The sequence below is a fragment of the Barbus barbus genome (genome assembly GCF_936440315.1).
Source record: "Barbus barbus genome assembly, chromosome: 50".
Taxonomy (NCBI): domain Eukaryota; kingdom Metazoa; phylum Chordata; class Actinopteri; order Cypriniformes; family Cyprinidae; genus Barbus; species Barbus barbus.
The window spans coordinates 14,666,481-14,810,659 of NC_136728.1; the positions used below are offsets into that span (position 1 = coordinate 14,666,481).

Here is a 144,179-nt window from a genome sequence, read left to right on the forward strand (position 1 = left end):
GTATTTCATTGAATTTTTAATTTGATTTAATGTTTTATTTCATTTTTCTCTAGGAATGTTTGTATCGTCGTCTTTGTGAAGTTTTATCAGTGCAACCATATTCACCCGCACCAGCACGCGGCGCTATAGCGCAGAAGTGTTCGAGAAGCGTGCGGTTGGCGGAAGTATTTCATACGTCGGTCTTGTAGTTCATTTAAAGCTTCACGTGGCTGTAATTGTCTTGCTTAAGTCAATCTGTGCCTCTTGAAACAATCAAAATGGGTAAAAAGGGTAAAAAAGAAAAGAAAGTCAAAGGAGCGGAGAAAACAGCAGCTAAAATGGAGAAAAAGGTGTCAAAAAGATCAAAAAGAGAGGAGGTGAGTGAATTTATTGCCACCGAGATGCCACCATTAACACTCAAAACAGTAAACCAACACAAATGTCAGAGTTGTATTCTGTATTGTATTGAATTAGGAGGATTTAGAGGCTTTAATAGCAGAATTTCAGTCTCTGGACGCGAAAAAGACGCAGGTGGTGGAGACGGCGTGTCCTCCTCCGTCCCCCAGGTGTGTGTTCACGTGTACAGGACAGGTGTGAGTCACGTGTCTGTTCCTATGACATCTGATTGACAGCTCGCGCTCTCCGCAGGTTGAACGCTTCTCTGTGCGCGCATCCCGAAAAAGACGAGCTGATTTTATTCGGAGGGGAATTTTTCAATGGGAAGAAAGTAAGTACCCATGTTGGAAAATGTGTATGTTTTGAAGCTGGTCAACCAGCTGTCATGTCACCTTAAGCTTGTTATATTCTTATTGTATTCCTAATTTGTAAGTTGCTTTGGATAAAAGGTTTGTTGCTAGTATGAGATGGTCAACTATCTTGGACCAACTAAAAACCAGCTACCAGTTTAAGCTGGATTTTCCACCAGAGGACATGGTGTATTGATATGTCATGTATTGTTGATCTATATATTTATATATCAATGTACAGTTGAAATATTCCTATGATATATGTAAATACATTTTAATTAGTTTGTTACTGTACAGAAATGGCATATCTTGCCAACCAAAACAAACTGTGTGCTTCCCCAAAAGCATGAAGTCAGTTAAATGTTTCCTTTCTTTCAGACGTTTCTGTACAATGAAGTATTCTTCTACAACATTAAGAAAAACACATGGGTGAAGGCAGAGATCCCGAACCCTCCTCCAAGACGCTGCGCTCAACAGGTACTCCTTTAACTTATTTAATTTCTAAGTTAGACATAATATTTGAAATATATGTATATAATGCATTTCTTTGACAGAAAATATATACAGACAGCTTTTGTATTCACCACCAGGTGTCAGACTGTCTTAACATAAGTCATTTGTCTCAAACACGTTTCTGTTGCTCTCTCTCCATCTCCCTGCAGGCAGTGGTAGTTCCCCAGGGTGGAGGGCAGATGTGGATATTTGGAGGGGAGTTTGCATCCCCTGATGGCGAGCAGTTCTATCATTATAAAGATCTGTGGGTGCTTCACCTGGGGACACGCACATGGGAGCAAATCAAGTGAGTACTGTTTGTTTTTGACAACTCACTGAGGACTGTGCAATACTCAAGTGATATATTACAAGTCAAAGAAAATGCACTCTTATTTCAAATCTGGACACCATCACATTGTTTTAAGCCAAAAGCTTTTAAAATGTACTCGAAGACAACATGACAGGAAAATAGGCAGAACATCATCAAAATAGTATGAAACACTTATTGATTGATTACCATATTTATCTACTTTAACATCAAAGATGCCATGGCATATATCAAAATATGGATATTGGATAAACACACACACACACACACACACACTATAATAATAATAATAAAAAATGACAGAAATAAGCAACAAAATTACTAAAACTATAACACTGAAAAAGACACAAGCCATTCATTAAGACTGAATTCTCTAAGCTGAACCGGAAGTCTAATTGTATTTGGTATTTATGGAAGCTTAGCAGGGACTTTAAGACCCGTGTCCACTTGTGTTTTGTTGTCATGCTGTGACTAGAGGTTACAGAGGTCTAAACTAACCGGATTGACTTTTAACTTGGCATTCTAGCCATTTGTTGAAATATGTCCTATTGTCCTCTCAGAGCTCCTGGTGCTCCGTCTGGAAGGAGTGGACATCGAATGGTCCTGAGCAAACGACAGCTGCTTGTGTTTGGAGGCTTCCATGAGAGCACCAGGTACAGGCAGGGGTCCCCAACTTCAGCTTGTTAACATTAAATCTGCATTATAAGGAAAATTATACTTTTTGCTGTACTGCTTTTTGGAGTGAGATATATGCCCCTTAAAGTTCCAGACGATGTGTATAGATGACCATTAGAATTTTGTAAATCTATTCAGTAATTTTCGTTTTTAAAATAGTGTTCATTTGAATATTTTTTTTAATATAAGTAGTATAAATACTTTACTATTTTAAGATGTTTATATATAGATATAACATTTGTGTATATATAAAATTTAATACATTAATACTCTTTATATATTTAGTTTTTGTAATACATATGTTCTCTGCTCTACAGGGATTATATTTATTACAATGATATTCACGCTTTTAACCTGGACACGTTCACATGGAGCCGTCTCCAGCCCACGGGAACTGGCCCCTGTCCCCGATCAGCCTGTCAAATGACCCCCACTCCTGATGGCAACGGCGTCATCATCTACGGCGGATATTCCAAAAATGTATGCGTTTTGGTTATTACTGTCATTTTTATTCATGTACACTGAAATTGATTCATCAGGTTTTACACTTACATTCTTCTATGAATGAATGTGAATTTATTTTAATATTATATGGAGTAAAAATGTGTGTGTGTGTATGTATGTGTGTGTATATATATATATATATATATATTTTTTTTTTTTTTTTATTATTACTTTTTTTTTGTCGTGGGATAGCTTTTGAGATAAACAATCTTTTTTTCTTACTGTTCATTTAAACTTTCCATTTTCATCAAAGAATCCTAAAAATATGTATTTAAAAATGTATAATATGTGGAAATCTATCGTTTTAAATTAAGCAGCACAACTGTTTTCAACATTGATAATAATAAGAAATGTTGCTTAAGCAGCTCGTCTGCATATTAGAATGATTTCTGAAGGATCTTGTGACACTAAAGACTGGAGTGATGATGCTGAAAATTCAGCTTTGCCATCACAGGAATAAATTACATTTATAACTATGTAATACCATTTCACAATATTACTGTTTTTACTGTATTTTTTCCAGTTAATGTAGTTCATGAAGTCATTAGTGATGATATTGTAATATGGTAGTTTTGATCTATAGATATTAAGAATACAGTGGTACTACTAAATAATGTAAAATAAAAAAGCGTTTACATGCACGTTCTTAAGCCAGTTATGCTTACTAAACCGAAAACACAAGTGGTCATGTAAACGTGGTAACCCGTTTTCTTTTATCGATGTAAGGTCATAAACGGCGTAAGCATAGACCGGTCAACACAGGTAGTTTTTTTGTGTCTTACCCCAATTTCGTAGTACTATGTCCAATAAATCACGATAGTGTCGAGGTACTTTTATTTTTTTAGCGTACAGTTGCTAAGCAACTTGCCACATTTATATAGAATCCTATATAGATTATATAGAGTCCAGTCACATGAATAGCTTAAAGTAGCTTAATTCGTATGGCCATAACTATTTGTTGCATGCTTGGTAACAAAATACATAAAACCTCAACAATTGAATTGAAGATGGTTCATTTTATTGAACATCCTCCCTCCATATATAGGCATATGGCCTTTCAGGTTAAAGTGTAATGGATCTAAAACTGTTCACACCTTATATGTCCATCATTAGTTAAGCTGTGTTACACTTGGGTTCATTTTGCAAGAGCATGTTGATGGTAACTGTAACTGCTCTACACAGGGAGCGAGGTATTGTGTAATTTCCAGGAGCTTGTCCTTGAGTAAACCCACGAGAGTAAACAGACGTAGGTGGTAATGGCTGCCTTTCTCTTCCAGAGAGCGAAGAAGGATGTGGATAAAGGAACCATCCATTCTGACATGTTCCTGCTGAGGAGGGAAGGCAAAGAAGAGCAAGGTACCATCATTAGAGCCTCCACGGTCATCACTTGTTTAACGGGCTGCTTTTCTCTCCATTTCTCCTTTTTGTTTGTTCTTTCCCATGTCTGAATAAAATTTATTCATAAATTTTGGTCCTGTCCTGCAGAAAAGTGGACATGGACAAGAGTGAACCCTTCAGGAGTCAAGCCCCCTCCTCGGTCAGGCTTCTCTCTGGCAGTGGGCCCCGGGGGCCGGGCGCTGCTCTTCGGTGGTGTCTGTGATGAGGAAGATGAGGAATCTCTGGAAGGAGACTTTTTTAATGACCTTTACTTGTATGATATCAACAAAAACCGGTGGTTTCCTGCTCAGCTAAAGGTTGGTGTGACGTTTCAATTTAGTAAAGCCTCTAAGTAAACCTGAAGAAACATTAATGTATACGTTCTTTTTCTTGGCAGGGCAACAAGTCAGAAAAGAAGAAGAGGCGCCGTGGGAAGAAGGGAGAACAGACAAATGAAACTGAAGGGGAGCAAGAGGAGCCACAAGGTCCCACTGAGATTGTTAAAGAGATCGTGGCTGAGGATGGAACGGTTATGACCATCAAGGAAGTGATTCCAGCCGCACAGGCAGAGGAGGATAGTGAGGTGGAGGAGGATGATGGCGAAGAGGAGGAGGCGGCTGCAATGGCTCCCCTGGTGGAGCCCTGTCCTCGCTCCAGCGCCATGGCAACGGTGAAACACGGCAAGTTGTACTTGTACGGTGGAATGTTTGAGGTGGGAGATCGACAGTTCACCCTCAGCGATCTCTACAGCCTGGACCTGCATAAGATGGACCTGTGGGATGTTCTAGTGGAAATGGACCCCAGTAAGTGGAAAGACAGCCCAGAATTCCCTTAGCTTCTTTCAGAATAAAACTGTCTGTCTGTATCTATCTGTCTGTCTGTCTGTCTGTCTACTATTTGTATATCTCTTTCTTGTTATTTGTTCTATGTATCGTTTGTTTGTCTGTCTGTCTGTCTGTCTGTCTGTTGGCAGGGTTGCCAGGTCTGTGAAACAAAACCCAAAGCCCAATTGCTATTCAAAACTACAATCATATTTTTTATGTAGTTTTTCCCTCTTTTGTGGGTCCGTCAAAAAATGTTATGGGGGGTGGGGCCGATCACTTTAACCCACAGACTAAAAAACAACCCCAAGCAACAGTGTAAAAGTTGCCCAGTTCCGCTCTAAATCTTTGGAGTTGGCAACATTGTCTATTGTTTTCACTATCTGTCGTTTGTTCTATCCATTGTCTGTTTGTCTGTCTGTCTATCTATCCTTCTATTGTTCTATCTGTCTATCTATCGTTCTATTGTTCTATCCATATATTGTATTGTGAATAGTTCACTACAAACAAGTATAAGAAACAAGCCACACTCAAACACAGAATTCTAATTACAGAGACGCAGGAGTGGCTGGAAGAATCAGAATCAGAAGATGACGAAGCAAAGGGCGGTGATGATGAGGAAGGTGATGAGGAAGAGGAGGAATCTGAAGAGGAGAGTGAAGAAGGTATGTATTTGTGCAGGAGAAAAGTGTTTAAATAGTAAGTTTACTGTTTACTTTCAGACAGTTCAAAATGATGGCTATTTATGGGAGTGAAAGCCCATCCCCGAGCGTGGACACATACATTTTCCTTTAATGATTAAGGCCATGATTTGGGTCAGGTCCATGAGGTAGACATGAGCAGATGACAAAGAGTTTAGCTGCCAAGACCCAGGTCAACGTCCACTGATTCTCTTTGACAACCAGAGCTGTGTGTTTTGCTTTGGGGTCCTTCTCGCTTAAATTCATTATTGTTAGATGCTGGTTTCGCTTGTCAGTTGTAATAACATCACTGATTGTTAGCTTGTGGCTGCTTCATGGTTAGGTAGTATGCTATACAAAGAGACTTTGTTGCCTCATCCACATCGGGGGCGTTTCATGTTCAGAGTATCTCCATTTCAGTACTTCAGCTCCCGGGGTTTTACCTTGGACATAAAGCGCTGACTCCAAAGTTTTTTAGGAGAACTGAAGAGTTTATAGATTTTTAAAGAGAACCAAAGTGGTAACCTGGACAGGTGTTGACATTTTCTCTGAATCTCTCTATCAGATGCAGACCATCCTCCAGTAAATCCCGGAGAAGCGCTTGCGGATTATCAAACACGGACTGAGAAATACTGGCTGGGTCTGGCCCAAGCCAACATGGGTCCTGACGCCAAAGAGAAGAAAGCACAAAAGGTCGGCCATGCAATGGCCAAGGTGTTCTTTGAGGATCAGGAATAAGATCTGTGTGTGTGTGTGTGTGTGTGTGAGTGAGTGAGAGAGAGCGAAGATAATTAAAGGGTTTTTTTGTGAGCGAGAGAATGGATGTGTTATATATATTAGCTGTGTCTGTGTCTGAAAGTGCACAAAAAAGAACAGATGGATGTGTGTTAAAACATGTTATTCTGACTTTAATGTTTAAAAAAGCATGGCCTTACTCTTTTCTCACTATTTTGTCCATGTGTTTTTATTATTAATAATAGAAGCTGGATCTCAAAGTAGTTTAATTATTTGCATTAAGCATTGTTTTTCTCTTGCTTTGCGTAACCCTCTCTAATCAGATTCAGAAAGCATTTTTGGGTTGTGACCACAGCTCTAAATCATACTATGCTAGGCAATGATTATTTTTCATAATATTTGATTCAATTATTTCATTATTTAGCATAAGAAAATAGTTTACTTTTTTTACTTTTTTCATTTTGCTTAAAGTAATTATGTAATATCCTTAGTGATTTGATCCCAAGAAATCAAAGATTATTCAAAATCTTATTTTCCTGCCCTTATTTAAATGTCAAATAGAAAAGAGAAAATTTTTAACTTGATTCAGTGCCATTCTTCCTGACTAAAGTTGACAGTTCTGTTATCAGTTATCAAAAGTGTTATAAAAGTTAATATTTTCAAGATCAGTTGACAGACCCTATTTCCTTCTCTGGCATACATGAATTCAAAAAAAGTCAGAGATATTAACATAGTAAAGGAAAGGTTATTGAATGTTGCTCTTCTTTGAACAACTAACCTCTTCGCAACAAATATCAGAACAGATGTGTTTTGTGAAAGACATCTATAAGAAGTTTTGTCTTTGAGCTGAAGAAAGCTAAATTGGATGGCCAAGCGGCAATCACAGTTTCTAAATGAAAGGCACTTCCCACATTGACCTATTTTTTGTTGGCTGTGAAGAATGAGCGATGTAGAAAGAGAAGCTAATGAATAATAAATGGCGGATAGAGAAATGGATGAGGTTACGATTATGCTGCCAACTGTCTCTCATCTCCCCTCTTTCTCTCTCCATCTCTCCAATCTTTTTTAAAATTCTGAATTTCTTTTTAAAAAGACAGAGTTTATAAATAACTAAAAAGTCACCGTTTTTACAGCCCTGCTCTGACGTCGTGAAGCACATGAACCTACTGTCGTCAGAGACTCGTCAGAAGAGTGTGTGTGTGTGTGAGAGAGAGAAAGACAGCAAGAGGGAGAAACCGGGACAGATTTGCTAGTTCTCGAAGATTTACTAAGATGCTTGTAGGTCACGTTACTTGATTGATTCCATTTATTTACCTAGTGGCTATCTTTATAACCTCGTTAGTGTGCTGAACCAATAAGAAAGAGTTTGATAAAAGATAATGATTCATAATTGAAGCTTGACTAATTCTATAGCTTGGGGACATGTTTCCTCACATGATCTAATTTGTTTGGACACAGTTTGAAAAGGCTTGTAAATGGAGCCGTTTAATGATCTTTTACTGACCAAAGGTGTTACAATGAAGTTTCAGGAAGAACTGATGCAGTAGACCTTTGGAAAAATTATTTTGATTTTAAATTCTTTTGATTTTGGGTTGTGTGAAAAAAATTACATTTCAAAAATCGTAATAACCAATCATGTCACGTCTTTATTAATCTTGATTTGTTTTTTTACAACTTGTGTGCTTTTCCTGGGAGAGTCGGAGTGATCTGCAGTGATGATAGTCTCATGAACGTTCAGTCGTGCACAGAGTGGCCAAGGTCAGGATATTTGTCAAATAATATGTTATATTTCGGTTTATTTCACAGCAAACCCAATATACCTGTAGAACACTTTGAATATAAAGCACGTGTTGCGTCGGACCATTCTGTGATACTTTTGCATCTTTTTTAAAGCTTGATGTTGATCGCCATATACTGCCATTATATGGACAAGCATGTGGAACTTTTTTTTTTTTTATCTCATTTTGTGGTCCGAAAAGGAAAGAAGGGCATACGGCATTAGAACAACCCAATAATGACTTTATTTTAATTTTTATCATAATTTATCATAATTTTATTTTAATTACTTGAACTCTACCTTTAATAATGGGCCTAATTTTCTTTCTTTATGTGAAAAAAGTTTCCTGTTTTGATTTGAGGTGACCTGGAAATGTTTTTGTGAGCTTTGCCTAGGCCCTATGTTAGGGGTCGTTTTGAGAGCTCTCTTTCTCCGTCTCGACTTCCGTCTTGCCAATAGATTTAAATAAATCACCCATAATCCTCTTCTAGTACTGAGACGAGGCTGAACTCAACACAGTGATTCAGTTACAGTAATCTCAGACAAAATTGGCTTAACGTCCTAGCAGACGTCCACCAAACAGACAGGCAGCCGGTCAGATGCACAGTTTGGTGGAGGGGAGATAGAGGCAGTCATGTGGAAATGTCACCGATGCCCAGTAGGGTCAAAGGAAGTACACTGGTGTAATGTAATTAACACTCCCGCATAGGGTTGCCAACTTCAGAAAAGGAAAATAAAGGACAATCGTGGTTTTTCATAGAAAAAATAGGGACAGAATAAGGGACACATACACACACGTTTTTTAATGGAGTCTCATAAAGGCTGTATTTTTTTTGATAAAGAAAAAAAATTATATTGTGAAATATTATTGTAATTTCTAATATTGTTTTCCTATCTTTATCAATTTTAAAACATAATTTATGTGACGCAGCGCTGAATTTTCAGCATCATTACTCCAGTCTTCAGTGTCATATTCCTTTAGAAATCATTCTAATTATGCTGATTTATTATCAGTGTTGAATCTGTTGTGCTGCTTAATTATTATTTTTTTTTTTTTGGAACCTGTGATACTTTTTTCAAGATTCTTTGATGAATAAAAAAGGTTAAAAGAACAGCATGTTTTCAAAATTGAAATCTTTTCTAACAATTTAACCATTTTTCTAACAATTTTATCCATTTAACACATCCCTCCTGAATAAAAGTATTCTAAAAGTTTCTTTAAAATAACAAAAACAAAAGAAAAAAGGCATTTACCGACAGTAGTATATATTGTAACACAAAATTTCTATTTTGAATAAATACTGTTCTTTTCCACTTTATCAAAACATCCTGAAAAAAATTACAGGTCCCAAAAAATATAATACAGCACAACTGTTTCAAACATTGAATATAAATCAGCATATTAGAATGATTTTTGAAGGATCATGTGACACTGAAGACTGGAGTAATGATGCTAAATATTTAGCTTTGCTTCACAGGAATAAATTGTATTTTAAATTATTTAAAAATAGAAAGCTGTTATGTTAAATTGCAATAATTTTTTAAAAATTGTTTTTTTTTCTGTATTTTTGATCAAATAGACCTAAATGCAGTCTTGATGAGCATAAGAATCCTCTTTAAAACATAAAAAATCAATAATTAATATGGGTTGCTTTTAGTGGTTGGTCATTTTGGGGTTTAAGAATGAGATTCAAGGTTGAGAATATGCTGGAAGTTATATGTATTTTTAAAATCTATTTAACATTACCAACAATAGAGAAAGATGTCTTCCCTCAGGTTAAATGGATGATTTTTGTGTGGTCGGATGTTGGGCTCATGAAAAATAATCACGTTGTTTGCATTTGCCCAAACTGACTTGGCCCTTCCAGGCCACTTTCCTGCAGAGATTTGATCCAACCCTGATAAAACTCACCTGCCTGTAGCCTTCTAGCAGTCTTGAAGACAATGATTAGCTGGTTCAGGTGTGTTTGATAGGGCTGGAGCTAAACTCTGAAGGAAAGTGGCCTGGAAGGGCCGAGTTTGCCCACCCCTGATCTAGGTGGTCATACGGCATATGCCTTAAATACGGGACAAACCGTTCCGTATGGCTTTCATACGCAATACGCCTTTGCCAATACGGATCGGTTGGCAACCCTACTCCCGAAACCTTCTAGTGTGTACCTGCCTATGATTTATTGGTAGCTTGCAATTATTCTCATACACTTTTAGCTTTAAAGAAACATTTTAAATAAACATAAAAGGGAACACGGAACACATTTTTGCTATGAAAAATGCAAGACATGACCAGTGGAACGGGGAAAAACCCAGCCTCGAGACCGTTTTTTTTTATGTCCAACTTGCTTTAATTTAAGTAACGTAGCATGTTTTTGCCAAGACACATCAGAAGTCATAAGATGCAAGTGCAACGTAAATTTTAGTCTGGTTCTTGTACTATAGCAAATTAATCTATGGAGCACTTTTACGATACTGTTATGGAGTATTTTTTGCCGTTTGACAGAACTAGTTCCATTTTTTAAATGTATGTTCCACAGAGGAAGGAAAGTCATGTTTGGAGTGACATGAAAGTGAGCAAATAATGACAGAATCTCCATTTCTGGTGAACTATTCCTTTAAGATTGAGAGGTTTTGCACAGGTGTCTCTTTGAATGTGGTGCAAATCTTCTCGAGTCAGTTATGGGGTGGATTTTTACACTTATTTGTAAGCATTCCACCTCATGCTTCAGTGATGTGAGAATAGGAGAGATGACGTGGGGTTAGTTTCTACAGGAGAGGACAAGGATAAAAGTGAGAGAAAGAGACAAAACAAGGACATGAGAGAGACTTTGAAGATTAAATGAATTGGCCTTGTGCCCTTGCAGACTGTTTTTCATATTTTCAATGCATTTCAATTTTTTTTTACTTAATCCATCAAGAACATTCATTTAAATTTTTGACAGGTTTGTGGAGGACGTCCTGACAGTGCTGTTTTTTTTTCTTTTCTTTCTCTACAAAATAAAATCCTCATATGTGTGATGTGTGCAGTGAGAGAGGCCACACCCATATTTTTTGGCCACGCCTCTGGCACGATTGAGAACAATTCTATATGAAGGTTGCTATAGTGATGGCACACTCTCACTGGGGAAATCTCATGCATCACCTGTTTGTCTGTTTTTATTTGAAATCTTCTGCACTGAGAATCTTCTATAGCTTTCACTCAAACTTAATTAAATAAAAGGAGTAAAAAACAGTACAATTTAATTTTGTTTCACATCATAGTATTAAAAAGATAATAATGAGAATGTGCAAGTGTGAGGAGGGTGGATTAATTTAAATATTCTCATAAAATAGCTTTTCTTGTCTATTTACAAATATACAAAAATAATTTAGTTTATTTATTAATTCTTTATTTTGGGGTAAAACATGACTTCACCTTAATTATATTTTATTCATTATTTTTGTTGGTTGGGTTCGGGATCCATAATATGATTTTTTATCTTCTGTAAATCCATCGAAATGTGACAACTTGTTACTTTTAGAACATACGGAGAAAGACTTATAGGTTCAAAAAATAAATAAAAAATAACCACAACACAAGAGCTTACTTTCAAACACTTTCATTATTTTCTCCATATAACTCAAAAAGAAACACCCCTAGGAAAAGTAAAGAACTGAATGATAGAGGAAGAGAAAGAGAGAGATAAAAGAACTGGGCATGCTTGGGCATGCTATAGGCGCATAGGGTGACGGATACATCCAGGTCAAATGATACAAGAGCCGGCGGTGTGGGTCAACTGCAGCAGCTTCCTGCTTCAAAGACCCTTTGGAATCCCACCATCCCCGTCACATACAGCCGTTGTGGTATCAAAGTGAGGAAGTCAGCGAGTTTGCAACTTCTCGGACCAACCCAGGGACTCGAGTTGAGCATATGTATGACTCCATACATTTGGGCCCCCAGCTTGCATTCCTTTACATCAGCATAGTTGTCATTTGTACATTTCATTTTGTTTGGTCTTTTGTTTTCTTTTTTTCGGCTGGATAGAGAAACGGAGAAATATGGGGAAGGAAGGGAGGTGGCGAGGAAGAGGGATAGAGAGAGAGTACACAAACTGTGAATGAATCATTGCCAGGAGGACAGACTCAAGGGGGAAAGTACAAGCCCATACACACATGCTATAAAAACATCTCAATCTTTGCGTTCTGTTAGCTGGCTATAAAAAAATAAACAAAACACCTCTCTTTGATTGTATGTTTCACACATTTTTGTTTGTCTCAGATTTTGGGGTGGAAAGGCCGCTGGATGCAAAGACCAGCACTCGGACCACGGTTCATCATTGGCAAACCCGATCAGACCTGTTCCACTATGTAGTTTTCAACACACTCATATGACAGTTTGTAAGTATGTTGGCGAATTTGTACAATCTCATTCGTAGGATTGTTACGCTCCTCTGAGGCGTGTTCTCATGGTGAAATTTTGTGGTGCGTATTCATACAAGTAAGATCCATACAAAATCACCAATACATACAATATCTTATAAATTCGCATTAGAATGTGTTCAACTAGTCCAAATTAAATTTAGCAGTTTTTACGTCGTATCCAAAACTTACTAGCACACTTTTCCGTACGTTTTTTCCCCGATAAGGTTATCTATACAAAACTAAAACATACGTTAGCATGCAACTTTTTTTTTTTCTTTTACTTTTACAAAAACAAGGCAGTCGGCATTTTTCAGACGTCTTGCAAATAGCTAAAAAAGTTTTTTTTTTCTTTTATCAATAAATATTTGTTTTTTGAAAGCAGCAGTTGGGAAAAAAACGTTAACAGTCTCTTGAATGTCTGGTCGGGAACGCCAGCATCTCGCGCAGCATGTGGCTTTCAGGTGTGCATGGTGAGGTCGGCAGGTGCTTGCACATTCTTGCGATTTCATCAAAGAGAGTAAGGGGGCGCTGTAATGATGATGACCTCACAGAATGTCATGTGCTAGCCCTCATACAACATTCAAACAAAGTTTAAATAACAAATAATGCTGCAGAAAAGCTCAAACTTGGGAAAGTGCTTCCAAAGATCAAACCCATGCTACGTCGTGTTGAATGAACAGTGTATAATCTTACATGCAGCCAGGACCAGTTTATGAAAAGATAAATGAGTCGAACTGTGTTATGGGTTATTCTGCTGAAAAAAAAAAGTTTCATTTGGAGCAAGATTAATGATGAAGCCCTTTCAGATTGTAGAACTTTTGGATCTGGGAATTTTTCCAAATGCATATGGGTCAGATTCGCCCAAGTGCAAATGTTGCAGATGCTGAAACGCTGGTGGCGCTGTGTCTTTGTGATTACCAGACTTGAACTTTACTAACCCACTTTGGTTGTGCTTGTTTAGCCGACTTCTTTTCGACACATGCAACATTTTTAGGCAAATTCGAAGGTGTTTAGACATCAAAAAGCTTTGTAGACTCGTTTTAGGTCCATTGTAATTAAGAAGTGTCTTTAATTCACATTTCAGGCCCACCATGACATTCTGGAATCTGCTGGTAGTTGACGTACCGCACAGAAGGAAAATGAAGGTGTAGAGGAAATGAGAGGAGCACTTGGCATGTTATTCCAATGAGTGACAAAAACAAGGACATGGAGAGACATAAGCAATGCTTAGGAGAGGTGCGCGAGGGAGGCGGGTGGGGTTAGACAGGGGCCGTTTCCCATCACTTTGAACCTGTTGACATCATAGCTGTGTAACGCTGCCGTCACCCGAAAAGATGTTGATGGTGGTCGCCCTTCACCCTTACGCCACCTTGCACACCCTCCCTCACCAAAGCCACCTTTCAAATGAGTCCAACACCCAAATACAAACCAAATCCAAACGAAAACCGAAAAAAAGCCACCAGCATTGTCAAGAAAAAGGCAAGTAAGGAATATGAAATAAAAAAGAGAAACAAGTATATCAATTTATAACAGCATTAATGAGTGAATGAGTACATAGGATAAAACTAGAAGTTCAAAAGGATGCTTGTAACTATTTCAGATAATAAAAAAAAAGAAATTAAGAAATCAAAACGAGCTCTTTGGAGACAGAAAAGCAGACAGAACTGCTGAGCCCAGTTTTGTGTCGTTGCCTTCCTCAGTCCTCGTATTGACGTGCTGTAACTTCAATAAAAGTACACTGGTCGTTTGTTTAAAAAAACGGGCCGGGACCAGATCAGTTGTGATGACACTAGTATTGATTTGATAATAGTGTAGCTGGACAAGAGGAATTGATGCAGGCAATGCAGAGTTTAAATAAAAAAATGGACAAACAAAATGGCGACTCCAATGTTGAGCAAAATCACCATGACTACCAGAATAGAGTTGGAGCCCTGTTGAGCGAGAAAGAAAAAAGAGAAAGGTCAGTATTTGTTTATACAGTGTGCATTTCACCAAAAAAAAAAACGAACAGTGCATATTTGCATGCTATGTTGTTTTAGAACTTGATTCACTAAACGAAAGAAAGAGTGCAAACATGCCCAAAAATCACTTTTGAACACAATCTGCTTGGTGTCATTCCACAACAATGACCCCAGAGCGTTTTTATTGGCCAAGGGTACTCATTTTAGTGCCTGATTAGAAATCTTACAAAATTTCTGTATGATGTATGTCGACTAAACTACATTATTATGAACATTAATGCCCAAAGAAATAGATAATTTCTCACTTTTTATGTTTTTGTAGTTTTTTGCAAGCTAATCACTTGGTGTACTAGAAAAGCATTTGGCAAGCTAATCACTTAGTGTACTTGCTTAGCATTTGTTGTTAGCTAACATTTAGCAAGCTGATCACTTAAGGTGTGTCCCAAATCACGTATTTATGGATTATTTTATAAATAGAGTAGTGTGTTCACACTGAAAATTCCAAAATGACAAAGTGCACTTTAGGTACCCCCCAGAAAGCCAAGTGTGGAATGTTGAACACTTCATGCACTCAACTGTTGCAGTTTTAATTATGTAGCAAAGGGGGCGGGGCTATCAGACTCAGTTTATGAATGACAAATTAACCTTATATAATTCATACACTACATGGTTGAGCACATAGTGCGTAAGTACAGTGTATAGTGGGTCACAAATCAACAAGCCCCGTGAAGCCATTGTTTACAGTGAATTTAAAAGTTTTTTATAAGCAATTTATTGGTTTTAGGCAACCACAGCTTCTCGGGGCTTATTGCTTTATTGTACTCTTCTGAACTAGCAGCTGCAGTTGTCATTGCCAGTAGTTTGTTGTTGTTACATCTCATGCTTGTCTTTTTAGACTGTGAAACAATGATCTAGTGCAGTTTTGGTACCTTGTGGACAAACTATTTAGTGCAAAAAATATTCAAGGTGCAGGTGCACACTGAACTTACAGAGTATTACGGTTATAAAATCAATCTTTGCACTACAGTAAGCGCATACTATGTTGATTATAAAATTTATGGCACTCACACTGTATGCATAAAAATCAAAGTATACTTTGGCATTACCCAACACGTAATCCCAGCGAATGTTACAGACCTTATATGTATGAGCTATCACAAACATCCAGCCCTGGGTAGTCAGTATGAACCAAATTGTTTGTGACAATGATGCTAGGTTTTGAAGTTACACTGCTTTCCTGGGACAGTACTGCATTGCTTCAGCCTTGGCACATAAACCGGCTCTTTAAAATGCCTAAAGTGTACTCGACCACCCTGTGTGTCTGGATATTAGTTGGTTATAGCGCTCTTCTCAATCTTAGTTGGTTGTGGGTGCACTGCAAATAGTTAACATTAAGAGCAGCAAGCAAATAGTACTCACTTTGTGTGAATACACTGCTCTCTATTAACCTAATTTGCATAGAAAGGACTAAAATACCCATGCTGATATTCTAGCACGTTTTGCACCTGCTGAGTGACTTGGCGCTGAAGTATCATGCTAAAATTGCGCAACTGTTATGTGAATTTGCTCCACAGTGTATTAAGCAGTCAACATACTAAAGTCCTAGATTCACTGCAAAACACATTTGCACTCTACAGTGCGTGTTTAAAGAAAGCCGCATGATTATTCCATTCCCCTCGGCTCACCAGAGATACGGTATTATCTCAATGGAAATGAGAGTCTGTACTGCATTGTGCCAGCCCTCGTAAGGACCAACGTATTTGCAAAGAGCCGGGTTTGTCGAGCGCACTTTTTAATTGATGGGCTCATGTAAGCGTGTCGTGGACAATGTTTACAATCATTGAGCAGAGGGACACGCGCGCTGCACATGCAAGAAACATGTGAGGCATGAAATTAGGCTGTGACAAGCGAACCGGACACAGTAGTTTTAAGAAGACGCCGTGAGCGCTTATTTTGCACAATGAATTAGGACAAGCATATCTCTTAGAGTCACATTTAGCGCATCTTCCTGTTGAGCAAACACATTTTGCTCTCCACAGTTGTTTTATTGTAGAGTCAGACAGTGATGCGCTGTGTAGGGCCTGTTCTTCCTCCTCATGTGCTAAGCTAATCAGTTGTTTAGATATCTCCGGAATGCACAAATGCACAAATCGGGGCTAGCTATTGTGCGGATGTGTTTCTTTTTCATGTTAACCTGTCTTACACAAGTCTGCTGCATTGCTTGCCTCTCTGCGGCTACAAACATAAACCCCCTCCTTCCTAGAACTCACTCTTGTCGTTTGATTGGCCACAACCCGAGCAAGGCATAAGCTGTTCCCTAGCAACAGAGTGTGGGACAGCCAATGCAGGGCTGCGTTGTGGAAGGAGCCACTTTGCCAATTTGCTGTTACCAAGGTGTTCTTAGTGCAGCAAGAGATCGTAGGGCCGCTAGGCAGTGGAAGGGGCTAGTTTGAAGTTGGGATATGTGTCCAGGTTGTGTGTCTTGGGCTGTTGTCAGGCCAAGACACAGGCTGCTGTTGTATTCCCTTGGGACTCCAAACACCTACGCTGTGTTTGTGGAGGTTACTCTTCCTACTCATGCGCTCTCAGGCACCGATGCATACTAAAACACCTGGTGCGTTTGCAGTCAATTAGAAATGTATTTGATCTATTTCAAAATTCTTTAATTGGATTTTATGATTCAACATTGAAATGTTTTATTGGACAAAATCTTTACTGAAATATTAAGGTTGTGAAATATGTTTTAAATCAGGTGCACCACTACGGTTTCTGGGCACCTTGAACATAGCATGTTGCCCTTGGTAGAAACTACATTCGGGCCAACTCTCCCTCCTCAGGCCCTTAGAATAGCCCCCCCCCCCCCCCCCCCCCCCCCCAGGTTACAGTACCCCGGTTTGAAATTATTACTTAAGGTCGAGCAATAGTTCACCTGGAAATTTGGTCGAGATTTACTCGCATAATGTTTTTATAAAACCTGTAAGAATGTCCGATCTTACACTTGGAGGGCCACTATCCTGCAGAGTTTAGCTTCAGTCCTAATCAAACACACCTAAGGCCTTCAGGATTACTAGAAATGTCTAGGCAAGTGTGGCAGGTTTGAACTAAACACTTAAGGATATTGGCCTTTCAGGAGCAGAATTGAACAACCCTGCAATAAAAGTTGTCATCTGTTTCTTACCCAGAGCTCATATAGGCCACTTTTACCAAACTTTAAGGGTGTTTAGCATCCTTTTTAAAGCTTGAAAGCTGTAAATATATGGAGTCTTTCTTATTTCTCTTTTTGTGCTGCACAGAAGAAAGTAAGTCATACGAGTTTGGACTGACATGAGGTTAAGTAAATGATACCAAATCTTTCAATTTTAGGGAAACTATTCCTGTTTTCTGTGTAGTGCATCTTCACTTACCGAGTTCACTTTGAGCTGAGACTGATTCTCATCATCGTGCTCTAGTGCAATAGGTGGGGATTTCTGTGGGGGTGAGAGTGTGAGGTCCCTACGGAGGGGCCGAGCCTCTAGCTTTTCCCCAACTCGTAGACTGTCCAGCTTTTGCACTGAGTCCGGTGCCGGCCCCTCCTGGGCGTCCCTGGGCCCTGAGGCTTCCCGGACATCCCGTTCCCGGTCACGATTTTTACCCCGTCGCTGTAGTGTATGTACACGGGTCTCTGAGTGACTGTGCCACTCCTCCCCATGCCCATAGGGCTTTTGGGAGTTATGGGAGTCCATTGGCTGCAACGGCCTCATCTCCATTTCGTAACTGCTCAGTTTTTCCTCGTCCTGCTCTAAGAGACGGGAATGAGCCAAACTGTCTCCATGTACCCGTTGAGATGTCCAGGAAGATGAGGGTCCGTCTGGCCTCCTTTCCCGCTGGGTTTTGTGATTCGAGGAGCTGTGGTCTCGAGGCTTATGATTGGAGGAGTGCTTGTGGCCATTGGCCCGCGCCGCCCCAACCCGTACATCGTCTTGCACTGAAGGAGTTGTGGAGCGGCTGCTGCCCCGACTACCACCTCTACTACTGCCCCCACGGGAAGGACGCTTGTCCTCGCTCCAACTGTTAGCCCTCAGGTACTCTCCACCTCCACCCGAACCACCACCACCTCTCCCCTCCATCAGCACCTGGATCTCCTGCGTTCCTCCACGCTCCTCATCCACTGCAGTTTGTCGCAGAAAGCGGGCGTTTTTGGTGCGGTGGGAAGATTTGGTGGTCGGGCTTCGGGGAGGTGTGGAGGGCCGACTGGGAGTGGGGCTCACGTCTGGGGTAAGGTCTGGGGGCGTGGAACCCTTCATATAGAGCTCAGTGCTATCCGCGGTCCCACTAGAGATAACTTCCACGTCGTTCTCGCTCGAGTTCTGCTGTTTGGGTCGCTGGCACTCCACTCCTACTCGGAGACAGAGAGACAAGTTTTAATTTTAAAACATGTAGGCATGCCACACACTTTAAATGTTGTACTTGTTTCTGCAAACATGCCCTTGCATAAGCTTCCATCTGTCTTAAGGAAAAAATAAATAAATACAAAAATTTACATAATTAAGATTATACAGAAATTATTTTCAGCAGACCTAAATCAAATTCTTATTTTTATATGCATAGTTACAGAACTACTCTTTTCAGTGCAACTTCTTTTCCCATATGACTCATGTGCTATGTTCTAAGTCTTCTGAAGCAATGGGATAGTCATAATTGCCATTATGAAGTTTTTAGTCTATAATCATTTGGGTTTATGTTGGTGTGCCATGCTAGGTTTGATGTCATTGGCACTAAACCAAAACTGGTTCAAACATGCAAATTATGTTTGGTAGCTTATCATATTTAGCATAATGTTAATACTGGTGCATCCCTAATGTTTTGTTATGGTCTTTATTGGAGTTTTGGTCGCTATTTAAACCGTAGATATACAGGAAAGAGCTGCAAGAAGATTCTTCAGGAATTCTCTTCCTGTGTTCCACAGAAAAAAATATTTGCCTAGCAGGTTTGAAACAACATATGAGCGAGTTAATCATAACAGAATTAAAATTTTGGGGTAAATTTTCCCCGTACAACCCTTGATTGCTTGAAGCACATGGGCCGTTCCTGGTAAGTTTGATACAGTGTAACTTATCAAAGCTTTCCAGAGTCAGCACCATGGCTGCTCTAATCAGCTCAGCTAATGAGACCCAAAGATTTTCAAGTCTGTCCCTATGCACCCGTAAGTACATAACTTTCAACTTAACCTCATAAAGGCTTGTACTCAACTGTAAACATCATTTACAAATCTGTTGCAAGTCAGCACATCTCAACCAAGTTTGTTCTAACATTTCTAAGGTCATCACATGGCATAACTTTATCACTTAGAAATATCAACCATTCCAGGAGGTCGCATACACTGATTCAGCAAAGCATGAGTGCTGTAAAGGTTTTTTTTGATGGGATGCGATCTGAGAGTGTATAAATTCTTGCAGATGTGTGGGGGTGTGACAGCGACCGAAAGTGTGACTGCGTATACAGTATGTGTGTTTATGTATGTGGGTGGTGTGACAATGTGTGTGTGGGTATTGTGTGTGCATGCATAAATTTCATTGTGTCGTCTAGCTTCGCGTGGGCTTGTCGGAAAGGTCAGCGCTGACCTCCCCTCATCTTCTTATTGCCTCTTCTATCACTCATTCCCCCCGCATGGCACAGTAGGGGCATCGACCCCTACAGTCCTGAACCCATACAGCACCTACACTCACACACACAGACGCTTTCACCGACACTCTGCCATTCTTCTCCTGAGCTATTACACACACACTTATATAAATCTACCTCTGACTGCTGGCATAAAATGATCAGCGCTAAATCGTGCTCGTCTTTTTGAGAATCGATGAAAAATATTAGCACCTTTTCAAATAATGGCAGAACTGTGTTTTCAAAGTTAACTTATTGGAATATTTAGCATTCACAGCTAAATGGAAAGCTTAGTCACACTGTCAAACAGTTTGAAGCCCCTGTTATTTTTAGTCTCCAGACTCGGCTGTTGCACTCACTGTTTCCTCGGTGCTGGAAAGAGGGGGAGAACTCTTTGGCGGTGATCCGGGCCAGCCTGCACTCTTCCTGGGCTTTCTGCGCTGCCGTCGTTGCGGCATCGGCTTTCCCTCTGGCGTGAGCTGTCCTGTTGACGTATCGGTCCGGGACAAAGATGTTGAAATGTGGAGAGAAAGACAGAGTTAGAAAAGGAGAGGGCTTGAGGTCTTGCATTTAAGGTGAAGTTCGCAATTTATATATGCAGTATATATTTATATATATTTATATATGCAGTATACACAATTTTTAATATTTAGGTTAAATATTTTCTGAATAAATAAGCAAAAAAAAAAAAAAATCACAAGACAGGGATATTTTTAAGTTACTGGTCTTATTGTAAATTAATAATCAATGCACATTTTTAATCTTAAAGGGATAGTTCACCCAAAAAAAGAAAATTCTGTCATTAATTACCCTGATGTCGTTCCAAACCTGTAAGACCTTTGTTCATCTTCGGACCACAAATGAAGACATTTTCGATGAAATTCGAGAGCTTTCTGACCCTGCATAGACAGCAATGCAACTAACATGTTCAAGGCCCAGAAAGGTAGTAAGGACATTGTTAAAATAGACAATGTGACATCAGTGGTGCAACCTTAATTTTATAAAGCTACAAAAATACTTTTCGTGTGCAAAGAAAACAAAAATAACTTTATTAAACAATTTCTTCTCTTCTGAGTCAGTCTTTGACGTGGATTCAAAAAGTATTCTCGTAGCTTCATGAAATTAAGGTAGAACAACTGATGTCACATGGACTATTTTATCAATGTCCTTTATGCTTTTCTGGGCCTTAAATGTGTCAGTTGCGTTGCTGTCTATGCAGGGTAAAAAAAAAAAAAACTCTCGGATTTCATCAAAAATATCCTAATTTGTGTTCCGAAGATGAACAAAGGTCTTACAGGTTTGGAAAGACATCAGGGTGAGTAATAAATGACAGAATTTATATTTTTGGGTGAACTATCCTTTTAAATCAAAGTGTAATAACTTTTTCTTCCTCTGAAAGGTTTTTAGTTTTATTTTTCCAGATATTTTTAAATACATTTTTAAAAGCATTGTTTCATGCACTCTCTCATTCAAGTTCTGGCTCCATTCTGTGTGTTGCGTTCGTAACACAAACTTGGCATAATTTAATCAATATTTGATCAAGTTCCACATTGTAATTTGTTTTCTTGCGCAATAGGCCCATCTAGTTTTATTCAAAAATATATCACATCACATGAAGTTTTACACTGAAATTTCTTTAATCCTATAGCAAAAGTATACTTTAAAATAGGCCTACCATTATAGTATTACCACATTATATTGATGATGATTTGGTTGTTCGGTTTTAATTGAGAAAACCTTGCTCTATGAAGCAGACCACAGCAAAAAGCACACGAGCATATGGTTTAGTCAATGAACAATCTGGTCATTAAATTTATAAGGCACACACTTCAGCGCCTACCAAGATCTTGACACTCCGATTATCCAAGGGTTGACGATAAATACAGGCTGAAGGCAAACAATTACACAGCAGTCACACACCCTCACTCTGAGGGACGCTCTTGGGACTCCACAGAGTCATGCCTTTCTGACACTGTAATTCTCACTTGTTTTAACTCCATAAACTTGCCAAGATTCTACTTTGTGATCTAAAAACCAACTTACTGCAGTTTAAATAACCGTGTTCTTCTGTCAAGTGGTTGCAGAACAGTTTATTGAATCTTCCTCCAGTGACTATTGTGTTTGAGGGATTTTTTTTTAACTTTAGGCTAAACATTTTCTGAATAAATAATCAAAAGCCCAAAAATATTACAATTATCCTCTACAATACACAAGTATTGTTCAATATTTCCCATCCGGACTTGTAAGAACAGGCAACAGTGCTTGCTTCGGCTGTTAAATAATTCACTGAGGAAATCAATGTGGTCTGTGTCTGAGACAATAAAAGAGAGCTAGTGCTCACAACCTCGCCATTTAATGTGTGATTCTCATTCATCACACCCATCTGTTTTACCTGTGTGCGATAGAGACATCGACTTTGCATGTTGATGACGCACAGCATCATGCTGGCATGGTAGCTGGATTGTGTACTGTAAAAAAATCATTTCTTAATCAGAATTTTGGTCTTGTTTTCCAGTAAGTAGAAAACAAGATAAAATTATTTACTGGCAAAATTGCATGAGATAGGAAAATATTACTTGAATTGAGACAAATTATTGGCAAAATATTATAAATGTATTATTAATTTGATTTTATTTAGCTTTAAATGAAGTTTGTTAGTAGTCGCATTAGTTATTTTGAATTGGATTCATTTAATTAATATGACTATTATTAACAAAATTAACACAATTAATGAAATTTGATAAATTAAAGTAGTATAAATGTATTTTTTAGTTTGAAATAGTTTATTAGTAGTAAATTAATAAGTAGTTTATATAGACATTTCAAATTGTATGATTTAAATTAATAAATTTTTTATTAAACAATTAATAAAATTGTTCATATATTATTAAATGTTATTTAAAAATATTCTTTTTTTTCTGGAAAATGAAACAAAACTTATTTTCAGCATTTTAACGAACATGTTATGTTGTGTTTCAATAGACTTCTAGGCAGATTATTCATGCAAATGTACCGTATGAACCCCAGGTTAGAGGATGCGCTCCCTTTCTCACTGAACTTTTTGCCCTGGTCTCAATCCCTCTCCTTGTTTGTGCAGTGGCTGTCTTGGTGCAGTATTGCATGTCGATGCTCATCGATTGCACCCTCTTCTTTTCTGCTCTAGGCTGTCTTCACCCAGCCAAACCAAGTGCGTGTGTGTGTGTGTGTGTGTGTTTTAAAATGAGAAGGTTAAAATGGGGTTGTAGCATGTAGTGTGGTCAGAACATGTGGGTGCGAGAGCATTCGAGTGTGTGTGTGTGTGAGAGAGAGATGGTGAAATATGGCGAGGTAGGTCGGATGAAGAGATCTTAGGATTGCATTCACCCCGTGCCTTGCCGGTTGTCCTGGCAACGGCAGAGGAGAGAAAGTGAGGGAGAGAATAAGATGGCGTGGGGTATAAAAAGGACAAACAATTAGATAACAGAGGAGAATGAGAGGAGGATTGTGGGATGCTTCTGGAGGTGTTGAGAGTACAGTCAGAGAGTGAGGGCTGGATGTGCGAAACCATCCATTCACTAATAGAGGGCCTCTAAACGGTGCGTGTATCATTACACACACACACACACACACACACACACTGATCCAGGTGCTGTGAGATTGGGTCGAGCTGTGCTGGTTGCCACTCTATTTATATACTGCTGAACGGTAGCAATGTTTCTACACAACTTCTGATGGAAACAGACTAAATATTGTTTGACAGCAAGTCTCTCTAACTCAATACAGTTAACGGGATAGTTCAGCCACAAATTAAAGGTATGCCATTTATTCACCCTTGTGTTGTTCCAAACCTGAATTACTTACATTTTCATGAAAAACACAGAAGGTGAACTTTCTGAAGAATGTCCTGGATGCTCTTTTCCATATAATTGTAGGAGCCAATGTGTTAATGTCGATGTATTTTGGGCTGTCACCACTTGGGGGCAGTATGTGCACATAGGCTTTTTAAGTCGGTGTTTCATTCACGTAGAGTGAGCAGGCTTGGTGCAGGGAACGTATACAGTTTTTACCACACTTCGGGAAGCTAAGGTGTCCACCATTCATCATTGCAAGTATGTATTTATATTATGTTCAATGAAGTAGCCTTAGACTGAAATCTACATGAAGACTGGACATTGGATGTGTGTGTAGAACGTGCGTTGCTATATTCCAAGCCTTCCGCAGTTAGCTGCTGACACAATAATGAAAAAAAATAATTGTTTTTCAGTTAAAATATCTCTGTTACTTGAGAAGCAAAATTGCAGAGAAGTTTTGTTTTCAGATAACTACTGTTCCAAGGTTTGGGGTCAGGAAGATTTTATTTTATTTTTTGGGAAAAAACAAAACCTTTTATTCGGAAAGGTTGCATTAAATTGATCTAAAATAATAATAAAAACATTTCCATTAAATGTTTAAACTTTCTATTTATCAGTTAATCCTGAAAAAAATTATGATGGTTTGTGCAAAAATATTAAGCAGCATGTCTGTTTTTTGGTATTAATAAAAATGTTTCTTGAGCAGCAAATCAGCATATTAAAATGATTGCTGAAGGATCATGTGACACTGAAGACTGGAGTAATGATGCTGAAAATTCAGCTTTACATCACAGGAATAAATTATATTAAAATATACTGAAGTAGGAAACAGTCATTGTAATAATATTTCATAATATTATTGCTTTAAAAAAAAAAAAAAGCCAGGATATTTTTTCAAAAATGTACTTTGTGTTCCACAGAAGAAAGTAAACCGTATGGGTTTTGTTTCAGAATTTTGGATCAAATGAATTTTCATGTGTGTGAACTTCCCCTTTAACACATTCATTTCACACTCGTCCACGTGTAAACGCTCTCATCTTTCCCTGACGCTAACACAGATTCTCACTCTCTTTTTTTCACGTCCTGCCTCTCGACACTCAGACACGTGCAGGCACCTCCCATCAGTTCTTTCACTCTCTTTCATACACGCAGAGCCCTGCCTCTCATTCACATTCTCCTACTCTCGTGTCTTTACTAAATGATCTGAACACCCTCTGTTCTTTTTTTAGGCTCAAATTCACACATCCACAACCCACAGTACAACTGATCCATCAATTTAAAAAGATGGATCTTCCAGTCCCCTGAAACAGCATTTATAATGGAAAACAAGATTTTTCTTGCACTTTTGACATAAAAAGAGCTAATATTGGCAATTCAAAACTCTTGCCCCAGTCCACCCAGACACAATGCCGTGGCACATTTAGAAACAGTCAATGATTATGATGTAAAAAACCATGAGAACATTAACATACCGTATGACCATCTATGTTTAAGCATCAATGTCAATACAGCACAAGAGTATGCTAAACATTTCCCCTCAGAGAAATTAATTTGTACGAATAAAACATACAAAAGTTTCAACACAGACCATGAACACTGAGATTAAGGCAAGACACTACAGGTACATATTTCAATATACTAATGTATATATAATGAAGAGAGAGAGAGAGAGAGATTTTGGCCTATTTGGCTTTCCATAATGTGTTTTTTCATCCAGTGGAGAGAAAACATCCAATTTTATTATACTTCATATATTTGCGTCTGTAGATATACTGTATATATTACTGTACCTTTAAAGACAGTTTTCTCAAAATGATTTCTCTCTCATGCACATGGCCTAAAATCTCCACTTCGGTAGCACTTACACAGAAAAAAATAGTTTTTTTTCTATCTATATGCTGGAGGATTTTACAGTTTATAATTTGCTGATTATAAACTTTTTATTCTTTAAAACACATTTTTTTCTGGCTGTTGACAGTATTTTCTGATTTATCGAGTGATAAATTGGTAAATTCAAAATCTCCTTTGTAAAAACCTTTGACTGTAATATGTCAACGAAATGAAACGATCATTTTAAACCTGACTTTATCAAATGTTCAGATTTCTGTTTTTTTTTTTTTTTACAAAATCTTTTTACAAAATTTTCTACCACCTTATTTATTGATGGAAGCCACAAGTATACAGTGTGTGTGTATATATATATATGAAGAGTTAATTTGCAAAAACAGATAACACAGTTTTTAACAATTTTCAAAAATCATGTTTTTTCATTGTGCATTCCATTTAATCTCAATCAAACTGCAGTTGGGTTATTTTGATATTCAAATTTTGATTAGGTTTAAAAATAAAAAAAAAATGCAGCTAACTAACATGATTTTTGAAAATTAAAAAAAACATCTGAGAGTTATCTGAATACCAGAAGCAGAGCCTCTGGAAAAAAAAGTGGGTGGTCACCTTTGTGCTAAATAATACTATTATAAATTCATAACAGAGTCCAGAGATGGCCGTCTTATGACAACAAAGCACTAATCTCTATGGATGACCCAAATAAGCCGCCCCATGACCACCAGAACAAAGCTTTAATTTACAGATGACTCATGGTTGCTTCCGGTGTTAGTGCCTCAGTGCAGGTATACTGTAGTAGCTAGTTTGACCACGTTGACGCTAAGAAGCTAATCAGATTAACTGTTGTGTGATATTCTCAGTCATTTTGTCTATCCTGCATCCTGTTTGTGTTGCGTGTGCATGTTTATCTAATACCGGAAGTGTTCGACTTCAGCATCGGTGTGTTTTGAAATTGTATGGAAAATCTTAAATAATTAGAAATCAAGTTTTCCTTGATCTTTTAACTAAAAGAGCTCAATGTACTTCTTCAGATCCCCCCCCCCCCAGTCCAAAAACATAGTTATTGAAAATAAAAGATATTGTAAAAACTGTCCTAAACTAAAAGCAAATAACCAGCCATGCATGTCATTGACACCAATTGAGTGTTAAGAAACGTGAGTCATGGCCAAGAAACCCACAGTAAGCTCTGCAAAGCACTGGTTCTCATTTCACACGCAAAGAGGGAATTTACATAGAAGTCTTAAAGGCACAGCAGAAAAAAACAGCCTATTTGTAGGGCCAAGAGAGGCTGGAAAATTGCCATGACAAGCTAAATTATGACTGTTTTTATTTAAAAAAACAAAAAAACTTGATTTAAATGGACCTTGTGGGGAAAAAAGCATAAAATGACTGCCTGTTGTGTACAAATGATGGTTTTTGAGAGATTCTGAGACAAAAAAATATTAGAAGCTTTTTTTCTATTCATCTTTAGTGGTTTGTAAATATTAAATGTTGTACAAATTTTGGATGTGTGAATGCACATAAAAACATTAATTCTGCATCAAATTGAGACAAAATCATGTGACTTTATTTCACACATGACCCATTTTATTAATTTTTTTTTAAACACATTGCTACATGGTTTCATATGTGTAAACTTCCACACACACACACACTCACACAGCTATTAGGTAATATAATCTTATATTTATAACATTCCGAAAAAATAAGTAAAAAAAAAAGATTTTTTCCCTTAATATTATGAACCAATAATTAATTTATAGGAACTTCCATCAAGAAGAAAAGTATTGGGGTCAATTTTGAGTTCATGCCAGTTGTAGACTAAAACGGTTAAAAATCATCATTGTTAACTGAAATTAAAAAACAAGTTGCCTTGGGAATTAACTGAAATAAAAGGTTTAATTTAAAGAAATAAACTAACTGAAATATATACATTTTTAAATGAAAAACAGCTTGAAAAATGAAAATGAAGAATGTTGCTTGGCATTATCTGAAATAAAATGTTTAATTTAAAGTACTAAACTTACTAAAACTAACAGAAAAATAAAAAGAAGCTAAATGTAATTATTTAAAACATGAAATCACATAGCAAAATTACTTAAACACAAAATGAAAACTGAAATTATAAAAATAAAATCTAATTCAAAATATGAATAACAAGTGCCCATTTTGATTTTAACATTGAATTTATGTGTTTTTTAAGAGTTTGCAAATGGGAATAATATATACCCTTAGAACATGAAAAATGTATAAAACCACAGTATAATGCTTTATTCTGCTTTTCTATTTCAGCTTTATCTCATCATTGGTTGCTGTGGAGTGCTGTGTGTGTGTGTCTGCTCTGTGTTGGCAGGGCCAGTGCTAAGCTGTAGTGATAGCATTGCTGAGAATATAATGAGGTCAGTGGGATTTGTGGGGTGAGTGACGCTCTTAATATAGCCCATGCATACCTATGCACGTTTGTATGAGCGCACATGTACACAAACATATGCAGCCGCCATCATTGAGCAGGCATGAGCACATAAACTCAACATATGTGAGATCACATGGATGCACACAGCGCGTGTCCGCAACATGTGTGAGGCTATAAGCTACTGTGAGTTCGTGAGCGTTTGGGATTGTGTTTGAAATGGAGAGAGTAGGCGAAAAATAGGCGAACTGGCTTAGATTCAATTCAGCCTGCCTGGTCTATCTCCGGCAAGTCTCCAGCACTCTTGGCATAATGCGGAAATCTCTGATTCTCTGTGTCTCTCTCGCTTCTGATTTCTCTTCTTGAACCTATCTCCATCTCCTTTTTCTTCTGCTGACCTATGAGTCAACCAAACAACCCGAACTAGACCTGTGATTCCCAGTCTGGAGAATGTACCAAACTCCATGGGGTTCCTGGAAATTGTGATTTAGCTTTTTATATATAAAACTGTCTTAAAGGAATAGTTTACCCAAAAATGAACAATTCATCCTCATGTTGTTTTAAATCTGTATGACTTTGTTTCTTCAGTGGAACACAAAAGGAGGTATTTTGAAGAGTGCGCTAGTTGCTGTTTTAAGAGATTTGACTCACAAAATCATTCTTTCATCAACCAGAATTGCTAGCTTTCAAAAACTGTCATACAGGTTTGGAACAAAATGAGGTTGAAAAAAAAAAAAAGGATGACTAATTTTTTTTTTTTTTTAAGGGGAGACACTGCAGGCAAAAACAATTTTTTCATGCACCTGTCAAATTTGAGATTTTGGGCTTTTTGGTTTTTATAAAGTATTTTTTCAGACTGGTGGAAAGAAAACATCAAAAAGACACTGTTAAGTGTTTCTTTAATAGCACTTTATTTATTACTTTTGACTCTAATATGTCAATAAAATGAAATAAGAATTTCATCCAGTGTTTAGATTTTTGCTCTAGAAATGTATGCAAACTAGGTAAGTAAGGTGATAACTATTAGTTATATTTTTTACCCTATTCACCTGCAGTGTCTCGCCTTAACAGTATTATTTTAGTATTATTTATACTAATATAGTATTTATTAATATTTTATTTTTCATTTTAGTTTAAATTGTAGTCATTTATGTGCCTTTGTCATTTTATTTAATATTAATAATTTTTTTAAAAAATATACGTAGCTTTATTTGATTTTTTTCAGTTTTAGTCATTTTAGTTTTGTTTTTTTAATTTATTTTGTTTTGTTTTACATTTTAAGCTTTATTAAACATTTTATTAAAAGTTCATTTCAGCTTTATTTGAATGAACAAAACATATTTGCATTCATTTTAGTTTTAGTTAACAATAATAACACTGTTTTGGATTAACTACCTTTCTAATATTAAGGCTACCAAAAGGTTAAAATAATTTAAATTTAACTGCAATAATTTAAAAAAAAAAATTTACAGTGTAATGTCAGGTCATAGGAACACAATTCCGTTATTGTGTCAATGAAGGAGCATTTTAATCTTATTTATGCAGCCGTATTGCTACCTAAGACCACAAAGGTTGGGAAACACTGCTCTAGTCTAGACAACATCAACAAAACCAGACATGCAGACAACAAGGTGAAGAATGCTTCCATTTTTCAGTTAGCATTCAATATTCAACCAAACTGTATTTGGTTAATAAACACGCACACGGACACGGACACGGACACGCACTAACAGTGTCAGGCAATTTATGACTATGGCATTCCACATGTCCATGTTATTGATTGTACCACTGTTGCTCTGCATCAATACAGACATCAGTCAGCTTGCTGATACACCCAGAATCTACATGACTCTCATTAAGTGAATCCCGACTTATATATTCTCTCTCCACGCTGACACCGACACAAATCATTCACGTTTCCTTAGCAACTACACCACAGAACGGCACCAGCAAGGCCTATTTAACAGGTCCCAAGTAACGGCTAGAAATATGGCCCTGTGTTTGGATGCAGTGTAAAGAATTGAGAAGATGAATGTTGTAGAATGATACACTAATGTCAGTGAGCACTTATTTAGTCCAAGCAGATGTTTGAGTGTGCGTGCTAATGCTAAGGAGCACGGCGTGCATTTTAAGACTCCATTAATTTAAGAATAGTTTCAGTTAAAGTCCATGTCTATTAGCTTTGAAGCCATCTATATGCTTGCATACTTCTAAGAGTTAATACAATTAGCTTTTAGCACATATATTCATTTTTACAATGCAAATTTACAATGTTGCTCTACCAGGAAAATGGGCCGAAAATATTGATGAAACGTCCTGCAATACACAGATGTTGTCCAATCAAATGCTTTGTAGAATATTTTCATCAGTCATAACTCGTGGAGAGGAATATCGCAGACACTGGAAAAGGATTAATCTTTCTATTGCACATTTGTGTTCGCGGCACAGTATCAAATGGAGTATATTTTGAAAAACAATGTGTACGGCTGCATACAATAAGTTTTTGCGTCAAAACTGAAGTATGTTTGGGCTTTATACCGCCTGCAACCAACTAGCAGTTACATAGGTTCACGTAACTAAAGCTTATTAGGGAAAGTGCCCAAACTTTATTTCAAAAATAAATATGTCAGTGCATATGATTTAGTTACATCATGGCCTTGAGACTTGATAGTCTGTTGTAGATGGGAGAGACATACCGTACTTATTCTAGAGGATCTAATTGGACAAAATTATGTCTAGTTGAGTCATCAACATTTTTGGTCCATTTGAAACATGTATGTGTACTTAAAGCTAATTTTGTCCACTCTTAAGAGTACATTGGCATTAGCATTGGGCTTTGAACCATTTAAAAATCAGGAGCCACTCTTGTAAAATCATTTAAAGCATTATTTTCACCCTAAAATTAGAAAACCTCCTTGGTTTGCTTTGAGAAAGTATGTTAGCATTGGGGTCAAGTGCTTTTTGAGGTCAACAAGCAGTTAGCAAAGATATGTTTTCGAAGTAAGACACCATGTCCTACCTTGAGAGTGCGATCTCTGCCTTCTGCTTGGCTATGTCGGCGGCCTTGTCTGCCGTTTCGACCGCCCTGTCCACTTTCTCGCGGATCTTGCTGGCACGTAGTGGGATGAGGTTCTTGCGTTTGCCGCTAACAAGTATGTTCTGTTTGTATTTACCCTCCTCTTTGGTGCCGTCGGGAAAGGTGGTGCATCCATAGCCATGCCTCTTGTTGCCCAACCACTCGCCTTGGTAGTGCAGTCCGTCCGAACGCCGGCTCACCCCGCATCCTGTCCTCTTGTCGTTCTTCCATTCGCCGGCATAACTCTCGGTGGTAGTGGCATCTACATCATCCTCGCCCACTGGCAGCTCACCCTCCCCTTCGCCAAGGCTGATGGTTGAGTTGATGTCAGATGCGGCGGAGCTCACCGTACTCATTCCGGCCTCGCTGCGGAAGGAACTCTGCTTGCTCCGCTGGCTGGCTAATGAGCTCTTGGACTCAGATTTTCGCAGCTTGAGACCACTCAGGAGTGAGCGGCGGAACAGGCCCTTCTTTTTGTTCTTCAATAGCTCTGCCTCACTGTGCGCTGTCAAAACGAAGCCTCCACGGGAAATGGCCGGGCTGCCCGCTGCTAGGACACCGCCGCTCCCCACGCCAGCCACAGGTGCCCGATCGCCAGTCAGCAAAGCTGTGCCATTGCTGTGCTCGGAGCGCAGAGAGTTTATGGAGGTGCGCAGAGGTGAACGGATGACGGCCGCCATGCCGTACGGAACGCTCTGCCGTACGCCGTATCCATGCCGCATGCCACCCACCCATTGGCCCTGGTATGTACCTGAGTGCAAAGATAGGAGATAAGAGACAACTTTAGACATGTACACTACGAATCAGCAATCAATCTGTCTGTTGCAGGATTTTGCGGAACTGCAGCAGATGTGAAACCCAGGGTTCCCCTGCTGAGTTTGCTGCCCTCAGGTTTCTCCAGTTTGGAGAGTTGCCTCATGTTTTCAGCTCTGATAGTCTGTTGGCCTGTGACTATGCTGAAAAAAAAACATTATATAAAGAAAACTGACTGAAAAGGCTGCCTTTTAGCTGCAGTGGTAAAAAGCATGAATTCTGATCAAAGAAATCAGTCTTTTCTAATGGTTTCGGGGACTAGAAAAACAGCCAGTTGCAACAATAGTGTCAACCCTGTTGAACCCTGGGTTTCACATCTGCTGACAAGTCCCAAGTTATTTCATCTTATTCATGGAAAGTTAAATTGTAATTTAAATAGCTGATGGCAATGGAAGATTTTGTGGACCCGAGTCCATTTGCGGCAAAGTTAGATTGAAAATATCTGTGAAACCTTTCAGTGAACTTTTGTGTGCTGACAAACAGGTGCTTTGAGTTTTGGTCATTTTTCCTTGTGATTGTGATTGAAAACCAAAGGAAAGTCAAAACAACAATTTAGCTGCAGGCACTTAGTATTTTGAAAGGTTAATTGCCCTTTTACCTGCCTTGATGCTATAAACTTAACCACTAGGGAGATCATACTGCAATTCATATCTCTGTAATATGTTTGTGCCTTCTGAGTTACTCAATACAGTTGGGAGAGGTGTGTAGTGTGTTACTCCAGGCACAAACAGTAATAATCCTTGTGAGCTCAATAAAATGCTTCTCTCGTTGCTTTTGTGCCATGCAATGATAGCGAGTAACAACTTAATGAAAAAAAAGAATGAAATATTGTGGGGCAGTGCATAAAAATAATGTGGAAAAGTTGCCTCATACTTTGCTACAGCAAACTACGTTGAAATATACAGTGCAAATGTTGTATATCACCTAAAAAATAATCGTTAAATACTTATGTAAAATACAGGTTTTTGTCTTGTTTTGCCAAACTATCAAACTAGGTGCATTATGCCCCTGACACACACCATTGTTACAACTGTGATCACTAATAGCGTCATCAGCATGACCAACCTCATCAATGGCAAGCGCAGGAAGTGCCATAATGGCAATAGTAGAAGAGTGTTTTTGGCAGCCATGATCTCCAGACCTGGCTCCATTACTTTCCTTATTGTGATGGAGTCTCAAGGGACCAAGTTTTCATCTTATCGATCTTAATGTCCATGAGGTATCACAATGCCCATCAATTTAGCCGCCAGCAGTGTTATTTATTGGTGAGTGTGCTAACAAAATAATGGAATCCTGCGTTCTGTAAAGTTTCCTTTATGGCCCTGGCAGCCTGATCTTTCTGTCGGGAGTCTTGATGAATCACCATCTTGGAATTTTCATTAAGTGACATTGGTAACCAATAACACTAAGGTTCTCGCAGGTGATAAAAACAGCACTGATGGGCCTTAATCTGAAAATGTTGTCACTGGAAGAAGAAAAAGAACATTTTAATCCTTATGGTTTAATCCTTATAGGACTGGTGCTTAATTAATGGCAATTTACAGCATATATCAGTATCTGCTGAGAAAAAGTTATAAGTGGTTAAAGCCAAATGCAGTTACAGGATGTCTCTCTCCATGGTTCTGAAATCTGGGATAATGCTCTCTCTCATACAGACATGTTTAAAAGGATAGTTCACCCAAAAATCATTTACTCACTCATAAACCTGTATGATATTGTTTCTTCAATACATACAAAAGCTTTTTTGATGATATCATGGCCATGTAATATAGGAAAATTCAACTGTAGTGTTCAGGTTATTTATATAAAAATGTCCTTTTGTGTTCCACAAAATAGTGCCATTTTAAAACAGTGTGAGGGTGAGTAAACTGAGTGAACGGTCCCTTTAAGAGTTTGTGCTCACCTAGCATGGATCTTTTATACCGGAAGGTGTATATTCACCATCCACCTGATCTGTCCTGTACTTTTTGGCACTCTATGAGATCACCTCTGATGTAACCACTATCCCTACATGCTGATGATTCATTCTGGCCAACGTTCTAGAACATGCTGGCACTATTACTGTGGCAGCCACACACACAGCTCACTGTGCTACTTCCGTTATCTCATCATCTCTCCCACCTCTTATTCGTTCTCACCCTCTTTTCTTTTCTCCCATCCATTTTGACTATACATTATCAGCTTTCTCATCCTGTTAGTTACATGCATACACATTCAGCCATATGAACGCCCCCATTCCCTCTGCCTGTATTGATTTCTGTGGGTTGGCATGTCAGCGAGGGCTGCTGGATGGCTCGATGGGGCTGGAGCTGTGCTTGGTGGATTTTCCCAGCCCCCCACTTCAATATACATACTTTCATAGCTTACAAATAGCCCTGCCACAGAGCTATCTATCCATCTATCCATCTATCCATCTATCTATCTATCTATCTATCTATCTGTAAACAACAAAAATGTCAATAAACCCAACATACTCTTATGGTAACTGTTTTATGTTTTGGCAAATTTGTATGCCCAATGAGAGTCTCATTGTCCCAGTGAGAGTTGGGTTTAGCCAAGGTTTGGGGGTGAACCTTCATGCGAAACAGCCATATTCACCAGCTCATGAAATAGTTGTTTTCTGATGAGATTCAGTTGATAAACCCTTCAAGGATTTCATATTTTTATCAGAAGGAGAATACTTGCAGGCTGAGTGTATGTATGAAAGAGAGAAAGCAAGTACTGCAGTTGAAGTGAGAACAGGAAACTGACACACTGTCACAGGCCTGTACTGTTGTGAGTCTGATGCCGTGTTCCGGCGGAGGACAGTTGGCCAACATCTGGCTGATGCTTACTTCATATTGTTGGGCAGCAGCTGCGTGCTGTGTGATATGTAGATCAAACACAGGCCTAAATTGATGGGAGTAGCTTGGAAAATTCCCACACACACTGTCACATAGAAAGAGAGGAGGCATCAGTTCACACCTCCCAAACATTCACAGTGTAGTTCTTTCGCACAAACGCACACACTATCTTCCATTCATTATCTAGCGCACACATTTGCTTGCTTCAGATTGAACCGTAACATTCCAGAAGACTAAAATATCTCAAGATTTTGAGATAACAGTAGCTAAATATCTTCATCATACCAACATTATTGTAATTTTAACAGACCACAAATGAAATAATCTATTTCCTGTTCTCATTTTTCACAATTATTAATCTCTACAGACTTATTGTATAGCAAGCATTTTTTGAGGATAATCAGTAACATTAATGTCCTTAAAACAAAAGCAAATCTAATAGATAGTTCAATGGATTATAGACGAGAGAGAGAATTTTTGATTATGATTCATTGGCAGGCCTTCCAGAATAAAGACTGTCTGACAGTGATGTAAAACTGCTGACGTCTGTAGTGCTCTGATTGATGGGCACAGCGTTAGCACAGACACAAAACTAAGCATCCGACTCTGAGTCTGGCGGTCTGAGGACAAGAGCCGCCCACTGGCTGAAATGGTTTTGTACATTACGTCTTCCCGTTTGAGGTATGTGGTAGGGGAACTTGTCCTTGATTAGCCTTTGAACTGTTCTGTGATCCCTGGCCTCAGGCAGAGTCCCAAGTCACAGCGACTGAAATTAAGATGCAATCTTCACTGTTTTGTAACAAGATGTGCAGGAAGAGCACAATATTGGTGACGCTTTACATTAGATTATATTTATGGACACTGTAATGTACATTTAATTAAATACAAAAGTATATTACATTGTTTACAAATGAAACATTAAGTACGCTTTGTTAGTTTTCAGTTCTTACATTTAAGCTAATCATTTACATATTCTTCTTTATTTAGATGTTTATATCAAACGATGTTAACATTTTTTTAAATTTAATATGAGCCTGAAGTAGCTGCATTACAGATATTTATATAGACAGAAAGATAATTTATAACTTTAGTGTAATTACCATGCTAAATAATTTGCATACAATTGCTTTTTAATATCATGTGTTAATTCCTCATGCGTCAATAACTATTATTATTATTATTATTATTATTATTTGCCATTGCAAAATCAGAACATGCTGGGAAGCCTGTAGTAGGATTTTTGTCAAGAAATTGGGCAGCTTCGCTCATACAAGGATGCTACATACAGTATAGAAAACAAGCGGTATGTCAACTTTTGGATAGGATCATGATTCATTTGTGTAAATACAGTTAATGTTTTGTCTTGTGAAATGTAAATATCTATTGTGCTTCATCAGGAGAAGAGCTAAACAAAATGCTTTTTTCTGACATTTTATCTCATTAACTGATCCATAACTGACATAACATTTTATGAAACAGGAACAGTCAGGATAAAAATCTGGACTGCAAAAAAAGTGGACATTTGTTCATTTCGGACAAAACAAACAGCCACCTTTGACATTAAGAAAATAGGTTATTATCGGTCAAAACGAATTGCTAAAGTGTCCCCCATGTATGATTTCCCAGTGAGCTCAGGCAGGGGAATGAAAGTGAGATCTCTTGTGGTAAAAACACACGCAATCCGTAAGTCCTTTGATAATTCTGCAGGTAGCCATAGGAACTTCTCATTAAAAGAGGCAGTTAAAGAGGTGTTATAAGTAAACAGCATGACAGGCATGCCTAATGAAGAAAATTTGTTAGATAATCGTTGGAAACCCTTCTCATGTATTACTATGATATCGTGGGAAAGCTACTATCAGGGAGAAAGAGATAGAGGGAGAACAGTCACGACACCGGCGCGCTGCTGGCGCTCTCCGTGGTTCTGAAGATAAGAGTGGGTGTATAGCCTGCCTGTTTCAGTTGGGTTTTATATCCTCCCGAGACTCTGCAATTCATTTTTGTTCACTGTAGTGGACATAAGTTGTTTGTTAATATCGCTAAGACCGTATTTATCACAGTTTAAAGTATTTTATCACAGTTTATATATCATTAAGATGAAATCTTGGTCTTTTCATCTAAATTTAATATTAAAATAATATGATCTAGCAAGCAGCAGGGAAAATACAATCCTAAATGCAATATATAAAGTGTGACTAACAAGAAAAGAAATTGGGTTATCAAATGTTAAAAGAGAGGTGAAAATTACTCCCATATCGTTTATTGTTGATGTTAAAGGCAACATGTCCGATGCAACTGTTTGGTATTTCATCCGTACATCTGGTATTTCTGCACACATGCCAAACCTTGTTTTTGTTTGTTTGCTGGGTCTCAGGAGGTTAAGATGTTCAAATATCCAATATAATGTGTATTCTTTACATGAAGTAGATGTCAGATCACTTGCTTTGTGAATCTAACAATTCTTTGAACAAACCAAGTGTGAATATGCAATATAGAGAACAGCCTCTCTCTAAGGACACAGACGTTAGTATTAATCAGAGGAACATCTAATTGAATCACTGCACAGCTGTGAAAACAGCAATACAAGTGAAAATGCAATAGCAAAAAGAAAAATGTTGTCTTGGATCTGTCATTACCTTGCTGACTTAAGAGTATATGGTGTATATGCAGACAGCAGTAGCCTTGTATGAGCATGGGACGTCTCACATAGGTCACATGGTTATGTGATTAGTGGTCCTGTATTGGCGTTCTATGAGTCCTGCATCCCACATGTCAAAACTAATTTGCTTGCGTTTCCGCCGGAGGCCTATGAGATGTATTGTGCAACGGCGCAGGGCACACAGAACAGAAACGGTTAATGCGGAAAGATCAAAGACGCGGAAACATCACAGGACAGATTTGATCACGCGCCTTCCCCCCCGGTTGAATTTATAATCGTTTCTTTAACAATGCACGCAGTTCTGTTTCGAGGTTGAATACTTCTTGTTTTTGCCTTTTCATGTGTCGTGATCAGGGACGCATCTGTTTAAAGAAATGGTGGCTCACTTGGCCTAAATATCTCACATACAATGCTAATTAGAATTCATGCCAGGAAAAGGCAGACTCCCGCAAAGCAGGCAGAAAGTCTGTTTGGATCGGCTCTTCCATGAATTATTAATCTCTTGTCTTTTTCACAAAGTCAGCAATTGCACCTCAGAGTAATTGTTGCGTGCGTGTGATTGCGGGCCAGACTCTCGCAGAGTACACATCTGTCGGCCATGCTTAAATCCAGGACAGTACAATTCTTAGAATGAAACAGGTGTTTGTATCCATAGATGGACTAAAGAGATGATCTCTTATCCGCAACCTACTGTAAGATAAACCATCCTTTGGGCATTCATCATAGCTTTGGAAATAACAAGCACTTCACGTGGCAGGCCAGAGGCGACTCTTCCCTGATGCAAACCGCATACTTTTATTGCATTGTCAGTCTTACATAAACAATGCCATAAAAGTGTTGTTTATTCAGGCGATGTGTTATGTATATGGAGCAATGGTATTTGCGACAACGCCCCACAATACAAAATAAAGCCACACTTAAAACCAAATCTCCCTGTAAGCCTACATAGACTAGCAGGCTGTTATCCGTTTAAGGGGATTTCAGTTTGACTTTTTTTTTCAATGCTATGTAGGTGATGTCTGTGAGAAGTGGAATAGTCCCCATTTTAGGATTATAAACAACATAAAATCATCCTGAATGTATCTGAACCACATAACCGATGAGATTGTTTCTTTTTGTTGTCTGCCTTTGAGCAAGGCAGAACGCCACTTTTCGGATGTCAAATTGATCAGCATTTTAGTTTTAGTCATGCAAGAGTGCTGGGAATTGCTGAATATGAGCCACATAGTGGACATGATGACACTGTTGGCCTGGAGCAACGCAGAGTTCCACATTGATGTATGTAAGTACTTTACTCCCTGACTTCTGAATAATCATTAGGGTTACATCAGAAACTGAAATCAGAGCAGCCGTAAAAGCAAAAATCGGCCATATCCTGTACAATGCCATTCTCTGTAGACAAGTAATCCCTAAGGTGCTGACTGAGGGGTAAAACAGGACAAGACATGTTATTGAATCAAAGATTAATGCATGTGATGCAACGTTAATAGTTTTGAAATATCACATAAAAGGATGTATTCGCAGCCTAGAAATGTCAGTTTATATTTATAACACCGTTTGTGTTTATATTGCATACTTTGAGAGTATCTCCTGTAGAAGCCAGTGGAAACTAACTTGCCCTCTTCAAACCTGTCCTCTTGTGTGATGTGTGATGGGGGAATTCAGGTCATAATGTGAACAGATGCTTTAGTGTGTGGCAGCTGTAGTGTACTCAGACAGCACTGAGAGCTGATAATGCCACTGTAACCTCTTTGTGGCCCTATTAACCTCCTCCAGTATTGTCTCTCCCTTCTCTGGCTCATTTTCTTTCTTTTTTTTTTTCTTGTCAATCTATGTCTTCTCTTACTGCTTACTGTGGTCGTGATTAAGTGGCCCAGATTAGTACCAAAGTAAGTAAACACCATTAGTGAATCAGCTAGCCAATCAGAGTGGCGAGCACTGAGTCTCCAGTGACACGCTGACCTGCTGCCAGAGTCTGTATGCGTTTCCACAGCAACTTGCTGTAAAAGACACACAGGCAACACTTCCATAATGCAGGGAGATTGAGAGAATGAAACAAAGAGACAGAGGTTATGCTGCTCCAAAAATAGGTACACCGTTGATGAGTACAAGCCTCATTCACCAGAATTGACACTTAAAACAGTCAAATGGGTGCTGATTTTACTTTTTTTTTTACTTTTAATTTTACTCATTGAAACAATATCTTTAGGGAATGTGAAGATGCATACTTAGGTATGTTTCTTTACATCTATACATTCAGCTACCTTTAGAAAAAATCTATATATGAGTATATCATAGCCACATGAGTCCCTATACATACTACTACTGTACCTATTTAATTAAAGGGACTACTTATTTTACTCATTCTTATGTAATTTCAAACCTGGTTTCTTGTGCAACACAAAAGAATGTTTTGAAATTAATGTTTCAGTGTATTTTGTTCATACAATGAATGTCAGTAAGCTCCAGTATAGTTTTGGACCCCAGTGACTTTCTTCTGCAGGTTTTGAATTACTACTAGTAAAGAGACTAAGGGTGATGAAATGGGAGATTTAACTTACAAAAATGTACAGAGGTGAGGGTTCAGCTCAGGCGACTTAGGACAAGTATGCATTTATGTTCCAGGATTGCGATTTTTAATGAATATTCACTGACAGAAAAATCCTTTTTCAAGGCCAGTTAGAGATAGGCAGTTGCACAGGTGTTATGTCAAGTTATGCCACTGTGGTGGTTTTAGTTGTTACGAGTAAATAAGCTTCTTGTTTAAATGTTACCTTCAAGGCTATTGGTCTTGGTCAGTTATCCAGCCTTTGTATCATCTTGCCAGAGTCAAGTTATCTGCCAAGAGTTCTTGACTTTTGTTTTGGTAATCTTAGTTTGTGCTATCTCCAGAACAGTACGCACCGGAAACTTTGTTACAGCCCAAATAGGGTGTTCCAGGATTTTGTCGAGGGATTTTGCAAGACCTGTAGGTTAACTGGTATCTGTCATTCGTTCTCTCTCTCTCTGTCTTTCACTGCCTTTCTAGATGTCCAATTGGCCTTAATTTGAGCCCCCAATTTTATCTCCTCAGCAGCTTGTGGAGGATGGAGGAAATAGCTTGTCTAAATGATGAGGAGTAGAGGAAGAATAAAAAAAAAAAATCAACAAGTGATGAATGGTACAAAAATGGAAATCACAAGGTATTAAAGAAATCTCTCTGTGCTGTAAGAGTGTGTTTGTGTTAGCCATTAAAGGGAGGTTTTACATTTACTTACCTTCATGTCATTCCAAACCTGTATGACTTTCTTTCTTCTGTAGAACACATAAGTAAATAGTTTGAAGAACACTGGGGCTCCAATGTTAGGGTGTTCCACAGAAGAAAGACCGTCATACATGTTTGTAACGACAAGAGGGTGGGTAAATGATGACGACAATTTTCAGTTTGGAGTGAACCCTTTAAGTGTCTTATTGCAGAGATATCAGCAATTTGTGGTATCATTCAGTCGGAAGACATTCAGACTTTTTACAAACTGAATCTCTTGAAAATAACTTGGACTCTTACCTCCATCAGAGTATGTCTCCGTTCCATATCCATCTTGTAGGCCATTGTTCCATGTACCCTCATATTTGCCACTGGTTCCCGTGCTTTCCCGCACACCATAGCGTCCCTTAAATCCATGTGTCCACTCACCTTTATAAACCCACTTGCCCTTGTTTTCAACTCCAATTCCATGGCGCTTACCTTGCGCCCATGTCCCCTGATAGGTGTTCCCACTGGGCCAGGTATAGATGCCCACCACCTCAAAGCCGTGACTCCAGGAGCCTGCGTACTCGCCTTGGCCCTTGGGTCCTGTGCAGATACCATGGCCATGGGCCTTTCCCTCTTCCCACCCTCCACAGTATGATCCCCCATCATCAAAGTTGAACCTGCCCCCAGTGGACATGCATGAAATAGGTTTTGGCAAATACTCCAAATATCAAAAAGAAAAGAAAAAGAAAAGGAAGTAAGACCCAAACAAAATCAGACTTGGAAATGGGGCTGGGGTGTTGGTGGAACGCTGGGGAAGGAAATGACCAGTATATGCTCCCTTTAGTTGCCTTAGAAAACAATGCAAAAACTTCAAAGTAAAAAGAGGAGCCCTCCCGGGCAGTAGTCCCCTCCTGTCAAACTAGGCAGGAGCAGCTTGAGCCCTCTCAGACCATCCTCCTCCAGGAGTGGAGCTTTTTTTTTCACAAGTTGCTTGCTTTCCTGCAGTTGCTTCTCAGTGATGAAAGTGGGCCCACGCCAGCCATGCGCCTTGTTCTGTCATTACCAACGCAGCAACAATTCTCTCGGTTCTGGTGCTCTGGCCCCCTCCTCGTTCCTGCCTCCACAGAGGGCCCCTGTGCCAACACACACCAACCCTCACTCCTGCTCACCCTCTCTGGGGCTTTGAGCTGTTTCACTTCCCCTCCCAGTCGCTGAGACCACCAGGCTCCACCTAGAAACCTGTGAGTCTTCAGAGTGACGGCCGATGGATGAAGCAGGCAGGTAGCATTTACAATCGCATCCTTTCTGCCAGGAGCTCACCTACTGTTGTACCAAATCCACCCAACATACTGATGCCACACAGGGAGACAGAGTGCAAGAGAAACCAGAAAAAAGAGCGATGGATTCTGCAAGCTTCAGTCTCTGTCAGCTAGCAGCAATGCAGTCTCTATCCCCACACAATCACATGCATATATACGCACGCTCTCGCCAGCACAGGATGAGCGCGCAGCTTGATCGCAAACAAACTGATGTGATTAATTCCTTATCTGGGCACTGTTTTGTCGCTGTCTCTGCTTTCCTCTCAGCTCTCTTTTCAGGTCTGTATAAAAATCCTGTGCTCCGGTTCGCTTGCAGGTGGGAAAACCAGATTCATTGTTCCTGATTTACCTTCTTCTGTTCCTGCTTGACTCAATCACATTGTTGGAATGATTTTCATGTGACGCTGATTGTCTTTTTCTCCGTCGTCATCTTATTCCCCCATATGCTTGGATGTCGCTCTCTCTCTCTTACACTGGTGTCTCTCAAATCTGATCATTAGAGGTGGACTGTTCCAACGCAGCCAACTCCCCCTCCCCCTTTCACATTCTCGCTCTCCCTTCATTTAAAGAGACATGCACTGTGTTAATGCTTACCGCTCTCTCTCTCTCTCTCTCTCTCTCTCTCTCTATCCACCTCAGGGAGCAAAGATTGCTTTTCCTAATTGCCCGGCTTAGTCCTCCCCCTGCCCTCCCGCTAAATCTCCCGCTCTGCCCTCATAGAATAATTAGAGCATTTGTCAGTTAATGATATGGCTTGAGATGGTGCATTAAATCTCTTTGTCGCAGGTGAGATAATATAAAATCTGCTCTGTTGACCTAGGCACTTGATCATCCTTACTGTTCTTCTCTGGATTCCATGATATCTGTAAGACACAAAGAGCATCTTTTACTGTGGTGACTCATATGATTCATAGCCAAAGTATGTGATAATTGAAGACATATCACTTATTATATTTTTTATATATATATATATATAATATGTATATAGTTTGTATCCATGTAATCATACCTTTTAGTTTTGACTAGCAATTGTGTGTAACAGTCTGTAAAGACGAGGAGGGATATTTATCCTCTCAATTACTGGGGATCAACTCTGACGAAGCTGTGTAAAAATACTCTGACATGCTGCTTTGGCTCAGCAGGTAGTGAGGACCCAGGTTTCATGCCGTAAACAGGTCACCAACAGTTTAACTCCAAGTAGATTTCATGTGATTCATGTATATTTCATGCAACTTGTGTTGAGCAATGTTAACTCATCGCGTTTGGTGGTTTAGCTTATCAGGCTACTTAAGTGATATCCTGCTGTTGGCTTGATTAGCATTAGAGAAGGATGGGATTTTATAAAGTGGGTTCAGCAGACAAGAGTGTGGGAGAGTGTATATAAGACAGATATAGCAAGGGAAGTGCATGAGGCACAATAAGTATAATTTCAGAATGACAGTTGTTGCAAGGTTGTTCTTACTAACAGTCATAATTTCTTTGACAATCAGATTTAAAAAGGCAAACTATATTAATAATATTGCCTCGTTGACCATTAAAATAACAGATTTTTAACCAAAAACACACATAGATATGAATTATAATTCATTATATGTAATTGTATGGGCTTTATCCTGTTCTAATAGCTCCACAAAATTGTTAAAGGGCGGCAGATGACATTTTGAAAAAGTAATTGTGTGGTTTCCACTGTACCATTTAGAATTTGATGCAGACGCACTATGGCTGTGGCTGGTTGAGGCCTGAGGAGCCTTACCATGAGTTTAAGCCCAGAGACGCAACATCACTCAAACTTGTTAGCAAAACAGGCCGCGATGACTCACGCACCCCTGCAGCACAAGTGAAAGAATCAAGGCTGTTATTGAAAATTTGGAGAGTTATTAAATTAGCTTTCCTTAACTGTTTAACCACAGGGCAGCAATAGAAGAAAGAGGGACATTTGCAAACTCAGGTTTTTGGGTTTGTATTAGGGATGAGCATGTTAACCCTCATGTACTGTTCAAAAACAGGTGACTTCCTGTGTGGTCCAGGTCAAATTGACCCGTATTGGATTCAGTGTAATTCCATAGAAATTACGACATATAAAAAAAACATACAATAAAGTACAATATTTTTGACTGCCACTCCCCCAGACCTGTGAGATGTTTGTGATTGCACTTTTTTTAACGATAATATCTTGGTCTAAACCTAAAGTAATCTTGACAAATTCTATATCATTTGAAAGGTTTTGGACTCTAGTTTTCATATTTGGTTACTGTTTTTCAAAGAAATGACAGAGCAATAGATAAATAGCGATAGATTCTCCATTTGTGATATAGTGCCAAACACACTTTTATTCTATACGTATGCTTTTATGTGTTTTAGAGAGAGAATTCAAATCAAATATTAAAGTTACTGCCCAAACTATTTCTGAATAGGATGTCTACTTCAAAAATATTTTAAAAATTATAGAAATATATAGTTCAGAACACTCAAACAATAAATGGAACTCAAGAGGCCCTGTGTATAACCTAGTGGACAAGTTTGGTACTGCATCCACAAAATCGTACTTAAAAGTTAATTTTTTGAGATATCAACCTAACATTTGGCACAAAACAGGTTCAGATGACTGGCTTTGATTTTCTTGAAGATTTGGTGGCAAACGTGTTTTGTAAATTTGCTATTTTAAATCAAATATAAAAATATTAATTTTTATCATTTACAATTTCATACATTTCAACTTCTATAACTTTTTATAAATTTACGTTTACTTCTACAATAACCTGTGATGTTTCACCTTTAAAAAGATACCAATCTTAAGTCTGTGCTCTGAAGTATTCAAGTTTTATAACAATTTTAGCCGGAAAAGTCATTTTTATGTCTATGCTCAAAAACTGTGACTTACAGTTAAAAGGCTAAACAGTTTTGTTTTCACAAACTTTGAAATTAAAAAGTTGTTAAACTCATCAAGACACTGACACTAGGAGGCACTTCAGGACTAGAGTTGAAGAGCTCTGAAATACAACAAAGGAATTTGTAGTTATTTTGTGTGTATTTCAGTTGCTTTTGAATGGATGCCTATGCGGGTCAAATTGACCCACTAACATCACAAACGTATAATTTCTGTATGTATATTTCACAACGCATCAGTGTGTTGAAACTGTGTATGCATGTTCATGACCCTAAACGAGAAAAAGTAACAAAACTTAGTAAATTGTAGTAATTTACTTATTTTCTTAGTAAAAAATAAAAAATAGTACTTCAGATAGATTAAAAATATTTTACCACTTTGGCTGACAAAATATTTTTTTCTGTATTTAAATGAGTGTGGAAAAGCTACTTTTTTGCTTCATAGGATTGTAAAAACTAAAATAACAAAATATAACCAAGAAATGTTATTATTTTGGGTCTGTAGAGTTGCCTTAGAGCATTAAAATAGGCAGGTCAAATTGACCTGGGAACAGTACGAACGTAACAAATTTTTTTTTGGACATGTCAAAACACATCAGCGTGTTGAAACTTTGCATGCATGTTCATGACCCTAAATGAGAAAAAGTCACAAAATTTCAAGAAAAAAAACAGGTTAACTAATATTTCTGACAACTCTGACCCAGAACAGTACATGAGGGTTAAATCATCTCAAACACTTGGGTACATAGGGCAATGATTTAAATGTGTGAATTGTTGGTGAAAGAGAATCTCCATATGTATCAGACGAACATCTTTGGCATCCCACTCACTAGCCAACTCAACAGGAAAAAACACTCAGAAAGCGTGTCTATTTGCTTTTCTTGCTGAATACTGTAATTATCGTAATAAGCATACACCACTATTTTTGTCACAGTTAGCTTGACCTTGTGTAGTTTTGCTTTCTGATGAATTGGTCCAAAAGGTACCACTGAAAATTACACTATAGCACACTAAATTACAAATAACACTCCTAGTTGATGTTTTAAATTCCGTATAAATCACTTCAAGCATTTCATGATCAATCATTGCTGTTAATTCTAAATACTTCAGTACTCGTGCCCAACCTTAGTTTGCCAATTCTAAACTGTCTGTCTTAAATCTGTCTTGATTTTATTTTATTTTTTTTTGCATCCCTCCAGTTGGACTAGTATTGGATTCATATATTTTCAAAGCTTTAAAAATCTGAACACCCACCACTTTTGCCTGAGCATCGCAATTATTTATAAATTTTAGTCACAAGTCACAGTGAGAGCCAGTTGCTCCCTCTAGTGGTTATTTATTATCAGCAACAGTTTCATTCCAGCACTGTACATTTATTAGGTTATACTTAAGTTTAGGTAGGGTCTTTTCATATTTTCTGTCAGTGGTTCTTAAATAGATGTCATGAACTAAAAAAAATAGTTTTTGTGCATCATGTATTAATCTGTTAATGTTCATTTATAAATATACTATTATTGCCACGGCTCTGAAAGACAGATGAGGCGAGGACTCAAGTGCAGGAGAAAAGTGGGTCTTTTAATAATAAAGAGAAATAAAAACTGAACAAAAACCACCCCGAGGGGGAAAAACAGGCAGGCAGGCAGAGAACTGCAGTACATGCAAACATACCCACACACGACTACAAACATCTGACATTAAACAACGAAACAGCACAGGACTGCAGACACCAGAGCTGCGTTCAGCCCCGAAAAACGGTGCAAAACGTTTATTAAACGGAAACGGTGATGCTTGAACACCCTGTTCATCATCATCATGTTGATATGCTATGTTACTATAAAACTCTTACGACAAACATGTCTTCTAATATCTTCAATACCGAGCTGCAGCGGACACATATTAAATGACTTCACTTGGACCCATTTTGTGATCTGTCTCTTTAATACCGCGTGGTTTATATACACGTTGCTGCTGATTGGGCTGACATTTTTGACACACCCACCAAACAAGAGAAAACGTATCTCAAACCCGTTGCACACCGTTTCCAGAAAACATGTCGTTCAACCCAGAAACGGTAGCAGAACGTGTGAGCCTGAACGTGCCCCAGGAGAATAAATGGGGAGACAAACGAGGAGGACACAGGTGAAGTAACTAAAACAATAATCAGATAATAAGGAGGGCGGGGTCAGACAATAGACAGGAGAGCACATGGCACAAGCCATGTGCTCAAACAAACACACAGTGACATCTTGTGGCCAACCAGGGCACACCAGCAGGACCGTGACAATTCTTCTTTTTTTTTTTTTTTTTTTGCATATTGTAATAGGCTACATACAAATTAACATTAATGTTAATTTATAGAACTTTAAATGTTAAAAGTAATCAGTACAAATTAACATGTACCAAGATTAATACTAAATGCTGTAAAAGTATTATTAATTTGGTTTATAATACCTAATACACAAGAACAAAAACAATGGGCAATCTGCAATCCATTGAAAACTAGTCTAAAATGCATCATATCGTTTGTCAGCGATTAAGACTTTTAACCCTTGTGCATCAATAAAACAAAAGTTACACTTAGGTCCATAGTCGACAAAAATTTCCATGTCAAAAAAATGGTCATAAAAATTGGAAGCTTGGGAGCACAGACTTAAGTTTCGTCTCATTTTAAAGAAGACCCATGTCAGATTATTGTTGAAGTAAAAAAAGTTTAAAATGTGAAACAAAAAAAAAGTTATACAGGTTTAAGTTTATGAAAATGATTTATGAACAATATTTTATAATTTATTTTATGATTATTTTGTATATGAAACATGTTAAACCTGCTAGAAAATCAAAGCCATAAATCTTAACAAGTTAGATGCCAGCAAAACTCTACTGGTGCACACAGTGCTTGGATTTGTGATTTGCAGTTTCTCTCTCTCAATTTTTATAAGAACACACTCGTACACACACACAATTTTTTTCATGACATGCATACAAACCACACTCTGACATTTATACCAACGGTATACACATTTATAGCTGCATTTATTTTCCTATTGGATCTATAACATGCAGAAGCAGAAAACAGGAATAAAGCGAGTATTTGCTTTATAGACCCTTTATAGACCAAACCTGAAAAAATGGCACCATCTGGTAAAAAAAATAAAAATTTTAAGCCTTGCCAACAGAATGAAAGCCTATTAACCAAAATTGCATCATTTTACAGTTAAACATTTTAATTTTAATTAAACAAATTAAAAATAGCAGTTTTAATGGGTTTCAATGGGGACATTTTTGTCCAAAAGGCGCTGAGAGGAACTATTTTGTGTACCTAGTGCATAAACATTTTAAGCTTTGGAGCACAGAGTTAAGATTGGTCTCATTTTAAAGAAGACCCATGGCAGATTATCATTGAAGTAAAAAAAGTTTAAAAAATGTAACAAAAAAAAGTTATGTAAGTTTAAGTTTATGAAAATGCTTTATGAACAATATTTTATATAAAATATATATTTTATGTTACAAGTGGAACTCTAAACCTGCTAGAAAATCAAAGCCATAAACAAGTTGTGTTCCAAATTTGAGGTTCATATCTCATAAAATGAGCTCTCAGTAAGATTTTTGTTTGGGGCGCAGTACCAAATTTTCCCCATTAGATGCCAGCAAAACTCTGCTGGTGCACACAGTGCTTGGATTTGTGATTTACAGTAGAGTTTTTCTTTTTCAAATATTACAAGCACACGCACACACACACACAATTTTATTTTTTTTTGTGATACACATACAAACCACACTCTGACATCTATACCAACATACCCACACAATTATAGCTGCATTATTTATCCAATTGTCTTTAGGAAGTCGTGGCCTAATGGTTAGAGATTTGGACTCGTAATCCAAAGGTTGCGGGTTCAAGTCTCAGGCCGGCAGGGATTGTAGGTGGGGGGAGTGAATGACCAGCGCTCTCTCCACCCTCAATAGCCCTTGAGCAAGGCACCGAACGCCCAACTGCTCCCCGGGTGCCGCAGCATAAATGGCTGCCCTGCAACTGCTCCGGGTGTATGTTCACGGTGTGTGTGTTTTCACTGCTGTGTACACACACACAGCAGTGAACTGTGTAATAAATGCAGAGCACGAATTCCGAGTATGGGTCACCATACTTGGCTGTATGTCACGTCACTTTCACTTTCAACTTTCAACACTATAATATGCAAAACAGAAATAAAGCAAGTATTTGCTTTATAGACCCTTTATAGACCAAACCTGAAAAAATGGCAGCATCTAGTAAAAAAATAGTAAAAAATACAATTTTGAAATCTTGCCAACAGAATGAAAGCCTATTAACAAAAATTGCATAATTTTACAGTTAAACGGCACTGCGATTTAAAAATAGCAGTTTTAATGGGTTTCAATGGGGACATTTTTGTTCAAACGGTGCTGAGTGTTTCACTTTCTTGTACCTAGTGTAAAATAGATTTATTAAAAGAAATGAGGGTGGAATATTAAAATTCAAATAAAAATACACACCTGAGCCAAAATTTATGCAGTTAGCATTAACACAGGCAAAATGATCAAAAACAAAACTAAAATGGACAAAAATGTCCATAAGGGTGCGCAAGGGTTAAGATCAACAACTGCATGTTCAATTTGTAAACGACTCAGGTAATGGTATTTTCCAGATAAATATAAAAGTATTTGAGAAAATATGAATCCGTTAGATTGGGTGTGAATATTTAGAAGACTTATCGTGATTGAGCCCTGGGACAATTGGCGCCATCTTCGGGAAAGTTGACGTAATAAAATGACAAAACCAGAGGAATTCCTACAGCCAAAAGTATGCCTACAGCCAAAGGCATACTTCAAAAAGGTACTACCTCTGTACTACCATCACCAGAGTAATAATTCATACTACTTAAATAAATTTACCTCATGTTTAAAATTCATTTACGAATATATGTTAAATTAAGGTACCCTATCGCTTTAAACCATACAATATTTTACATTCCACATCAAATATGACTGCAGGCGCATGTGAGAGATACACAAGAATGTCGCTTTGACCAATCACAGCGCAGAATATGATTACTGGCAAGCTGTTCATCCAATAAAGTTCAACCGTGGGCGGGATTTGCTTGAAGTTCGGGATAGTGAACTACACTCAGTTCGAGTCGACTTCACGACAGGATGATGATTAATTCACACGCGTGAAAGCAAACAAAGCAGCGGATAAACTGTCACGTTTTTAAAAAAAAAACATTAAAACAATACTTCAGCGTCCGACGAAGGAATATACGGTTATATTGGCATCCATTCGACCAGTCAAACTGTTAAAATTGGAGAGTTTTTCACTCAAAATGTTTATTGCCCGACGACGTTTCCTTTGCGCGTGTACGGGAATTGCGATAGTTTCATCAGGACAAATCGGTCGAATGGATACTAGAAGATCTGAAAGAAATGTTCTTGTTTTATAATGTGCCCTGGAGTCTATTGAATAACTGGCTGACGTGGGGATCACGCAGGGGGGCTGGCCGAAAAAGGAGAGACACAGGCGGGCAGAGGGGCTGCACCGCCGCGCGTCTGGGATTAACGTTACAGTAAACACAGTTTGTTTCTTCAATATCCTAATAGGCTTTGACGAGATAATGCAATCGCAGGCATATAAAACGCGAAGGAAACTATGTAGTATGTCTTCTTTCAGGGGTTCTGAGACGCTCAGACTGACCACTGCCTATAAGTTCATGGATGTTTACGTCAGTGAATGATTTGGAAGTTTATAAAGGCCACCAATCACTGCTGTATGAACTTTGTTTTTAATATCTGATGTTATGAGTGCTGTCTAAGATGGTTGAGAACAGATGCTTTGTTCAGAGAGAGGAGGTTTACCGCTGGTTCTCCGCGTTGAGTTCGGCGCAGAGGGCTGAGTTTCTCTGCGGCCTTTTGGACCTCTGCGTTCCCATTGAGCTCCGCTTCCTCGGCTCATGTTTGGAAGACCTAGCCCGAAAAGACTACCACTCTCTGAGGGATGCAGAAATTAAAGCCAACAACCCAGCTGACCTCGCCAACCTGACCAACATCACGGATGAGGTCGTGAGGAGCAAGCTGCTCGTCTCTCTCGCGCTCCTCAGCTCGGACAACCGCGTAGCGGCGGGGGTGTTGTTTCGGACCCTCACTCACATCGACACCATCATTAACAACTACGGACTTCAGCTTAACGATGGCCAGACGGGAGAGCAGTTTTTGCTCCTCTTCACCATGGCTTCGAACCATCCCGCCTTTAGTTTTCATCAAAAGCAGGTGCTGAGGCAAGAGTTGATACAGATCCAGGAGATCCTTCAGGTGACAGTTGGTGAGGCGCCGTCGACGTCACACGGGGGCGGGGCCAGCGCTGCTGCGCTCCCAAGCGTGAGCGCGACCCCGACCTTCTCTTCCTACATCACAACATCCACCTTCAACTCCTGCCAGGCCGGATGTCCATGCTGCAAGGTGAGAAGCATTTAAAATCGGAATGAAATTCACACTATTTTCTAAATGCAGCTTTATAGATCTTATGCTTAATCCATGTTCTTTTTTTATTTTTATTTTGATCTCATAATATTGAATCAAAATCATGACTGCATCTTCTGGTGAAAATATCAGACCTCTCTCTGATGACATATGTAGGTCTTGTCCAATCATTTATTCCACTTAAACCCCGCCCCTAATGTTAATCTGTTTTCTCTTTTGAGTGCAACGCCCACATGGCAGAATCCAATCAACAATTGAAGCATAGAACCAATTTCCTGTTCTGCATTGTTTCTTTTTCAATATCTGTTACATTTATATATACTTTATAATATGGAAAAAAGACCTGCCACTACTTCTGTTTCATCACAACTACAAAGTGGTTGGTTCCCAGCTATCAGGGATTGTTCTCAGAACTTTGGCTAATGTTCTTGAAGGTTCTCGCCAAGTCAAGATGAACAAATGTTCTTGCAGTAATGTTAATGGAAATTTGTTCAAGTTATATGGTCTTTAGGAATATTCTCAAAACATCAGCACAAAAACATTATTATTTACTGTTCACATAATTTCTCACCCTGATTTATCTTAGTTGGATAACTTTTTTTTTTCAGAATCTTCAGAGAACATTTAAAAGTAGCGTTCCCATAATGTTTGCCAAATTATAAAAAGCAATGTTCACATAGCCAAGAAAAAAACCCAACCTTTTTTAACATTTTTGTTTGCTTTGTTTTCAGTTAGTTTAAGAAAGTAAAAGTCTTGGAACAAGATGAATGTTTCTAAATAGTTACTAATGGTGACAAAAAAATAATTCATGAATCAATAATTTTTTAATTAACCATCCCTTTAAGGTTGTAAACAAACTTTGTGAATGTGTGCTGAATAATGTTAGCGTGGTTAATTTTGATAGTCTAAAATTTATTTCTTACAAGACAGTATAGAGCAGACATGAAATCATTGGGTGGAGAGAGAAGGGAGGGGGATTGGCAAATGATGGGATTAGAATTTGGGTCGCTGTCAGCACAGTTGCACTGTATTTCAGCAAACTAACCATGAGGCTATTGGGACCAACTGGGACAGACACTTTTATCCAGAGCAGCAAGGACTGTCCCCTCAGTGCAACCTGGGGTTAAGTGTCTCAGTTCAGCAATGCTGACGGTTCATAGATCACCCCTTGTGGGTTTTGAACCCTCAACCTTTTGCTTACTAGCCTCGATCTTTAAGCACTAGGCCATACACCCCAAGATACACAGGTCAGACCTGATTTATTCAACAGTATCTATGGGGAGCACCAGGAGCAACAATAATAAACTGGGGTCATCTGGCACAGACAAGCAATTCAGCCATGAGAAGTTACACGACTCAGAGAGTGTTTACTATCTTTTTGAACCTGTTCCATACTCTCCTGGGGGTTCAGGAGTGATCTCAACAAATCAATGCCTTTACTGTGGCATAAGACTCACACTTACACTTGTTTAAACCCAGTGTGTAATGTAATATTGCAAATGTATAATTATGTTGTAACTCAAAAATGTCAGCTTGGTGAGTCAACAAACATGCCTTGAAAACATTGACATTTGTTCTTACAATAACAAAACCCTTTCATTATAGAATATGATATTATGGAGCAGTTCTAGAATAAATAGATGTCAAAATGACATTATATGTGCTGACACGATGCACACACAGTTCTGAAGAGTATTGCATTGCACAGCTGCTATGTAATATCTATTTATTTGCTCTTGGCTGGTGTCATTCAATCCACTCCACAAAACTAGTATATGACATTTTTTCTTCTTGTTCGTGACGTGTCTATGCAGGAATTAGGAATGGCACAGCAACTTCTGTGAGACTGAGATTATGCCGCAAAGAAAGGAACCACACCACTTTTCTTCGTAATTTGTATTGAGGTTTGATAGACAAAACTAGAAAGTATACGCTTTATCAATTTGGGTATGGAACCTGATTGGAAACCCTAAAGACCCAGCCCAAATTTGTGGAAAAACGCCCATACTAGTTATCTACAATACCTTGTTTTTAAAAAGTTTTTGAAAGAAGGCTGTTATGCTCACTAAGGCTATATTTACTTGATTAAGAATACAATAAAAACAGTAATATTGTGAATTGCAATTGCAATTTATAAGAACTGCTTTGTATTTTGAATATTTTATACTGTAATTTATTATTGGAATGTCAAAGCTGAATTTTCAGCAGCCATTATTCCATTTTTTAGTGTCACATAATCCTTCAGAAATTAGTTAGTGTATGCATTTTTTTTTTTTTTTTTGGTAACCATGATTTGGCAATTACTGTGATTTAGAGGGATTTGAGGTTACCTGATATCAGTTTCTGTAATTACTACCATAAAGGATTGTTGTGCAGTTAAAACATAAAGTGCACTGTAAAAAAAATCCTGTTAAGTTTACAGAAAAAAACTGGCAGCTGTGGTTGCCAAAACTTTACCGTAAAAAATACGGTAGCAACATTTTAGGTTTTATGGATTTAACTTAAATTTACATTTAAATACCATAATTTCATTAACTGATATAATGTTTATATACCATCCTATTGAAGTACTGAAATCTGTTTTGTACCTTTGTAATACACTGATAGCCACCGAAAGCAGGTGATGATGAGAAAGTCACATGATGAACCAAAGCCAATCACAAGCAGCTTTTAAATATTAACATATATAGAAGGTGCACATTGTCATTTACACAAACACTAAACACCATCATGGTGACACCCATGAAACTGAAATAATGCAATAAACATTAATTTAACAACATTAGATGTAACATTAGGGCTGGGTATCGAGTTCGATACTTTTTAGGCACCGACCGAATTGCCTCGATACCACCGAGTATCGAAAAACGTCTTGTCGTTCGGTACCAAATTTCGATACCTAAGGGGTTAATCTCATTAACGTCAATGAGCAAATAAGCCTGCAGCACTAGGTGTATTTGACTAGAAGTGACGCGGTGCTGATTGATCAGTGTTTGACATCCGCGAGAGCAATTCGAAAGCGTACGGAGCGGTCTGCTCTCTATATCGCGCAGTTTCGCTTACTTGACACAGACTGAAGCTCGCGTGACATTTCAGCGTCTGCCGTCTCACTAAATGAGGACATAAACACATGAACAACAGCTCTAGAACTGCTCTGAGAGTCTCTTCATGAGCATTTTACCATTTGATTTGAGTAAAACTTGCGCCATATCATATACACACAGAACTGCTATATTTTGTTCCTTTGTGCAGTGGCTCAGGAGATGAGTCTTTGAGTTTGTATACATGTCAACAAGCTGAAAAAATAAAACCAAAGTTTTTTGAGATAATGTAATCTTGTTAAAACTGTTTTCATAAAATTGGTATCGAAAAAAGTATCGCTCAGGAACCGGTATCGAACTCAAGGTATCGATATAGAAAATTTTTGAACGATACCCAGCCCTATACAACCCTAATGTACACAACTGATGAGAAAAAAAACTAAGAATAAACATAGTTATTTCAATGCATCAACATCAAATTTGAAATGTATTGCAGGGAATTCTGAGAATGTCAATTTACAGTTATTCACTGTAAATTATACGTTCTTTTTCACTTCCAAAAAACGGTGTACTATTGTAAAATTACATGTAATGTCCAATGCAGTTTTTCACCGTATATAGTAGGGGAACTCACTGTTAACCATTTAACAGGTTTTTACTGTTGCATTTTTACAGTCTTTTACCGTTAAATTCATGGTCATTTTTTTACAGTGTGTGATCCAGGCAGAAATCTTCGTCTATGCACAATCCAAAACACAACTGCGCCAAAATGCAGAAAGTTGATGAAATGTGATAAAACACTTCATGATGTGTGTTGAATCTTTTATCGGTGATTCCTTGTGTTGTCGGAAGTAAAGCTCCATTTTACTCCATGGTGTTATCTGTACAGACATGGGCTCATAACATACACACATGCTGCCGAAACATGCTTGAACGGGTGTAGTGGGAAAGTACCCTGTGAAGGCAGAGAAGGCGGTTCTATTTAGTGATTTGTTGGTTTTGGCTTTCATGAACCGAAGCTCAGCACATTTCTCCATGCTTAAATCAGCCCTCTGTGTAACACTCCTGTAATTCATCAGGAAGCGCCGACTGCTCGCTTGTTCAAGAGGCCTTTACACTAGCCTAAACATCAACAAAAACACATGCTATTTTGTCTCAAGCATTTTTTGCTTTGGTTATAATCTCTAACAATTGCTTGAATTAAATTTAAGATAGTGCTGCTTAAAATTTGAGCACTTTCCACTTTTAAAGCAGAGGCATCAATTTAAAGTTTGACAGGAATAAAAATGAGGCTTTGTTGGGTAGAGGGGACTTATTTCCTTTGTGTTATGAGCCACACTTCAGCTGAGTCTTCAACAGAAGGGCATGTTTTTCAAAGAGAGGAAGAGAGGAACAGAGATTTGGCAGCGTGGGATGTGGATGTGGCAGCGGTGGACTGTACGGCAGTCCTAATTGGTTTCAGAGCTGACTTTTACTAGCTGCTGTGCTTAGCATATGTGGTACCGGCCTTTTTTGCGCCTACTCTGTTTTAGTAAGCTGGAAGATGTAACCTCAGAGCAAAAAGAAGGAGGAGGAGATGAAGTATTTAACTACTGAGTCTGCTGATCATATTGGGTTTTTTTTTGTTTGTAATCTCATTATCTGACAAATCACAGCTAAAAAGTCAAACGTATTTGTATTTATATGTTATTCAATTCTTAGATGTGCTACTCTAAAGTGATGAAAAATGACATAATGTAAGACACATGTGCACTAAGTTGACCAGGATGACTAATTAGAACAGTCATCTATTACCAGGAAGTTTATGACTCATTTTTTATGCAAGTCTGAGACAGTTGTTTTGTTTCATTGAGCATCAAGATGTTACCAAACACGGTAACAAAACTGTTTGGTGATACACTGAGTGCCTGTTCTTAGTCCAACATTTTTGATGGTTTGTTGTAATGCGTATAAGCTTGCTTCTGCTTCAGAATAAAAAATAAGTTTTATCTAACAATTGCAACTTACCTTAATTGTGAATTTGTGACGTGACACAGCTTGCAATTTTGATTTAGTTTATTATAATTGCAAATTTTTACCTCAAATGATTTTACATTTCATAATTACATTTATTTATTAGTTTATTTTATTTTTTTATATTTTATTTTAATTCTACACTATTGATTGTATATAGTTTTATTTTATTTAACCTTTTTTTTTTTTTTACTCTTGAGGCAGAAATGGGCTTCTATAAATGTGTTCTATAAATGCAATTTCTTTTAAAAACTCAACAAGCCTGTCTTTACAATTTGAAGTATTGAGTTTCTAAATGTCTCTAGATATTGAATGATTTTATGCTCTCTTCAACCAGTAATTCGCAGCACATTGTGGTCGGCGCAAACCATGTGCATATTTGTTGCAAGTAACCACTATTATAGTTATGTAAATACAGAGTTAACCAATAGTAAATTCATATTGAGTGACCTAAAGAAGCAGGCTGATGTGCTGTCAGAGTAAATTAAATAAGACTTATCTGTCCAAGTGTGACAACTGTGACTGCACAATACGCTTGTCCACATTCAGTTCTGACCTGTGTTTGACCTTTGACCTCTTTTTCCAGAACGTGCAACGACAGGTCACGGGAGGTCAGATGGATGAAGGCTTGGGTCCTGAGGTCATGCTGCCAAATCCATCACTCATGTGCCAGGAAATGCCACTCAAAGTGCATGTCGGAAAACCCAGCAAAGGTGAGTTCCACAACTTTGGATCCACAAACACACTCTGTGATGTTATTTGCAAAACAGGGTCAGTCATCCTACAGTCTTAATGCTAGAACTTGGCAAAAAAAAGACACATTCTAATACCGAAGTGGGAACAAGAATGCAGACACTGAAATCTTTTAAACCGAATATTCATTTATGTGAGACAGACAGCTGGTGGAAAATATTATCTCCCCTCTCCTCAGGTCTGTTCCAGCGGAGGAGGATAAATTAATCAGAGTGACAGTTAGCTTGCATAAAGAAATTCGTTTTAGGTGGTAATAGCCAATTTTTTACTTAAACTCTTGGAAGTGTGTTTTTGGTTGACCATCCAAGAACAACCATGAGAGAACCATTTGCTATGTTATTTTTCTTTTTTCTGTTTTCATTTTAATTTTTAGTATTTTGCTGTGTTTGTCATTTTTTGTTTGTTATATAAATATATTTCTATATAGCCTTTTCTATTGGTTTTTCATTTTCATTTAAATTTTTTAATAATTTTGAATTGATTTCAGTTTGTTTATTTTAGTGCAATATTTCAAATTTTCATTTTTTTATTATTTTAAAAACTGTCATAATATTCATAATATACTATTCACAATACTTGTATTTTTATTTTTTGTTAACGCTAACATATGGCATAGAGGGGTTTGATCACACTATTTTAGTGTTTAGCATATAAAATTGGCAGAAGGTGGGAAGATGAGAGGGGAAAAAACCACATGAAATATGAAATTTTGCCTGGGTGGCCTGCAAACATTTTCAATGCAACAAAAACAAATGAAAAATGTTGAAAAAAATGTTGAAAAGTTTAGACAAAATGGTTTGTAGCCAAATTCTTTTGTCTAAAACGAAGCCAAATTCATTTTAAAACCATAAACCAATGTGTTATGTGTCAGTCATAATTACTAAACGTGTGTCCTTAACGTATTTTCGGTTTGCACGTTGTCTTGAATGTTTGGTTCAATGATTTCAGGCAAGTCCTACAAAAGACAATTTACATACTTTATCTTGTTATTTTCCATAATCACATAATTAGATGGGTGAGGCTTTTGGCAGAAATCACGCGTAGGATTTTGTTTTGCCAAGCGCATCATCCTTCACACAAAACAATGGGTCTAAGATTGTATCAGGTGCACAAACTGGATTAAATCGATACCCACACAAAGATCTGCAAAGACTAAATAAGCAATATCACACAAGCAAGAGGTGCTGTTGTACTAAATAAAAAAAGAAAACTTTTAATAATATTGAGTAACTTACATTGCCGACAGACTATGGACAGCTGTTTTGTTTATTTTTGCCTTGCTAACAAATATACTCTGATTATGATTTTGCAAAGCATGAACCTGATTTGATTCCAGTGTTTTAACATCTGATCTGAAATGCAAAATGTTTTCTGGTTTCATTAAAATCAAACTGCATTCTACATGAAATCCGGTCAAGATATGTTTCATATCCGGTTGAAGATTGATCCTCGCTGCTTATCAGGTTTAATGGGTTTTTAGCTTTAGTTATGAGATTTTTGATCATTTGCTGTTGCACTCTGTGTGAACTCTGCCTCTTATTGTGGACAGACTGTAAATACAGGGTTTATATGAGTCCCCAGAGTTTGCCTTGTGTTTGATGGAAAATCTTGGCCAGGCACTTTTCCAGAGTGTATTTCTTGGTTTGTGTGTAAGTGAAAGACAGTTTTTTGAACATTAGAGACACAACCTACTATATCGTACCCAGACTCACAGGTCCACACAAGTTTTGCTCGGGATGTGTGTGCTGTCATTTCTTGAGTTACACTCTGTTGTGAGCATAAGTGTGTATTTTTGGACCTGTTTTGTCTTGCTGTTGTCTCAGGCAGCAATAGCACCAGATGTCACATTCACACACTGAGTCCACAAACTGCTTGTTTATCAGAAAGACATGCATTTTAGAGTGTCATGCATTCTCTGTTTATTTCGGTGTTTTATTCCTGTATAATCAGCATACTGTATTTTCTGACCTACTTCAAGTGTTAAAGTCTCTACTAATGAACTGAGTAGTTGAATTGGGTGTTTTAGATGAGGGAGACAGTGCTTGGCTGCTCCAGGACTGTTTTGAAAACCATTTCAGAGACACGTTTTTAAATGTGACTCATATATAGCATATTACATGCATGCACAGTTTTAAGGCATCTTTTGGTAACTTCATAACTTAACTGACGTAGTCAGAAAAAAGAAAAAATGGTATTCATACCCTTATCTGGGACAGTTGAAATTTGTAAATGTTACCACACTTTGAGTGCAGCTAACCTGTGGCAAATTCATTTGAATGGGTATGATTTGGAAAACCACATGTCTTAAAAAAAAGGTCTAACAGCTGAAAATGCATGTTAGAGCAAAGACCAAGCCCTGAGGTAAAAAAACAAAAACAAACAAAAACTGCCTGTAGAGCTCAGAGACAGGATTGCATCAAACCACACATCTGGGGAAGAGTTCAGGAAAAACAAAATCTGCAGCATTGAAGGTTCACAGAAGAACGTAACCTCCATTATCCATAATGTAAACCATTTGGAACAACCAGGACTCTTCCTAGAGTTGGCCTCCTGGCCAAACTGAGCAATTGATATAGAAGGGCTTTGGTTAGTGTGGTGACCAAAAACCTGATGGTCACTATATAATTGAGCGCCATGATCATATGTGCAGATAGGAGAAACCTACAGAAGGACAAACATCGCTTCCACACTCCACCAATCTGTGCTTTATGCCGGTGTGGCCAGACTCAATCCTTTTCTCAGTGAAGACATATGAAAACACACTTGGAATTTTCAAAAAACCACCTTAAGGACCCTCAGACTGTGAGAAACAAGATTCTCTGGTCTAATGAACCTCAATTCCAAGCATCATGTTTGAGGAAACCAGGCACTGTTCATCACCTGCAGAGTACCATCCCAAAAGTAAAGTGTGCTGGTAGCAGCCTCATGCTGTGGGGCTGTTTTTCAGTGGCAGGGACTGAGGCACTCGTCAAAGTAGAAGAAAAGCTCAGTGCACAAAAATATAGAGATAGTCTCAATGAAAACCTAGTCCAGAGCATTCGGAACCTCAGACTGGGCAGAAGGTTCATCTTCCAACAGGACAATGACCCTAAGCACAGCAAGAGTGGCTTATAGACAACTCTGTGAATGTCCTTGAGTGGCCCAGCCAGAGCCTGGGCTTGAACCCAATCAAATATTTCTGGAGAAACCTGAAAGTGTGTGTCTGCCCCCATCCAACCTGACAGAACTTGAGATGTGAAGAGGTGAGGTGAAGAATGTCAGATAATTGCCAAATGCTGATGTGCAAGCTTGTCGCATGACTCGCATCATACCCAAAAATACTTGAGGCTATAAAGGTGCCTCAGCTAAGTACTGAGTTAAGGGTTTCAATACTTATGCAATGTACTTATTTCAGGGGTTTTTATATATATATAAATTTACAAAGTTGTGACAGTTCTGTTTTTGCTTTGTCATTATGGTGTATGGAGTGTAGATTGATGTGGAGAAAAACAAGTTGATATGATTCTTTACAGTCTTCATGTAAAGTCTATAACATACTTTGGTTAAAATTTCTCAATGGTAGTGTAAAAAAACACCATTTTTACCCTGTCAAAATCAGATCTGTTTTCAGCAAGCCATTCTAGTCCATGTTGCTTTAAATGCTAATGAGCTCTGCTGACCCTCCCCTCTCTTCCGTGGGGTGATGAGCAGTACTGTTTACTTTAGCCGTGAAACTGGGTAACTAGCACATTATTAGGAAAGGCGATTTGCAAAGCTTCCTAAAAACACTTATACTCACTTCTTCTGTAGATGAAGCTGGATCACGAATGATTCGTGCGAACATAGATGCATTTAGGCAGATCGTGGTTTGGCGCATTCTGTTTTTTCCTTCAAAACGAACGTAACGAATGCAACGTTAATCCTCTGTGTCTTCAGCGGCTCAGATGTCGGAAGTTAATGATGACTGCTATGTTCATTACTACATTCAACGAGAAAACAGCTCAATCGCTTAATCGAAGACATCTTGTCTTCCCCTGCACCGGAGTCGACACCGGCGGACAGCTCTCAGCTCATTCAGGGCGGGTCTAAGGTAAAACTGCCTTGTCAATCAACTATCGTGGGAGCGCCTGTACAGAACTACATCATTCTGACAGGAGTCTCAAAACAGCCTGATTTGAGAAAGGATTTTAAAATAGGGAGTTTTTTTAAAAACACCACTGGTAGATTTTTATCATTGTAGGATGGATGTGTACACACACTTACAATACACATTTATGTTCAAACAACTTGTAAAGTGAATTTTGCATCCGATGACCCCTTTAAAGCAGTTTAACATAAGGCCGCAACATAAAAAACATGAAAAAACAAATGATAAACTAAGATGCCTGCAGCTAAAGATATGGTTGGTTGTTTATATATTCTTATGACCTCAGCAATGGGGGTCGTATTGCTCCATTCATTGCATATCTATACCATAACATAATGGAAATGTGCATTCAGGCAGGGTTTTGTGCTCAGTGGGTGTGCTGGAGGTGCTGGCCATTCGAATCAAGTGCTGTTTGACTTGCACGCAGCAGGTCGGACAGAGCGGAGACAGACTGTTGTTTTGTCTGCTGGTAATTTAATGCTTCTCCACTACATTACCTCATGGGCTTCACCACGTGCCTTCAGCACGAGCTTTAGCCATCCGTCAACACCCTCACACACACATGCATTCATTAGCAAAACAAATCACAAGGCTTCATTTACACATGTAAATGTGAGAAATATTTATTGGCTTTAATCTAATGTACTCCACTCTGATTGGATAGTGACTTTGTAAAAACAACTGAGGTTTGTAGGTACATGAGTCAGATCAAAGATGGTTGAAACAGCTGTTTCTTCAGAGGGGCACTACACAGGATCTCACAATGATAACAAAGATTTTTCCGGGTCCTTGGAAATTCCCAGATGTTCTGCCGAGTTTTGCTGTTTGTTGAGTTAATGTTGAAATTGATGTGCATGCGTCCATGACTCTAGATCTACTTGTCTGTTTTTGTGCATATGTTTGTGTTTAGAGTTGTCATTGTGTTTGTATGTGTGTAGTATAAGGCTCGGTGGGTAACTAGAGCTGTAAGAATGGGAGAAATCCTTGGATTAGCTGGCCTGGCATCAGGTATGCGGCAACTGCAAGCCCTGGGGCATCCAAAGTATACAGAGTGTAGAGACTAAGATATATGTGTGTGACTGTATTAAAAAAAGTACAGAAATGCGTGTGAGAGAGGTGTTTGTTTTTTGTTTAAATACAGTGAGAAGTTGAAGCAGAACTTAAAAGAGCAGTATCATAAATTAACATTTAAAGGAGTAATTCACCCAATGAACATTTGCTGAAAATGTACTCACCCTCAGGCTAGGGCTGGGGGATATGACCTAAAATCAAAACCTTGATTAATTGAACACTTACCATGATTATGATTACTGAACGATTATTTTATTTTTATTTATTTATTTATTTTTGCCCTCATAGTTTGTACCGTAAACATACTAATCTATTAAAGGTGCATTTCTTATCTTTGTGATTTTAAAATAATTGAAGGAAACAAACTATGATTATTTGTTTCAATATTTCGAACAATAAAATCAAAGCTTGCATCTTAAGAAAAATTCACATTTCGTTTTTATTTATTTATTTTTAAGCATTTAAAAAAGTTTCTTCAAAAATAGAAAATAACTTAAATTTTTTGCAAACAAAATAAATGAATATTGCCATGTCAAAAGTAGAAAATAAACAGCATCCCTTGCGAACAAAATACATTTTATATATTGTCATGTGAAAAGTATAAAATAATAAATCTCCTGTAAACAAATGTTTTAAATAATGAATGTAAATAGAACACTGCTGATTAAGAGAAAGAGCAGAGCACCATCTCAGTGATCTTGTCCTGTTATGCTATATGTGCAAGTATTTACTCTAGGTTCTTACAATACGGAACATGTCTTTGCATCTAAAAACGCGAGACGCAGCGCTCAGGAATGGTTTAAAAAAAAAGTGCAGCACAGAATGCCTATTCCGTCATGTCATCAAACACAAAAGTTACCATGCCGACCAAAGCTTGCAATGCTTGCCATGCCTCCAATAGGGGATGGACTTATAAAACTCCTTAATGCTGAATTAGTTTTTTAAAAACATGTAGCTTTTCGCTTACCAAGATGTTAATTGATGGACTGAAGTTTTGTGGATTACTTGTGCATTATTGTGGTGTATTTATTAGCTGTTTAGACTCTCATTCTGATGGCACCCATTCACTGCAGAAGATCTGTTGGTGAGCAAGTGTTGTAATGTTAAAATTCCCCAAATCTGTTCAGTGAAGAAACTAACTAAATTTGGTAGGCTGGAGGGTGATGATAATTTTTAGCAAGTTTTCATTTTTAGGTGAACTATTCTTTTACAACTCAAATCCCATTCAGATTGTAAATGTATTTTGACAATTGTTGAATAAAAATTGTCGTTCCCTTGCCTGGTAAACCTATACGAAAGACTTAGACTTTCTAGATAAATCAACAGTACTTCAGGCATCCTGTCTGATTTAAAAACAGAATTAAAAAAACTGAATCGGAACGAATTCTACCGTAAAAAATATGGTTAAAACATTTTAGGTTTTACGGTTTTAACTTAAATTTGCAGTTAAATACCGTAATTTCATTAACTGATATAATGTTAATATACCAACCTATTAAAGTACTGAAGTCTGTTTTGTACCTTTGAAATACACTGATAACCACCAAATGCAGGTGATGATGAGAAAGTCACATGATGAACCAAAGCCCATCACAAGCTGCTTTTAAATAATAACATATACAGAAGGTGCACAGTGTCATTCACACAAGCAAGATTTAAATAGTTTTTATTCTGCTTTGTTACAACAACAGTGTAAAAATGCACAGCCTAAAGGAGAACTGATGTGGCTAATTATTTTAGAGCAATGAAAAATAAGCAAAAGCTCTAAAATAAAATTTCTAGATGAAAACGCATCACAGAAAGCCTCACATTCTATTATAAGCATCGTATTCGTGTATAAATGTTTGATTTACATGCAGTCTGAATATTACAGATCTTAGTTGTAACATCAGACAGGGAAAGTTTTAGAGACATATTGCAGATGAGCAAATGCTCTTTAAAGGATTTTTTGTTTCAGTTGAAAGATGCACCTCATCTCGTTTGTCTTTGTCCGTCTGCACTGTGACTGTCAAATCAAACCACTTCACAGATCTCTTCCTCCTCTGGCAGTGACCTCTCTCTGGGTTTGTAGTTCACTTTCACTCTGCGGCACCCCCCCCCCCCCCCCCCCCCCCCCACACACACACACATATAAAAACACACAGTGTAATGAGGGGTTTGGCGGGTGGTTTGGGAGGAGCAGGCAGGCATCTCTCTTTGCTGAAGTGAAAGGCCTCCTCCTCTAGAACATTCCAGATGAGCTCACACTTGCCTGCTGGGGATGAAGAAAGAGATGAGACTGTCAAAGAGTGTGTCTGTGCACCGTTAATTCCGCTTGATTCTAAAAATAATTTACTAACATTTAAGTCACTCCAAAACTGTATGACTTACTAATTTTTCTAGACCATTTTTTGGTGTTAGTAGTTGCTCGATCTTAGCGTCTGTTTTTTTTTTTTTTTTTTAAATGGCTGGAATATTTATCTCAATGAATGAAAGAATTGGAGGCAATCTATTGCTCTTAGATCTTTTGATGCATTGAACTCAACAGAATTCCATTCAGCCTTCTCTCTCTCTCTCCACACACTACAGGAAGTGCTGACTCTGCAGGGTATATTTAACACGCTCGCCCATGTTTACAGTGAGCAGACTCCGGATGTGTTCTTGCTCACTCGTGTGTGTGCACGTGTGTGCAAATGAACACACTTCAGCTGGACACTTGAGGCACACTTTAATGAAAGTCACATACACTACTGTTCAAAAGTTTGGGGTTGGTAAGTTTAAAAAAACATGTTTTTAAAAGAAGTCTCTTATGCTCACCAAGGAAACTTTTCTTTGATTTAAAAAAATATTCTGAAAAATTATAAAATTATATACAATTTAAAAGAACTGTTTCCTATTTAAATATGTTTTAAGATGTAATTTATTCCTGTGATGCAAACCTGAATTTTCAGCAGCCATTACTAAACAACACTGGGTTAAAAACAACCCAATTTGGGCTGGGTAAATATAGGACAGAACCCATCTTAGGTTAATTTTACCCAGCTAATGAGTTTATTCATTTATACTATATTACTAGCTTATTTTTTACTTTATACATTAGATAATGTTTACAGATTAACTTAAATCCTCTAAACTTTTCTAAAGTACTCCACACAACCACTGGTTTGCATTATAACTTCCTTTATTTTCCTTTATCATTTACAGCATTGTTTTTAATTGGCTATATATTTAAACTCGTTTAACAAACATTAGAAGAAAATTTCAACATTAAACAGAAGTAATTCACATGTAATTGACCAGTCTCTGTTATTCTGTTTCCACCATAACGGCGCTGGTTCTCGTGCCTGAGCTGGAGTCGTGTTCGGTGGGGAACTGCTAACGGACCGCCGCCCTGCATTTCACTCTAGCTGAAACATGCTGTGACTCCATAACCTGCCCATAAACAAAGAGTAAACAGCTCTGAGGACATGTTTTAACATCCAAAGTATTATATTCTGTATCTTTATGAATAAAATCGTTTATTTTATGCAAAGCATCAGGCTTTTCCATCATGGGAAAAGACCACAACACTCGTTAAAGGTGATTCAGACAGCGCGCATGAATGTTGCCCTGCATAAAATTGAATGATATACAGCACATTAACGATTTTATAGATAAAATTAAATGTACACAAACCTGTATTTTACTGAAGAATGCGTCAATTCGATGGTGCTTAGAACTGCTCTCTCTTGAAGAGAAGATGCAAAATCCCTGCGATAAATAAGTCAACTGCTAGGTTACGTCTGACCCAGGATCTGAGTAACACAAAAACTACCCAAACACTGGGTTGTTACATTTGACCCAGGAGCTGGGTAACACAAAAACAGCCGATCCTCCCTATACGCAGAATACGCAAGCTCTTGCTCTCAAAGATGTTCGTTTTTTAATTTGGCCAGCGGTTATGAAAACATGAATGGTCATTTTTTTTAATACGGTGCGCTGTCACACTCTCTATGTAAAAATCAGCCAAATCATGTAACGTGAATATTGTACAGTCTCTTGCTCTTACAAAAAAAAAAAAACCGAGTTGAAAGCGTACCAAGCTGCAGAATAGATACAGTTTCTTGAGCTCTTTCCGTGAGCGTGATTCGAAACGGACTGAAACATGGAGAAATGCGTTTCATCCATCCATTCTTTCATCTCAACATCCCCATGCACTCCCCCAAACCCAACCCCCACCCCGCCGCCGACACAGTTTTACGTAGGGCCCCAAGAAGTCTAGGATCAGAACTGCAAAAACTACCCAAACAGTGAAAAGATATTTGGGTTAAAAAAATAACCCAGGATTTTTTTAGAGTGTAGTGCTTCAGAAATCATTCTCATGCTCATTTGGAATAATTTTGTGGAAACAACTTACTTTGAAGTATTTTTTCATTTTTTTTATCTTTTGTAAATCTTTTGTAAGACTACAAATGTTTTACTGTCACTTTCGATCAATTTAATGCTGAATAAAAGTATTAATTTCTTTAAAGAAATCTGACTGACCCCAAACTTTTGAACAGAAATATATAACAAAAATTAATAGTGTAAAATTAAAAAGTTATAACACAATACATACATATTGTTTTCTGTTCCTCCTTATTTTCAGTTTTCTCGCTTTAGAACTTCATCTTAATAGTTAAGACACTGGTTTGCCATCAAAATGTGTTGTGAAATGAACTGCCTGGAGGCTCAAATTCTCGCCTCTCTGGTTTTTCCTTTTTAGCTAAATATGCTCAAACGAGTTCTAACCTGCCAGAAAGTGTCTGAGAAGTTAAGTTCTGGGGGATTTTCTCACATACTCCTCTCTAATAGAATCCAAACAGTCTGTGATAATACTACCATAATACGTTTCGGAGAGTATGTGTCTAATTCTTATTCAAGACTTGGGGAGTGAACTTAACTCATTCAGTTATTTGGGGTAAATGCAACTTTTGTTGTGTGCAATGCAAAAGTGAGACAATCCAATATTTTAGTGCAAATCTTTATGATTTCATAAGCAATAAACTTTCCGCTTACAGAGTATTTTCAGAGTATTTCAGGTCCAGTTTCAGAGAGGTTGATACTCAGTATTAAACATTGTTGTGTTGATTTTGTACTCAATAAATATTTCTTAATATTATCAATGTTGAAAACAGTTGTGCTGATTAATATGTTTGTGGAAACCGTGGCAGTTTTTCAGGATTCTTTGATAAATAGTAAGTAAAAGAAAACAGTGAAATAGATTTTTTTTTGTAACAAAGTCTAACAGATTTGAATCTTTAAACTCATGGTGTTTGTCTTTTTTGCTTGTCTTTTTGAAGTGTATGTTGAAAGAATTGAATTAAGGGGAGTTGCACCCAAATCAGACAAACCAACAGAATACATCCTGGAGGTGAGTTTTCGTGTCTTTTCTGTCATATTTTTACAGAACAATTGTAGCCAAAATGTGTAATGTACTTGGCGTGTTATATGTTTGTCATACTTATCTCTTGGTCGAAGGCTTTGTGGTCCGACTCCACTTTGTCGACTGTCAGCAAAACCCCTCAGGAAGTGGTGGAGTTTATCTCCCAGGTGAGTGACAGTCATTTGTGTTGTGTTTCATGGATGTGAGAAATTTGAACTAGTGTGTAAAGATGAAAAGTCTTAAAAGTACTAGTGGCTTAGGGATAGTTCATCCAAAAATGAAAATTCTGTCATTTTTTTTACTCGCCTTCATGCCGTTTGTTCTTCTTCAATTTTAAGACTACAAATGTTTTTACTACAAATTTAGATATTTTGATGAAATCAGACACCTTTCTGACCCTCCATAGACAGCAACACAACTGACACATTCAAGGCCCAGAAAGGTAGTAAGGACATCGTTAAAATAGTCCAGGTGACATCTGTGGTTCAACCTTAATGTTATGAAGCTACTAGAATACTGTTTGTGCGCAAAGAAAACTAAGATAACAACTTTGTTCAATAATTTCTTCTCTTCCTTGTCACTTTTCGATGTGCATTCAGGAGAGTACTACAACGCATGCATGTGGTGCTGCTGACACAGAAGCCAGCATTTTGACCCGGAAGAGAAGAAGTTATTGCAAAAAGTCGTTATTTTTGTTTTCTTTGCGCACAAAAATTATTCTCGTATTAACGATGTCTCTATGTCCTTACTACTTTTCTGTGCCTTGAACATGTCAGTTGCGTTGCTGTCTATGCAGGGTCAGAAAGCTCTTGTATTTATTAAAAAAAATCTTAATTTGTGTTCCAAAGATGAACAAAGGGGTTTGGAATGACATGAGGGTGAGTAAATAATGACAGAATTTTCATTTTTGGATGAACTATCCCTTTAACATTTCCATTCATCTCAATTCCTCACCCACAACTGGACTCACTGGAATGTTGTGTAGTCAAAATGGCTTTGAGTGTGTTGAATAACCAGTGCTGTGAAGTTGAAAACCAGTGAATGTGTTCAATGATGATTGCTGACAAGTTGTAACGTCATGAAACCGTGTGATTGTGTCTCTGTTGTCTCTCTCTTCAGCTATCTCAGCTCTTTCCCGATGAATGTCTAGAGAAACTTCTGCCCCAAATGCCTGGACTTGATTCCACTCATGAACTAGATCCTCGGTATGTCTACTTCTGAATTCTAACACAAACAGAGAACATATTCTCAATTATATTATGTTTTTACTAGGGTTGGGTTATAACTGAACATTTACAATATACATTTAAAATTCAGTTGCAAAAATACAGAATTATACATGAAGAGTTCATTTGCAAAAACTGATAAACGCCAGTTGAAAAAAATTTGCTGATTGCAGTGCATTATTCTCCACATATAGCGCGATCTGAACCCTAAACATGATTTGTCAAAAAAGCCGGTATTGTCCACTTCAAAGGCATCGGGAGTTCACATTTTCTGTAGAAGCCGACAAGCGCCCTTGTTGTTTTTGAACAGAAGCCGATAAGTCCATTTTAGCAAATCAGCGCGCTGTATTCAGGTCAGACAAGGCTACTTTCACTTTGAAAAGACGCGCTAGCTGAGAGGAGTTTCATCAAAGCTGACTAAAAATGATCGAGGATGGATCATTTCGACGAACTTGATGAACCTATGATATCTTCTTCAGGGCGTAAATGAAAATTAAAGCTGAAACATTTTCACGGGGCCTTACAAAAGCAGCATGTTACAATGGTGAGAGGAAAGCTGTGTATTGCGTGTAATCACATCCATAAATCTATGATCACAACAACACTGTTTGTCAGGCATCTACATTGTCATCTGAGGAGATTACAAAGATTAAACGAGTACTTTTTTAACTCTAAAACATGAAATGTGGAGTTATTTGCTTTTGCCAAAATAATTACTGTTGGAGTTACATATTGGAACAGTAAAGACAAAATTGCTCTGTTGGCTGTGGAGTCAAGACATTTACAAATATGATTAAAAGATGAATATGAGACAAAACTACAGAATGTCACATTTTATTATTGGGTGATTCAACACATAGATGTTTTACCAGGTAAGAAGTTCAGCACTTTTAGAGTTTCATCCCTCTATCTGATGTGAGCATAAGTATTGGAACAGTTCCCTCACAGGTCTTTCTAAGTGATCAGCTGTGTCCTGTTACATTAATTCTTCAGATATTAAAAGCAGGGAATGTGTCGTATCAGTTATATCCATTACTTCTGCATTCTGAATCTTGCATTCGATGATGACACACACAAACCAGGATGAAGACGAGGGATCTGACTTTGAGAGAAAAGCAAGCAATTTGGATGCTAAAAGAAAAGAGGAAGTCAATTAGAGCTCTAGCAAAAACAAAGGGCATGGAGAAATCAAGAGTTTGGAAACCACCAGCGATGCCAGCAACCAACAACGACCTGATCGGCTGAGAAAACAACAGTAGTTGATGACAGACAAATCATAAAAGCTGTGAAAATGAACCCTAAAAGACGTGTCTGTAAAATCACCAACAACTTCCAGAAAGCTGGGGCGATGCTCTGACAATCTACTGTCCTCAGGAGACTTTGGCACAGAATTACAGATGCTACACAGCAAGATGCAAACCTCTGACCAGCACCAAAAATAGAAAGGCAAGAAAAGCACAAAGGTGAGCCAGAAGAGTTTTGGAACTGTGTTTATGGACCGATGAGACAAAGATGAACCTTTATCTAAGTGATGGGAAAGCAAAAATGTGGAGAAAAAAAGGGAACTGCAAATGATCCCAAGCATACAGCCTCATCTGTAAATCATGGTGGAGGTGGTGTCATGGCATGAGCATGCATGGCTGTCTCTGGAACAGGCCCTCTCAACTTTACTGATGACTTAATGTAAGATGACAGTAACAGAATGAATTTGGAAGGGTACAAAACCATCTTGCCTACCAATATTCAAGAAAATGCCACCAGATTCATTGGGAAGTGCTTCATATTGCATCAGGACAATGACCCAAAACACCCTGCCAGTTCAGTCAAGGACTTTTTAAGGGCAAAGAAATGGAAAGTCTTATATTGCTCAAGTCAGTCTCCAGATTTAAATCCGATTGAACATGAATTTCACCAGCTGAAGAGGAGAGTAAAGGCAGAAACTCCCCAAAACAAACAATAATTGGAATTGGCTGCATTAAAGTCTTTCAAAGGATGAGAGCAAGAGTCTGGTGATGTCTATGGGTCACAGACTCACTGCTGTGATTGTGCGCAAGGGATCTGCAAATAAATAATAGCTTTTAATCTTTTATATCTGCCTTATGTTCAACTGTCCCAATACTTATGCTCACATCAGATAGAGGGATGAACTCTAAAAGTGCTGAACTTCTTAGCTGGTAAAACATCTCTGTGTTGAATCACCCAATAATAAAATGTGACATTCTGTAGTTTTGTCTCATATTCATCTTTTAATCATATTTGCAAATGTCTTCACTCTACAACCAACAGAGCAATTTTGCCTTTACTGCTCCAATACTTATGGAGGGCACTGTATCTGCTTTTGTTATAAAACAAACTTTTAATATGTAGAAAAAAAAAAGCATACTTTCAATGAACTTTAATTTAGTAAATTACCTTTATTTGTTAAGTTATTATTTCTTAATTAAAACAACCCAATTGCAGTTTGATTTATATTACTTGGAATGTGCAATAAAAAAAAAAACCGTGATTAAAGTTATCGGTTTTTGCAAATTAACTCTTCATATATATATATATATATATATATATATATATATATATATATATAAATTATCCATTGATTTATTTTGTTAAATATAAAATAAATTTATTGAATAATTATATTTGTGAATTTTTACTCTTCTCCACAGATGCTTGACCTCTCTTTCACCTCAAGTTCTCAAACATGACAAAGTCCGTTTCTTCTTCTGCACTTCGCCTGCACCTCAGCTCCCTACTAGCACAAGTAAGCCCCTTATTCCTGCCTCGCAATGGTTCATCCCTCACGCATTACCATAGAGGTTTGTTTCTGGACCACACCATCTCTTGGGGAAATGGGGAGTTTGTTTCAGCACATTGGGGATTTGATTTGACCGGCTTGTGCTGGGAGGCTTCAGAAGTGACCTCATCTTGGGAAACTATTAATAGGACGAAAGGCCACTAGAACCTAGATGTGTGTCTGTGATGTTATTTTTAGTGGTGGGGAAGGGACGGAAACCCCCTTGTATAGAAAGAAGTGCAAAATTCTTATTGCTTGATCATTTGTGTTTTAGATAAGTTATTGCAGCTGTATTTTTCAGTCAAGATGTAATTTTTAGCTATCAAGTACAATAAGAGTGTACTACAAACTAATTATTCTGCACACTATTATTAATATTACAGTTGTTTACAACTCAGTTGTTTACGACTCAATATATTGTAGTTGGAAAAACATCAGTGCAAGTGGTCCATCTGGAGCAGAGCTGGAACTGAACCTGCTTTTATAGCTTCGAAAAGTCCGTTTTATAGCCATACTCTTGAATTGGGCTCATGGGGGGAAACAACTGTAAGTGTAAGTGAGGACGAGATAAGTCATGGGAAGTAAAAGAGTCTGGAACTTTGAATTAAAAATATCAGACCAAGATTTATTTGAAGTTCACAAATGTGACTTGTTTCTGTAGTATTCACCCATTCAATTGGATCATTTCATGTCAAATCAAGCTGCATTTCTGAATCACACTTTGTCACTTCCATGTTTTGCAGATCTGGGCTGTCTGCTTCAGTATAGGGGAGCAAGCAGGTGAGTTTAACAACCCTTCACAGCAAGCACTCTCACATCTCTCTTCTCCCCATCCATAAACTCTCTCTCACTCTGTCCCAGGCCCATTTGTGGTGTCGCCAGCATCCAGCCTGTCCTAAGTGTCCATGCGCCCCTCCCGCAGAGCTCCCCTGCCCACCTGCCCCCTCTCCCTCCTCAGACAGCGGTGGCCATCCTCCCCGGCACTGCCGTACCTATGGGGGAGGTCAGCCTACCACAGACGCACCTCACAAACCCCGCAACCCAACCCCAGGCCCAGTCCCAGCAGTCCAGCCCGGAGCAGAACGGCATCCTGGATTGGCTTCGTAAACTACGGTTGCATAAATACTACCCTGTCTTCAAACAGCTAACCATGGAGGAGGTACATGACTTGAAGTGGCTCTTTCCCTTGGTTTGAGAGTTGTCTCTAAGATAAGAGATTAAATTTATTGGAAGAGATGTTTAGGGAACAGATTTCGGATATTGCAGCCAAGAAATACATATTTCCTTCCTGACATATCTCTCTCACTACAGCTTATCTAAATTATGATCTCCTTATTCATTTTCTCAGTTCCTCGCTCTCACAGAAGAGGATCTCAACAAGTACGACCTCACTCAGGGGGCCAAGAAGAAACTAAAGACTCAGCTGGAGCTTCAGAAGTGAGTGTGATTTATGCTTAAATTATGACACCGATATATTTGATCAGAGTGCGTCATGCCATAAACAGCCTCAGAAACATTGAGGGGTTGTTTAACCACAATTACTTCTGCAATGATAAATGTAAAATGTACTCAAATGTCTCTTTTGAATAAAATTCAGCTTATCGTCTGCTTTAAATGGGTATAAATAGCGCAATGTTAAATATGCCAGGTAAAAGAGTGTTGTGAATAGGTAAAATCTATAATTAACCTAATTTGCATAGACGGGAAATGTGTTCATGACAGTGACACTGGTTAGCTCATTTAGCGCCAGTCAATGTCAATAAGACTATTTAGTGAATCACTCTGGATTTTCATTTTTTTACTCATTTTTTTTCCCCCAAAAGAAATGAATACTTTTGTTTAACAAGGACACGTTCAATTAAACAGAAGTGAAAGTAAAGACATTTATAATATTGCAAAAGATTTATTTTGAAAACTTCTCCAAATGAAACTTCATATTCATCAGAAAATGATATATAATTATATAATATATAATAGTTTCCACACAAATATCAAGCAGCAAGACTGTTTTCAACATTGATGATGATAATAATAATAAATGTTTCTTGAGCAACAAATCAGCATATTAGAATGATTTTTTGAAGGATCATGTGACTGAAGACTGGAATAATGATGCTGACAATTCAGCTTTGCACTGCATGTATAATTTACATTGTAAAATATATTTGAATAGAAAACGGTTATTTTAAATTGTAATAATAAATACGCAATAGTACAGTTTTTATTGCATTTTTGATCAAACAAGTGCAGCCTTGGTGAGAAAAGAGACTTCAAAAACATTTAAAAAATCATTCAGACCCCAAACTTTTGAACAGTATTGTATGTAGAGTTCATTTATTGTAGATTAATTTACAATTAGTTTTTTCCTAGTTAGGAAATATGGGTTTGGAACAGCATGGTGGTGAGGAAATAATGCAAATTTTGTCAGTTCTTTGGCAAAGTAATCCATATTTGTTGCATATCTGTAATCCATATTTGTTGCATTTTAACAGTTATTTAAATGTTGGTAAATGGCCAGTTTCCACAATTCCAGGGCACATCACTTCCTTCAGATAAGAGTTTGACATCGAGAGTTTAAGATCAGCATGGAAGTGGAGCAAGTCACTATTCCTCAGTGAAAACACATCATTCTAATTCTTTTTCCATTTCTCACATTAGCAAGTTTCCATTGCTCAGGTAGAGCGGTGGGAGCTAAGATATCTAAACAGATAACAGGAAATAATCCTCAGGAGGTTTTCCATGCCTGGAAACAACAATAAAGGTTATACTGTTTCACATGTCTCATTCTCAGCTAAATGGTTCTCACTGACACTAACTAAAACTTAAATAGTATTTATTTCTACTCCACTTTGTAACGTTTCTGAACTGAAAGCCCCCCAATAGAACCTTGAACCTTAATCATACTCATCGGCTATATAGTTTTTCACATCATAACTTTTGTTTCTAAAAAGTCTGCATAGATGATCAGGTTCAAACTGATGCACTAGTAGAATTAGGCACATGCAGTAAGTGTGGAGATGTTTTTGTACACAGCGCCATCTAGGTGTCATTGCTGGAAAATGATGTTCTACAAAATAAATCTTTGATGTTAATGATCCAGTCATTGTTTATCATCAAATGGTACATTAAAAAAGTAATAAATTATTATTTTTTTTATTGTCAGAGAGAAGCTGGAGAAGAGATACGTGGTGTCTCAGTTTCCTGTTTCCTGTAGTGGGGTTGCCAGAGTGACCCCTTCCAGTCATATCGGACCCCTGACACATGCACACACTGGAAGTGGTACTGTACACACACGTCTAAAAAATAATACTAATTAATATGTTTACGTTATTAGCATTTAAATTAAGGTATCCAAAAGTTTATATAGTTGAATGAATGCAATAGATTATGATCTGTTTTTTTGTGTGTATGTTAAGAGCTGCGGGTAGACGTCGAGAACAGCTCGTTGCCCATTCCACGGGACAGCAGTTCCTCCTCAGGCTATTCCAGTGCTCCTTCCAGTCCAATGACCCCTTTATCACGTGACACTTCTTTTGACCGGATTAAAGACCTTCACAGACGTAAAAACTGATGTTTTTTATTCAGTAATATTTTTATAATGGATATTAAATTGTTTACTGTAATTGTACGTATAGTATACTGTGACACAAAATTGATTTTATATGTATGTATGCATATGTGTGTATATATGTGTATGTATGTATATATATATATATATATATATATATATATATATATATATATATATATATATATATATATATATATATATATATATATATATATATATATATATATTAGTGCTGTCAATCGATTTAAAAAATTTTATTGCGTTAATCACAGTCATGAACTGTGAATCGCAATTAATCGCAAATTTAAAATACTAGGCTTTACCTGTAAATGTGTTGAAATAAAGAAATGCATGACAAACTAGTTTAAGAAAACATAACCTTTCACACCTCCTCCAGGTATGAGACATAACTTAATCCTTATTATTCTTTTGTTTTTGTTTTTCAGCCATTATCAGCCATACTGGCAATAAAATGTTTACCAAGCCACATCACTTCAATCCCAGTACACATTTACCCAACTATTATCAAAAGTATTTCTACATAAATATAACAAAACATTTTCTTGCGACCTTACATGAAGTATTATGACAAAATTCATTATGAAGAAGAATTGTACCTGTTCTGCAGGTGTATTAGAGCTAAAATTAGCATCATGCTACGTATGCCCACAGCCATATCACCCTGCAGCCCAAGACCGGTTGCCCACTGAAGCTAAGCAGGGTTGAGCCTGGTCAGTACCTGGATGGGAGACCTCTGGTGAAAACTAGGTTGCTGTTGGAAGAGGTGTTAGTGAGGCCAGCAGGGGGTGCTCACCCTGTGGTCTGTGTGGGTCCTAATGCCCTGGTATAGTGATGGGGACACTATACTGTCAAAAAGAGCACCGTCTTTCGGATGAGACGTTAAACCGAGGTCCTGACTCTCTCTGGTCATTAAAAATCCCATGGCACTTCTCGTAAAGAGTAGGGGTGTAACCCCGGTGTCCTGGCCAAATTCCCTCTACTGGCCCTTGTCTTTCATGGCCTCCTAATAATCCCCATCCACTTGATTGGCTCTATCTCTCTCTCCTCTCCACCTGTAGCTGGTGTGTGGTGAGCGCACTGGCGCCGTTGTACTGTGGCTGCCGTCGCATCATCCAAGTGGATGCTGCACACTGGTGGTGGTTGAGGAGAGACCCCCCTCATGATTGTAAAACGCTTTGGGTGTACAGCAATACACAATAAAGCGCTAGATAATTTATGACAAATAATGAGATTAATAGTACACTTTAACTCAGAACTCCTTTTAAACCACCATCGATTGTTTTTAAAAACTTCCTTTTGCGATCACGTGTATACTGTATATACAATTTGGGCGGCCACGGTACATTATAAAAGTAGCCCAAAAAACCGCAACCGTAATGTGTTATGTTACTTTTGCGTTACTTTTAAATATGAGCAGGGCTTGATTGTTTTTAAGACAAGAAGTTCTAATTATAGCAAATGTAAAAGCCCTTTCACACCAAAAAGTGTAATGAATAAACCTCAGGCTGAAGGAAAAGTAAATTCACGTCTGAACAGTAGAACGCAGGAGAAGAAGGTTCAACACTCTTAAGCAATAAAAAAACAATGAAGCACAATTGCTAGTTTATCTAAAGTAATTTTTTCTTATTAGTATGGTTGAACTGGATCATCAAAGGTCAGCAGCAAAGACATTGGTTAATAAAATGGGATTAGATACACTTGTGATGTTTAACATACAAACCCGATTCCAAAAAAGTTGGGACACTGTACAAATTACGAATAAAAAAGGAATGCAATAATTTACAAATCTCATAAACTTATATTTTATTCACAATAGAATATAGATAACATATCAAATGTTGAAAGTGAGACATTTTGAAATGTCATGCCAAATATTGGCTCATTTTGGATTTCATGAGAGCTACACATTCCAAAAAAGTTGGGACAGGTAGCAATAAGAGGCCGGAAAAGTTAAATGTACATATAAGGAACAGCTGGAGGACCAATTTGCAACTTATTAGGTCAATTGGCAACATGATTGGGTATAAAAAGAGCCTCTCAGAGTTGCAGTGTCTCTCAGAAGTCAAGATGGCAAGAGGATCACCAATTCCCCCAATGCTGCGGCGAAAAATAGTGGAGCAATATCAGAAAGGAGTTTCTCAGAGAAAAATTGCAAAGAGTTTGAAGTTATCATCATCTACAGTGCATAATATCATCCAAAGATTCAGAGAATCTGGAACAATCTCTGTGCGTAAGGGTCAAGGCCGGAAAACCATACTGGATGCCCGTGATCTTCGGGCCCTTAGACGGCACTGCATTACATACAGGAATGCTACTGTAATGGAAATCACAACATGGGCTCAGGAATACTTCCAGAAAACATTGTCGGTGAACACAATCCACCGTGCCATTCGCTGTTACCGGCTAAAACTCTATAGGTCAAAAAAGATGCCATATCTAAACATGATCCAGAAGCGCAGGCGTTTTCTCTGGGCCAAGACTTATTTAAAATGGACTATGGCAAAGTGGAAAACTGTTCTGTGGTCAGACGAATCAAAATTTGAAGTTCTTTTTGGAAAACTGGGACGCCATGTGATCCGGACTAAAGAGGACAAGGACAACCCAAGTTGTTATCAGCGCTCAGTTCAGAAGATTCAAGAGTTTTATTTGTCACATACACAATTATACAGAGTATAACCAGCAGTGAAATGTAGGGGTGCATGTCTGATGGTATGGGGTTGCATGAGTGCGTGTGGCATGGGCAGCTTACACATCTGGAAAGGCACCATCAATGCTGAAATGTATATCCAAGTTCTAGAACAACATATGCTCCCATCCAGACGTTGTCTCTTTCAGGGAAGACCTTGCATTTTCCAACATGACAATGCCAGACCACATACTGCATCAATTACAACATCATGGCTGCGTAGGAGGAGGATCCGGGTACTGAAATGGCCAGCCTGCAGTCCAGATCTTTCACCCATAGAAAACATTTGGCGCATCATAAAGAGGAAGATGCGACAAAGAAGACCTAAGACAGTTGAGCAACTAGAAGCCTGTATTAGACAAGAATGGGACAACATTCCTATTCCTAAACTTGAGCAACTTGTCTCCTCAGTCCCCAGACGTTTGCAGACTGTTATAAAAAGAAGAGGGGATGCCACGCAGTGGTAAACATGGCCTTGTCCAAACTTTTTTGAGATGTGTTGATGCCATGAAATTTAAAATAAACTTATTTTTCCCTTAAAATGATACATTTTCTCAGTTTAAACATTTGATATGTCATCTATGTTGTATTCTGAATAAAATATTGAAATTTGAAACTTCCACATCATTGCATTCTGTTTTTATTCACAATTTGTACAGTGTCCCAACTTTTTTGGAATCGGGTTTGTATTTAATTATTGCAGGTTTGCATCATATTCTGAGTTTGCATTTCACTGTTTTAAATCATTTTGATGAATACTAAATCTGTTTTTTGCGAGTGGGATGAATTAATGCACATTCACATTTAGTCTAGAACTACAGTAACAGCGCTGTTCACGCAGTGTACTGCCAGCCAATAAATGGGGAAAAGGTAACTGGCGAAAAAGTAACTCAGATATTTTATTGTAAATTAAAAAGTAATGTGTTACTTTACTAGTTACTTGAAAAAAGTTATGTTATTACGTAACTCGCGTTACTTATAATGCGTTACCCCCAACACTGCATATGACTATACATATCTCTCGCGCACTGTCGCTCTCTCTCTCCGCGTTTGCTTCACTTTACTAATGCATTATTAAAATCACAAGTTGTGTTTGTTAACATTAATGCACTGTAAACAATGGAATAAACTGTATTTTTATTAACTAACAATAACAAAGATGAATAAATATTATAATAAATGTGTTGATCATTGTTAATTCATGTTAGTTAATACAATAACTAATGTTAACAAATGACACCTTATTGTAAAGTGTTACCAATATTTTTAACACGTTAAACTGAAAAAAATTAATCGTCTGCGTTAACACGCTAATTTTGACAGCATACGTATGTGTATATATATATATATATATATATATATATATATATATATATATATATATATATATATATATATATATATATATTTATTTATTTATTTATTTATTTATTTAAATTTTATTACTTATTGAATTATTGCATATCATTTCATTTTAGGTCTATATCTCTTTTCAGGTTTAGAGTCTGGTTTGGATCCTGGTGAGAAAGAGCGGTCATGCTTTCTCCTCAATCCTGCGGTATCCACCGGACCCAGCCGTCCCACTGCCCAAGTCCTCCCAGTCCAGAACGAACCCTCCCTCTGTCCCTCCCAAATTAATTTGTCCCCTCCATCCTTGTCCCTCCTATCCCCAGGCCGCGTTATCAACTCTCCCCGCAAACTTCGTCCACCCCCTCTCTGTTCAGAAGAACGTCCCAAACCAATGGGGTCTGGGGTCACCGTGGGTGTCCGGCTTGAGAACATCTTCCCTGGGTTGAATCTTGACGGTTCTCTGGGGCACCAGGATGTGTCAGGCCCCCGTGGGCCCCTCACAGTGCTTCGCTCCCCTCCAGGTCTCATGGTGGAGACCAGCACTGCTCTCACCTCCACTTCTAACACCCTCCATCATGTTTCCCACCCACCCTTAAATTTACAAGTGTCGTCTTCTGTTCCACGCACAGGATCGTACCCTTTCTCCACCCTGTCCTCCTGCCCCTCATCGAGTTCCTCCACTAGACCCACCTTCTCACCTGTCAGTGGAGTTCCAATAGCAACAGCCAGTAACGTTCCCATGGCGGCAGTACCCGGGAACACATACTGTGTTAACAGTACGCCCACAGTCACGCCCAGTTCTAGCCCAGCATCCACAGAGAATAGCAGCTACGCCTCAGTGCAAGCAAACAGCGCTAACTCCAGTTCCTCATTGTGCGTTTGTAGCTCTTGCGGTTGTAGCGGCAACTGTGGCTCGTACGGGGCACTTCCGGCTAGCTACGCCGGATACTTTCCACATCAGTTTTCAGGAACATCAGTATTCACATTAGGGCCTTTGCTTCATTTCAGCCCCCTCCTTACAGGAAGTGGTACCGCCTCCCCCTTTTCCTACCCCCTGGTGGCCCCACCTATTTACAACAGCAGTCTGTCACATGACTCGCAACAAAATTTTGTGCTTCCGCCAGTGCAGGCTTTTCTAGGGGGAGGGGGTGGTGTGTACCAGCCCCATGGAATGATGGGAAATGGAAGCTCTGGGCATAAGAAAACAGGGAATGTGTCCTGCTATAACTGTGGGTTGAGTGGGCATCAAGCACAAGACTGCAAGCAGCCAGCAATGGACTCTGCACAGCAAGGTAACAGCACTGTTTATTAAGTAGTGCTTACAAACTCATAACACCTGAGCAACCACATAGCAATACTCTAGCAACCACCCAGAATATCCTAAAAGCAAATTAGAATCCACCCAGAATACTTTATAGGGCCCTATGATTTCTGCGATGCAGAAAGCGTAGACGGAATCGTGGAATCTGGTCACAAAAATGGAATATACTGTATAACACATCAATGAATCTGTCTACACGGCATAAATAATGTCTTATTTACATCACCGCAACATTTTGTTCATTATAATGAGAGGATTCGTGAGCTTCCACAACTCAGGACTGAACAAGAACACTGGTGTTCTGAGTGATGAGTGGATTCTGATTAACTAAAACTCCTCTGATTGGCCATTACATTACAGAAATCAACAGATATGTCTGTGATTTGCTACAATGTTCAGCGCTGCAAAAACAGCACGGAAACACAAATACACATTTACTTTAGTTTTGTTGTTTATGTAGTTATTGAAGTTAAGTTTGCCGGTTCCCGCTTGCTTCTTTCCTGAGTGTTGAACTTTGTTTTACATATATACATTTTCCTTAAATCATCCTGGCGACCCATTTTTTAAGTCTCGTGACCCACTCGAGGGTCGCGACCCAGGGTTTGAAAACCACTGCTTTGAGCATTTTACTGTTTCTAATGATTAAAAATATCTCATAAAGGTTTTCACAGCAACCCAGCAAAATAAAAGTTTGGTTTAACTTCAAGAAACTGTGAGAGAAATGTATTACTTAATGTAATGATACTACTACTACTAATAAAATTAAAACATTTTTTTTAAATATTTACCAGAGAAATTATTTACCAGAATTTATTTATTTATACATGCTAAAAAATAAAACTGAATTTGAGAGAAAAAAATGTATTTAATAGAGCCTTAAAATTTAATAAATTGCTAATTACTTTTGATTAATTTTCTTCATTTCTAATGAATGTTTTCAAATGTTAATCATTTTCAAACATTTAAACCAGGCATTAACCTCACAGTAGATTCACACTGATTCCTGTCAGATTTTCAAAATCCTTCATCACTTGAATTAATATAAAAATTTAATTTTAAAGCACAGATTTTAAATGCAGAGTACAAATTCCAAGTATGGGTAACCATACTTGGCCATATGTCACATCAGTTTTTTTGTTTTTGCAGGGACTTTTCGTCTGAAATATTCCCCACAGTCAGATAGCCAGGACTCAGGGGAATAAATGGTCTGAATGAACTGGTCTGGACCTGCACCTTCCTCAGTGTGTAAAGACTCTTGATGTGAGACTCCGCTGAGCAATGGCATTACAGTTTCTCTTTACAGGAGGATCGAGTGATGGAGTTCCATCAATCAGTTATGGCTTCCAATGAAAGCCTTGTGCCAAAGTTACTTCACGTTGGATCTTAGTAAAGGGAAGTTCAAAGAAGAATTCACTCTTTTTGTGTTCTTCACGCTGTTTTTCTCACTTGAGACTTGCTTGAGCACTGTGGAGCAACCAATAGTGTATCAGATCATGCTGCACATGTCATTCTTGGAAGCAAAACGAGAAGATTTTGCTCGCCAAATAAAGTGCAATTATGGCCACGTCTTTTTGCTCATGGTCATTCTTTGGGATTAAGATACTGGCAATCTTTTTTTCTGGATGTTCAGAAAGGAAGGAGAAACTGGCAGTTTCAAAGTCACTTTCAATCTCAAGGTGTTTTTTTTTAGCTTTTTGACTACAGGAAATCTTAATGTGTTTTTCCTGTTGTAATCATGGCGTATTTGTTAATATCTGGGTTTTTGAAAACGTTTGCTACTTTTGAAATATATTTTTTTTTATTACATTCTCTTCGTCATAGAGGTGCCACATCAAGTGGCGCTCAGATAAAATGTTTATACAGTCAATGCACTTGAGACCACTAAAGCTTTTTTAATTCACTAACTTTCTTGAAACTGTACAAAAAACTTGTTTTTGAACTGAGAACTGAACACAAGAGGAAACCGTTTTCAGTATGTCACACTACAAAGGTCAAAACATGGGTTTCTCCATGTTGTTTCTCAATTACATTAGCCTAAAATTTTTCCAAAAGTGTTGAAAAAGGTCAGATTTTCACCATTAGGCGCATTTAGCCAATAGATGCCATTCCGTTGTCATTGCCGAACATTTTTGATGTTTCTAAGCAAATGGTGATATTTCTGTTTATAAATTACAAAGATCTTGCGTCGCTGGCTATGCATGTCGCCTGATTTACCACGTGTTGTATTATGTCTAGTATTACTGCAGGAAAGCTTTTGGCCTAAAACGACAATGCTGAAGCAGCCATTTTGTATTATGAGGTGATTGTTTAATGAAGTTTGATTGTTGAATTTTTGTATAATGCATCACTTTGACACTTTTTTAAAAATGAATTAAAATTGATTTTGAGAATTTTGTTTAAAGTTTGACCTTAAGAAAAAAGTACCAAAGAAAAAGCCAGACAGGATGCATATTTCTCTTTTATTTTTAAAATATCAACAGAAATAGAAGTGTGATATTGCTGTAAATCTGAGCAGGAGAAATACATAAATGAGCTTAGTTCCATAATAGGTTGATAATCCTTTAAAGTTAAACTCTCATTCAAACAAAACAGTCACTTTTGTCAATTGCACAATAGTAGCACATATGAACTGTTTTTTACAAGAACAAAACGAAAAATAACATCTCTTTAAATAAGAGCAAGACAAACAGCAATTAAATGCTCAGGAGAAAAGGCATCTATGCTTATCTGTACAGTTTACTGTAAGACATACAGACGGAAAGAGTACAACAGCTCACGGTTATGTATTTATAAAGGCGGAAATAATCCTCTAAAGAAACTGAAAAGTCTAAAAGCGTGCACCTACAAGAGCAAGGATGTTCGGGCAGCACTCGTGTCTGTGATTGAGCTGCCCTGTCTACCTTGGGCCACAATCGCTAAAGCCACATTCATTCGCTCAATGTATCATTGAATATAATTAAATTTTCCTTCCTTTTAAAGCTTCACACTACATTCAAAGCAGAATATCTTGTATTATAAATTGCTTACTATTTATTTCCTCAGGTATGTCCCACTGGATCATACTTCAAATGTCAACAAGGCAAGTAGGACGCCGTTTCGAACCTCGACTTACCGATCAAGTTATGAAATCCAAGAACCTCAACGCTCATGACCCAATTAGCAAAAAGCTCGAGGGGGTCTAACAGGAAAATGGAACAGCGGAAAACACAGTTAGACACCTACAGGTAAGGAAAGGCTGTCGAACTCAACAAATAAAGAGATTCGGCGAACAGCGGGAGGGGTTAAAGGTCACCAGAGTGCGTTGGCAGCAACGCGACCCCTCCAAGCTAAAATGAACCTGATGGATAACATCTATTTGGCCGCCTAACGTTACACTAAATGCCATTTCGGAAATTCAACCGCTAAGAAATTGAGATGGTTCCATCTCTACACCCAGAAGTCTTTCGTTCAAGTATTATGTTGTGTAAATATGGATCATTAGTCCAACTACCCATAACCTGTCCTACAACCTAAACACCTAATCGGCTTCTCTTCCATTATTAAAACTCTAATTATTTAGAGGGAGCCGAGGTTAAAGGGCTGAGATGTGGGAAGTTAGGATTTAGCTTTGGAGAATGGCTGGGATGGGTGAGCCAAATGACTAAAAGTTCAGTTGGTTCCTGTTTGGATGGGGATGGGAAATAGGATGGGGATATTTGCCAGGGAGAGGTCACAAGAGTTCAGGGTAGGTCGTATCATTGTCTGAGAGTGAAAGCCAATCGTTTTGCCATTTTTTACTGAGGACACACAGTTCCAAAAGTCTCCTGGGATGCGTAGACCATGTACAGGAAGCCGTCCTCGTCTCTCTCGCGTTCGTAGACCTCAGAAATGGCGGTGGACACAGATACCATGCTGTGACCATTGACAAGTAGGAAGAAAGCCTGGTTGGAGTTGAGCTGGAGGCGTCTCCTATTGGAAATGCACATAAACCAGATGCATTAGTGAAGTTCTTTATACAAGGCAGGAGATAAGACTTTTTTTTTGGTGTTACCTGATGATCTTAATAAGTTCGCTCATGTTTACGTGGTCAGGAACTAAAAACTTAGTTTTGTCAAGAATCGGCAGTTGCTTTTCTCCCTTGTATCTCTCAATGATGACCTGAAACAAAACCAACAAGCTAAACATTAGCATATACGCATATTTATTTTAGTGTACATAGTATGTGCGCTCTACTGTTCAAACATTTAGAGTCAGTACGTTTTTAAAGATGTCTCTTATGCTAACCAAGGTTGAATTTATTTGATCAAAAATACAGTAAAACAGCAATATTATCAAAATTTAAAATAAGAATTTTCTATTATAACACATTTTAAAATTGAATTTGTTACGATAACAAAGCTGAATTTTCAGCATCATTACTCCAGTCCTCAGTGACATGATTCTTCAGAAATCATGCTAATTTATATATTTGTGACTCAGTATAATAATATTCTTGTGTAAACAATGGTAGACATTTAGAGTCTTTACATAGAAAGTTCAAAAGAACAGCATTTGTTTGAAACAAATCTTTTTTTAAATAAATGTCTTCTCTGTCATTAAAAAAATATCTAACCCCAAATTTGTAAACAATGGGGTGTATGCATTTTTTAATTACAGTATTTTGTTGATCATATTTACTATATTTTTCTTCCACCACTTTGTGGTCCAACGCATCAATATAAAAACACTTAATTTAAGTTTTAGAATAATTTAAAACAAAATAATTCAGTCTTAAATCAAGTCTGTCCAAATGTTCCTATTCAAAGGATTTGCACTGGGTGGTGGTTTGTGTCTATTCAGCAGATGGTAAGTTGACCACTTTATCCTGGTTAGTTTGAATAACAATTGAGACTGCTAACCCTGAGGCATTATCAATAGAGGTGACACCTGGCTACAATACCACTGACTGGTCTTTAAGAGGCTGATAAAGGCCCTATACATATATGCAAACGCAGACATTCATGTGCTATCTCTTTTACTAGGTCTATTGACAAGCTTCCTTTTGAGATTATCCATAAAATTAACCTATTATGCTCAAGCATGTTTTAACACTTATCACTGCCTTGTTCTGAAGGCCATCTGATTTTGTTCAAGTAATTCAACAAAACAAAAAAAGAAATTCTACCATTATTTAACTTGCCCTCATGTTGCTCCAAACTTTCTTTCTTTTTTTTGGTGGAACACAGAACATATATATCAAATGTCTCAGTGTTTTTCATCAATACAGCAAAGGTCAATGGGGTCCAAGTTGTTTTGGACCCCATTAACGATCATTGTTTGAACTAAAATAGCTGAACCATTTGTGAAAATATCTGTTTTAGTTTGTTCCATAGAAGTCACATAAGTCATAGAGGTTTGAAACAACATTAGGATGAGAAAATGATGACAATTTCATTTTAGAGTGAGTGAACTATCCTTTCAGTCTAGTGTTTTGTGATGATAAATTGATAAAATGTAAATATGCAATAACATCCTCAAACAGGGCAAATATGACCATATTCTAATGACAATATTCCATTATAAAGGTCTATACTGATAAACACTTTACAAAACTTGCATACTAAGTGTGCAAACAATTTTAATTGGTTATCAATTTTAATCTTCATCTCAAGCTCCACGGACACAAATATAATCTTCTTACTGGGATCTTGCTTGGATGCTGTTCGCGGATCAGCCGTACATCCTCCACCCGCTGCTCTGTAGAGAGGAAGTTGGAGTGGATATTAGATACAGCAGATCACAATACAGGATGCATTAAAGCACAGACATTTTACTGAGCTTGATATGGGTTTGGATCTCAAGTATCAATCAATTCTCCAAAGGACCAAGTGTTTAGCAGGTCCACGTTAAACTTCTTAGACCTATCCTGTGGTTCAGTTTCAACCGAACAAGGAAGTGCATCGAAACTAAGAAGGTTCTATTCCAAATGAAATTGAATACGTTTGAGGCTGCATAAATAATGACTACATTTTCATTTTCGGTCAACTGTCCCTTTAAGAAAACACCCAACAATGACTCCAGTGTTTATGTCTGTTCTTCCCACTTAAATTACTTGGAATATTAGTTTATTTCTTTGTTGTATAAGAATTTGTTCCCCATCATTTTCTCTTAACGATTTAATGAACAGAAATGAAAAAGAAACAAGGCAGGCATCTGTGTACCAAGCTAACTAAACTTTGAACAAAATACATGACAGTATCTACAGCAACCATAAAAGTGTAGAAAACACAGCACTACATTGACATTGTAGAACAAACTACGTTTCCAAAGAATTAGAGACACGAAAGAACAAAGATAAAACTGTGTCTTGTGAAGTTTCGTGAACTTGAGCACGTGCTGCTGATGTATGAAACGTGCAATAATTGAGAAATTGTGGTAACTTTTGGTGTCTGACGACTAAACCTCACCCATTTCCGCAAAATGTGTTCTTTAGTTTCGTTTTGAACACCTGGTTCATCCTTTCTTTTAAGTTTTACTAATAAAAGCATTCACTGTACCTAAATATGATTAAAAAAAAACATAAATACGTATAATTATAATTTACACTTCTCATGTAAAAATGATATTCATTAAAACTCGTGTTCGACCGACTCGAGAATCAGGTTCAATTCGCTTCCAATCGTGAACGAGTTTGGTTTTTCTTTATAGAAATATATATATATTAGTTTAGAAAGCCGCCGCTACTAACATGAGCTTGTTTGGGCCTATTGTCACAACACTGGCTGAAGATAGTATTTCTGGTCATTTACGGGCTGATATCTGTTCACATAAAGACACATGGGCCTTATTGTAAACACTCCAATATATCCTCTTACAGTATCGATAAAATAAGTACGTTATGAATACAAACAAAGGCCAAAATGCTGTCTAGCTAAGTCTCTCACTAATGTTATCAGCTAGTTTTCCACTTCAGTCCCAAAAAGGGATGGAAAACAAGAGTGGTAACGGTTACTTTAAATGGCCTTCAACTGAACGCAATGATGACTGTATCAGAAATACTTGTCTGATATCTGAACAGTCCCTATTAAAATATTACAAAAATTATTTCGGCATCGTTGTTTGTTTACTCGAGTCCTTCCAAATAACCTTAAACGACGAGTCCCATCCCCCAATCCTGCAGCTAACATCTGCCCACAAACAAACAAAGACATTGCAACATAGATTCGGGGTTTGGCATGTTGAGATAAGAATTAGATAAGAAAAACTGATGTTGTTGTTTATGTTATAATCACGAGTCTGTATGTTTGTATAGTCTGAACATCCACGGCCGACACCCTAATAACACAGTTAACAGTAACAACAACACCTATTTTTCTATATTTAGTAATATAATAAAATACGTGTATTACATTTCTACACTCTAAACTACAATATTCAGGTATTTTAGGTAGGCATTGCTGTATATAAACGACAATCACAAACTTTCCCAGAATATAAGCTTATGTAAACAAGTCATAATCATATATAAGAAAAACAGCAGAAAAGCGATTATCTGATACTTACCAAATGTCCTCCTTTGTTTAAATGTCTTTTCCGAAGGCATGTTTAAAATGAGGTGACACCGTTTTCTTTAGGCAAACTTGCCTAATTTCTGTCCTTTCCTGTCTCTGATGTTAACCTATGTATTAAATAAAGCGAAATCGTATGTTTCAGTTGCGTGTCGCTGCTTCGTCCTGTGAACCCCGTCTTACGCAGCAAAACAAACCAGTCAGCTGACCTCTGACGTCATGACGCAGATGCTGTGTACGTGAAGGAAAAGTCTGACCGTTCCTTATTTTTCAAACACGTTTTTCCCAAGGACATTGTGGAATAAATTTTCCCTTTGTGAAACAGTAAAAAAAAAAAAAAAAAAAAAAAATATCTGACCTCTCAAGATTGCAATGAGGCATATTTTGCCTGTGGCAGTTCTTACTTATCCTGTATGCTTACTCTATTCATACTTGTTTCAGGTCAACTGAATTGTCGGATTCTGAAAGACTTAAACTCTTTTCAAGCTTGTGTCAAACTTTTTACTGCAGTGAATGATTAGAGTCAGTCAACACATGTTGGGGCATGTTGTCACAATATATGAGGTTAGTATAATGCAGTGGTGATTTAACAGGCTTTTCAGACAGTATTTAAACAGCAAAACAGTTATGATTTAGCAGAATTTGTGGTTTACACAATCTAGTGTACTAGTTAATGCTTGCCAGATGGCTCAACCTTAAATCATACTGTTGTTCTTGTAGTGCTGAGATGAATCAAAATGGTCAGAGGTTGAGACGGAGTCAGAAATCAGTTGTGTCATAAATAAAGAAACAGATTTGTATGGAATCTTGTTTCTGCCACGAGATAAAAATAAAATAAAAATGTGACTTTCTGTCTCACAGTTCTGAGTTTATATCTCACAATTTCAAGTCGGAATTACAAGATGTAACTTAAAGTTGCAAAGAAAAATATTCAGAATTAGTCAAATTGAAAGGCGCAGTTACCTCTTTTATTCTGTGGCGGAAACAGTGAAACTGATTTGCTCAGAATTCAGAAAAAAGTCAGAAATTGCAAGATAAAATATCTTACAATTGACTTTTTTTCTTAGTAATACAAGTTTGTATCTTGCAATTCTTTCTTTTTTCTCAGTTCTGAGGTTGCATCTCACCGGTGTTAATTTTGATTTAGATTTAGTCATACCATTTAGTTTGTCATTTGAATTGTTTTTAGTTTTAGTCGACTAAATCTACAGTAAATGTAGTCGGCTAAAATCTAATGGGTTTAGTTACAGTGCATTTATTAAGCATTTCTCTCGTTATATAGGTTTGATATTAAGGTTTTATCATGATAGACACTGATTTAACTGCGGTGACACACAACATGCCTTTATGTTAAAATTAAATAAAACCACTTCTCATAAAGAACAAGAACACGGTCTTCTTTTTAATGAAATATCAATGGTTATATAGGATAATTATGCATTCTTTATAGCAACTTGTTTACAATATTCTTCATTCTTTCAAGCAGATATATTTATTTCTATAAATACATTTAAATTAATCTTTAGGGCTACTAAAGTTTTTCAGTCAAGACTGAATGCTCGTCAAAACGGACAATTCGACATCATTTTATGTGTAATTCTCTGTTCATGTGAGACGCTTTCTGTGTGTGTGTGTGTGCTTCAGTGTCTGCGGTCAGAAAACTGGACTGAATCGAGTTCTCTATTGCGTGTCAGATTTACATATGTCTGTGCTTCACTTACTCCGACATATTGACATTTTTGAATGTTTTATGAGACGTGCAGCGAGTGTATTATAGCTTATGTCCTGCCGGTTCATATGTATGCATCTAACCTCTTAACTATGCACTACAGAACTATGTTCTGATTGAATCTCTTCCCAAATCGTCCCTCCCTAACATTTTTGTCTCGTTTTTATTCGTTGACGAATGTCAATAGATCTTCGGCATAGTTTCTGTCATTCAAAAAGAGTTTTCGTTCGCTGTCGGTGAAAAAAATGTCGTTGACGACAATTATGACAAATTATTTGTAATAATTCATTATAATAAATGCTGTGTTTTGTTGGTACTGTAAACATATGCAAAGCAGCAATACAGTAACAATATTTATAACAACATTGACTTATTGTAGTCAAACCAAGCCACTATTGATGTTAACTTAAAGGGATAGTTCACCCAAAAATGAAAATTCTGTCATCTTTTACTCACTCTCAAGTAGTTCCAAACCTGTATGAATGTCTTCGTTCTGCTGAACACAAAGGAAGATATTCTGAAGAATGTGGGAAACGGAGCAGTTCTGGGGCACCATTGACTTCCATATTTATTTTTTTTCCTACTATGGAAGTCAATGGTGCCCCAAAACAGCCGGGTTACAAACTTTCTTCAGAATATCTTCCTATGTGTTCGGCAGAACAAAGACATTCATACAGGTTTGGAACTACTTGAGGGTGAGTAAATGACAGAATTTACATTTTTGGGTGAACTACCCCTTTAATATAGAAATGTGTCATTTTGAAAGCAGTGATCTGATGCTGAAAACACATGGAGCCAAATAGTACAAACATTCCTACTTTTGTTTTATTTGTGTTATTATTTTTAGAGATGTTCAAACGTAAATGGGACCCATGTCATAAAAAATGAACCACAGATACAGTATGTGATAAAGGTACTCAGTTGTTTATTCCCTTCCAGCATATTACTAGGCTTGACAAGGTCTGTTTTGCCAGACCCTGGTATATTCAGTGACTCACTGACGATCAGGGAGCATGTAAGTGAAAGGGAAAACAATATTGACAATTCAGCATTGTTAGCCACTAGGCGTCCACGCTGCAAAATGATTCATTTTTATTAAAGTTAACCTCTTGAATACTGAATGGATTGTTAGAGTATGAATTGCAGCAGCATATTAATAACAGCAGAGCATTATTCTATGATAGATGGAAAATATAAAGTTCAGTTTAAGGGCAATTCAGCTTACTCAACACAGCAGCCTTGAACTTACCACATGAGTCATATAATAGGCTACATTATAATTTTACAGCGAGTTTTTTTGTTTGTTGCTTTTTTACATTTTATAATTTAAATGACAAACATGTTGTGTAGTAGATAAGAATTAATCAACAGACTCTTAACAGGTAAGCATATGAAAGAGGTTTTTCGCCTCACACAGATTTTCCCATTAACCTTCTGGTATGTTGGATCTGGTTCACTTGCATTAGTTGGAACACCTGTGCTATAATTGCACATTTTCCCTTTTTTTCCTTTTCCTTCTGTCTTTTATTTTTATATTTTTTACACATTTGTAGTGTCATGAAAGATGAAGATATTAAAAATATGTTTATACTCAATATTAGTTTGAAAAAAAAAGAAAGAATATACCTACAGTATACATAACTGGAGACTCAATTGGCTTTAACATTTATTATTATTATTTTAATTTTCAAGGTACTGGCTATTTGGAAACTCGGGACTATGATGCAGCAGAAATACACAAATATAAAAAGATTTTTATAACTTATATCATTTAATTGAATAGCAGATGCATCTTTGAGATGCATCTGGAAAAAATCCCATCAAACACATTGTCATACATATTCTATTAGTAGTTTCTCAGTAAAAGCCTATTTTCTTGGAGGTCTGAACTCAAATTAAAACCCATCCAGATGTTCAGCATACATTCTTCCGGAAAATAATATTAATATCTCACAACTTATGTGCAACAAGAAATAAGACATCCCCCATGTCTATTCCTATTTAGCACTTTAAGTACTTACAGATTTCTTAAATTGCATCAAGCATATCAAGTTCAGTGTCGTGTAATGTTTTTCTGTATAACATTTGTAATATTACAAACTGGTATGTCTTACCACATTATTTTAATGTATTATCTTAATTATGAACATACTTGTAGTGCAAAGAGTTTTACCGTTTCCTGCACTTTGTTATTCTCCTTATTTCCCTACAGCAGCTAATGAACCGGAAGTCTCGCACATTTTTTTTTTTTAACTGAAATGTTGTATGATGTATATGCTGGTGCTGTCCTATATAGGCCTATATATATATTTTTTTAAATGGGCACCACAAAACATTTCAGTTAAGACCTATTAAACATTAGATTCATCTGCGCTTAAGCCGTGCCAGAGTACAGCCCAAGTAATGAAGATAATTCCGTACCTGGCTGCGATATCAGATTCTCAACAGAGATGGCGACAAAGAGGCAAAACTTACGGAATGCAGCTGCCGGTGTCATTCCAGTTATTTTGGCTGTACAAAAACAGCCCCTTATGCTGCTTGATATTGCAAACAGAGATTACTTATAATATTAAGGTATTGTCGTAATTATACACACACAGGTTTGTAGTACAGTTTGACCGTTTAATTCACTTATTCTTCTAGTTATTTACCTAAGGGGCACACAAAATAATGTGGATATGGTAAGAGAAAAGTTGCTTTGAATTGGAAATGCCTTAGAAATAAATAGTAATTCAAAAACTATTCGACTACATACAATGTGTCTTCATGTAAATCCTAAGAAAGACAGAGGCGACTACATGCGCATTCTCTCTCTCTCTCTGTGTGTGTGTGTGTGTGTGTGTGTGTTATGGATCACTCCCAGTCACACTTTGTGTTCCTGTCATCGTCCCAGCCATCAGATGGTGGGCAGCTCACTCATGGCTGGGCACTCAACTGATGGCAGCTGTCCTGTAGGAAGTGCAGTTGGCACGGGTTTATCTGCGATATCGCTCCCTTACGTCGCCTTGGCATCGTCATGGTATAAATATTCAATACTTCTGAGCACAGTTTTTAGAGTCTCGACTTCGTGTTGATCCAAAAAATGTGTACAATCTTGTTAAATCGCAGCATAATAAGGGGTTTCGTAATTGTATTAATTATAAAAATCACAATTAGCCTCACAGAGGAAGTCCATATTGTTCATAAGAGGCTTGGGCGTCTGCATCTGGGCCCTGCAGGGCTTCTGAGTGTTCAGCAGGGGGCGCTCTTGCACAATCACTGCCCATCATGATTACAAGGGACTCAGGGGACTGTGAGAGACAGTCTGCCATTTCTGACATATCCTCTCAAACAAGCCTGCTTTCGCCTTTCAGAGACATTAAAGCTGCCACGCAACTCAAAAGATTTAATCCTGTAATTTTGACATTTATGATCCTGAACGCAAATCTCTTGCATAATTTCGTATTAATTTACATTGTGCATGATATTATACAGATTTATTAGCGTTTATTAGTTCGATTTGATAAGAAAAACACTGCATTACAGATTTTCTTATTACACAGGGTTACATGAACCATAAAAACATCCCTTTACATACATGGTGCTACTTACAAAGCATCATGGGCAACGTTTGACCCTTACCAGGAATTGTAAATGATTATGTATAATTGAAATTAATTTATTAATATTATTTTAAATGCATTTATTATTTCATGTGTTACACACAAACTCTCTTTCTCTCACTTTATAATATTAGAATTTTAGGAAAATTAAGGATTCCACTATTGTTAATAAGTAATGAAGCACTGTAAAAAAAAAAAAAAAGTAGTAAAAAATGCCATGATAATATATGTTTGAAAAAAAACAATTTTTATTTGCTTAAGTTTTTTAATTGTTTGTGAAATTTGCTAGCAATTTCTGTTAAGATTGCTTTTACATGATTTAGTTTTTTGTTTAATGGAGAAAGGAAGCTTAATATTTTTTCATTTGTATTTTTGGAAAATGATTGATTCCGTTACTGTTAGGAAGTCAAGTACAAAGGGAAGATTGCAATTTTTTCCCCAGGGGCGTACTTTTCATTGGACCGTTGTGTTCTCGACATGTTGAGGTTTTAATGGAGGAATGTATATAAATGCAGAATGATTTCAAATTCAAAGAGACAAGATATGCATGACGTTTACGTTTCCATGGCAATCAGTCACTCAGTTTGTCACATCACCCCATCCCCAGGCTCGCGCCCGCGGTCCGTCATTCATTAGAGGTCGAGATGAGTTCAAAGCGGCAAGAAACTCTTCACTCCTCTTTTACGAAGAAGTCAAGAAGCGTAAGTTGGCATGTGGGATCCGAATAGTGTTGCACAATGTTGAGTGACTCCGCCTATTGCTCTTGTTGAATAATTAGTAAGTTTTGATGTTCATTATATGGAGAAATAAAAAGCTGCCTGGACAAACATGCATTTATTTATTTTCAGTGTATTTTTCCGTAACTCTTTTATTTTAACACGTATGTTATCAGAACCCTTCAAATAAGAATAAAGATCATGTTGAACTGAGATTTTACAGCGTTTGCAGCATTGCGACATGATGTATATCAATCAAGTATGCAAGCACTGTCGATCTGATACAGGACCGATCTTAATTTAGGCGTGCTCTGTTATTATTGCACTAATTTGACGTTTTTATGTGTTATCAAGAATGAACAAGAAACAGTCAGCCTAGGCTTGTTAGGGCAGAAGCAGGACGACACACAAGAAAAACAAACTTCACAGGTGAGAAGAACTGATAGTGGCTTTTAACACCTGGCTGTTTTTACATTGTATAAAATATATTAATACACAAGCGTTTGTAGGATTATATATGGACTAATCATAGAAAACACATAATTAGTCAAATATAGAAAAATAAAAAATAACATTAGTATGATGAACAACTTCTCAGCTACCATTTTTAACTACAGTAGGTAATTATTAACTTGCATATTGGTTGTTTATCAGTACTTAAGCACATATTAATTCTGTATTCTTCATGACCATATTCTGCATCCCATAATCCTAAACTTAACTACAACGACTACCTTACAAGCTATTAATAAGCAGTAAATGAAGAGTTTATTGAGGCAAAAGTCATAGTTAATAGTGAATGTGTTTATCATTCTAAAGTGTTAAAAATTAATTTAGGATACAAATGATTGGTTATTGTCCAGCAGTGCACTTAATTTGTTATTTTCTTCTATGTACATGTTTCAAACCCTACTTTATTTGCTGTAGACGGAGGCAGAAGTGAATTCACAGTTGAGAGTGAAAGGCAGAAAGTTTCAGTGAGGCTTCAGAGGTAAGATTATTTACAGCATTGTCTATGATAAGATATTTCTTTTAATAGAGTAATCAGACTAATGTATAATAGAACAGAACAGAATAAAGTAGTATGTGAATGTGCTCCATATCCATTACTGTGTGCCATGTACTCTACATACAACACACAAAATACAATTTGAAATATGTAAACAATAGTACCCCCTTATAAGGACATCTCTGTAACTTATACTCAAAAAGGTGCACATATAGTGTACCAATATGTACCGTAATGTACAACTATGAAACTTTTTGGGGTAAATAAGGTACAAAGATACTCGGTACTGTCCCAGTGACAAGCTGTTGTATTTCTTTCTTTCTTCTCTCTTTCTTTCGTTCTGTTTTATAATCATATATAATAATATGATCATAAAGCATATTAAGCAAAAAGGTATGATTAAAAATAAAACCTGTCAATTAGACAAGGGTTAACTGAAAAAAAAACAAAAAAAAAACAGGTATAACACTAGACATTCTGCCCCCCAAAGCAAAAAGCAAAAAGGAAGATTAAGATTTTTTCCCTTTGCAATTCAATAATTTCTATTAAACCTTAAGTGTCATCTTATGACCAGTGCAGTGTGTTTCAAAATGAAAATGCAATTGAAAAGAGTCATCAGAAAAATCAATGATCCCATTATTGTAAGTAAAAAGCAAGTAAAAGCAAAAAGGAAGATTAAGATTTTTTCCCTTTGTACTTCAATAATTTAGTTTAAACCTTCAAGGGTCATCTTATAGCCAGTGCAGTATGTATCAAAATGAAAACACTAATTACTTTCTAAAATATTTAACCAAGGTCTTCTAGGTGCAATGGGGAATTATAAGCTGATGAACCTGTTGAACCTTTGCTCGGCAGACCAGGATGTTGAGAGCTTGTGCGGTGGTAATTGAAATCCTTTGACCCTTCACCAGGGCCGGGGGACCGAGGTAAAGACTTGATCATAATATGGAGCATCATTGCAAATGAAAATGGTGCCCTCTCTCCATCTCCAAAGCATTTCCCCCCTTGAATAACACTGAACGAGTTCATTCGGATCAATCCCTGGATTGTCCTAACCCTGAATGGGCTTTTTTGGGAGGACCAATATCTTATTAAATTAATTACTCTTAAAGTAATGGAGTCGTAATAACCTGGAGCACTCTATAGTTTTAGCATGATAAAAGCAGGCAGCGAGTATTGTCGACAACAGCCCCTCTCAAGGCCGAGGCTAGTAATTCAGCGCTGCGTTGCCATGGTGGTCGCCATGGAAACATCCTACACCGTTCGGTGAGAGTTGAAGGTAACACCCACTCTCATTGTTCATCGTTCTCTGGGCTAATGCATATTCATAGTCACAGCGAAGCCATTACTGAAGGCTTTTATTGGTCTGTGTATCCATCAGCTGCACAATACCATTACAAATGCTGCAATTCACCTATCTATGGCCTCGTAATTAAGAGGGACTAGATTAATAACCTCGGCCGATTTGATTAATAAAGCAACAGGAGTGTATCTGATTTGCATGGAAGCATGATTAGAGTTCGACGCAACTGCAGTGAGCAAACTTGTGTAGGAAAAGGAGGAAGAAAGAGGCGACTCCGAACAGGTATCAGATTGAGGTTTTTAATCAGTTTGAAAGAGAAATATTGATGCAATTGCATAGCATTTAACAGACGACACAAAAGCGATTTGCTTGTGAGATAATTGCTTCATCAGTGAACAAGTGAACAATGTTTGCATGAATAAAAGATCAACTCAGAGCTCGAGGCCTTGAAACATATCAGCCTCCTACACAAAAACATTCACCTTAAGTTGGTCGGCGCAATCGCGTCCTACAGGGCTACGTTTGCAAAAACAGAAATAATTCAACTCTCTGCTGAATTGGATTCGCATAGTTGGGGATGCACAAACACGGACAAAAAAAAGACATGCCTAACAGCGCTTTTTGAATATTCAAAATGACAGGGTTTTTCAGCAAAGCCAGTTAGTTAATCAGCCGCATTGTTCACGGGTCCAAAATGCGGTTAATTATGAGCGTTAGCTACAAGTAACAATCAGATGCTACTTACCTTTCTAATGAAGGGGAAACTAACGCATTTGGTCACAGATGAGCCTCTCGTTTGGTCAGAACGTTTCTGCGTATCTATATTATTAGCCACTGGACCTGGTCGCTGAGGTAGACTGTGACTTGTTGTCAGAAAGCAAAAGGAACAACAACAAAATCACTAGTCTTCCACAGCGACTCAGACCAACATCTGCTGAAAGGGAAGTCGGGAGTCGTCTTTTTAATTTTAGTGGGAGGTATTGAGATTTACTTCAATATCTTGGTTGACAGGGCTTTCTGTGATCTTTTTTCAATATGATGGATGTATGTTCTGGGATATAACCATCAAGCATGCCCAACACGTTTTATAGGTGAAGGAATTGATTTACTGTCTATGAATATGAATATTTATTAAAAGCTCTTTTTTATGTGTGCTTTTAGCTTCAGAAGTAACCTGAGCTAAAGCTCGCCAGAGACCCAGCGTGAATCCGGAGAAATCCAAGACGGATGGGAGCTCATAATGTGGTATTACCTGAAGCATACCTGCCCTTTCCATTGAGAAGACTTCACACACCCTGCAAAATGTCGCCCGTATCTGAAGGCTACTGTGGCAACCTCGTGTCCTCGTGTTCGGTCCGATGAGGCTCAAAATGAAAAGATGATTCAGCCAACAAGCCCCTAGTTCGAATAACAGGTCTGCTTGAAAAGGCCCGGAAAGGTGTGAATCACACAACGAATGGTTAACAAGTGGAAACCTTTGAAAAATAGAGAAGAAATGCAAGTATTTGTGAGAAAGGCAGGCAACATGAAGACTTAAAGTACAGTTCTGTCTATGTTTGTCCTTGTTACATGAATGGAGAAAATATATTTTTATTTATAAATATATTTTATTATTTATAATAAAAAATATGTACATCAATATAAATATTTACCTCTATATAAAAAAATAAAAAAATATATAAATATAAATAAATAGACAACATTTACATTCAAATATTGCTACAAAAATATGGCTAAATATATTTACCCGCCATAAAACATAAAATCTGCATTATTATATGTATTCTATGATATGATTATTATATCATGTATTATTATAATTTATAAATATATTTTAAATATTATACAACTATGTATTTTACATTGCATAATGTTATAATAATCATATGTAATAAAATAATAATATAATTTAGATTTTTGTGCTTAAGACATTTAGATGATTTGTTTGTTTTTCTTTTGCTTTTGTTTGTTAATGCAATACATTTTCCACCTAGTCAAGTTGTTTAAAACATGAGTCATTCATTTAAATTAAAGGTTTTTTTTTTTTTTGCGTTTACTGTTCATTTTTGACCCTGCGTATAATTTTGCACTATTCTCTACCGACTCTACTATTTCTATGCAATTTTATTTCATTTTATTTAATGCGACCATATAAATCTGAGCGCCGGCGCTGCACAGCCCCGCCCACCAAATCTTATTGCTCCAAACATTTTGTTCCAAACTTGTCCCACAGTTATTGTTTCCAAGTATTAAACTCAATTCCCATCAATCCTGCGTTCCCTGAATTACCATTAGCCACCGAGGAAGTTACCCTTGGGTGTAAAAGCCGGTCATAAATGAAAAAGCACTCGGTTAAGCATGCTCACGACTCCCACGTAACGCCCGCCATTCGGGAGATAATGAAGTGATCAGTTTTAAATGACAGATCAATGCACGGAAGAGAGAGCGACAGCAAAGGCGAGGCAGGAAAGGTGCAGCGAGCTGGCCTTTTCTTATAGCTTGCACATCATTTCGCTAAAAACCTCTCCGCGCACACACACAGACACACATCCTAGACCTTTGATAGTGACATTTGAAGAAGGACAGCTGAGTGCATTTAGTTCTACCTTCCTCGGAAGACACGAGCGACGGGATTGTGCCCCCTTCTCTCTGAAAGAAACACTCTATTTCCTTTCAGTCCAGAGGGCGGAGGGCTCTACAACAAAAACAACAACAAAATCCAGCCGAAAAGCCTCCCTGGTCGTGGAGCGCCCGGCGCGACGTAACACGAACCGCGAGATTCAGAAATATGTACGGCGCGCGTCGTCAAACTCACCTGCGCCGGCAACAAAAGCATGACTGACAGGTGTTTTGGGATGGCAGGGGACCGTCAAAGCTAAGGTTACATCGGCCCATTCATTTTGTATAAGGCCCTGCTTGGGTTAGCACATACAAAGAGAAAGCAACAATCGGGAGGCCATTGTGTCGGAGATGGCATTGAGCGGAGACTGACAGCACAATTCTTTAGCCCTCTGAAGGAGAGCTTCATTAGAGACGTGGCTACTCGCCGCCACCGCCTCATACTGAGGTGATGGATTACTTTCAGAGCCCAAGCCGCACAAGGGAAATTAGCTCGGATCAACTATGGTTTTTCCCATTAAAAAAACATATTAGCCATAATAGGCTCCTCAGTTCGTCTGAATGAAGTCGAGGTGTCCTTTTTTGCTTCGGTCCCCTCTCATTTTCTTTAAGTAGCCGAATCCGTTTCTGCACGCACTTATACATTTACTTAAGATTCCAGAGAAGTGGGAGCAAGTGAGAGAAAGAAAAAAAGGTGAGAGTACCGTTCCTATTTATCTCCGGTCGGGAGTCTAGCTGGAAAATAATGGGCTCTACGTTGAATAGTAATCCTTTATTAAGGCCAGTTAAATTATGCTCTTCAGTTTAGGATGGCTGCCTTTCACCAGGCACAATTAGAAAAACCGAACATGCCGTGTGGAGAGAAAGAGCTCAGTGTCCAGCCAAGAGGAGCGAGCATTCAATTCAGCTCCTGTAACACGCGAATTAAGACCAATGTCCAATTATACTGTCGCCACCATTTGTCTAAAGATAATTCAATGGAGAGAGAGAAATCTTTTTCCTTTGAGAATGTGCATAGATCATAACCTCGGGGATTCGTCATGCTTGTAAAACTTTATTACGATCATTCTTGGCAGGCGAAAATCAATTGTCTCCATTTTTTGGATTGTTGAGCATGTTATAGGGATCTTTATAGGCTCGGGGATATGACAGTTTGGACGTCAGATGGATTCGTCAGGTCTCGCTAATGGAGAGACCTGAAATAGCTGGTCAGGCAGATGACGAGATGTTCATTTAATAGATGGTACTTTTTTCCTTCTCTACTCAGGTGTGGAACACGCATTTGGGAAAGAAAACAATTAAAAAATGCATTAGGGCAGCCGATTATGGAGCTGAGACGGCAGATAATGATGCCAGTTAGCTTAGAAATCTTGTCGGAGACGTGTTCGACTCACATTCAGATGTTTAAATGAAAATGTTCCACGGCAGATGTGGAACGCTGATAAATGACTAATTGCAAAAAAAAATAAAAAATGCAATTATTCAACCAGTAACTATGAAAGCACCTTTTTCCATCTGAAGCGATTAATAAATCCCCAGAGAGTTCAGGTATGAATTGGTTTTCGATTTTATAAAAATAAAAACTCAAAAACAATATTTTTAAAGCAAATACTGAAGGTTTACATAAAAAGGCTGAACATTTAATAAGCAATCTGTTCTTGCTCCTCAGTGAAAGAAAAAAAAATGTATCAAAGTCAGCTTTGTAACATAGCAAAAAAAAAGTATTTAATTATGTTATTATATAAATACGTTTCCCATAGATATATTGATATTATATAATTAAATTTATATTATTATAAAAAAGTATTTAAATAATTATTTTCTTAACAGAACATTAAAAATGTAAAAAATAAAAATTGGTAGAGTGGTGATTTCAGCTTTTTTTGATAACAGAAGGCAACCATAGTGCAACCCACCTCCCTCCCTAAAAAAAAAAGTATTAGTGTGAGAACACGTATAGCTAGTTATCTTGCTTGTTAGCTCACTAACTCCAACTATGCATCAAAAAATCGTCCTGACATATTTCTTTAATGCAATAACACAACCCGGCTGGCCACCTCTCCTAATTTCATTCCCTTCACATCCAGTGAATCCGCCCTTTGAGGGAACATAGCAGGGACACCTTAAAATTGTTACCTCTCTCAATCTTTTTCCTCTCTATCTCTCTCTCTCCCCAGGTGCTGAGCTGATTAGGTGGGTGACTTACAGTGACGGAGGTGACTTCCCACTTCCTACTCACTCCGTCTCCCTCTCTCTCTCTATCTTTGAGGAAGAAACACTGCAGAGATGCTTGAATCCATCTCTTACTGATTTGCTGAGTGCTGTTGGGTGGGACTGAGAGAGCTGCTGAGCGGATGGGCAAACTGTGCCCGTGGTTCCTCAGTACTGTTTCTGTAGTTACAAATCTACAATAGAAAAGTTGATGAGAAATTTACAGTCTGGAATCAGACTTGCTGTAATTTAGGACTAAATAAAATTTCTTAAGTTAACAGTAAAGATTTGGTGGAATAAAGAAACACTAGTGAAAATGGCATTTTGCATTTTTCAAATTTTAATAAAAAAATTTTCCATTAAAAAGTATATTATCAGAGTAACACTTTAAGTGAAAATTAAACTGAAGTAAATAAATAACATGTTTATGTAATTTCTTTTTTTTTTTTTTTTTTTTACAAATACTGTATTTTTGTTAAAGTAAATTCATTATTTAAAAATATCAAATTTTCTTCATTTTAAATCAGCAATTTACACATTAATACACACAATTTGCAATTCATTTATGGCCATTAATACTTCATAAAAAATGAAATACACAAGCAACTGTGATCTGAATTTAAAACAATAATAAACGCTGGTTAAATTAATGACATAGCCCTCTCCCCTCTTCCCCAATTTAAATAGCTTTGGTTACGTTTCACAAGCAACATCTGTTTTGACCACAGCTGTTACAGATGTAACGGTACATCGTATAATTGTTATTGTTGTAAATATGTGCAGGCCGGAGTGTGGTTGTCAGTCGGTGGTGTACAGACCGATTTCTCGGTAATTAACGCGGGTAAGAGCATATGATTTACGGTAATTGCCTTGACAAGGGGGCTGAGTGAAGCTACACTTAATTACCTGAACATGCTCTCTCCCAGGAGCCCAGTCAAAACGACCTTTTACCGTTTTTTCCTTTTATTTTACAGTGCTGAAATTGGAGAGATGTGGAGGTGGTGAATTTGCTCCGCACCCCCCAATCTTCCTGTCAGAGGGATGCTGAAAAATTTCGGTTTGAGGTAACTGGCAGGCATGAGAGTGCACATATCTGCTGTTTTCATGTTTGTCTGTGATAACTCCCCATTTTTAGATAAAAACACATTCAGATTTCACCCAAAACTTTCTATATGGAAAGTGTCTGGTCTATTTTAAAGAGACACAATGTTGCAAACCCTCTGATTCAGTTACGTTTCCCTCAGCTGCAATCAGATTACCTCGATTGTACACACAATGGCAAACCACCCGAGCCTGTTTTTATAGTAGCAAAAATCAATTCTGCCATTTTCTAAACTGCAGAATGTCGCAATGATGTCAGATAACCTCATGGCCGTTGTGCTCAAATCGAATCTGATTGTCTCTTATAGGCATCGTCGTCAATTCAATACGCTGTGTGTTTCTGAACAGGCACGTCTCTTGTTAATCAATAGGTAGAAATTTAATTTAACACATTTAGGCTGCATTCAGTGAGATTTAAGTACCATTTCCGGGATGTGTCACGCCACCTGCTGCTATCAAAACACTTGGATGGCGACAAAGAGATTCTAGTACTAAAACCTGAAGGGATGGAGAGGGTGGTGAAGACAGCTGCCGCGAATTGAGTGACGGTTGAGAACGAGTGTTAAAAACAGCAACATGACAATATACGCCACGTGACCGTGTGCTATTGTGTGGGGGAAGTGCGGCTATTCCTGCTAGCGGGGAGTTTCCTGGGGTGGACGGCGAGGAGCGCTAGCGATCGATCAGTGGGAGAGCAGTAGATACGTCTATGTGAACCCGAGCTTTCGCTGTCAGTCAGGGCGCCTCGCTGGGCCCACCTCTGATGTCAAATTTCAGTCTGACTTTACTCTGCAGCCCTCTTCCTTTCCGCCCCCACCCCCATTCCACAGATTTCACTGGGCAGTTTATGGCACCGCAGTGCTCAGGCGAAATGGTTTTTGTCCCTCCGTTGTGTTTTTGTGTACACTCGCCGTGCTCCACGGCACTGGCGTGCACCTGTGCTCGGTGCCGAACAAAGGTCCATAGCAACGGGAGGATCGCGGCAACTGGATACCACACCTGTTTGATCTTTAAGACCTCTCCTTGATAAGTGGCCGTAACCAGGGCAACCAGGACGAAAGGGTTTAATGCATTGTTTCAATAGGTAGGGCTTAGGTAGGCAGCACAGGTCAGGATTTATGTTGGAGTACAAATAAAAAAAGTAAGAATGACATTTTGGCTGATACCGATAAGCTTATAGTTGTATTTAATTATTATATGTTATAGTCAGTAACCGATAAAGTGGTCAATATTAAAATGTATATTTATAGAATATATAGATATAAAAATGTTATTATTGACTATTTATTGGCTGTTTCCATATATGTATGCATGCATGCATGTGTGTGTGTGTGTGTATATGTATATATATATATCTCCCTTTATCCTGACTTAGTTACATTTTATATAAATATATACATTTATTTACAACATATACATATTGTTTTCATTTTATTAGTGTTTAAAAACTGTAACTGAGTGTTAAATGACATTAAAGCTAATCTAAATGTAAAAATAGGGAAAATTAGCATCCACAATGTAATACTCAATATCAACTGATACAAATAAGCAACAATAAATCAATCAATAAAATAATTTTATTTAATTTGTAATTATTGGTATCAGCCTATCAATATCAATCTATCTAACTATCTATCAATACTAATATCGTCCAATATATTGAGCTGTATTTTGCAGTGAAAATGTTAAGGATGCATTAGCTAGTTCATACTCACACAGCACCAACAGATGATGTCAACGCTTCTTCTCTCAGTTGTTTAGTGAAAACCTGGAAAAAACCCACAGAAATGGACATGGTTACATAATGGACAAATGCACATATCGACTCGCATTCTACATTCATTTCAAGTCTCTGTGGTCGATGTTTATCTGTAATTAAAACTAGAACGGAAAAGATATATCACAATATCTCTCCCGAGACCTGCTCTGATTTGCACAGCATACATGGACCATCTCCTCCACTGCGGCCGAACCCTGCTGTGCACAATCTTAGTTCTGCTCACTTCCTGCTTTGTAATTCAATTGCACGGCCTAACAGACACTCTCTCACCGAGAGGAAATCCGAGCTTCTTAGCCTACATACCCTTGGGATCCGTGTGCTTAGCTCTCCATGGAGGCGAATGACACATTGGACCATGAATAAGTGTCCGTTTGGAGACAGGAAAACATTTGCATTCTGAACTAGATGGTCGAAAACTTGAGGATATTTGACTTCAGTGAAGGTTTTACTGGTGATTAATTTGGGGAAAAAAAACATGTGTGTGTGTGTATATATAATATATATATATATATATATATATATATATATATATATATATATATATATATATATATATATATATATATATATATATATATATAATTTTGTAACTGATTTATTTGATAAGTTTCAAATATTTAAGAAGTTCTTCCCCTAGATAAAGTATAATAGTTAATCGCTACTATTTTTTCTTTCTGTAGCACACAATGTACCAGCAGATTTGGTTTAAGGCCTTACGCTCCTCGTCGGCCTCTCCCCGACCCCTCCCATCGCCTCCGGTCCCCCAGCGGACAGCTGCTCCACAGCTCACGTCCCCCACTGCTAGACTGTCACTGGCATTGGCTGATTCACACTTCAAACGCAGCCACAAATGGCCATCACTTGTACGCAGATTCTCTCACGTTTTGATATCCGACCTACTCTGGAAAATGCGTATGTGAAAAAGCGGATTGCCATCTTCAAGGTTAGGGGCCAACGTGAAAACGGCTGCGTTAAAAGGCCCTTGAGGTTTTGATGATGCTTCAGTAGATTTCACAATACTACACAGGGCTACCCTGCAGTCTAATATCACTCTGAAATATCAACACCAAACAAGAGGAGCCTGAAAGGTCCCTGAAGCTCAAATCCAATTCAGAGCAACAGTTCAAATGTGCAGCGCTGTGAACTCAAACACTATCTAGAAGGAACCTGTTACCGCTGGGGAGCTAAGTAAGCAGTGGCTCTCTTAGGATTTATATATATTTACACAGCTGTTATTTGATATTGGATTGGAGAGTGCTGTAACACAAGGTGAGCTGTAACACTGTCAGTTTAACTGATTAGAAATCCCTATCGTACAAGACCACCATCCTCCTGATAATAAAACACAGAACAACTTTGAGGTTAAAAGTAAAACCGAATGCCTTGGTAATAATTTGCGATCAAGTAAAAGGATTTTAAATCACGGAACAGGTTTCACCTGATTCAGGTTCTCATTTAGTTTGATATATAACATTTACGTTTTTCAGTACATTGTTTTTCAAGTGTATTTCTGTATTAGTATGCCATTTAACTAAATGTTTCCCATATGGCCCCCACTTTGAATTCAAATAAAATTAGGATAAGGATGGGAGCAAAATAAATGTATAATGCTAATGCTACAATCCATCTTAGGACATAAACAGTTTAGAGATAAATTGTATGTTTCTAAACTACTTGGATATAATATCCGCATATCTGTCAGCTACAAATTCAAGTATGAGCTATGTAATGCAAAAAAATACCAAGTAGCAGACGTTTAAACAAAATGTTTTGTTTGCCACATTTTGTCTGTCACTTTAAATGGATCCACTGACTAAAACCAATGGTTAAAAACGATGAAGACCACATTTAACGTTTAGTTTAGTGTCTCTGGTGACAAAGTGAGTTTGTCTACATGTGAAAAGTCAACATTGTGTTTTACTCAGACCTACTCCAGTATTTTGGTAACCAAGCTGCATCTAATTGCATTAATTGCGCACATCCTCTTGTTTGAACACCTGCTCTGAACGATTTTTTTTTCTTGCTTGCGAAGTACAGACCGCGACATGCACCGAACCATTTGGGCTGCCATTTCTGGAAGTGTTTTTCCATGTAAATGTGTCATCACGACGCTCACAGACAACCTGTCACCTCCGCCTGCTCGCGCGCATCCACAGCGACCGCACGTGATCGAGGAGTTCTGAGGCGCAGCCACAAGCCAATAAAACAGCGAGAAATTATCGATAATTTCGCTGTTTATTATCTACCATTATGCTTTTCAGCGATTGTTGGTCAGTTTACAGGCTTGGAAGCTTTATTGGAGTACTAAATATTTTTCGTTTATATTTCTGTGTAAGTGAGACCGGGAAGTGTAACACGTTTTGTTGACAGGTCTGTTTTTTTGCTACTTGTTCAGACTTTGATAGAATATTACAATATTTATAAGCTTCAAATTAATCTACTAGGCCTATAGATGTAAACAAAGTATCTCTAAACGGTGTAAAATAACGCCAACGCTTACGACCATATTGTAGTAAAAGTGTTGTCACCATGTTTTTTTTTTTGTTTTTTTTTGGCTGTTGATTACCATTTGTATTGTTACCACAATTGTACTACAAATACCATGGTTAAAAACAATGTTGCAAAACCATGGTTAATTTTTGTAAGGGAAGAGTGCTGCCTTCCTCACTATCCACTGTTACACTAAGATAAAAAATTAATGTGTATGATGTTTTTATTAATCTTAATTAAAAAAAAAAGCAAACAACATTAGAAACAAACATATAAAAATACATAAAATGCAGACAAGCAACTCGTAAAGTGTGTCCATGTAATGTTTCTCATTTTGTGGATCCTGAAAAGTGCTGAAATTGTTACAACCCTTCATGTCTGCTGCTCAGCCATGATATTTCTAGTTTTCGAAATGTAGATGAAAAGCTTAAGTGGATTCTATGCATCAAACTAATGTTTCTAACCTCATTTTTTTTTCTGAAGGAAAAAACAAAGACACTTACAGCTGTCATCTTAGAAGGGTGGTGGTCAATGTAAGATTCTCCTCTGTAGCTCATTTCTAATTGGCTAAACTGATGGTCTTACAACTCCCCGGTCTCTCCTACACACATAATGTATGTCTGTAAATCAGATAGAACCACAAGGTTGACCAACCATAATTACATACAGCATACCTAATTTAATTTCCTGACAGATAATACCGTTTATTTATTATATTTGTAATGAAAAGTGGTTATCAACATTGCACAGAACATCTCCAAGTGTGATTTATCGGTGCATCATCGAGAGACAAAAGTGGAATAATTTAAGGATCTCACAATATGCACTGAGCGCGTCAGCATCTAACAGGTGGTTCAGAACATCTGTTCAGTGCTTCAGAGGTTTGTCTAAGCCCCACGCAACAAATAATTAATTCTGACTAGATTAACCAGCCTACAGCTCAGTCTAACTTATGTTCATCTAGAAAAAAGATTTTATCTTTTTTCTTCATTGTGTGCACAACAACATCTTTGTTTCCACCCATTTAAATAATCATTTCAACTCGATGCATTTCTTCATCGCCCAAAAAGTGCATTAAATTCACCACTGCATGTTCAAAAATAATATACATTTAGGAACAAAAAGCTATCAAGAGGATTTCTTGGGGGTCAAAACTGCAGTTTTCTCAGGGAGGCTTTAACATTAGTGCATCTACTTCCAAATAAATCATTCATTCGCTAAATTGTCCCAGGGGCTGATCCCGTGCTGTTGGAAATGATTGCCATTGACTCCCTTGTTCTGTGCGGTGACACTGGGAGCTGTCCAGCACTGTGGTGCTGAAATTGATTGAAGCACAGACGCCTAGCACATATCCGGCGGAAGCTAATTATATGTGCCCTTTTCCTCACAATTTTTTTTTGTGAGTGGGCATTGAGCACGGTGTTTTCGATGTTTTCAAGAGTTCATCCACCTCCTTGATGTTTTTTTTCACCTTTTTTACATTCTGCTTGTGGAAAATGGGCACTTTTGTAAAGCATAGAGTTTTTGACCAATTATTTTCCCTTGTAAATGCATATAGACAACAAACTCTTGCTTCTAACCTAGTTGATACAGATGTTTTTAGTGTTTCAAGAGGTCAAATTTAAAAATGAAAATTCTGGTATCGATTGCTCGCCCTCATGTCGTTCGAAATCTGTTTTTGTTTTTTTCTATGAAGTAAAACAGATGTTAGGCAGCTTTAGTCAGTATTCAGTGGAGCAAGATGCCATGAAAAAAAATGGTGACTGAGGCTGTCAGTCCCTAACATCATCTTTTGTCATTCACATTCAGTTTGGAACGACATGAGGGTGAGTAAATGGCTGAATTAGAATTTTTTTTGCCTGACCTATCCCTTTAGGCAAGCCTTTTTTTCCTTCTTCGTACTGAACGAGATATGAACGACTCCTCACACAAGCCCACCTGGAGATGTGTGAATTCACATATTCCCCCCGAGGGCTGGAGTTCAGCCTTCACTTCATTGCATTAAATTGCCATCGGAATACATTGGAGCTAAACGTTGAGGGAAGGCCACCAGGACCACCTCTATATGATTAGCACCGGCAGAAAGATGAGGATGTAGAGGACTGCTCTGATATTGGATTTGCCAAGGCTAACTATAATAAACAGCTCTTCAAATCTAATTGTAGTCATTCACTCAACACACGAGCTGGGGAATTACGGATCTTGAAGGAGCTCCTCTCCTATAATCAATAGAAGTTTTGCAAAAGCATATAGACTTGGGGGGAGAGCGATTATTTTGATTGAATAGGAGATAGAACAGAATTAACAGTAATGAATAATGTCGCCGTTTCTGACCCGGAGGCTTTCAACAGAGAAAAAATAAGCTGAAAAACACTGTCAAGTTGTTTATGAAGGGGTGCATTCATAGGCTGGCAATAGACGCCCATCATGTTTTACACAGAGATTCGGCATGCAAATCCCACCGCAAATTACATCTAAGTGACTTCAAGAAGACATGCTGATGCTCTTGTCACCTGTTGATCAGGATCATCAACACTCGATGTAACTTTCCCTACAACACACAGATTTTATTTTTTTGTGGAAAAAAATGCGGCTGACACCAGATGCATTCGGACTCGACATCACCATCTTTGTAGTTTATATTCTAGACACATTTTGTTACAAAATCGAATCATTAGTTTCCTAATATTTTGATTAAAAAAAATAAAAAACAAGATTTCAGCATTTAATAAACACATCACTCGGATCGCTATAGGGCGTTGGATGTTTAAAGAAAAATCATTTAAAAATCGTACATGAACTCTATCATCACCACTTTGTTTCTGGTTGACATAGTCTTTGCTAAATCTGTCGAAAAGCTCTTTTTCTGTTACAGAAAGATATGAAATGAAGGATATCTTACGTGGCTTTGCTGATGCGCTTCGCTGGAGATGACAGCCCGTCTTCTTCTCGCCATGTGCTGTAACAAAAGCATCCCATGCATCCGAAGCCTGTCTCTTTAAAGCCTTGCTGCATCCCTGCAGGTGGCCTGTCAATTTAGAGGATCCGAATGACGTCACTGCATGGCTGGGAAAGCTGTAAGTCAACTTTCATAATAAAAGTCATTCGCGGTTTTATTTTAGTATTTCTTTACATTTAAAATTACCCGGTTGTAGAAAAAAATAAATCATTTAAATCAATAAAAAGTCGATAAGCCTTAGAATGTTTGCTTGTTTTGTCTGGGTTAAGATTATTTCCCTGCTTGGCTATGCTGATGTAGCTGGTGTGAGATGGTCTCCTAAAGATGACCAGCTACAAGTGGCCAAACTTATTCTAAAACCAGCTAGCAGACCAACCTGACCAGCAGTCTTACTATTGTTGAAGTAAATTAAAACAAAAAAGTAAATGTGTGTGTTCAATGACTGGAATAAATATAAAAACATACATAGCTGTGAGATTTGTGAACAAAAACTAGCAGAAACCAAAATACATTTAATTTTTTTCTTCATGTATGTATTTATTTGTTGCTAGGTATGACAATAACACTTATTAAATACAATAAAAGTAATTTTTAGATTATGTTTTTGATACACTATGGTGTTTTAAACCTTTACAACTCACTATGATTAAATATGAAAAATGCACAAAAGTGTGTTTTATGTGCTTTATGTCTTTCTCATACTCCAGTTATGTTTTAATAATAAGATGCGAATAGGCTGAACCTTAAAAAATAGGTAAATTTCTGTGTTAAATGCAATGACATTAAATAATCTCCAGTTTAAATACATCTCAAGTGAACTGCTAAAATAACAAATTGTTAACAAACAAATGTTAAAACTAAAATAAAACGAAATACACAAAAATAAATTCAACTAAAGTTGAAAATTGTAATAATAATAATAATAAAGAAACAAATGCACAACTACAATGAAAAATTAGAAAATTGCTAATAAACATTCACAAACAATTACAAAAAACAAAGGGCAATTAACACATTAAATTAGACATGGAATTTTGAAGTAGAAAAATTTTAATAGTATTTTCTTTTAAAACCTACTCCAACAATCTGTTTTATTTACAACTTCAAAATCTTTTATTTTATTTATTTATTTATTTTTTTACCTTGTATTATAAATTATTGACCAGGATGGTAGACCATGTTAAGACCAGCAAACCTTAAGCATGTTTAAGCCCCCCACCCCAACAGCCTATATGATTATACAGAATTGATGACTTCTTTATTTCATTACTTATTTGTTTGTTTGCTTGCTGATTAGCTCACCACCATAAATAGATGACACAACATCAGCAGCCAGGAAGACTGTGAAGGTTAAAAACATGCAATTAATGTTTGTAATGTAAAGCGCCCTCCTACACACATAATGATTTAGATGCACACAGCGTGTCACTTGGCATTGTGCTTTTCCTTGGCATCTCTAAATTTGTCTAGTCACAATCACAATATATATAAGGGCATTCAGTTTGTGCATGTTGAATAAAACACAGCAGGCTATTTATAGGCTATATTCTTTTTGTTCATGCACAGTTTCCGTCATATCAGTCCTGGTCCCGCTCGGTTTGAATGTCTCTCTTATCTGACACACCCAGTTCAGGTTTTGGAGCTTGTACTAATGATCAAATGATATAAATCATTAGTGTTAAATAAGGCACACATTTAAACCACTGAATACATGAACTGCATATCAATTGCATTTCATTATAAAACTCATATACTTTTGTATGGATGCAAATCAGTAAATCAGGTTTTAAAATTTGGTTTGAAACCTCTATCCGGTTCTATCCTATTGAAGGGCTTTGATTAACTTCGGTCAGGGTGTACCACAGCCCTGCATGAAGCAAATGGGTAGCAGCTTTTTTTTTTTTTTGGCTTCATAAGTGTCAGGGGAGGTACATTGTTGGCTTTTGCAGAAGGAAGAAATGTACAAAATAACACAAAATAATCCCTATTTGGGTAACTAATTACAGCTAATATGCAAACAGGTGTATATTAAACACATAACTGAGATTTATTTTGATGATTTTTTGATGATTTTTATCATTGTCACATTTTATCGACTGGATTCAGCCCAAATTACTGATCTGCTTCCGATTAATACACAGTGATTTCATATACTGTCGTTTTTTGGTTGATTGAATAAGTAGAAACGGCACACACAGTCAAAACACTACATTACATTCTCAAGGTTTTTTTTTTTTAACAGAACTAGTTGTTTGTGTATAATTAGGCAAATATATGCATCACTTACTGTAATGTTTATTAACTCATTAATATTTAACTGTGTTTTGCAGAGTATATTTTGCCCTTAGCCACATTTGCACATAGTTTGGGCTGATTTTAAAAGGAACAGCATAAAATAACCAAGTGGAGTTTTTATTTTGATAATTTTTATGGAGGAATAAGCAGGTTTAGTCTCTGCTTAGCATGTTTATTCATTATTTTTATTAGGCTCAATCACATTTACCCTCAAAATGAAGCTAATTTGATTTTTGACAAATCAATAATTGAGTTTAAATCAGGGTAACCATATTTCCGGCTTGCTGAATGCTAGCAATTTTCAGGTAAACCTCATCGGAATCTTCAAAAGTCACTGTCACTTCTGAGCGAGCTGATGTTTTCAAAGCTGTTGGTATGAAATAATGTATAAAATATTGCATGTTTAATGAAATATTTGTTTATTTGAAGCATGCACTAAATTCATACTGTCTTTTAGGATGTGACAAATCCAGGATGCTGATTTCCGAGCTCATTAAATGGACACCTAATGAACGTTTGTCCTTAGTAAGTGAGATCGATGTGAGTTCTCGGTGTGTGCTGAGGAAGTGAAGATGTTACGCAATTGGAGAAGACACTGATGAGTCCTCAGAGGAGGTGCCCCATTCTTCCTTCGACTTTATTTAAATGCTAGTCTATGCTTGTTTACAAAACCTACACAAGTTTATGCTGTGGTAAAGGCGGATTGTTTTAAGTCGTAATGGCTTTGATTCATTCCACAAGACATTAGAGCAGTAGATCAACTTACAGCTGATCTAACGTCTTATGGCTTTACATTTGCCTGGCTAATGTCCAAAGGGAAGCAACAGGCCTGTGCATTTCCCCTCTGAAAATGTAAGTAAGATTTAGTTTGTCATTTTCTCCCAGATGAATCGAACCTCTTTTCCCTGTTAAATTTAACACATTCTTGTTTCAGCCCAAAACCTTTGTATGCTTCATAAGATGGACCAATTTTAAATGCCAGAATCTCCTTCACAATAATAAATGGGATTAAAGTGCTGTCTATGCTCAACAAAGAAATTGGGAAATTATGTTTTTACCTTAGCATGAATTTTATCCACTTAGGAGACGGCAGCTGCAAGGAAGCACAGACAGCCATTTTACATTTCCATAATTTGGTTGAAAAAAGCCACAAGAGGTGTATTTTCAGGCACAAATGTGCTATTTGTCCCCACCATTGTGTTCCCAGCACTATTCTGGTGTACTCCGGGACTGAAATGTTTGGTTCATCATGTTGTTTTGTCAGGCCTTTGTGCGTTTCTGTGCCATTCTACTGTACATTATCAGACATTTGCATGATTGTTTTTGTATTTCAGACCTGTTTCTTCAACCTTTTTACCACAAGGCTGCTTGTATGACAGAGGCCATCGTGTAGGTACCGTCATTTTGTTTATTTGATTTAGAAAGGAGGAATTTTAAAGCAGTGTAGCATGAATCCCAGGTGCTTTTTTTGCGCGCACTGATCACAGATTTGAAGTGCACGGTTGTTGAGAGGGTTTGTAAACAATACTGTAGCTGCATCATTCGATCTTAAGCATAAATTTGAGATACAAAGAGCATGTCCGAAGGGCACAATTGTTTAGAGATTTGTGTCCTCCTTAATCACTATTAATTTGTATTTTTGCTGTCACACCACACAAATGACATGTGGGTAATTAGGACCAAATTAAGAGGGTATTTATCATGGAGATTGCAATCAATTAATTAAAACCAATAATCTTAATATGTGTAAATTGGCATTTGGTATACAATGTAATTGTCAAACTGCATGCATGGAAAACCAGAGACAATTTGAAATCCAATTTGCTACAGGGATGAAAGTGCCCTCTTAAAAATTAAAAAAGTGTCAGATCACACAGCTGCTTCACATGCTCAACGTTGTAGGCAACATTATTATATATTTATAATAAATATAATGAAATATATATCTATAACAGAACAGAACGCATATGCACACACACACACACACATAATTCTTAATTTATATGCGCCAGTTGCAGAGGAAATCTCCCGATTTTAAGGGTCAGCTTGGTGTTTACATTATTCATTAAAAAGATCTATGGTTGCCGGTGGCCCTAATCTACCCCACGGCCCAACGGCGCAGTGATAAGCGTCAGGTTACCTGCCAGGCCGAGGCAGAGGCGGTTCAAAAGTCACATTGACAGATGTCCGTATCGGTGTTATGCAAACCTGTACAGAGCGATTCCTTGTTTAGCTAAGCGGCCCATAAGTAATTCATTGTATTTAGTGAGAAGCAGCATCTGTTCGGCAGCCCCTGCGAGGAAACCCCGATTACCTGGCAGAAGGTACCTTTCCAGGTAACCGTGCTAATCAGCTAATGATCTCAGAGCTGAAGATTATTTTCCCAGCATTCATGTTTGGGGGAGGGACTTTGCAAAATCTGGAGCCCGCGCATCAAGTTTGGCAAGAAAAGTATAAAGTCCTCTGGGGAACATGGGTGGAGAGAACCACAAGCAGCTCGACAAGTTCTTCTGACACTAATGTTTCCTTCACTGGCACTAATAATAGAAAATTGCCCATCAATTTCCCTTCACCTGTGATCCCCAAGTGGCAGAAATTGCCGCTGTACACTGATGGCCGGCTTTCTCGACGCAGGTGTGGTGTAGCGCTCTGGCTTCCCTGCTGTGAACTCCCTTAGCTGTCTTAAGGGGTGAGAGGGTATTTCTGCCTGAGTGTGGTTTCTGCACTTGACCTCTCTTTGCCTCCCTTTAAAGAGCGTGTTTTGATGAAATGGTGAAATCATTTCTTTCCAAACTTCTGGTCCATCTCTGCTGACCTAAACTGAGCAGTGTCCTCTCTGAAAAGCTGCAGATATTGTCTTACTTGCTCTTCCACTCTGGCCCCCGGAGCCCCATAAAAGCTTGAGATTTGAGATCCATACAAGCAAAAAAACAAGAAAACAGGGCTCTGAAGCAATCAGCGAGTGCTAAGGAGAGTGGCCGCAATTACAGAAATGCAAGACAAAAGCCATTTCAAGGCACTCGCCTAAAACATTTTCACCCTCATCTGGAACGATTCTTTCCCATCTTTTCTTTACTCCGGATGACCAAATACAAGGTCTTGTGGGATATGACGTTGTTGCAGTATATTACACACATACAGCACAATGCTGCAGCGCCCGGGAGACAGTTGGGACTTGACCTGAAACTTGAACCTGCAACCTTCGGGTTACAAGTCTGACTCTCTAACCATTAGGCAAAAAAACCTTTGGTTAAACTTCTGAAACGAGCCATTTTAAAAATCTAAAAATCCTTCAACTATAAAGAACCTTTTATGGAATGGAAAGGTTCTATGAATGTTAAAGGGATAGTTCACCCAAAAATGTAAATTCTGTTATTAATTACTCACCTTCATGTTGTTCCAAACCTGTAAGACCTTCTTTTATCTTCGGAACACAAATTAAGATATTTTTGATGAAATCAGAGAGCTTTCTGACCCTGCATAGACAGCAACGTAACTGAAATGTTCAAGGCCCAGAAAAGTAGTAAGGACATCATTAAAATAGTCCATGTGACATCAGTGGTTCAAACGTAATGTTATGAAGCTACAAGAATACTTTTTGTGTGAAGAAAACAAAAATAACGACTTCATTCAACAATTTCTTCTCTTCCATGTCAGTCTTCACCGCACATTTATTAGAGTACTATGACGCATACATGTGGTGCTACTGACGCTGGAGCCGGCGTTCTGATGTAGAACCCGGATGCACTGCGCCTTGTTTACAAGTAGAAAAAGATTTTGACAGAGAGGATGACTTGCAATTTTTGCACAAAACGTATTCTCGTAGCTTCATAAAATTACAGTTGAACTACTAATGTCACATGGAATATTTTAACAATGTCCTTACTACCTTTCTGGGCCTTGAACTTGTCAGTGTTGCTCTCTATGGAGGGTCAGAAAGCTCTCAGATTTCATCAAAAATATCTTAATTTGTGTTCCGAAGATGAAGGAACGACATGAGGGTGAGTAATTAATGGCAGAATTTTAATTTTTGGGTGAACTATCCCTTTAAAGGTTATTCATGGGGCTATAGATACATCGCTATGAAAATATGAAAAAGAATTTCGAAGAATCATTTCGGGTTCCCCAAAGAACCTTTTAGTGAACAGTTTAGTTAACTTTAGTTTTTTAGTTAACCTATATATTTAGTTAACTATAAAGAGCTGAAATCGACCTTGTGGAATGGAAAGGTTCCAAGGTTGTTAAAGATTCTTCATAGAACCATGGAACCTTGGGTGACCAAATTCAAGGTGTTGCTGGATGCGACAATGCAGTAAGTCAACCAACACTCTTAAAAATAAAGGTTCCAAAACAAAGAACCATTTTGGGTTCCCCAAAGAATCCTTCAGTGAGCAGTTCTTAAACAAAGAACATTTTTTCACTATAAATAACTTTTTAATGGAATGGTTCCCTGGACGTTATTCATGGAACCATCGATGCCAATTAAAAAAACCTTTATATTTAAAAGTGTACTATAAAAATAATCACTAGTGGGTCTTGTCGCCTACAATCATTCATAGTCTTTTATATAAAAAAGACTGAACGCATAAGAAAGGTGCACATGGATATATTTGCTTAAAGGGAAATATGACAAGGAGTAAACAAACTTAAAATCTGCTGAAATACTTGGTGGAGATGAAGCAGAGGGTGTTAAAATCACTCCTGATTTGCATGCCCTGCAGTCTCTCTCCGACTCTCACCGAGGACTGATGTACAAGGAGATGCAAGCACTCTTTACATGTAGTCCCATGACACGCTGTACGCGCTCATTATGAATCCAACTATGCCTGTCCAGAATGTTTCCCTCCCCCATAACACACACGCACACACAAACACGCGCATATCACACACAAGCCTTCTTACATGCACGCTCACACACGCATCCACAAAAGAAAGATCGGCATCCTGCACTTGTCCTTTACCCTTCATCCATTGTTTGGCTCTGAGAGGTTTCCACGGAAACCAGAATTAGAATTTGCCTGATACTTAAAGACGAGGCTGAAATGTATTGTATGGCATCTGTAGTCCGTATTGCATGCAAACAACTCGATTACTGACGACCACTGACACTCATTCACTCACAAAATGCATGTTTATTGCACGGATTGTAGTGTAGCAATAACCTCATCAGTTCTCTGTTAAATATGACTAGTCACGTTTGAATGAGGAGCTTGAATTAATTATAAAAAAAAATACCAGTTTATAAGAAGCAGCACATTAAGTAGACATATTTGAAATACAGCATGAGATATAAGCTGCCAGTCTGTGGCCACATTGATTGGACTGGCAAAGCTGCAGAGAAGGGCTGGCTTTGGTAGGAAACAATGTTTCTAAGCAACAGCATCCTGTCAGCTGATCAGGACAGCCAATAGAATGCAGCCATGTATTCCGCTCAGCCATTGAGGGAGCTCACAGCTTTATTTCTATCTGTGAGGGTTTAGTGTTAGGAGAATATATTTACACACACTGACCAAGCAGCCAGCAGGCAGATCTATGTAATTCTGTTTTGTCCAGAAAGGCCTTTTTCTTTCAATATGACTCAAAACAACATGAAACTGGATAAAGTTTAAATTTAGGTTTCATTTTAGTGCTTTATGAAACAGGAAAAGGGAACCTGTTGATCTCAGATTGTACGTATACATTATTCATTCTGGTCACAATGCATTAAAAAACTGGAAACAGTCATGATTTATAATTATTATTTTTTTCAAACATGTCATTGTTAGCTCCCTGATGGGCTTTTTGATCTGCACCATTTGATTTTTCTGCAAAACAATTTGTGCCGTTTCAAATTTTTTTTTTTTTTCAGTGAACAAGCAACATTTGATGCTTCCTGAATTTTGCCTGAAGAGGAACTGAATGTGCATGAATATAAGTCACAATATGTGATCAATTGGACGCATCCAGAACAGAAGGAAATGTGACTTGAAAAAAACAAATTGTGAAGTTTGAAGTAAGCTACAATTACGGCAACATTCTATTATGTTGCTGAGTACCAACTATATTGAGAAGGTAAAAGCTTCTTTTTAAATGTCAAACATAGCCTCCATGCAATCCAGATTTCCAGAAATTTGCTTCTGCGCAAAAAGCAACCTTTTAAATCTGCTTTTTCCAATTACGGCTAGCAAGCAATAGGTTTATAATTAAGGCTATATGCCACCGGTTTGAGTTTACTTGGAGTTTCCTCTGGCCTGGCCATTTTTGAGTCTGGAATCAGCAGTAAAAGTTTCATTACTGCAGAATTTGTGATATCCCGGTGCTCTTTGTTTTGCTTCTCCGGCATTAGGCCATCATATCAGTCTAAAAACCAGCCTTAAGGACCCTCCAATCTTCCACTCGGGCTCTGGATGCAGAGGAAATGAATCTTCCTGGGTCCTCGTGCATTTTGTTTTGGAGAGTGAGGAGGGGGGACGTAAAACCAAAAACAAAACCTAAAAGGGAAGATGATGACCCTTGACGAAGAGAAAAGAGCTGAATGAAAGGCCATTATTTAGAAAAATCTCAAATGCAAAGCCTATACCATGATGTTATAGCTGCCATGTTTTTGGTCCCTAAGCGAAGCGCTTTGGCCAATAGGTAGAGAGTGCACTCAAAACGCTGGAACGTAGCGTTTGGAGGGCTCTAATGTTCTTCTTCCATGTTTTTCCACTGGAATACCTTTCATGCTCACAACCTGCCATTACTGAAGATTACAACTTATATAATCTACCAACTGGGTCTCTACATACTTGGGTCGAGGATAATTGGGTGCAAATCCATTATCATACTCTCAAGGCCAAGCACACAGGTTTTCTTCTGTGCTGAGTTCTTTTTCATTTTTCTTTTTCAATTTTTCAGCCCTTGTAAATCCATTTTGGAGAAAGAACACTAAATGAATTTGGGCAAATTAGACTATATCTCATTTTCCCTTTTTGGAGCTCCACATCAGAACTACTGCATATAAGATTGAGTTTAAAATCTTTTTCAGACAGACACACGCATGCATGTATGAATTAGCCTGTATGCCAAGGATTTTAATTAATTATAGAAATTAAAGAAACATGTTAATCACATTTCATATGAAGACTTGAATTTATAGTTTGTTAAATAACCTAATTCATTTTTTTATCTGACAGGTTACTTATAGTTAACTTAAACTAAAACTATAAAAAGTATAAAATAAAATATAAAAACCGTAAGCTATTGTAAGCTGATGATTGCTTCAAAAAAGAAAAGAAAAAAAACCCTCACCATAATAATTTCAAACTGTACCAAGAAGGCACCTCCATTAGTAGTGTTCTGTAAAGATTTATTGACCTCTGTCCTAATCATCATGGAACTACCCTGACAATTGACATTTAAAAATGGTTTGTTAATATCATAATTTTAAACATTTTCTGGAAGACAGGCATGCTGCCTATTGAATTAAAAGTGTATTTACAGAGTCCAAATGCTCCATAAAACGTGGAAGTGAAAAGGCATTTTGAGCATTCGTCATTTTTTTCTATGGCAGAAAGGGAAGACAAAAGAGTGAGATGACCTCATCTGTCACTGCTTTGCCTTTTCGGTGTACTCTGCTAATGGGTGCATAAATGGTATGTGCTTTTTCCCTAATTATCAGTTCTAAATTTCCCTTTTGTTAGACCTCTCGCCAACCAAACCCTGACCAAGAAATTTCTTCCACCTGAAAAGTAAATTTAGATCATTTTTCATGCTATATTCAAATAACCCTGCTGGGGGAAAAAAAAAATGCTGGTCTCTCATTCTGATTTTGCCTTGTAAAACTAGTGATTATAACAAAAAATAAAGACAGTCTGTACTCTTAAGTTTCTTTATTCAGTTTACAATGAGGGAATAAAAGGTCACAGACATTTTGGCTAAAAGCCTTTATTGCTCATCATTGCTCATTTTACACAATCTGTGAGCATTATAAGGTGTTCCTGCTTAATCAAACAACAAAATCCATCTTAACTCGTCATAGAACAACTAAAAGCATAGGATCAATAACACTTCAGACACAGAGATGCTCTTTATAAACACTGTACCTAGAAGAAACAGAAAAAAAGAAGCCTTTCTTTATAATAATTTTTGGCCAATGTCCTCATCACAACAGGACTTCACAACCTTCTCAATCCTCATGCATTTGAGATGTTCAGTGCTGTGATTATGATCAATAATTTGTCTGCTGATGACTGATTTCTGTTTACTCTGATTCTCAATGTTTTCCCAAAATACAATAAAAATATGGATAAAACCAGGTGAGACCATATGGAAAGTGCCCAAAACCTCTTTAAATCTAAAAACCAGCTGTGTTGTAAAATTCTCACTAATCCTACCCTGAGCAAGGCATTACTGAAAAGTCAATTCTGATTATTTTCTATGCCATGTTCATTCTGAAAACCATCTTAAAAAAGCGTAAAGTGGGTTGTAGGTTTAAACTAGTGGCGTTAAGCTGGTCAGCATGATAATTTTCCAGCTTGACCAACTGAAAAATGCCCAAAACCATTCTAAGATATCTCAGAGACCAACCTGGCCATATTGGGAGACCACCAATCTGGTTTAGTGTGTTTAAACTGTGGTTTGGAAATCGCTCATTGATTATTACCAGAGAGGTGTAGTTGCGCTGTTTCGCCGCTGCTGAAGGGGGCGCTGTGACACTCTCTGCGCCTCACGTCCTCTGTTTATACGCAGAGCTCGACGAACTCTAGTTACTTCCGGCGTTTAGACAGCGAACAGAGCTCTAAACTTATTTACACTGCCAAATAAACTTTTATAGCGCATTGTACCTCTTTTTCAAAAGGTTCTCGCTTGTATGTTTTATTTTATGTGGCTGTAGGTTGTCTTTTGGCCATGGCTGTGCTCTCAGAGAGCTAAAGCTGTGTAAATATATTATCATGAGATGTATTTAAATGGGCGTACAGGTAAGTTATGCATAACTTATTCAACTGCGTGTGTTTTGGACTTTATACTGGTGTTTTGATTTGATTCTTTTTAAACGAGCTTATTATTAACATTTAACTATAAAAACGAAAAAGCAGCAAAGGAGTTTCAAAGCAGAACTATCTGCCTGGTTATACATATACTTGTCTGTTTGCCTGCTTATTTGTTTGTTTTTATTGTTTAAAAAAAATTTGTAGGGAGAAATGCTCAGTCTGCTTTGCATTTATTCACTTGAATATTAATTTGCTATTATGCAGTGGGAAAGCTGTTAATATGGCTGCCTGTCTATTAGTATTTTTTGTATTATATAAAATATTGTTTAGAGATCTGCTCTATTTTCTTTGCATTTATTAATGATTTAATTTCTCATTTCCAGTGTTAAAGCTGTTATTATGGCTTCTCATCACAACTCTACATCAGAGGACGATTTCCCTACTCTGAAGCCGAGACGCATCCAAAACCAGAACGTTGTCCACCGGTTAGAAAGACGCCGGATCTGCTCCGGTCCAGTCGGGGCACATTGGTACCGTATGCGCTGCTTCCACCAGAACCTGTTCCCCAACTTCACAGTGGTGAATGTAGAGAAGCCACCCTGCTTCCTGCGTAAGTTCTCCCCTGACGGGCGATGCTTTATTGCGTTTTCTTCTGATCAGACTTCTTTGGAAATCTATGAGTACCAAGGATGCCAAGCTGCTGAAGATCTTCTTCAAGGTCAGGAGGGAGAAACGCTGGCCAATGGGAACGACCAGCGCTCCCTCAACATCAGAGGCAGACTTTTTGACCGCTTCTTTTCCCTTCTCCACGTCACCAACGTGGCCTCCAACGGTGAGCACTTGAATAGAGAGTGCAGTCTTTTCACTGACGACTGCCGTTATGTGATCGTTGGCTCAGCTGCTTACTTGCCTGAAGAACCTCATCCACACTTTTTTGAGGTGTACAGAAACAATGAATCTGTGACACCGAACCCACGCTCTCCTCTTGAGGACTACTCACTGCACATCATAGACCTGCACTCGGGCCGGCTGTGTGATACACGCACCTTTAAGTGTGACAAAATCATTCTGTCACACAATCAGGGACTGTACCTGTACAGAAATATACTAGCAGTGCTTTCTGTGCAGCAACAGACCATACATGTCTTTCAGGTATGTGGGGAAGACTTCACTGTACAACACAAATTACCCGGAAACTCTGTCTTATATGTTGTATTTTATTTTTATCATTATTTGTTCCTACCATTCCTGTCAGTTCTCTACAGTTCATACAAATTGCCAATCGGCCAAAAAAAGAAAATATATATATATTTTTTTAAATTAATTGTGTAAATATATAAATATATCTATCTTCAATATACAAATATATTTTTAAAAAGTTATTGACTTTTTGTAAAACATGTTGCCTTTGTACCCATAATTTATTGAAATTTCTCTACTTTTTGGACAAGCATAAATATAAATTATGAAAATAGAGAAATTGTTGTTTTCTTGGAATATTTAATGTAGCAAGTATATTCTTTAATATTTGACATTCTTAAAACGCTATTGACATAATTGTTCATAAAACTATTTATTTAGTCAGACCATGTTACTCATGCAGGCGTCACAATTTTTCTTCTTTTGTGGGCAAAAATAAATGGCAAAAATGCTATATTCTTCTTAAAATGTTTCATATAGGAGAAGTATATATGGTAAATATAAGATATATATTCTTAAAATATTATATTTTTTTTAACTAAATTTATTTATTAAAAAAAGTCATGTTGCTTATGTGGGGACACAGGTTTTAATCTAGTTTGATAGGATTGACCCCCTCTTATTTCCATCATTTTTTGATTTCTCTACTGTTTGTACACACAAAAATGGAAAAAGTGTTTCCCCCTTAATTACTACTTACCAAAATGTTAAACTTACTAAAATATTGACCAAATTTTATTTTCGATTGTTCCTCCTACCCAGGTGACACCAGAAGGAACTTTCCTTGACGTGCGCACCATTGGTCGTTTTTGTTACGAGGATGACCTGCTGACACTGTCTGCTGTTTACTCCGAGGCCCAGGCTGAAGGACAAACCAGTTTCTCCCACCTGTTTAAGGAAAAAACCATCAACTCCTTAAAACACCGTCTGCTGGTGTACCTGTGGAGGAGAGCAGAGCAGGATGGCAGCGCCACGGCCAAACGCCGGTTCTTTCAGTTCTTCGATCAGCTCAAACAGCTGCGCATGTGGAAAATGCAGCTCCTGGATGAACATCACCTCTTCATAAAGTACACCAGTGAAGACGTGGTCACGCTGAGGGTCACCGACCCCTCACAGGTACAAACCACCAGCACTGGAGTAACCAGAGATTGAATCAGATATGCCCTTGCTGGCGTCATCCCTTAATCTCTTGTAGTGTAAGATATAATACTTGTTATTGTTTTGTATTGAATCTTTATACAGGTGGGTTTTGTGTTTCGTCATGGTTGGTGGATCAGAAGTAAAATACTGTGTAAACTACCTTCTCAATTCTCCTCTTCATTTTTAGCCCTCTTTCTTCGTGGTTTACAATATGCTTACCACTGAAGTTATTGCGGTTTTCGAGAATACTTCAGACAAACTTCTGGAGCTTTTTGAAAACTTCTGCGACCTCTTCCGGAACGCCACGCTCCACAGTGAGGCTGTGCAGTTCCCCTGCTCCGCTTCCAGCAACAACTTTGCCCGTCAGGTGCAGCGCAGGTGAGATATAAATTTCAAGCAAGGCCAATTCGTCAGTCACAAATTGATGGTCAAGCCAGAGGAGGCCTGTCTCACTTTCTCACAAAAGGCTGTAACAATGACTCAGTGTAAATGTGGCGCTCTACATATTGGGTGAGAACTCGCTCATGCTGACACCTTTTGATATTAAAAACCCTAATTATGTAGACCTCACACAAGCAGCTTCTGGGAAAAAAGGAACAAAACTTGAAGGTTCGGAAGCTTTTTGAGAAACCTCATCCATTCAAAATGATGTAGACAGACTTCTTTCATGCACAATTTTTTTTCTTTTAAAGAAATCTCTCATGCTCACCAAGGCTTCATTTATTCAATCAAAAATACAGTAAAAACAGTAATAATTTAATAACTGCTTTCGGATTTAATCTATTTAAAAATGTATTCCTTTGGTGAAGCTGAATTTTTAGCAGTCATAACTCCAGTCTTCAGCGCCACATGAGCATTCAGAAATGTTTTCCCAAATTCCTTTTTTTTTTTTTTTTTTTTTTTTTCAAATTATAATTTTTTTTCCCGTTTAAATTTTTAATTCTGGTTTGGAATCCAGAATTGCAATGAAAGCAATTCATTGAAATCATAAAACTTACAATATTAAACAGCAAATTATTAAAAGTTTAACAAAAATGACATTTTTAAGATTAAATTAAATGTTTTTTTTTAATTCAGTTTTATTTTTTACCAAATTCTGTTTTTCATTAATTTTCTGGATTTCATTTTAATGGTTTCATTATATATTAATAATCAAAAGAGCATCTCTAATTAATTGATTATAAATAAATAAATGTGTATATATATATATATATGTGTGTATGTATATGTATGCATGTGTGTGTGTGTGTGTGTATATATATATATATACATATATGTATGTATGTATATATGTATATGTCCTTCTTTTTCAGAAATACTGTTTTGTATTTACATTTTTCTGCTAAATACTTTTTCACACTTTCTTCACAGCAACCCGTCAAAATAAAGGTTTGGTTTAACTTGAAGAACTTTAGGCTTCTGTTTGTGTATGATACGATGACAGTTTTTCTCAAAAGAAATGGTAGAATGCTCATGAAGTGACTCTCAGATCAGTTCTAGATTCAAGATTCCGCAATTCTGTCCATGTTTTCCGTGTTGTGGAAATCATAGGGCCCTATTATAATAGGCTAGTTTACTTCTCAAGGAATATTTGATCAATGTTGAAAACAGCTATCATTTTTGGTGAATAGCAAGTTCAAAAGAAGAGCATTTATTTGAAATATTACAAAAGCTCCTTTTACTGTTAATGTTCATCCATTTAATGCATTCTTGCTGAAAAAATAAAATTTCTTTGAAGAAGAATTTTATTTTTTTTCTTTTGTAAGCAAATTAATTGTCCCCAATGTTTGTATATAGTGATTTGATAATTCATTTAGTTTGATAAATAAATGTTTCTTTCCCCTCCCCTACCCAGATGACAAGATCTCTCTTGCATTTTAATCCAAGGTTTTGTCCTATCCAGTTGTTTCTTGGTTTCTATTTATTTATTTATTTTTGGCATTGTTGTTGGGTAAACCCGCCCACACTGGAAAACTCATAGGTGTTATTTTGTTTAATTCATTTGACTCCGTTGACCTGCACATTATTTATGGACCGGTTGGTTTGTCCCCAGATTTAAAGACACCATTGTGAATGCCAAATACGGAGGGCACACAGAGGCGGTCAGGAGGCTTCTCGGGCAGCTGCCTATCAGTGCTCAGTCCTACAGCAGCAGCCCATATCTGGATCTCTCCCTGTTTAGCTATGACGACAAGTGGGTGTCGGTCATGGAACGGCCAAAGACCTGTGGCGATCATCCCATACGGTAACTCTGAGTTTAAAATTGTCTTTTACTAACCAGTTCAGAAGTGGATTTTTAGTGCAATTAATGACTTTATTGGAATATTATTTAACAGCCTTTTCATGTATTTTCTTTTTACTTTTAGAGCACTCCTGAGTTTTATTCTCTTGCAGGCTTAAATATAGACATATGCACAATCTAAAGATTGTTGACAAAGACCGTGATTTGCAGAAGAGGCCAGAATGTACGCCCACTTTTTCAGTATAGTGAAAAATGAGGCCCAGCGTGAGGTCTGCATCAACTTCCTTGTTAAATCTTGACACACTGAAGTGTAATTTCATGCCGTGACAGGCGATCTTTAAAACACTTCCTGAGAGCTCTCAAAAATTTCCCTGACAAATGTTACCATAATTCTCTGATGTACCAAACAGCGGTTCGCTTATGCTGTAAAACACACCGGTTTCTTGCTGTCGACATTGTAATAAACTGCCAGTTTTTATTTATTTATTTATTTCCCCTCCTCTTGCAGGTTCTACGCGAGGGACTCGGGGTTGCTGAAATTTAAGATCCAGGCAGGCCTGCTGGGAAGACCCATTAACCATGCGGTCAGGAGACTGGTCGCGTTCACCTTCCATCCCTTCGAGCCGTTCGCCATCTCTGTGCAGCGCACCAACGCCGAATACGTCGTCAACTTTCACATGCGCCATGGATGCGTATGATAACGCATGTGTGAGTAGAGACGTGCGCTTTGAGAGACTATGTTTGTTTCCTTTTTATACATCCTTTTTATATTAAAGTTTTATTTATTACAAATGTGATAAAATGTCAAATGTCTTATGCATTTACACTAAATGTTTTTATATTTAGCTTTTCTGTTCTAAAACTAAATTGCAATGTGCAAAATAAAATGGTTTATTTATATTACAGTATTGTTTGACCCGTTGTCCTGCCCTTTCTCGTTGAATGTGAAAGATTATTTTCAAAACAGATGTTTTTGTTTTTCAGCATAGTTTAAACTGACTGAACATTTAAGATATCCTCAGTTCACATTCGTCATCTGCCATTTTTAAATCGCAGACAAAGTATAGAACATGCTAATGCCCCCTTTTAGCAGTTTTCCCCTCAAAAGCCTAATGAAATAGTTCAGCTTCCATTACCAAGCCAGCTCCCACATAGTCGACCAGCATTAACCAAAAAACGGAGGTGGGTTCGAAGCACGCAACACCACAGCAACACTAATGCCACAATAATAACAACAAAAACTAATTCTGAAATTGATTCATTATAGCCAGTTTACTAAGTGAGAGGCTTCCCTGTGGGAATACGATTGTTCAGTTGATAGAGCAGAGGTTGAAGAAAATGCATCTGTTTTAACAAGCACTTCAGCGCTGATTGAAGGACAATTTTAAATACGGGAGATTGCGACAGCTTTATAACGCCAGCGTTTTTGTGAACTTCCATACGGAGGGGAAAGATTTGTCCCCCTTCATAATGAAGCCAAAATACAATTAGAACTAATAAATCGAATGTGCAAATCCCAGAGGACTCTTATTTGGAGTCGCCTGTCTCGGTGGGAAAGGAGCATGTCAAATCTCCCCCACCAGTCTAAAAGCTTTCTTTTCTTGAAGTTCCGCAGTGTGCCATTTTTTTTTTGAGTGGACCCCTAAGTGCAACTACTGTAAGTGTAATCATTCTCTCAAGGCTTTATGAATACGAATCCCTGATATCCCGCTAGTTACTGACTGAAATTTCCCCTGTCCAGCAAGATGACCGCGTTCTTGTAGGTGCTTGAGGCGCGGTTGTGCGCGGGGCCCCTGAACGCAGGAATGAATGCTTTTAGCCACGGACTGGATTGAAAAGTGTGATCCTAGGGTTCGGCGTGGGCGGGAGTGGGAGGGTGTCGACTGTGCTTCATAGGGCTTCTCTCTCATTTAATTCATCTGTAATGGTGCTGTTGCGGTATGGAACAAAAAAAATCTTACCGGGGTTATAATTTCCCCGTGCAATCAGTTCAGTTTTGCGATGCATGGGAAAAAAAAAGGGGAGAGAGAGAGAGAGAAAAAGTGAAACGTACGGAACACTTGATTGAGGAGAAAATTAAGTGAAACATTGTGATTGCATTATTCAACGTTTTCCATCGCATTCTTCCTTCTTTTGTGTTTCTATTATGCGTCGCGGTGACCTGTCCCCATCACAAATGATCCACACTGCTCCGGGTCTGAGAGAATTAATTAGATAAAGAGAGAGAAGAACTAAAACATTTACCACAACAAAATTGGTGCTGGCAGAGATGTTATGCCACGCTCTTTCAGTCCGACCTCGTCACAGGCTTTAATAGCTGTCATTGTTGTGGCTGCCTGCGCTGTTAGACAGAGACAGTGCATCTTTCATTGCAGTCTTTATCGCTCTGGTTTAAAAGGTGTTACTGAACCCGAACCATCCATCATGGGCGCGCTTTGTAAAACATGAGATATCTGTGTGTCGTCAATTGAAAATCTGTGCTACTCTCCAACCTTGTGACTTATTAGAAGGAACATTTAAAGTAGCTTGACATTTCAGCTTGCTTCATGGGTTTTTATAGCGGCATCGGTAAGCTCTGCCACATGTAAAGATGCAGAACTCATTGCATAGGTCAGTTGTCTACCTCCCTAGGTGTTATTCTCCTCTAATTTGTCACAAAGTATTTCATGATATGCAATTACAATCCCTTCTGGTCTAATTTGGAGTTGGCTAGAGTTATTTGAAGTATTTTGTAGTTTAAAACTCAAATGACCATGAATGGCTCTCACTTCTGAATGGCTTTTTATGAGAACTACTGATTTCAAGTTTGTTTTCGGTTTAGGATTTATTTTCATTGAAATTTATTGATAGCGTAGGTAAAAAAATGGTAGTTAGAAATTCAGTTCAACAAAATTTTAACATGCACTTTGAAACTATATAAATGTTGACTCAGCTAAATGGTATGTGCACACAATAAATAATTTATTATTATTAATTGTTGTAATTAATTATTGTTTGTATGTAATATTTTTGTATAAATATTTTATATACATTTGAGCTTATTTTTTTAAGATAATTAAATCGCTTTAATCGATAATTTAATTAATTGCACTAATTAAAATAGCTTATTTATTTATTTGTTTTGTTTTATTACAAAGTAGTGCTGGGCAATTAATAATCGCATCCAAAATAAGTTTTTGTTTATATAATACGTGTGTGTGTACTGTGTATATTCATTATGTGTATATTAAGACAATCACATACAGTATATATTTAGAAAATATTTACATGTATATATTTATATTCACATAATTTATATTTTATATAAATCTGTTTAATATATAAACATAGTATATTTTACTTATACATGCACGTGTGTCTTTACATAATTAAGACCCTCTCTGTGAAATCCAGGTTAAAGTCTCAAAATCTAATTGTGAGAAAACAAGCATCAAAGTTGGATTTCAACCATTAATTTCACTATAATTTCAATATTTGACATGGCCTTACTCAGTCAATAGTAAAGATATGAAGGTTATATTTTCACAGAATGTTCTTTACCTTATGAAGGATGATTTTATGTAGAAAATCAGGCATTCAGGCAAGACTCAACTATAAAAAAACTATACTTTATATACTAAAATTTAGAATTTTTTTATTTTTTCATAAATGTGAGGTCTGGGCAAGTTGTCACGTGTTTTCATTTTAATGGATTTTATTAATTACAATGTTAGCCAAAACAGTGATTTCATATTTTATGTTTGCATTTTTGCTTCCATACTTTATGGCAACGTATCTCACTATTGGTGAACTTCTGTAAATTTTTCTTGCCCAATAACTGATATGTGCCTATTGAAAAACTGCTTTCTCTTTTATATACACATGTAATTTGATATAATAACATAATGTATCTTTGTTCAAATTTAAATAAATTTTATGATTGTCTTTGTGCCTTGAATTTGCCTGTGCCCGTAGCCCTCGAAACGACACAAGTGGCAAGTGTCCGATGGCCCTGTAACACTTTTCCACTTTTTATTAGTGTAGACTCTTCAAACTTGTAATCAGGCACTTATTTTGTGTTAAGTCTGCACAAATGGCAGCAACCTAGCATGCAGAGAGGCTGCGAGTCACCTGAAAAACTTCATCTGGGTTTATTCAGCCACCTTAATTAGGTGTCCAACTGCTTGCCGGTCAGCCAGCTTGGAGATCACGTCCAATCAGACGGCCAAGTAAATCCAGGGCCACTGAGCTGGGCTAACGTGTGATATCCTGCCTCGGTCGGTGACATGGCTGACTGGGGTTAACCTGTGAAGAGGCAGCAGGTGCTGTGGGATTAAGTGTCCGTCCTGCCTCTGGTTACACAAGCTAATTGATCACATTCTGACGCCCTCTGGACACCTGGGGAAAGCCTCTGGACATGAGAGTGTGGGAGGGATCTGGTTTGGACTGCGTGTGGTTTGAGGAAAAATATACTGACCCCTATTGTCTAAAAAGAGAGATAAATACAATGCGGTTTGCAAACAAAAATATAAAAACATGCATATTACACTGAGAAAAAAATGAAAAAATGTCACTCAGAAATTGCTAGTACATTCATAATTAATTAAAAAGTAGTGGAAAGTAACACATTGAATTCTACATTGAATTTACAATGAGGAAATATTGAAATAGTATTTTATGTAAACTGTGCTCCAATATTCTCAATTTCCAACTAAAAAAAAAAAAAGTGCTGTCAAACTATTAATCGCATCCAAAATAAAAGTTTTTGTTTACATATTATATGTGTGTGTATTGTGTATATTTATGTGTATATATAAGTACACATGCATGTATATATTTAAGAATTTTTTATATATTATATAATTTAAATTAGTATAATTTTATACATGTACATATTTTAAAAAGATATGCTGTATGTGTGTCTTTATATATAATAAATATACACAGTACACACAAATATATTATGTAAACAAAAACGTATTTAGGATGTGATTAATCGTGATTTATCGTTTGCACTAAAAAAAAATATTTATTTTTTAAATTTTTTTTAGTGTATTCACTGGGCTGAACCCTTTAAAATATTAATGACAGATTTAAGGTTTTGAACCTTTAAAAGGATAGTTCTCCCAAAATTGAAAATTCTGTCATTAATTACTCACCTTCATTTTGTTCCAAACCCGTAACAGTGCGTTCACACCAGACGCGACTTGCGTAGTTGGACGCTTGAACATTTTGAGTTTACTCGCTTCATTCGTGTGTGAAATTCACTTCACAACAGAGCGAATTCGCGTCAGGGAGAGGCTTCTGCCTCTGTTCGCTACGTCGTAATCACGTCACTACTAGAGCAAACTCCTGATTGGTTAACGCGGCGCGAATTTTTGCCAAAGTTCATATTTTTCAACTCGCACGAATCATGCGTTATGCGTGTCAAATGCCCGAAACGCTCAATTCGTGCGAATCGCACCGCAGGATGTCTATTCGCGTCTTTGCATTGACTTAACATGTAAATCACTCGTGCTTAACGCTTCATTCGCATCTGGTGTGAACGCAACTTGAGACCTTCATTCATCTTCGGTACATAAGTTACGCTATTTTAGATGAAATCTTAATTTGTGTTGAACAAAAATCTTATGGGTTTGGAATGACATGAGGGTGAGTAATTAATGACGGAATTTTAATTTTTGAACTATCATTTTAATATCTCGAGGAAGTGCAGCACCAACATGGTAATGTATTTCTAAGTCTGTTGTTTAAGTCATATCATTATATTTGTGTAAAGTTTTGGTAACACTTTATTTTACGGTGTCCTTGTTACAGGTTACATGTACTTACTATTATAATTATAATACATTATGCATAATTACATGCAAATAACCCTAAACCAAACCCTCATCCTAACCCTAACCCTATAGTAAGTACAAGTAGTTATTTGATATTACTCAGTATTTATATGCATAATTACACTGTAGCAATGACACCTTGACACACAACAGTGTAACCAAAGTTTTTTAGTCCAAATTTCAGGGCCTATTTGATAAAATTGCTCTTAGGATATAAAAATTGATGAATACTTCAATGACATGGTTCTTTTAATTCAATCAATTGAAAGACCCAAGTTACTCATTTGAAAAAGTCAGACAGCAAAACCTTCATGGAACAAAGCTACACATTTTTTAAATGTTCTCCATCTTTTTGTGTTTATATTGTGTAGTTGTGTAAGTTTTCAGTGCAAACTGAACAAAATTAGGTTAGAAAAGTGTACCATAAACAGTGTCAAAATCATCTTATATTATCTTGTGGTTAGGGGCACCACATGAAAACAGTAATTAAAATTGCTGAAAATGTAAATTGAATCACGAATGAATGATCCTTAACAGCTAGTTCTTTCTAGTGTATCAAAATCATACAGTGCAACCAGTGTTACACAATTCAAAAACAACTGGTTCTTTTCATAAATCATTCAAAACTGACTCAAAAAAATAATTTTAAATTGAGTGTTTCCTGCTTTGCCTTTCAGCGAATACTGTGCAACGAGTTGTGAATATGAGTCGGCAGTTCAAACGGAATGAGAATGATCAAAATATTGTGTACCGGGAATTAACATTGAAACATTTTTGTTATTAAGCTGTCCTTGCAGGCTCCACACAAAAACATACAGCACAAGCAAGTATAGTGCAATTCACAAATGAATGAATCTTAGGAGCTTGTCGCTTTTAGCAAATCAAACAGGTGCAGAGCAACCAGTGTAATCCAATTAATAAACAAATGGCTATTAAGAGCCGGTTCCTTTATTGAATTGTTCAGCAGGCGTCTCAAATCAGTCTGACAAATACTTCACTGAATGAACCCACTTAATAACCTATAACACTTTCTGACTGGCTTACTGCTACTGAAATACATAGATACACATTTTTTATATATATAAATATATATATATAGAAGCTTATTTCTACCTCTAAATAAAAAGAAAGCTAATTGTGACAGAATTGTGAGATAAACCGTTGTAATTACCTCGTTGTTTATTCTGTGGCAGGCACAAGCATTACTTTTTTTTCACTGTTTGAGTCAAAGTTTGGGTCTATATGTCACAATTCAGACTTTTCTTTTATATTTAACATCTACACTGTAAAAAAAAAAAAAATTGCCTTAATTTTAAGGCAACCAGCTTCAGCAGATTTTTGAGTTCTCTGAACTTATTTTTGTAGGAGATTCTCAACTTTGTGTTGTATGAACTTCATTTTTGAAAACTCAAAAATCTGCTGAAGCTGGTTGCCGTAATTTTAAGTTGGCTCAACAATTTTTTTTCTTTTTTACAGTGTAGAAACTCCGAGTTTATATCTGTAAATTTAGAGTTTTCTTCCCAGAATCGCAAGTTTCTGGCTATCTATATATATATATATATATATATATATATATATATATATATATATATATATATATATATATATATATATATATATATATATACCTTTTCAAACGATTAATATTTTTTTTTTTACACAAATTAATCGTTTGAAAAGGTTTGACCCCAACTTCTTGCCGTTATCGCAGCGCAGAAGCTTGCATCCCAATATTCACACTATCCATCCTAAATTCTATGTGATATTAGTAATTTTCAGTACTATTTAGGACATATAGGATTGATAGTATACACATTGGGACGCAGGGATTGTGTGATTATGAGGCGCCGGGCTCGACAAAAGTAAAGCGAATGCGGAGAGAGAGCGAGTGTGTCTGATAGAGAGAGAAAGAGCGAGAGTGCGCGAGAGATCTGTATATTCATATGTGATAAAGGTACAGTGAACCAGTGTTGCCAGGGTTGCGGTTTTCCCGCACAATTGGGCTATTTTGAAAATACAGTAGCGGGAAAAATTACAGAGCCGTGGGTTGCGGTTTTTTGGGCTACTTTTATAAATGTACCGCGGCCGCCCAAAGTGTATACACGTGATCGCAAAAGTAAGTTATTACAAACACTCGATGCTGGTTTAAAGTGAGTTCTGAGCAAAAGTGTACTAGTTATCTCATAAATTGTCTTATGTATCATGACGCTAATGTTAGCTCTAATACACCTGCAGAACAGGTACAATTCTTCTTCATAATGCATTTTATCATAATACTTCATGTAAGGTCGCAAGAAAATGTTTTGTTGTAAAATGTGTACTGGGATTGAAGCGATGTGGCTTGGTAAACGTTTTATTGCCAGTATAAAGGCTGATAATGGCTGAATTAAAACAAAAGAATAATAAAGGATTATGTCCCATACCTGGCGGAGGTGTGAAAGGTTATGTTTCCTTAAACTAGTTTGTCATGCATTCCTTTATTTCAACACATTTTACAGGTAAAGCCTAATATTTTAAATTTGCGATTGATCGTGATTAATCACAGTCTAGCACTGTGATTAACACAATTTACATTTTTTAATCGATTGACAGCACTATATATATAATTTTTTTTTTTTAATTATAGATGTATGACTTAAATAAAAACAGATATATCAGATTATCATTGATATATCGGTGAGTAGATGCTTGCATGTTTAGTAATGGCTGTCTCTATCTGTAAATAATGTTGCTTATCTGTTAGCTTCAAACTGGGTAAAATGTTTCAAATAAGGTCAGTGTTTGAATTAACGGTGAGTGAGCAGTACAAATAGCAACAAAAATTCAAATATCAGTGTGTTGTTTTGGTAAAACATTAACCTGAGGTTAATTACGAGAGGAGGTCATGGACCATATGTTAGTGTTTGCAGCATATATGTCGTGCTATCCATCTTTATGAGAATATAAGCCCAAAACGCATACATTTCCTGCCACATGCGATGCGAAGACAAGCCCGCTGTGCTGGTCTGACCCTGGTTACTATGGTTACGATGTGTACTTTGTTGTAGCCACTGTCTGCCTGGTAACCCAGTTCTTGCTAATTGCTGTTGTCTTGGCAACAAGGTGCCCAATGTAATGTTGAAAAAATGGGTAACAATCTGCAACAAATGTATGTATTCATTAAAAGAATTTAGCCTCTCCCTTCTGGCGTTCCTTCAGCAGACAAGGCTACATTTTAGTCTTTGTGTTCGAATAACGTGAGTCGATACATCTGACCTTACAAGATCACACTTATTTCACCGCAACCTCGACTCTGGGCTGCCGGCCACCTGTTAGACAGCAGTGTAATATGAAACGGAAAGGGCCTGCTCTGGTGTAGCATTGTGTGTTATCGCGTAATTCAATAGAGAGGACCTACACTGATTTTCACCCGAGTGAGATGTGCACATCATCATTCAGAGGAGACAATGAGTCTAACGAGCGTGTTTAGTTCAATAATTCACCTAATTTAATTCTACAGTTACTCTTTGTGTAATGGACGAAATTAAACGTGTAGCTCACTCTACAACTCTGCTATTGTATAAAACTACTATACGATGTACTTAAATCTGAATATCAATACATATATTTTTATTCTTGACATATATGCTGCTGATTTTAAAACTGCTCCAACATTCTCAGGAAAAAAAAGGTACAAATCTATCACCAGGGCTGAACCCTTTCGAAAGGTAATGTGTACCATTTAGGTACCTTTAAGGTACTAATAAGCACAAATTAGGCATAAATAAGGTATAAAACTGTACCTTTTGAAAAGCTACTATCTTCATAGCTTTTGTACCTTTTTTTCTGAGAGTGAACATTATTTAAAGAGCTCTAATACTATTTAATATAATCGTTTCTGTTAAAGGAATATGAATTAGGGCTCCAAAATGACAAAAAGCAGCATGCAAGCATTATAAAAGTGGTTCATATGTCTTGTGTGCTATATTTCAAGTTTTTTGAAGCCATGCAATGACCACAAATCCTAATGTTCATACTCTTGTGATACTTTTGTTGTGCTTTTCTTGGTCCCACTTTATATAAGTGGCTTTAACTACTATGTAGTTACATCAAAAATAAGTACAATGTACTTATTGTGTTTATATTGCATTGCAGAACACTTCTGCTGCTATTGAGGTGGGATACGGGTAAGGTTAGGGACAGGTTTGGTGGTATGGGTAGGTTTAAAGGGATAGTTCACCCAAAAATGAAAATTACCCCATGATTTACTCACCCTCAAGCCATCCTAGGTGTATAGGATTTTCTTCTTTCAGATGAATACAATCAGTTATATTTAAAAACGTCCTGGCTCTTCCAAGCTTTATAATGGCAGTGGGTGGGTGTTATTTTTCAACAGTCCAAAAGGAGTCTAATAAAGTGCATCCATCCATAATAAAAAGTGCCTCAAATGGCTCCGGGGGGGTGGTGAATAAAGGTACCCTGTAGCGAATCGATGCGTTTTTGTAGGAAAAATATCCTAATTTAAAACGTTATAAACAGTAATCTCTAACTTACACTAACTGTCGTACCAGCAAGTGTTCTGGATGGATGACATAGGACGTATGCGTAGCATAAGCTTTGAATGCAGAAGCACAGAGGAGAGAGCAAAACAAAACACTGGTCATGAATTAGAAGTACAAAACGAGGATTTGTGAAGAGAAATGTTGGAGGATTTTGATATGAGCCAAGAGGAGACTGGTTTTCCTTTGCTAAAGTAAGGAAACGGCTTCCTTTGCTCCTGTAAAGAAACGTTGGTTCTCACGACACTAGCATATTCTCAGTGGAGCTGACACTACACCGACATCCTACGTCATCCGCCGTGTCTTTCAACAGTTAGCGCAAGCTAGAGATTACTGTTTATAATGTTTCAAATATGGATATTTTTCTTACAAAAATGCAATGATTCACTACAGGAGGCCTTGATTCACCCCCCAGAGCCATTTTATTATGGATGGATGCGCTTTATTGGACTTATTTTTGACTGTTGATAAAATAACACCCACCCACTGCCATTATAAAGCTTGGAAGAGCCAGGACGTTTTTCAATATAACTCTGATTGTATTCATCTGAAAGAAGAAAGTCATAGTATTTAAGGGCACCTAATGTAAAGTGGAACCTTTAGTTTGATAGCCCTTGTCTCATTTTATTTTCAAGATTCCTTATATAATTTCTGATTGAATGCATGTTTTCAGTGTGAACTCAACAAAGTTAGATTAAAAAAATGTGCTGTGAAATAATGGCAAATATATCTTTATATTGAGTTATCCTTAGATGCTGCGCATGGATACATGCAGAAACTTATTAGAAATTGAACTAGAAACTTGTTCATGAATGAATGACCAACTGGTTCATTTGGGGGAAAAAAAGCAAGGATATTTTTCAAAAATCTACCTTTTTTGTTTGACTGAACAAACTCATTCAGGTTTGAAACAGCATGAAGGTGAGTAAATGCCCTTTTGTTGATACTTTTGTGCTGCTTTTTTAATTATTTGAGTGAACTAAACAGGAAGAAAATGTAACTACATTGTGTTTAAGGGTGCAGTGCAGTATTCTCTCTATTATACCTCTCTGTTTCTCTTTATCCCATCACAACAAACCAATTAAATCATTAGGCTTACTGTAGTGATACAGTAAGGCAAAAACAAGGATTTGAACACTAATTTAAAAAAAATGTATCTGTTAAACAGTTCATTTCTGACCAAAAGAAACCCTCCATTGTGTACTGTGCTTTTTCATTCACTCACAATATTTGAAAATCAGCCCAAATTTCTTCATTTAATAGGACTGCTCAGTATAAATATGCATGTATGTATAATCACTGTTCTCTCTTGAGTGTGAATTCATGTATGTGTCACACACAAGTAATTTATACAGAGTCATATTGAGATGCATACATCAAAACTAGCATTTCTCACCCATATTCTGGTCCAAACCAGAAACATTTGCATTCAGCATCAACTCTGGATGTACAACGAATGTATAGCAGACAGTTTAAAACAGTAATACGTCAATATGCTTTCCTTAAACTTTGATTGTTACGGCTAAAACTGGGTCCATCTTGTTTATATAAAAGAATGTTCAGTAGGTCATTCATAGTTGATTTGTGAAAACAAATCCATGCAAATGCTTTGTTCTTGCAGATATGTTATGTACGCCATTACTATTCATCTTTCTGATTAACGAACATGCGCTTTAGCTTAATAAGACCTTCGCCAGCCTGTTAACAAAACATGCGTTGGCCCCTGTACGTTTAGATATGTTTCTAAATAGGTTCTCCTGCTCTCCATTTCCATTTGCAGCCTTCTTCAAAACCTTTTCAGTGAGACGTATTGTGCCTGATTATCTTCTTCTGAAGTAGCTCACATCCTTGCTACGCCCTTAATGCTGTCGGCAGCCATCGAAGACCTTGCTGCACGGTGGAAATGATCATTCCCCCATTACTGAGGCTCCACTATTTTTAACTGCTGAATGAAACCTCCTAACCTTTCCCTGTTCACACCATAGCACATGTCTGAAAGGTAACTGCCCCAATAACGCACCGTGACATGCATCAGGTACGCTAACCGAGACCTGCGCTCCAAGAAATCAAGGTAATTTGATAGTTCTCTGTTAGAGTATGCAGAGTGAAGAGCACTTATAAAAGTGTTACCTTCATTGTTCCTGCTTTGAAAACACACATAAGGTCATAGTTGGAGCTAATGAGCCCATATGAATTGGATGATTTTTATTTTTATTTTTTTAAATGCTGGAAACATGGTTAAGTGGGATAATAGCACAGACGGCTTCTGCTGTGTGTGCTTCCATTTTTATAGATGAACTACTAACTAAACAAATAAACAACAGTGGAGTCAAGCTAAGTCAACATGCCTGTAAAAATAGTTTTGGATATGCAAATCACTGGTTCAATTCTTGTTTTGTTTTCCAGATATGTAAAGCTTCAATTTAAATTGTGATGTTTAGTGTGATATATTTGACCTATTAGTCTGCATGGGCTTCATTGCTGTTATATTATATTTATATGTCACTCTGAGTTTGGTCAGATAGAAATAATAAGGAATGTGAACAGAGCAGAATGACAGAAATTTACCATCATATACTCTCTCAATAATATGATTTTTTTTTTTTTGCTGTGAGAATAGTGCTAGTTTTGAAGCATACAGAGGTACTTCTGCAGTACAAAGCTGTCCCTTTTTCTCCTGTGAGTTTTATTTACCCATCTCAAACAGCATCTTAAACCAAGAGGGCTGTTTGGACAGATGAAATTCATCCCTGCATCATATTTTGGCTTTTTTATCCCCAAATGCTGGCACAATATTTGTACCTCATGTCTTGAACACTCTGTCAACATTTAATATCATCCATGCTAGACTTTCCCTTCATATGACCAATATTGATTGAGAGTTGCAGTTCATTTTCTATGAGCACCTCGAGGGTCGATTGTTCAGAAATCCTGCAAGGAGACGGCAAACCCTGCAAAGACACTCAATAAAATGAAACTTTTGTGGTGAAAAAAAGCTGAACAAGCCTAAATATTGATAAAACATTGTCAAGCTGTACAGGGGCTTCAAGCCGGCTGTGAATTGCGAATGAAGGTCTGCATGCTAGTGCATGTCCAGGGAGCCCCATGGCTGTTGTAGTGAGTGTTGGACTGACATCATTTCCTTCTCAGGTACCATACTGTCAACAATATAATGAAAGGTGCATGCAAAAGTGAAAGAAGAAAGACAAAAGTACGAGGGAAGGAAGGGAGGCAAGAAGGACAGAAAGATGCATGGGGGAAGAAAAATAAAAACAAGGGAAAAATTGGAAGGAAAGGAATGAAGGCAAGGAGGAGGAAAAAAGACAGTAGGGAAGAAGGAAAACTAAGCAGGAAAGAGGAAGGAAAGAAAACGGAAGGTTTGAAGGAGGAAAGAATAAAGGAAGGGAAAAAAGAAGGACTGAAGGAGGGAAAACAAAAGGAAAGCAGGATGGAGGAAGGAAAGAAAAGGAATGAAGGCAACAAGAAATAAAAGACAGTAAAGTTGCATGCAAGAAAAAAAGTAAGGAAAACAGGAAGGGGGAGGAAAGAACGACAAAGTAGGTAGACGGAATGAAGAAAAACAAAAGAGAAGCAGGAAGGAGAGAGGAAAGAAAAGGAAGGAAAGCAAGGAGGAAAGAAAGACAGTAAGATGACAGTTGCACAAGGAAGGAAGAAAACCAGTAGGAAGGAAAGAAAAATGAAGGAAGGCCAGATGGAGGAAAAAAAGGAGCAGAAAGATGGAAAATAAGTTGCAAGCGGTGAGAAGAAAAATGAGAAGGAAGAACAGATAAAGTAAGAAGGAGAAAGGAAAGAAAAATTAAGGAAAGGAGGAGGAAAAAAATAAATAAATAAATAAATAAAATAAAATAAAAAAATAAACCAGCCTGTTTTCTGGTTTTAGCTGGTTAAAGATGGTTTAACCTGTCTTTCATCCCAACCAAGCTAGTTTTTATCTATTTTTCCAGCTAAAACTATCTTGAAATGTAGAAACAGCATGTCATAGTAGGGAGACCAGCCAGGTAGTGTGTGTGTATATATATATATATATATATATATATATATATATATATATATATATATACATGTATATATATTTGATAAGACCCATAAAGGTTACTGAATTTTGTCTTATTACATGTTGGATAATAATCCGCATTCGCTTTGTCTGTAAACCCATTCAATGGACATGGAGAAAACCACAGAGAACGATCGCACAACACGCGCCCGAGACAAACCTCCAAACACCCTCACTGCATGTAGCTATCAGAACATAATCTAAAATTACGCTCATTAGCATACTCATGCACTGGAGGGAAATGCACTGATTATGTTTTACTTTACACTGATGACCGAGATGTATTCATCTGCTAGGACTGCAGCTTTGTGTGTCTGCGTGTTCGGCCAGGGGAAAAGGGAGGGGGGGACGGATACGTAATAATCATCCTCCCTAGATTAAATGGAGGCCATTAGACAGATATTAGGGGAACAATTGGGAGTATTGGGCCAGGCTGTCCGCTAGCGCTCTTCACTACGATCAACGAGTGAGTCACGGCTCTGGCTAATGGTTTATCAGCCGTAGCGCGGCTGCGGAGGGGAGCGCACCGGGAGGCCTGGCCGCGGATATTTTATCGGCCTACATGTCTCCGGCTTCTGTTCCCTTCTCTCCCAGCATTACCGGGAAAAAGTCATTACCGCTGTAATTATTTTCGAGAAGATGTACTCAAAGAGAACTCGTAAATATCAGTGAATTGCTTTCTTTGATAAATACTATAACATTGAGGGGGGAGGGGGTTATTTTGCTGCACAGCCGAGCTTTTTTGTGTTATTTTCCAGGGTATGTCCATTTAGAAGTAGGATGTTTTACCCGCGTTAATTGGTCGTAATTAAGGACATGCAAGCGCCACAGAAAGGATGAGAGCGGTACGCATTGTGAGGTAGAGGCATGTTCGAAGGGGAACGTGTGGGCTGGTTCTGTCAGAGAGGCACAAGGCAAACAAAGCTGCTCGGTCATGTCTGAGAGGAACGCGCCACGAATAATCTCTGATTGAGCCCAATTATCACAGCAGACATATCTGACAGAGGCGGAGGCAAAATGAGTAAAACCTATTAATATTTGCAAAAAACTCGCGCGTGCGCGAAAAAATAATACATCGGGTTCGCGCGACGAGAGAACAGGCAAAACAATATGGTGCCGAAAGATCCAGAGGCGAAATTAGACCCGTGTGTCAACACACAAAATGAAAGGAGGCACCTGCTTATAATAGTACCTCCTTGGAAGAAGCTTATTTCTCCTGATGGGACCCCTACTGATGAGAGGAGACCCGACTAATCTTTATGTGACCCGTCCCTAGCCGCGGGGGACGGGCAGACCATAACGCGTGCCCGGCGGTACAATAGACACATAGAGATTCGTATTGACAGCTTGCGGTCGGGGGTATCGTTTTGCACCCCGGGATGGCATAATCACATTATGGATGAAAGTGAAGCGTTGTCTGTATTAAGAGGCACTGAGTCGGGTGGGTTTTGCCCCTGTGAGCCCCTGCGCTAGAAAGAAGGGTGGAGAGCATTCAGTCGGTATTGACTAGTGCAGTGCTGCCACCATGTGGCGAGTGCGCATGCGAGACTGTGCATATCTTCAAATTAAAGGCACGCTGGTTATGTTTAAAAAGACTGAGGAAATAAAATAACACGTTGTTTATTTTTCAGAGCATCTCAGAAGGCTTTGAGAAGGTTCTGTCAGTTTATGCTAGTCGGTCAGTTTATTTTTGTCAGTCAAAAACACGCACGTCTCATGCTTTTCTCCATTAAGACCAGAGGAGGGCAGTACTTATCGCAGTAGGTTCTCCGTATTGGAGAATTTATAAAACACTTTATATTGGTACGTTGTTGCCAATGTAGTCTGTCTGTAGGCTAGGTCTTACATTTATTTTATTGTATTTCCTTTAATGTTTTTGCTAGGCTCAGATTGACTCCAAAAAGAACGTAATTAAAACTGCATGATTAGTTTGCTGATAAACAGAGGGACAGTTTTGATAAGTTTTGTCTGTCTGCTTGGTTTTTGAGTAGGTCAGATGATGTTATTATAGATTATAGATTTAATTTTAAAATTACTAGTGTTATTTTCATGTGAACATCATTGCAGTCTCTGGGACCCTCATATTAAAACAGTAAATGTATTCCAACAGAAATAAGGGCTTAAATAATTATATTATTTCATTTTCTCAATTTTTTTTTTCTCATGTGCAGCTGTATTTACAGTAAAAACACAGCAGAGGCTGATTGTCTTGACCAAATAGGCTACAACAAGACAAATGCTTATGGGAAACGGCTAAAAAAGCAATCTCTCTCTGTCATATCCAATTAATGTTTATATAATTTGCCCACATGAGCCAGACTAATGATTCAATTTATTGATTTCTCACTCTACTTTTAGGGAAGCCTTCTCTGGAGGATGAGATCTGTGAGTTTATCCTCAAACAGAATAACAGCATGCTTTGTCAGGTATTTGCAGCTAAAACACATGCATTTTGACTGTATATCATATTTATAAAAGGAAACCTCACCTTCCTATATAGTGTTTTGTTTTTTTTCTTTTTTAAAAATGCACTTGCATGATGGAAGATCTACTTAAAATAATGATTAGACACTAAAGTTGTCATGAAAAAAACAGTGTTTATTGTTACAAAGCAGCAAATAATATTAGCTTCTCATTATTCTGTGTGCAGCATATTAAAATAAAGTGTGAGCCAATATTTATTGTTTGCAAACACATGCTGAAGACAGTTTATTCAGCATTAAATGCTTTAATGTGAATCATTCCTTAGCTGACATGGGGTCTATTGGAAATGTGCAAGAAGGGAGCTACAAAAAATATTTCTGACAGTGCTAACACAAAGGCTCTCAACGTGCATTAACCATAATCCCCACGGTTCCTGCTGTTTGACCATTTAATAAAACTCAATTAAATGTAGTTGGTCGTAGAGCTTTTGTGCAGAGATCCGTTACACAGGCACGGAAACCGCAGGCTCAAGAGGTGTGTTTGTTGTGTGTAGTGTCAGTCTAGGAGGTGTTAAGCCAAAACTAAAGGAATTAAATTCTCATTCATGGTTGTTACATAAGCACTCCATTGAATTTGTATCTGGAGGCCTGTTTGATGCACAACAACAAACAATGACAGCGCCCCCATGTGGTTCGACAGCAGCCCTGCCCATTTGCGGTTTCACTGCCACTGTCTTAGGAAATGAAATGTATTAGTGAAACCTTTGTGTTGTACTTTGAAGGCTGCCATCAGACTGTTTAGCATTTTTGAAGCCTGATCAAAGCAAAACTGAAGCATTTACACACATCACATATCTTCATCTATTCGAGCAACTGTGCTGTGATTTTTGCAATGTTTTTAGCATTTATGCAATCAGATTAATTATTCATAAGCTTGAATTTGACTGCTAGTGTTTTTCTGTATCTCACCACTAGGTGGCAATAGCTAGCTTTCGAACCGCTTGAGCTGTATTTTAATATTTCACCAGGACTACAGTAGAATAGAGAGTGACTCAGACTTGCAATGATTTTACAAGGCTTAGAAGAAAAAGAGAAACATATTTCTTATCTAAGCAAGTCAGATTTAATGTACACTATTCATAAAATCTAAAATAATCATACATTGATGCCACCAAACACCAAATGTAAATGAATGTGAATGAAAATAAGGCTGTCCGGTCAATAATTTGTACAACCTTAGGGACAAATTCAGTTAAACCATTTAAAAGCAATAGGCCTATGCAAAATCATACGCAAAAATACAGTTTAACCAGGTGCACTGTAAAAAGTGATAAGTTGACATAAAAAAATTGAGGAAACCCGTTGCCTTAAAATTATTAAGTAAATAATCATTTTAAAAAGTAAGTTAAGTGAACTGTCATTTTTTAAAAATGATTATTTACTTAATTTTAAGGCAAAGGGTTTCAGTGCAAACACACCTTCTTTTTATGTAAATTAGGGCTATTATAGATGCGCTTCTTTTTTTTTCCTTTCGCTATTACCTGATTGCATAATTCTTTTAGTTAAAGGAAAAGTTTACCAAAAAATGG

General features: G+C 37.5%; 5 protein-coding genes across 5 annotated transcripts; 3 read left to right on the top strand and 2 right to left on the bottom strand.

Annotated features, from left to right (window-relative positions):
• Positions 1 to 125: 125 nt before the first annotated feature.
• On the top strand, positions 126 to 8,207 carry klhdc4 (kelch domain containing 4). The gene is made up of 12 exons (XM_079414278.1): positions 126 to 356; positions 454 to 545; positions 628 to 706; positions 1,104 to 1,202; positions 1,388 to 1,524; positions 2,106 to 2,198; positions 2,538 to 2,700; positions 4,002 to 4,080; positions 4,210 to 4,418; positions 4,499 to 4,904; positions 5,477 to 5,587; positions 6,168 to 8,207. The coding sequence occupies exons 1-12, from the start codon at positions 258 to 260 to the stop codon at positions 6,338 to 6,340; spliced, it is 1,740 nt and encodes a 579-aa protein (XP_079270404.1). The 5' UTR covers positions 126 to 257; the 3' UTR covers positions 6,341 to 8,207.
• Positions 8,208 to 12,862: 4,655 nt separating this feature from the next.
• LOC306868372 (junctophilin-3-like) lies at positions 12,863 to 42,619 on the bottom strand. The gene is made up of 5 exons (XM_079414472.1): positions 41,128 to 42,619; positions 31,215 to 32,022; positions 20,470 to 20,594; positions 17,875 to 18,845; positions 12,863 to 14,440 (listed from the first exon to the last, which is right to left on the bottom strand). Exons 1-5 carry the CDS (start codon positions 41,507 to 41,509, stop codon positions 14,360 to 14,362), a joined length of 2,367 nt encoding a protein of 788 aa, XP_079270598.1. The 5' UTR covers positions 41,510 to 42,619; the 3' UTR covers positions 12,863 to 14,359.
• Positions 42,620 to 50,143: 7,524 nt separating this feature from the next.
• Positions 50,144 to 83,251, top strand: LOC306868339 (zinc finger CCHC domain-containing protein 14-like). The gene is made up of 13 exons (XM_079414443.1): positions 50,144 to 51,485; positions 57,147 to 57,273; positions 67,811 to 67,881; positions 67,989 to 68,060; positions 69,013 to 69,098; positions 71,786 to 71,880; positions 72,657 to 72,693; positions 72,775 to 73,072; positions 73,262 to 73,350; positions 75,077 to 75,192; positions 75,330 to 75,473; positions 79,688 to 80,833; positions 82,009 to 83,251. Exons 1-13 carry the CDS (start codon positions 50,844 to 50,846, stop codon positions 82,062 to 82,064), a joined length of 2,979 nt encoding a protein of 992 aa, XP_079270569.1. The 5' UTR covers positions 50,144 to 50,843; the 3' UTR covers positions 82,065 to 83,251.
• A 56-nt stretch (positions 83,252 to 83,307) lies between these two features.
• Positions 83,308 to 88,618, bottom strand: LOC306868340 (microtubule-associated protein 1 light chain 3 beta). The gene is made up of 4 exons (XM_079414444.1): positions 88,384 to 88,618; positions 86,522 to 86,577; positions 84,893 to 84,999; positions 83,308 to 84,810 (listed from the first exon to the last, which is right to left on the bottom strand). Exons 1-4 carry the CDS (start codon positions 88,421 to 88,423, stop codon positions 84,636 to 84,638), a joined length of 378 nt encoding a protein of 125 aa, XP_079270570.1. The 5' UTR covers positions 88,424 to 88,618; the 3' UTR covers positions 83,308 to 84,635.
• Positions 88,619 to 120,909: 32,291 nt separating this feature from the next.
• LOC306868052 (DET1 homolog) lies at positions 120,910 to 126,642 on the top strand. The gene is made up of 6 exons (XM_079414042.1): positions 120,910 to 121,141; positions 121,537 to 122,305; positions 123,116 to 123,469; positions 123,681 to 123,871; positions 125,547 to 125,738; positions 126,244 to 126,642. Exons 2-6 carry the CDS (start codon positions 121,553 to 121,555, stop codon positions 126,431 to 126,433), a joined length of 1,680 nt encoding a protein of 559 aa, XP_079270168.1. The 5' UTR covers positions 120,910 to 121,141; positions 121,537 to 121,552; the 3' UTR covers positions 126,434 to 126,642.
• Positions 126,643 to 144,179: the final 17,537 nt, after the last annotated feature.

Bases quoted from the DNA above. Each gene is read 5' to 3' on its own strand.
- LOC306868372 (XM_079414472.1), bottom strand. From the start codon at position 41,509: ATGTCCACTGGGGGCAGGTTCAACTTTGATGATGGGGGATCATACTGT. The intron at 20,595-31,214 runs GTAGGACATGGT...ATACGTCAACAG, and splicing joins GCAGAGATCGCACTCTCAAG to GACAGCTCACGCCAGAGGGA. The intron at 18,846-20,469 runs GTGAGTGCAACA...GTCTCCGAGTAG, and splicing joins TTTCCAGCACCGAGGAAACA to GAGTGGAGTGCCAGCGACCC.
- LOC306868339 (XM_079414443.1), top strand. From the start codon at position 50,844: ATGGTTGAGAACAGATGCTTTGTTCAGAGAGAGGAGGTTTACCGCTGG. The intron at 68,061-69,012 runs GTGAGTGACAGT...CTCTCTCTTCAG, and splicing joins TGGTGGAGTTTATCTCCCAG to CTATCTCAGCTCTTTCCCGA. The intron at 72,694-72,774 runs GTGAGTTTAACA...ACTCTGTCCCAG, and splicing joins CAGTATAGGGGAGCAAGCAG to GCCCATTTGTGGTGTCGCCA.
- LOC306868340 (XM_079414444.1), bottom strand. From the start codon at position 88,423: ATGCCTTCGGAAAAGACATTTAAACAAAGGAGGACATTTG. The intron at 86,578-88,383 runs GTAAGTATCAGA...TCCTCTCTACAG, and splicing joins TAAACAAAGGAGGACATTTG to AGCAGCGGGTGGAGGATGTA. The intron at 84,811-84,892 runs GTAACACCAAAA...CATTTCCAATAG, and splicing joins GAACTTATTAAGATCATCAG to GAGACGCCTCCAGCTCAACT.
- LOC306868052 (XM_079414042.1), top strand. From the start codon at position 121,553: ATGGCTTCTCATCACAACTCTACATCAGAGGACGATTTCCCTACTCTG. The intron at 123,470-123,680 runs GTACAAACCACC...CTTCATTTTTAG, and splicing joins GGGTCACCGACCCCTCACAG to CCCTCTTTCTTCGTGGTTTA. The intron at 123,872-125,546 runs GTGAGATATAAA...GTTTGTCCCCAG, and splicing joins GCCCGTCAGGTGCAGCGCAG to ATTTAAAGACACCATTGTGA.
- klhdc4 (XM_079414278.1), top strand. From the start codon at position 258: ATGGGTAAAAAGGGTAAAAAAGAAAAGAAAGTCAAAGGAGCGGAGAAA. The intron at 4,081-4,209 runs GTACCATCATTA...CCTGTCCTGCAG, and splicing joins GGAAGGCAAAGAAGAGCAAG to AAAAGTGGACATGGACAAGA. The intron at 4,419-4,498 runs GTTGGTGTGACG...TTTTCTTGGCAG, and splicing joins GGTTTCCTGCTCAGCTAAAG to GGCAACAAGTCAGAAAAGAA.